Here is a 123526-nt window from a genome sequence, read left to right as displayed (position 1 = left end):
CAAATAATATATTTTACATCTTTTCATATATATCCTTAGAGTTCAAAATTTCAAACTTGAATATAAGAGCAAATTAGTAACTTTTTAATGAGACAAGACATGTCTTACATGTTTTCTTAAAAATTTCTATGTTTAAATTGAAACGGAGTGAGTAATTACTGGTTATGTGCTACGTAAAAATTTGGCAAATAGTCCAAATTTTATGCTATGATGGCAATGGCAGTGAACAAACGGCCGCACTTTTTCACGTGAAAGTCGGTTCAAATGATTTTACTTGCTACAGACAAATTGCCCTCTTATTTTGTTGGTGCTTAATGTGCTGAAATTACCCGCACACCCCAGTGTTAATTTTCAAGTAACAATATCTTGTGATGGAAACATTCGAATCTGTTTACTACTATCAACTCAAATTTACTCTTTTATGCCAATGAAACTCATGTTATGTCTAATTTTTCTGCCATTAATGGTACCAGGTAAGGATCTACAATTTAAGTGTAACATGCAAGCTATGAAATATGGCTAATAATAAAGTCGTAATTTAGTAATACATTTTAACATAAAAAGTTATAATTCAATAATATTTTAAGCAAATAACTCTGAATTGAAAGAGTGAAGTATGAGTCTATATATCTTTCATATTCAACGACTATGATCATGATCATGTTGAATTAATCATGAAGGAAAACTTTCAGCCGCCTCCACCCTTTCCTCTGTTCTCTCTCTTTTCCCCCTCTCTCGCAGCCGCTCAGCCCTTCTGTTTTGCTCCCTTCTATAAGAGTGGGCAGGTGACCTTGCTTGCTTCCCACACGTTAATAACATCGACGTGTCACAATAAGTTTCGCCTTATGGATGGTTTTTCACGTTGTTTTTTATTTTTGTACGGTTAGATCTGCTCTTATTTGGTTTGTTTCCGACTCGACAGGGTGAATCTGTTGTTTTTCCTTCGGCTAAATCTCTGATCTAGGTTGATTTTTATTTTTTCCTGACTTGATTTGCTCTTGTGCGGGGTTGGGTGTGTGGAGTTGCCTTGTGGATGCAGTTTTAAAGTTGTTGCCTTGCTGATGGCAGGCCTTTTGGTCACTCCAGTTGCTACTCTTTTCCCTTGGTGGTTTCCGTTCTAGAGCGGTGACTCTTTTTCAACAAATCTAAAGCCTGTTCTTCATTTTATTGTATTACTTCATGATTTGCATGCCTTTATCTAGCTTGGCTTATGCATCTGTACTGTCACCTTGACTTGGTCTTTATGTCTCTTAAATAATAAAATAAAATAAAACAAAATAAAAATAATCTTGAAATTTTGATTATGGCATAAATTGAAAATGATTTGACGTCTAGTTTGAAATACAAAAAAAATAATAATAATAATAAATATATCCTCCAACTTGGAAGTATGTTTTTTCTTATCTTGGAAGGATGTTTGGGAATACAAATTTCTTAGCCGACATCAAAAGGGGTACTACGTATGATGACTAAAAAATAATTTATCAAATTTGGGCTTGTTAGTTCTTAGTAATACATGTATAGATGCGAATGGCACACCAAACCACCGCTTTGGTGGTCTGTCCCATCATACGTCCAAAATTTTGGCTTCTTTTGACGACATTATGGCATATCAAAGGAGGATATTGTTTTCATTGTCCATACTCATCTTTAACTTAGCTAAAAATATTCATTTACTAATATTATTAACCTTTTGAAAATACACACCTATATATATATAGAGAGAGAGAGAGATATTCATTTAATAGTACTGAAACCCAACAACGGGAGAGAAAATACACACCTATATATATATATATATAGAGAGAGAGAGATATTCATTTAATAGTACTGAAACCCAACAACGGGAGAAATATAAGCTTTTTTGTTATATTCATTTAATACTACTGAAAGTCTGAAACCCACAACTTCTTTTGTTATTTTAATTTTTCACGCCTGTAAAAATATCCTTGGTCGTGAAACCCAACAACGAGAGAAATAAGAGAGGCAAAATATGTTTAAGCAAATTGTGTTTTCAAAAGGTGAAAGCTCAACAAATACATAAATAAAAGTATTGAATTAAATATTATCAATAAATATCTCTATATTTTTGTATTAATTATCTTAGTTCAACACTCCTCCTGACACCACGCTCAGGGATGTCAATTTTTACCGCCCCGCCGGGGCCCCGCCCCGTCTCGCCCCGTTAACAACGGATATGGGAACACTTTTTATACCTTTGGGGCGGATATGGACACAAATTTTGTACCCGTCGAGAGTCATGGGGCGGGTAAGGGTTCAATATACATATCCTAGGGGCCCCGCCCCGCCCCGCCCCGCATATAACTATATTTAATATATATATATATATATATATATATATATATATATATATTAATAAGTTATTTTAGCGGCTTACCCAATTACCCATCTCTTATAATCCTAATTTGGGATGTAAACTTGGTATTAAATTTGCTTTTATTTTGGTTATGGTGGAAGTTAGAGTTTAGAACTTCTTATGATTTGGTTGTATTAAACTTTTATTTTTGTTAGCGGGGCGGGCACGGGGGCACAGTATTTCTTAACGGGGCAGGGCTGGACATGAAAATCTAACCCGTCGCGAATCTCGGGACGGGTATGGATTTGACAAAAAGTAAAAAGGGCGGGGTGAGATTTAGGAAAACCCGCTCCAAACCCGCCCCGTTGCCATCCCTACCCACGCTTTAGCCAGACTGAACAACATAATAGGAGGGGATGCACTCTCTCCATTTAGACCCAATTTTTGACCTAGTTGTGCTTGCGTTGGCATTCGCGTAAATTAAGAAATATAAGGTCAATTGGGGATCTTTTACAATAATTGCACAATTAAATAGTGAAATTACCATTTAAGTTGAAATTCAAATTACATATGAACCTCATTTGCAATAAATAAAAAAATAAAAGTTCTCTATTTAATTGTATTTAATATAAATAACTAATAAAAAAATTATTCAGTTACGCATCTCATTTTTTGACACCATTGTGAATTATTAGAGGGACACATCGGGTTGACTTGATGTTTCAAATCTCCCCTCATTTGGGCCCTCTTTAGTACCGAGATGTCTTTATCTACTCAAAAACTTATTCTTCAGAGGCGTGTTCCACGAGCTTCATGTAATAATTTCTTTTAGGAATAAAATACTTGGCCAGAGACCAAAGCCTAAGAACTTGGTGTTTTACAGTGTCCAATGAGCTAATAAATAATTAGATAGTTAAGGATAAAACTGATATTTTATAATAATTTCAGGGTGCATTAGCAGTATTTTATAGGTATATATTAAAAAAAGCAAAAAATAGCATGGTATATTAATTAAAAATAATAATTCAGCCCCCCTCACTTAACATAGGTCCGTCCTTGGATAGTTCACACTGTGTGATCAACCAGTCACAACAAATAATATAATAAAGTGCCAAATTTTTTCAACTTTATGATTATAGGACTTGTAGTGACTTATGGGGACTAATCGCGAGCTGTGTAATTAAATATAGTAGCTTTATGATCACATGGTTTGTTGAGAATCTTGTGATTAATGAAGACCTCATACTCTCGGACTAACTAATAATTATCAAGAATTTTACCTGTGTGTTCGTCATGGTTTCCATTTTGAAGGTTTGGCAGATCTCGTTAATGGGCTCTGAAATTGATCTGGTTGGGAGAATGAGGCAACCCATAGATCGGCCCAAATAAGCTTTGATTCTTGAATGAGAACTCTACAAACCCATCCCAATCCCATGTACCATATGATGAAGCCCGACCCAAACCAAAAGTCAGATCTGACCCACTTTACCCACTTTCCAAAGTTCCAAACGTGTCCTCACATAGTTGCTGCTAAATACCACGTGTTATCACAAGCTTTTGCCGCCAATACTGACAAATAAATCTATACACACGTATCAAGGTGGGACCCAAAAAAAATCACACGTGGAAAGGTGTCAAGCCTCAACGGCCATTGGCACTGGAAAACTTGATCCATACTCTCACTCCTCATCTTCCTCTGCTTCACGAGCAAAACACACTCTATACTTTCACACTTTCTCTACTCTCTTTCTCTCTCTACTGGTTAATTTGTCTGATCACACAAAAACCGCCATGGCGCTTTCAATCCCAGAAGCCACCAATCTGAACAGCACATCCGACGACGGTGGCGGAAACGGTCGCCAACAACCCGACACTCAGTCCTTCGCCTCCGTTAAGGTCCAGGAACTTCCCCACCTCACCGACTACCTCCCACACCTCCAGACCTTAACGAACCCATTAGAGCACAACCCGTTCTACCGTCCTTCCGAAGGCTTCTACCTCTCTCCCTCCGACATCATCCTCAGGCAGATCGTCTACGACCTCGCCGGCAACTTCCCTTTGCAGTCACCCCACCTCGCCTACCATCGCGCCGGCCCGCGGAGGGAGATATTCTTCGACCCGAGTCACGTGAGCGCTGCCATAGTCACGTGCGGCGGACTCTGCCCCGGGATGAACACGGTGATTAGGGAGCTGGTGGTGGCGCTTTGGGAGCTGTACGGTGTGCGTGAGATCTCCGGCGTGAAGGCCGGTTACCGGGGGTTTTACTCTGGCGAACCGGTTCGGCTCGAGCCGGAGCTTGTGCACAGTTGGCATAAGATGGGTGGCACTGCGCTGGAGACTTCAAGGGGTGGGTTTGATCTTGACCGAATTGTCAGTGCAATTCAAGATCGTGGGTTTAATCAGGTTTTGTCTCTATCTATTCTTTACTCTATCTCCTAATCATTTTATAGACTAGTTTTTGAATGCTTGATTTATATCATACACATTAGGTGACTAGCTTCGGTTCCAATTCCTAAGGGCTCCGATTCCAAATTTTAGGAACCGCTAAATTTCAGTTCCAGAACAAAAATTGCATAATAATTATGTATATTATTTTTTTTATTATACAATTACTAATATATATGCCTATATATATATATATATATATATATATATATATATATCTATTGATGCTTGTTTGGATGTAAATGTGGTCCAAGAAATTGCCTTAGTCAGTGTATTGCTAAAAAAAACGTTATTAAAAATAAATAAGGGAACCGAAACCATGGAACCGATTCGGTTCAGTTCTAGTTTGATGCCCCAATAGTTCTAGTTCCGATTCCAATTTCGAAGAACAGTTAGGAACGGATCCGGTTTCTCTAGGAATTAGACCGTGTGCACCCCTAATGCATGTTGTGTTTTGTTAATTTTAAATTTTACCTATTGATTTCTACGGTTTAGAGTTTTATTGTTTGGTAACTTACTTACCCAAAAAAAAGGGGTTGTTATTTTTGGTGTAAGGATAAAAAGATAAGAAGCATTTTCGTATGAGTACGGCGATACGAAAAATCTCAAAAAAAAGTAGGGTATGATACGTCAATAAAAAATTAATAAATTTTATTAATGTATAAAAAAAATAGATTTTTTGAAAATATTATAAATCTAAATGCAATCGTTAACATACAAGTTCGTTTCATAACACATGAAATAAGCATTCCTACTTATCAATATTTTCAAAAAGTAAGGTATGATACCTTAATAAAAAATTAATAAATTTTATTTATATATATAAAAACTTAATAAATTTTATTTATATTTAAAAAAATTAATTTTTAAAAATATTATAAATCTAAATGCAATCGTTAACATAACATACAAGTTCGTTTCATAACACATGAAATAAGTATTCCTACTTATCACTTAATAAAATTTGAATTTTTTTTAACAATTATACTATGTTATTATTGTTGAAAAAATTGCATTTTAATATTCAAACTTGATAAAAATGTGTTATAAATTAAGTATCTGAAATGTGTTAGATATGCAGTTGAAATACCTAAGAAGTATCGGATACGTGTTAGAAATTATAAAATATATCTTAAAATTATGGATACGTTTAATAAGTATCAAACACATATCCACGGGTATCCGTGTAGGATCGGTATCTGACACGTATCCAACATGGTTACATTGTTGTCCTAGAATTATCCATACTTCCTAAATAAAAAGTCAAAGCTCTAATTTTAAAAGAAAAAATTTGTGTTTTAAGTTATGTATTGATAAAAACTCACATGAAACAAGTAGTAGTTTATGGGTGTCATAGCATTTTACAATGATAAACACTGGAGCTCACAATTGCATGGATGCGGAATTGGTGTAAGGATAAAAAGCTAAGAAGCAGACACGATACGGGTACAGCGATGCAAAAAATCTCAAAAAAACAATACGACATGAGACGTCAATAAAAAAATTAAGAAATTTTATTTATATGTATATATAAATTAATTTTTTGTCAATTTTTTGAAAATATTATAAATCTAAATGCAATCATTAATATAACATATAAGTTTGTTTCATAACACATGAAACAAGCATTCCTAGTTATCACTTAATAAAATTTAAACTTTTTTTTAACAATTATACTATTTTATTTTTGTTGGAAAAATTGCATTTTAATATTTAAACTTGATAAAAACGTGTTATGAATTCAGTATCTGAGATATATTGGATACGCAGTCGAAATACCTAAGAAGTATCAGATACGCGTGTTAAGAATTATAAAATATATCTTAAAATTATGGATACGTTTAATAAGTATCGAATACATATCCGCGAGTATCTGTGTAGTATCGGTATCTAACACGTATCCGATACTGGTACGTTGCTCTCCTAGAAGTATCCGTACTTCCTAAACAAAAAGTCAGAACTCTAATTTTAAAAGAAAAAAAATTGTGTTTTAAGTTCTTGCAATGATAAAAACTCATATGAAACCAGTAGTAGTTATGGGAATCGTCGCTCTCTACAATGATAAACACTGGAGCTCACAATTGCATGGATGCGGAATTGAATTGATCAAAGGTTAAGTTGTTTCGAGTATTTCCCTCCTAACATTTTACTTGGGTTGGATAATTAGACCTGTTAATGGATGGAATTTTTATCCAATTTCGATTCAAATCCAATATGATAACTTTGATATGGTTTGAGAATTTAATTCGATAACCAGTTAACTAAACAAAACGGATATGAATTATCGGCAATTCAATGCAATAGTAATTACAAAATGGATATGGATTTACCGGCAATTCAATGCGATAGCAATTCAAATTCACTTAATATATTATTTAATATATGGGGAGGGGAGGGGAGGGTGGAAGGCTTGAACACGGGGAGCAACCTAATCACTCGGGTAACACAATACCTTCCTTCCATCACAAATATATATATATATATATATATATATATATATATATATATATATATGTATATATTATCATAACAAGTGTAAAATATCTAATTTTCTTTCATTAAAGGCACAATTTTTTTTTTTTTTTTTTATCTTAATCATCCACTTAGGGAGATAGAGGAGATACCACTAGGTTACATAGGTTACAAGCGCCTTGGTCAATTAAAGGCATCTGCGATATTTATGTTCACTAATAGTATTAAGTAAAAAAAATGCCATAGTAAATTTACCACCTCTCTTTTGACGTGCTATATTTACTCTTAAAGCATCCTAGCATGTATTTAAGGATGTGTCAAAACAGCATGTGGTATAAGCCACTTCCAAATTGGATATTATAGTTTGGGAGTCTTACCATCATTTGGATATTGTATATAAATTTATTTTAAACTCGTAAATTCTGTTACATTTTATTTGTCAGATTTAGTTTTGAGGCACCAGAAGGCAGATAACAATCAGTTTTTGCTAAGCATTTTAATGTGTCACACAACTTTTAGTTTTTGATGATTGGTGCAGTAGGAAAGAATTTGGAAAAAGTGCTGCCATATACAAAAGCTTTATAAGTAAACTATTTCATCTGTCTTGACATCACTATATTAGATTGAGGTTAAAGTAGTTAAAATCCGGATAAAACATATTTCAAGTGGATGGTAGTATATATACTTTTATTAATACTCAAATAAAATATATACTTATGACTTTCTACATTCTTTTGGTTTTACAAATGACACCGTCAACCTATTTATAGGCATGCTATCGAACTATGTAAAATTCTCCACACTACTAAAATCTACTATGCACTCTACAAATTTCTTTAAGTTCTCTGGTATTATAGAATCTTCTAACTCTCTTTGCAATATTCTACAATCTCCACGCAAATGTGAAAGGCTATACAACTCAACTATGCGAACGGGGCAACCTCCCTGCAAATAGGCAGGTGTGACATTAAGCTCGATTATTTGAATAAGCAACTTCTTTACTCAATTTTCCTCAACCGAGAAAGACAATAAATTAGGGGATTCGTCTTACAAAAGTGATTTAATATTTGCAAAACGATATGTTTCCCCATTCAAGGCAAAATGAGGACTCTTATCGTATTTATATATGATCTTCTTTATGAGATTGTTAACTAACTAATTAACTAGTTTTTGTGTGTTGTTATTCTGACAATTGAACAGGTTTAACTATATAAAATTCTCCACACTACTAAAATCTACTATGCACTCTACAAATTTCTTTAAGTTCTCTGGTATTATAGAATCTTCTAAGTCTCTTTGCAATATTCTACAATCTCCACGCAAATGTGAAATGTGAAAGGCTATACAACTCAACTATGCAAACGGGGCAACCTCCCTGCAAATAGGCAGGTGTGACATTAAGCTCGATTATTTGAATAAGCAACTTCTTTACTCAATTTTCCTCAACCGAGAAAGACAGTAAATTTGTGGATTCGTCTTACAAAAGTGATTTAATATTTGCAAAATGATATGTTTCCCCATTCAAGGCAAAATGAGGACTCGTATCGTACTTATATATGATCTTCTTTATGAGATTGTTAACTAACTAATTAACTAGTTTTTGTGTGTTGTTATTCTGACAATTGAACAGGTTTACATTATAGGTGGAGATGGCACAATGCGTGGAGCTGTAAAGATATTTAATGAAATCCGATGCAGAAAAATGAATGTCGCTGTTACTGGAATTCCAAAAACAGTCGACAATGATGTAGACATCATCGATAGATCATTTGGGTTTCAGACTGCAGTTGAAATGGCCCAGCAGGCAATCAGTGCTGCACATGTGGAGGCTGAAAGTGCAGTGAACGGCATTGGCCTGGTTAAGTTAATGGGTCGTAGCACAGGGCACATTGCTCTCCATGCTACCTTGAGCAGCCGTGATGTGGATTGCTGTTTGATTCCTGAAAATGACTTTTACTTGGAAGGAAAAGGAGGGCTTTTTGAATTTCTCGATAATAGACTGAAGAAAAACGGCCATGCAGTACTGGTAGTGGCGGAGGGAGCCGGACAAGATATGATACCGAGAACTGATGCCCAGAAAGAAGAGAGGGATGAATCTGGCAACCCAGTTTTCTTAGACGTTGGCGGGTGGTTAAAGTCAGAGCTTAAGAAGTGGTGGGCACGAGACCATCCAAATGAGTTATTTACTGTAAAACTCATAGATCCCACATACATGATACGAGCAGTCCCTGCAAATGCCACTGATAATCTGTATTGTACACTTCTGGCGCATTCGGCAATTCATGGTGTTATGGCAGGGTACACTGGATTTGTCTCTGGTCCTATCAATGGCAGCTATGCATATATTCCGGTGGATGAGGTAGCAAAGTCTAGAAATGAAGTTACCACAAAGGACCATAAGTGGGCATGGGTCAGATCGATCACAAATCAGCCTGATTTTTCGAGGAGCTAGATCTCAAGACCTCAACATTTTACAATGGCTTTCTTTCGGATAGAACTGTTCACCAAAGTTAAAGTTTGCAGATTATCTTCGATATGCTACCCATTGTGGGTAGTCTCAAAATTATGCTGTCACAATGATTATGTTTGGTAATGTAGTTAGACAATTGAACATGGCTGCAGTTAGACAATTGGACTGGCAAAGTAAAATTGAGAGGGAATGGTTATGTTTGGTATCATTTGTGAGTAATCTCTCTGCCAAGATATTGCAATAGCAAATGTAGAGCATGATGTTTACTAAGATAAATCTGTGGCTATATATATTGACCACCACTAGGACTTTTCTATGAATTCATGTTTGCTTTCATGATTCTCAGGTATCTAGAGGGTCACATACTCACATTTGTTACAAGTATTGTTAATGTGGTGCAATGTGATACATGTGTGTGTGTGTGTGTCCATATGTGACAGATATCTCAAAGGTATTGAACAATAGGAAACAGTTATCTCGATCTCCAAATTCTTCTACATACTATGACAGAGTCTCATGCACAGTGTGAACACTTTATTGAACCAGCTATTTGTTAGTTGAGGACATGAATTATGTGATATAAAGTGGATGATTAAAAGGTCATAGGTTTCAAGATTATGTTTAAAAAAGCAGTGGTAGGAGGTAAGCATGTGCACCGACTCAGCTGTGATGGTCATTTTTGAGTTTTTAACAAGCTACAATTATTCTATATAAAGGAGTCCAACTAATGATCTTCCAATGGAGAGTTGCAAAAAGGTTGCCACAAAAGAAAGTTGTGTTTGGTAGACGAATTGGCAATGACATATCCTGCAATTAATTGCACACTTTTTTTGTCATATAAAGATGGAAAAGCTAAATGCTGATTCTCTGATGTGGTGTTACTCCAATCAATGTGACCGTTTGTGCATCTATGGCTTATTTAATTTTACCAGGTCTAAAGTTTTCAAAAGCACAAAAGCAACCCTTATCAACTTCCAAAACAGGCATAACTATCTTTATGTCATCTAGAGAGAAGAGTTTATTAAGATTCCGTGTAGAAGAATCCGATGGCAGAACTTGTGTGGTTACATCCTCATCATGGTATTTACACCATCATGGGTTCCTCTACTAGTCATTTTTTCCATAGGAGTGGGGAATCCTCTAGGAATTAAACCACTTAGATCAAGAATTTGAATTTGGATTGGGAAGATCATTTCATATTATATATTGACTGGCATAATGTAATTCTTGATACTATTCAATTTCATGAATGAGATGGGTTTCAAAATATTTATTTAATTATAAAATTTGTGTGAATTCTCGACAGAATCGTGGTGTACAGCAAACAAGAAAGTGTGAGATGACTATGTGACACAATCATATGTTTGGTATTAGTATGATTCTAACATCTAAAATCCTCTCCTGCAAAATAGTGATCTGTCTCATTCGATTAGCACATGGTTCCTAATATCGATTATGGTTGCGGTCGTGATATAACGGATTCGGATAAAATTAGTATAAATTAACTGATACGAATCGCATATCTAACGTAAAAAAAAAAAAAAAAAGTAACGTACCAAACGATACGACAAACCATCACAGATACACCTTCAATTTCATATTAAAATAAGTGCGTGAGTATCTCATTCGATTAGCGATGTACTTTTAATATCACATTATAATATTTTTGGAACTTACATATATGAAACTTTTTGGAAGCAATCGAATTTTGTTCCATTATAATGTGCCAATTGTCAGTTTTTTAAAGGCCCTTCCGGAGCCATTCTTAATGAATTATTACCGGTGTACATGCGCTGCGTAAGAATTCGGCAAATAGTCCAAATTCTATGCCATGATGGCGATGGCGATGAACAAAGAGCCGCACTTTTTCACGTGAAAGTCGGTTCAAATGATTTACTTCTAGTTACACATAAATTGCCCCTTAATGTGCTGAAATTACCCACACACCCCTGTGTTAATTTTCAAATAATATCTTGCGACGGAAGCATTCTGAATCTATGAACGGCGATCAACTCAAATTTACGCAGGGTGTGTGGGTAATTTCAGCAATGGTACCAAGTAAGGATCTACAAATTAAAGCGTGACAAGCGAGCTATGAAATTCGGCCTATAATAAAGTTTAATTTAGTGATACTTTTTAACATAAAAAGTTATAATTCAATAATATTTTAAACAAATAACTATATATATATATATATATATTTTTAAAGAGTGAAATATGAGCCTATATCCTATAAAATCATTCTTTCTTCTTCCATATTGAATTAATGTAAAATTTTGATTATAATATAAATTAAAAATGATTTGACATACCCATTTTACTTTGAAATACAAAAAAAATAATAATAATAATAAATATATCCTCGAAGGACACATCTCTTAGCCGACATCAAAAGATGTACTTACGTATGATGACTCAAAAATAATTTATCAAATTTGTGTGTTTGTAACCTTAGTAACACATGTACAGATGCGCGAATGGCACCCCCAAACCACCGCTTGGTGGTCTGTCCCGTCATACGTCCAAAATTTGGCATTATCGCATATCAAAAGGAGGATATTTGTGTCATTGTCCACACTCATCTTCAACTTAGCTAAAAATATTCATTTAATATTATTAACCTTATGAGAGAAAACACACACGCACACACTTATTTAATGCTACTGACTAGATTAGCAACATCTACATTCCGAGAGTCTCTTCAGCCACTTAAACCATTTTATCGGTTACTCTCCCCTGTTCCCCCAACTCTGACTAACCCACAACTACAATCACTACAATAACCAAAACCCTTTGAATGAACGAGTAAAACTGATATTGGGACCCTCCAAGAACCCCTGAAATCTCGATTTCCGAGGGAAATGGCGGAAACCCAGTTGGCACCAGTGGCGGTGGTGATGGTGGTGGTGGTGGTGTGGAGCTCGTCGGCTATGGTGGCGGAATCGGGCATAGGGGTCAACTGGGGAACCATATCGTTCCACAAGCTATCACCTTCCACGGTTGTGGATCTCTTAAGAGACAACAAGATAGGGAAGGTGAAGCTGTTCGATGCCGACCCAGATTCGATGAGGGGTCTGAGGGGAAGTGGGATTGAGGTCATGGTTGGGATCCCCAATGAGATGTTGGCCGTCCTCAGCTCCTCCGCCGCCGCTTCCGACTTCTGGGTTCGCCAGAATGTGTCCGCTTATATGGTTAAGGGCGGTGTTAACATCAGGTCTGTCTTTGGGACTCTCTCTCTCTCACTTTTTGCTTGTTCCTTTTCTGTTATTATTCTTGTTTTGTTGAGAGAAAGGAAGAGGAGGATACTTAGTTAATCAGAGTTAGCGTTCCCACCCTACTACAGTTATGAGATTCTTGGGCTTAAATTTGTAAAATAATTAATCCTATCTTGTCATAAATTTGGGAAACAACTAATCCTATATCTCGAATCTAACTAACAATGGAAATCATCTGTTGAAATAAGTAAAATTAATTGAAACAGTGCAAAAAAAAATCTGTTGTAATTTGCTGCTTTAGAATGATGAAGGCAAGCTACAATAATGCTATTGAGACCTGCTAAAAACTCTTTGATGGTTAGGTATGGAAGTGAGTGAGATTTTTCACTCCCCAAAAGTTCATTAACACTCAACTTGCACTTTTTAATAAAGAAAATAACATACTTATTCCTCAAAACTGGAGTGTAACAGTACGTTTTGGGACAACACTTGGTTTAAATGAAAATTTGGTATGTTTAACACGGGACCACCACAACTCAATCATGCTGTGAACGCTTGTTATACAAGACAATACTTGGTTTAAATGAAGAAAAAATAGTAGGCCAGTTGCATTAGTATATATAATTTAATAATTGTTCTATTTCATTTTCTATGGTATGCAATTGTTAATACAGAATTTAGGAAGTTGTTAATCAAAGTTCTATCCTTTTCGTTTATAATAGAAATATGCAAATAAAAAAATTTATTTGCTCAGTGTGGCTTGCCATGTCTATATCCTATTTTTTTACTTTGTCATGTCCACAACATGCAGTTGTGTCGGAATGTATCCAATTCTCATGTCTGAGTCAATGATATTTAGTTTGGATAAAAGAGAGGCGAGCAGGAGAAGTTAGCCTTGGGTTTTAGAAATTTTGCTCATTTGAATAAAAAAAAAAGTATAAGCAGAATTAAGAAATGAACTATTCGAAATCTCACAATTCAGGGGCCACACTAGGTTGAACCTATGTTGAGAGTGAATTGCCCATGTTGATGCGGATCACGTTACTTATGCTAGGCGTAGGCGGCTACGCACAGATACCCATAGGCTAGGAGGCGGCAACTGGCGCTAGGTGGCGACAATTGCACCTATATTGGGCAACGACTACATGAGCTAGCATCAACACTTATTTCAATACTTTGTGTATTCTTTTAGTTATTAAGGATTTAACTTTTTGGTGCCTATAAACAGGCATATATGTATCGGTCTATTAGTCATGTATGTTCAAGTTTGATTGAGTCAATTGAGATTGTATTCTTCTATTCTCCTACTTTCTTCTCCCCCAATTATTCACTCTCTCTCTCTCTTCCTCTCCTGCCCTGCATCACATGTCAAAAGGAATATTTGGACGGGATGCCAACCGGCACGTTAATTTTGTTGTTGGAACAATTTTAAATTTTTAAATTTCAAATTCCAGAAAATATATATATATATATATATAGAAATTAAAAATTTTTGCTACTTCATTTTCAGACAAACTTTTTATGTATTAAAAATCAGATATCAATTAGTGGTTTGTTAATGAATATCATGAGTTCCATATTTGAACAAGCTATTTCATTGTTACAATGTCTTTACAGGTATGTTGCAGTAGGGAATGAGCCCTTCCTTACAAGTTACTCTGGTCAATTCCAGTCCTATGTCATTCCTGCTTTGATGAATCTTCAACAGTCCTTGGCCAAAGCAAATCTTGCCGGCTCCGTAAAGCTAGTGGTCCCTTGTAATGCTGATGCCTATGAGGCTACCCTCCCTTCTCAAGGAGCCTTCCGTCCTGAACTGACCCAAATTATGACTCAGCTTGTTTCATTCCTCAACTCTAATGGTTCCCCATTTGTGGTCAATATCTATCCATTTCTAAGCCTTTTTGGGAACTCAGATTTTCCACAAGACTATGCTTTCTTTGAGGGGACAAACCATGCTGTGACAGATGGATCAAATGTTTATTACAATGCATTTGATGGGAATTATGACACTTTAGTTGCAGCTCTCAGCAAACTTGGGTACGGTCAGATGCCCATAGTTATAGGGGAGGTGGGTTGGCCTACAGATGGAGCCATCAGCGCAAACCTTACTGCTGCAAGGGCCTTCAACCAAGGTCTCATAAAACACGTTCTAAGTAATAAGGGGACCCCTCTGAGGCCAGGTGTCCCTCCTATGGATATTTATCTTTTCAGTCTTCTTGACGAAGGAGCAAAAAGCGTGCTTCCAGGGAACTTTGAAAGGCACTGGGGGATATTCTCTTTTGATGGCCAAGCGAAGTACCCTTTAAACCTTGGATTGGGCAATGGATTATTGAAGAATGCAAAGGATGTTCAGTATCTCCCGGCTAGGTGGTGTGTGGCAGACTCATCCAGGGATCTTTCTGGAGTTACAAACCACTTTAAGATTGCTTGTAGTGTTGCAGATTGCACTACACTCAACTACGGAGGATCATGCAATGGAATTGGGGCAAAGGGAAATATCTCATATGCATTCAACAGTTACTATCAGATGCAGAAGCAGAATTCACAGAGCTGTGATTTTGATGGCCTTGGGATGGTGACTTTCCTAGATCCGTCAGTCGGCGATTGTAGATTTCTTGTTGGGGTCACTGAAGATAAATCTTCAAGTATTGTTTTGTATGGTAGGGGGGTCATCATTTTGTTTTCTATTCTTTGGGGGTTTTGGATTTTTGTCATGTGAAAAGAGGTTAAAAGGTGGGGGAATACCTTAGTTTATAGCTATTTTGATATTTTGCCAGTTATATCAGGTTTTCATAGACCTGAATATTGTGGTTGTACAACTTGTAGGGTAGAGAATACCATAGTCTAGATCTATTTATATATATATTGCAGGTTATATCAGATTTTCATAGCCGGGTATTACGTGCAACTGGTATGGCAGAGTAAATCGTATGTCTAGAACACTTGATTTCGATAATTTATAATCATTTATGGAGTATTATTTTTCTAAGATGCAGTGTGTGTGTGTGTCTGTCTGTCTGTCTGTGTGTGTTGTATACTTGCATGCTCATGATGATAGTCGAATGTTGTGGTTTGATTGTGTTACAGACTCGAACTCTCATCACACAAATGTATGTCCAACTGTGTCCTCAACTTGTGCATGGATTGACAGTGCTATGGAGCAAAATGATGGCATGTTAGGTCTATCTAGTATGAAAGTTCCCTTCAAGTCTCAAGAACCTTCACATCTTGAGACTTAAAGGGTTCTGAAGAAATGGCATTAAAGGAGTTTCTAAGACAATGTGATTGATCATTGTGGTCAATCATTGTAGATGATCTGAATTTCCACAAAGAAATGCAGTCCACAAATTCTCAATGGCCTGCATTAATTTCTTGTCTAAGTTTGTAAACTTCGGCCAAATCTTCCAGCCAAGTCTAACACCAGTTCAATGGAGGCAGAATCTGAATTCAGTCCACTACTGGTATAGTACCAAATTTTAAAGCCATGGTATTTGCTAATATACACGTCATACACCTATCAACGGGTCGGTGGCCTAGAAGTATCAGGCCCTTATTTTTCAAAGGGAGATCAAGGGTTCAAACCTCATTGGAGGCATGTGTGTGTGAGTACCAATTAGGAAAAACATGTCATACACCAACAATCCTTACATCACAAGGTCAAGTGTGCAAAGTGTGAGCACGCGCAGGCACAGACACACACAAACACACGCACACAGCTTCCATGTTTAGGTTCTCAAGTGGGCATGAAATTCCCTCAGGTCAAAGTGGAAAAGCAACATTTTATTTATTTATTTAAAAAAAAAAAAATTAACTATCATTACTTTATACATCGCTCTAAAAACTCTCAAGTGCCCACATCAAACTTAGTAAATAGAATCAGATTAGAAGGAACCAAGTGTCATTCTTCAGCATTCGAAAAACACAATTTTTTCAAAGATGTACCTAAAAAACCTTGCAAGAACCAGAAGGTTGTCCAAGAGTGCTGACTTAATTGAAGAAAACTATTGTGTTGTTCCAGTAGAAGGCTGTTGAACCTTGAAACGAACTATCACTCATAAAGCTTTATCCTCGTGGTAATATGAATCGCGCAAATTGGACAGAAGGTGAGGTCCCTTCCACATTCATAGCATGTCTGCAAAAGACCTCCATTTCGTTAAAGACTAACCCTAAAATGAAACATAAAACAAACAGACTTGAAATTGTAAGACTGATTTTAGTTTACCTGATGTCCACATCCAAATGCAAGCTCTTTTTTACTCCATGAGCATACAGGACAGTTCTGTAAAGGAAGATAGAACTATCAATTAACTAACTAGGAGAAAGGTTATATATAAACTTGAAGACCTACCCTATTGTGTTGATAACTCTTTGAATGATCCGGAGAAGGTGAATGATGAGCTCCTGAACCTTGTCCAAAGTTGCTTGATATCGGGTACTTTGGATAGGAATTGCTCGATTTGTAGTTCCCTAGTGGAGGAGGGAGAGGATTTCTCCCAGGAATTCCTTTCCGGCAGCTGAAAAAATAAAAGAATCAGTCAACATTGAACACTTGAATATCCTCTCTGCGTAGACATAATTGAAAGAAGAGACTCATACGATACCCCAAAAGTTGGAGGTCTATTGTTGCTTTGTACTGTGAAGGTATTTCCATTAATGCTCCTAGGGCAAAATCTGTCTCCTTCTTCGATGTAGGGATGTTTCTCAACATAATTTCTGTAAAATTCACAAACTGCACGAAACAACACTCAAAATGGTGAATTTAGAGTGGAGCATAAACCATACAACATAAACCATATTAACAACCAAATTGGTTTGTAACCTGGAAATTATCAAAAGTCCTAGAAGGAATGTTGTCATCGAACTGATGCATCATGTCCCACGGTCCATCACCAACTCCAACCAAAACAATCGACAATGGGAATTGACTACAAATGGGAGGATGGATCATAAAATAGAATATGATATACTACTTCATATAAGAGAAAAGTTCAGTAAGTCCCTACCTAGCCTTGACAATGGCATCAATTGTATTTTGCTCTTGAGAACTCAATTTGCCAAAAGTTGTGTCCACGCTTCGTGTCACCTTCCATATTATATCAGAATCAAGATCATTAGATTTACTGAGGAAAAGGATAATAACATATAACAGAGAAAAAGAAAGAAAAGAAAGCACTGTGAATTAGCAAGTGACTTCATTAGCAAATTGATCAAAAAAGAAAAGAACAATCAGAAAAGTGTCAATACATATTTACACAACTCACCTGTCCATCGGCAATGATCAGGAGAACATGATACTGGCCACCACTATTATCAACTATCCCAATAGCAGTTTCAATCATCGGAGCAAAGGATGTCGGTCCTGTAACAAAAATGCCAATACATGTCAAATGAATCTAATAATGGAAGGGGTGGTGGACAAAGTAACATAACCAATTAAACCTACCAGCTAAACGAATCTGTGGAACTATTTCTCTATAACGAAGAAGTGCCTCCTCGAAGCCATTGCAAGGCATATCCTCCGGATAAAAGCTGAAAACATCTTGATCATGTGTAGTTGCTGCAAGGTAGAATAGAGGATGCTAGTACCTTAAGCTTTCAATTTTTCCCAGTTAATACTCGCGCAATGTACAGAATATATTCTACATTTTATGTCTATGACCAACTTTCTATGATTTTAAAAAATCGAAGTTCAAGAATATACTGACCATCACCAAAGCCATAACAGGGAATAAGGTTGTCCTCATCAAAAGCTGAAAGTGTCCTTCCAATGATTGATAGTGCTTGTTCATAAGGATTTTGAAAATCTCCAATGTGATGTAGACTTTTTCGATTGAAAGAACGTGCACCGGTCCATTCGTTGCTTTTTGTGAAATCGATGCCAACAATGAGATTGGAAGATTCCAAACCAGCTTGAGCCAGAGCTCCAGTAACCTAAAATATGTGGTCAAAATTGAGCATTATATTCTCAAAGCTAAGTCTAAAAAATCACTATATAAAATCATCACAACAATCAGCAGAATAAGATTATCATCTGATAATGAAATGCAGAAAGCATATGTCAATTTTGAAAAGCTTAATTTTCATAACCGTATACATATAGCACATGAATGATACAAGAAGAATATTATAACTTGATTTACCTGACAAAGACAATGTAAGACCAATAAATGCATTGTTTGTCATCTACTAATTTATCTAGGGCAAAATGCATTATTAGTAGATATTGATAATTCTGTTTGAGAACTGAAAAGATGTGGGAATTCAATCCAATTTCCGGTGAACGTTGTCTTGAGAAATTTAATGTTTTATATGCACTGCTATAGTTCCAAATTTCTATAGAAATTTCTAAAAACAGGATTGGGGATGCTAACAATTGTATTTGTCTCAGTATCACACAACATCTATAAGAAAATATATATATATAAGGTTGAAAGGAACACAGTAGTATCTACCTCCTCGAGGGATCTATAGTCGTCACCAATTCTCGTATACCTTGACTGCTGCAACTTACTTCTTTTATCAGAATTGGCAAAATTTTCAACATAAGAAGGGTATGGTGTAGAGCTTGGAATCGACGGATAGCCACTACCACTAGAAGCATTGCGGTAATAGCTCTGAGGTTTGGTCTGTTTGCCTCCCATTTTCAAGTTTCAACTCTTAATATCCTTAAGAGAGTGTTCTACTGATCAAGCCCTTCCAATATCAACAAACTGCACATTGGATTACCACAATATTATCATTTTCTCCAACCGTGAACATTTTACTTTCAAACAGATTTCATACACAATAAGAGTACGGAAATTTTACTTTTGAAGTTTCATGACAAAATTGTATCTTCAAAACATACAATTCTTTAGAAGTATGGAAATATGAAAAATGGACTCTGCAACATTCTCTGATTAAACTCAGGTATTGTAGGCATTCCCTCATTTCCATCCCGAAGCATTTTTTATTTATCATTTATCGAAAAATCCCATTCATTATTGGCCCATTCTTCTAGATGATCTAGTAATGATGGAGTTTCTATTTTATTTACTGAATCACATGAAATTTCACCCAACCCCATATATTTAATGGGATGTATGAAATACGTATGAGCAGAGGAATAAAGAGAATTTTCTACTCAAATTGGAATTTGCAACAGATACAATGGAAAGAAATTGATAAAAGATTCCTGGAAACAGAATTCGGACTTATTATGTTATGGGATTTTGTATAGAATATCAAAATAAAAGTGATTCTAAAGTATAAACGGAAAATCTTCTTTGCAGTTCTTTGGAACAAGAATTAACATCAACCCACCATATCATTTTCTTTAATAAAAAATAAAAAAACACACGCAACACACACTAGACTATCATCCAAATGTCATGACAAACAACCCAAGTACAATTCCAGGTCTAAAATAAAAGCTTTCAAACAGATTTCATACACAATATTAAACATAAATACTAGTTCTTCAAATCTGAAAAGAGATTTCTATTTTTTTTTCAGTAAATAAATGTGAAAAAGTTGCTAACCTGGGACACCATTAATAGCTGAAACGAATCATGGTAGAAGAGAGAGAAGGGATAGTAGTTTTAGGCAAATAATATGTATATATATATAAGTAAACTTAAAATATTACAAATTCAAGAATAAACTAATGGTAACCCAATTGACGAAGCATAGAAAAGGGTTGACTTGGTTTGTTTTTTCTTCTGACAATAACAGTTTTCCTATCTAATAATTACGGCTTTAATCAACTTTTTATAAGAAGCTGCAGAGAAATTTCTTTAAGTAACAACAAAATTCCAAAGGAAATTACCAAGAAAGTAGTACCATCCAATCAAAGAATTAAATTAAATCTAGTCAAAAATCAAAATATACCAGAATATTATAAAAATTAATGCCATGATAAGATAAAACATGTATATTTCAACCATAAAAAGCAAAAAGTAGGTCGAAAAAAGTAGTAGTAAGTACCAATTGCCTTCAATACACGACGAGAATGTCTTGGCGGATCTGAAAAATCACAAAGTAAATACAGTATTAGAAGAAGCACACTTTCTTGAAGATAATTATCAAGAAATCATAGAAGATTTTTGATACCTCACTGTTTTTCTTGATTAATAAAAAAAATTATTATTTATGATTAGTCGAGAGTGCTACGTAATCGGTACCTGATCTTCAATACTTTCGCGCTCTATACCTATCTAGATGCAATGTGCATATAATATAATATATTTATTTAATTATGACGAAAGTATACTGAAAATCTAGTTGATTGATTATTAATTTGATTTGGTATGTACACTTCTTATTCTTGTATGATGTATATAGATGTGTTAAAAGTCAATCAATCCTGCTTTATATATGGAGTCGATTGGATAGACGTCAATTCAGTCCGCAAGTCTTCTGTTTTAAATTAAAATAAATAAATTAATTAATTAATTAAAACGTTGTCCTATGCTAATGGAGTTTACCACGCTATACGCCTCTACACAACTTTGCATATATACGAGGAGTTGCGTCACTAAACGCTTCCATGGTTTCCACTCATAATATGCCACGTCAGTCTAAGTTGTAATTAGGTCCGTTAATCATCTAGTATATTTTCAACCTCCAACATTATTATTATTATTATTTTATGATGAAAAGATATATCATTGTATTAAAGTTTTTTTTTTTTTTTTTTTTTTTTGATAATTAAGTTAATTTCAATGATACCATTTGACTAAATATTAAATTGAAATAGAAAATAACTATCACTCATTTATTTATTGTACTTTAATCCTAACATATTAGAAGCTTGAAAGGAATAAATTGTCCATCTCTCTCTCTCACTCACTCTCACGCGCACAACTTTACCCTAATTTGCAGTATCTCTCTATCATATATATATACATGTATACACACATATATATAAATATATACATACACACATATTATACATAGGAATGAAAAAGGCTAGTAAGCTTACTGATTGGAAATCTCTTCCTTTCCCATGTACAACACCACGGTACTCGATGATGTATATAATGTATAAATAATATAGATTCTAAAGCAAACAGTAGTGTAGAAATTAACTTAAGTGAGAAGATGATTATCATTCCAGGAGTTTTGGGTATGATCTCCGCCTTTAAAAAGGTGGCATGTACTAGACATGTGAGGGGCGGAGGCGGAAAATGTAGTGAGGCGGTGGTGGGAGTGGAGGCAGCGGCGAAGGAACATGGCAAGGAAGCTTGAAAGGGAGGTAACTTTTCTGAAACAACGCCATCGAGTGTTTTCTCTCACTAGTCCTGATTAGAGAGAGATTTTTAATTGGATGGACTTGAAATGGGTTTTCAATTAAGTTTTGAATAAAAATTGGCACGGTATGCTATCACAATCATTGGTACTCTTAACCATGAGGTGGCCACATAATTAGACCTTAGAGTACACAGAAAATGTATGCAACCTTCTTTTAGTTTAATTCAATAAATTAATTATTTTCATGTAAAATTTTTGTTTTTTTGTTTAATTATTATGGTAAGTAATTTTCATGTAAAGTATGCCGTCATTTTCCATATATATGTGTATAATTGAAGGAGAAAGGCATGGATATTTTCGTCTTTTAATTAATTTTTTAGGTTAATGAAATTTTGACAAAGTCAACGGGTAACAATGCCTTTTTACATGTAAAAAGTTGTCTGACACGATTAAAAAGTAACTTTTGCGGTGTGAATGAAAAATAGATCAAAGTTTGTAATGTGAGTGATAATTATTTTCGAAAGTTATTTCAATGTAATATTTGGTCAAACCTGGGGGGTGTCACTGAAATTAACCCTTGATAATATTATTAAAATATAAACATGTAAAAATAATATAAACAGAAAAAGGGAGGCCATGTTTTTTTTTTTTTTACAAGACAAGAAGTGTCAGAAGTTAGATTAGTAGATGCAGAGAGTATAAAAGGAAGGTGATATTCGTACTCCACTTTTGTATAATTGCATTTCATTTTTTTTATTTTATTTTTTTTTAAAATAACAAAAAAGTCTTTAAACTCATTAATGCATCTCCATCTCATTTTGTAATACCACATCTACCATTTTCACTGTAGTCTATTTCTTCTTACATTATTTACTTCTTTTTTTTTCTTTTCACAAAAATCCTAGTCTTTTAATTTTATTGTCAAAAGAGTTAGAACTTTAGTTATCAACACTAAACTTAAATATTCAAAATAATTCAAAATTAATTCTTAAAATTCACACTAGAAAAAAATAAAAATCAAACTAAACTAAACTCAAAGCATAAAATAGAAAAGAAATTTATTTAGAAAAATTACCATTTCCATCACCATCCAAATTAATTATTAAAAATCACTTAAGGAAAAAAAATCTAAACATAAATTCAAAACAAAAATAGAAAAGAAAAATAAGAAAAAATAAATAAATTATCATTCTCATACTATTATCATCAAATGAGTTTAATGATTCAAGAAGTTTTAATAGTAATCCAATACTTTTTTTGCTAACAAAATCAATTACATCTTTCAGTAATCTTTTATTATTACCTACAAAGATCAATATAGAAATAGTTTAGAAAGGCAGAAAAAGAGGGATTAACCAAAAAAAAAAAAAGCAAGACACAATATAGTTAATTGGGAAAGAGGAAGAGACAAAAATATCTTACCATAACTAAAAAGGGTAATTGAGGTATTTGAGAAAAATAATTAATAATTTTTTAAGTTAAGGTTAGAGGTGTTATTTCCTTTAAGATTGGAGTGTAATGGTATAAAAATGGAATGTCAATATCCCATAGAAAAATAGTAAAGGAGAGGATGGAAATCCATATTTGAAAGGGGTAGGTAAATATTTGTAAAATATTACTTTGTGCCCTCTTGAAATTTTTTTTCTTTAAAAAACACCTGTGGGAATGAGTTTTTATATATAATTTGTAAAATACTACTTTATGCCCCAAAACTACATTCCGGCTCCGTCCCTTCTCTACTATATATGCATGTACTACGAAGAATAATTCATTTTCATTAATAAATGTCATAATTTGTTTTCTCTAATTTTTTTTAAATTCAATGTTGTTTATTTGTTCTTTGGTTCCACTTTCATGGATTAAGCTTACATAAAAACATAATAAATAATAACTATATTTATCCTAACTCAATTTTTATTCAACTCAACTTTGTTTTGAAAGTAGTTGCTTTTAAGTTCAGTGAATTAGTGTCTTCTGTGAATTTTGAAGCGTCAATTTTGACCCAATACATCTACTAATCTAACATGTGACACTTCTTATTTAAAAAAAAAAAAAAAAAAAAAAAAAAAAAAAAAAAAAACCCTTGTTTGGAACTTTGATGAAATTATTTTATAATACCTACTCAATTTTTATTTATTTTTTAATCCCAAATTATAAAAGTAAAATATAATAATGTAGTAAATTATTCTAATTATATGTTTATGTGAATAAGGTCAAGTTTACAAAAAAATGGCATATATAACCTTGATTTAATGTGAAGAAAATCTGTTATACCAAATGTTTCTAGCAAATCAAACGAATGATTCAATTTGAATTGCTTTTAATATGTTAACTTATAATAATTGAAGTGCAAGTATTTATTGAAAAAAAATAATCTAATTTGCGGTATGAACAAATTTTCAATTAAAATCTCAATTACTGTTAAAATTCTTTTATTTATTATTATAGTTTAATTTTTTTTTTTAAATTTACTTTTATTTAATTATTCTTCAAAGTTGTCCCTTCTCAAATTATTTTCTTGTAAGGCCGATACAACCAGATTTAGCATATCACTGATTGATTACCTTGACTAAATATAAATCAACTAAGGGCTGGTTGAATAGTTTATTTATTTATCTTTAAAAAAGATACATTATCTAAATTCGGAGAATTCCAAACGAGAGGGATGTGAGTGAATGTGTAATCCCCATCTAAACGTAAATAGGACCTCAAGACTGTGTCACTTGTATAAAATAATCTCCTCCTTGGCAGTAACTGATTCTTGTCCACCAGAAATATGTAATTTATGTATTTATTTATTTTTAAAAAAGTATTTCTCAAAATTTGTGTATAAAAGAGTTTGTATTTTATGAAACTCCATTCTTTATATTTATTTTTTGGATAAATAAAATAATATAATGTACTTAAACATGATATATATTTTTAAAATATAGTGGTATAGGTATAGATAGATACTAGTAAATAATTTACAACCTATCTATAAATAATTTACAAATCCCATTTTACTTGAAACATTGTTCAGTTCAATGAATGCACTCACTCACACACGCACACACAAACACACACAGAGGGGCATGAATTTCCCTCAGATCAAAGTGGAAAAGCAAATTGCTTAATAACAGGGACTAACAATGACAAACCATTACTTGAAAACATTTTCTTTAATTTTGCACAAATCCCATTACTTAAAACATTGTTCATAAAAAACTTCAAGTCCCCACATCTAACTTTGCAAATAAAATTGGACTAAAACAAACCGTGTATTAGTCTTCACTATTTGGAACACTTGGTATTTACAAAGATGATGACAACAACAACCACAACCAAGCTTTTTTCCAATTACTCGAGGTCGGCTACATGAATCTTATGTTTCCCGATTTACAAAGACGTACCTAAAAAAACCTTGCAAGAACTAGAATGTAATCCAAGAGGGCTGATTGAATTGAAGCACACTTCATTGTGTAGTCCCAGTAGAGTGGCTGTTGAACCTTCATAGTATCACTCAAAAAGCCTTATCCTTGTGGTAATACAAGTCTGACAAATCAGACAGAAGGCGAGGTCCCTTCCACAATCATAGCATGTCTACAAAAAGACCTCCATTTCAAATTTTTTTTTTTTTTAAAAAAAGATGCAACAAACAGACATTTGAAATTGCAAGATCGTTTTAATTTACCTGATGTCCGCATCCAAATACCAGATCTTTTTTTCTCGATAAACATAGAGGACAGTTCTGTAAGCAAAATAGAACTATCAATTAACTAAATAGGAGAAAGGTTATATATGTGATCATGCAGACCTACCCTATTGTGTTGATTACTCTCTGAATGAGCCATAGAAGGCGCATGATAAACGCCTGAACCGTGTCCAAAGTTGCTTGACATTGGGTAGCTAGGATACAAATTGCTTGAGTTATGGTTCCCTGGTGGTGGAGGCAGAGGAATTCTCCGCGGAGTTCCTCTCCGGCAGCTGCCAAAAAAAAAAAAAAAGATCAACATTGAACACTTGAATGTACTCTCTACTTAGACCATAACTGACAGAAGATACTGATATAGTGATATGATACCCCAAAAGTTGGAGGTCTATTGTTGCTTTGTACTGTGAAGGTATTTCCATTAATGCAGCCAGGGCAAACTGTGTCTCCTTATTTGACGTAGGGATGTTACTCAACATAATTTCTGTAAAATTCACAAACTGCACGGAACAACAGCCAAATGATGAATTAAGAGTCGAGCATAAACCATACAAGATAAAGCATATTGACAGCCAAATTGATTTGGAACCTGGAAATTGTCAAAAGTCCTAGAAGGAATGTTGTCATCAAACTGTTGCATCATGTCCCACGGTCCATCCCCGACTCCAACCAAAACTATCGACAACGGGAATTGACTACAAATGGCGGGTTGGGTCATAAAATGGTTTATGATGGACTATTTCATTCATATAAGAGAAATGTTTAATAAGTTCTTACCTTGCTCTCACAATGGCATCAATTGTATTTCTCTCTTGAGAACTCCATTGGCCGAAAGTACTGTCCACGCTTCCTGTGACCTTCCATATCATTTCAGAATCAAGATCATCAGATTTAATGAGGAAAATGATGATAACATATGACTTTATTAACAACATATTCTTCCCACTTCGAGCATCAGAGTAAATGAGGAATTTTGATTAAGAAGAAAAGAAACAATTAGAAAAATGTTGATACATATTACACAACTCACCTGTCCATCAGCAATGATCAGAAGAACATGATATTGGCCACCACTATTATCAACAATCCCAATAGCAGTTTCAATAATCGGAGCAAAGGATGTCGGTCCTGTCACAAAAATGCCAATAAATGTATATATGAATCAAATAATGGAAGGATGATGGTAGACAAAGTAACATAACCAATTAAACCTACCAGCTAAACGAATTTGTGGAACTAATTCTCTATAACGAAGAAGTGCCTCCTCGAAGCCATTGCAAGGCTCATCATCCGGATAAAAGCTGAAAACATCTTGATCATGTGTAGTTGCTGCAAGATAGAATTGAGGATGACAACAGTACCTTAAGCTTTCAATTTTTTCCCCAATTAACACTAATGGATGCAACTACAGAATTCTACATTTTATGTCTATGAACAAATTTCTACGATATAAAAAAATTGATGTTCAAGTTTGTACCGACCATCACCAAAGCCATAACAAGGAATAAGGCTGTCCTCATCAAAAGCTGAAAGTGTCCTTCCAATGATTGATATTGCATGTTCATAAGGACTTAGATCATCTCCAAGATGATGTAGACTTTTTTTATTGAAAGATCGTGCACCGGTCCATTCGTTGCTCTTTGTGAAATCAATGCCAACAATGAGATTGGAAGATTCCAAACCATCTTGAGCCAAAGCCCTAGTCACCTAATATGTATGGCTAAAATTGAGGATTAAATTCTCAAGGCTAAGTTTAAACATTCACTACATAAAAAATCATCACAACAATCAGCAGAGTAAGATTACATCTGATAATCAAATGCAGAAATCTTTGAATTAGCTGATAAAGACAATGTAAGACCAACAAATGCATTGTGTCTTCACTTTTCGTTTTTGTTGTAAACTCAAGTGCATTTGATTATCATTAGCTAATTTATCCTAGGGCAAAATGCATTACTAGTATATATTGATTCTTCTATTTGGGAGCTGGTAAAGAAGAGGGAATTCAATCCAATTTCCGGGTGAACCTTGTCTTGAGAGATTTAATGTTTTCTATGTGCTGCTATAGTTGATACAAGTTACAAGATGTACAACATTTATGCGTTGCAGTATTCAAACAATCTATGATCATCTTCCAAATCTCTATAGAAATTTCTAAAAACGGGATTGGGGATGCTAACAATTGTATACATCTCAGTATCACTAAAAAAAAAGGAAGTTGAAAGGAACACAGTAGTATCTACCTCCTCGAGAGATCTGTAGTTGTCACCAATTCTCGTATACCTTGACTGCAACCTACTTTTATCAGAATTGGCATAATTTTCAGCATAAGAAGGGTATGGTGTAGAGCTTGGAATCGGCGGAGAGCCACTACCAGTAGAAGCATTGCGGTAATAGCTCTGAGGTTTGGTCTGTTTGCCTCCCATATTTCAACTCTTTCTATCCTTCGACAAATTTTAGCAGCTCACCTTCGAAATATGGCACAAACTGCACATTGGATTACCACAACATGATCATTTTCTCCAACAATAAACATTTTAATTTGAAACTTATCAACAACAACAACAACAACAACAACAAAAAAAAAAAAAAAAAAAAAAAAAAAAAAAAAAAAAAAAACACATTTTGATTTGAAAACATATATTGTTCCTTGTTTCATGGCTAAATTGCATCCTCAGAGCATACAATTCTTCATACGGGTGGAAATTAGAAGACCAAGTGATTCTGCAACATTCTCACCAACAAATTACTCAAATGGTGTAAAAAGTATAGATGGGAATTCTTCTTTGCAGTTCTTTGGAACAAGAATTGACATCACCCCACCATATCCATGTTCTTAATAGGGGAAAAAGAAACAATTCCTTAGGGGCATGATTAGGGGTCACTGGTGGAGGGAACCGTTCGTGATTAGTCAGGGCAAAGTCCCGGACACCCCAATATAAAGAAAATAAACTAAATAGTATGCTATTCAAGATTTTGTTGAAAATTTGAAGAAAATGAACAGAGTATCATCCAAATGGCATGACAAACAACCCAAGTACAACAATTCCAGGTCTAAAAACAAAGTTTTCACACAAAATAGGAGTACAGTAAACAAAAATACTAGTAGTTCAAATTAATCTGAAAAAGTTATTTTTTTGGGTAAATAAATAAATCTGAGAAAGCTGCTTACCTGGAACACCCCTATAACAAGTGAAATGAATCCTAGGAGATGATATGAATATGAATGAACTTAATATAGTACAAATTCAGGATTTATCTTAATGGTAACCAAATTGAGTAAGCAATAAACAAAGACTTACATGAATTGAAAACAATGGTCAACTTTTGTTATATATAGATGCCTTTCTGACAATAACAGATTACCTACCTTAAACAATGGTCAACATTCTCACCGCGTTTCAATTTAAATTCTTGTTTAAGTGTTTTTTTTTTTTTTTTTTTTTTTTTGGGGGGGGGCGGGGGGGGGGGGGGGGGGGGGGGGGGGGGTGTAAATGACTTGTACAAGTTATAAGAAGCTACAGAGAATTTTCTCCAAGTCAAGGGGGGGGGTGTAAATGACTTGTACAAGTTATAAGAAGCTACAGAGAATTTTCTCCAAGTCAAGTGAGACTTCTTCACGAAGCTTCAAAACAAAAAGGTTCCAAAGAAATTCCCAAGAAAGTACAATTCAATCAAAAATCAAACTATACTAGAAGAAGGTTCGAGAATTTCTCGAGAAAAGGAATGCCGACATGATATGTAAACGACCCTACTAATATTAAGGGTTTCATGATATCATCATATAGGAAATTATTGACATAATAGGATGGAATGAAAGGGTTATCCTAAATTTTGTTATTTGATTACTAATATGAAATGGCGCATGAATAAGGTGATAATCACTATTCTAGTTTTTTATTCTACAAATTAAAATTTTAGAATGAAATTAATTTTTAAAAAATATTTTTTAATAAAAATTAAATTAAACTAACAAAATAACATCCGCTTCATAATTTTTTTTATAGAAATTGTGACGGTGATTGTGGTAGAAGCCCCGCCGGGGGGGGGGGGGGGGGGGGGGTGGTTGTGGAAGGAATTTTCCTTTCTTCTCAAATTCACTGGGACAAAAGGAATTTTCCTTTCTTCTCAAATTCACTGGGACAAAAGGTAAACTAAGTAGTGTGGGCCCATATTTTCCTAAATATGTATCGAGCTCACCTTGGTATCTCAATGCGGGTGAGAAACCGAGCCTAAAATATCAACAGAAACGGAAGTCTGGCCGGATTCAAATATGAAAGCAGCATGGTAGGACTATATAATTGCCAAAAGCTTATTATACCTTTCAGGCTAAAAGGTACCGAAAGGTGCGTGAGGAAACTGTGGAGCACTATATGTGACCCACAATGCGAAATCTTGCATGGAACACGTACGAGTGAAGACTTTGCCATCAAGCAAAATTGAGTAGGAAATTTAAATGAATGGGAACCTCTTGTCGTTTGAAATTGAGTTTTTGATAAGGAAACTTGCTGTATTTGTATTGAGTTTTTGACCAAATGTGAAAGAAAAATCATTTCAAGTTGGTGTTGGAATTTATATGTCCTATCATAACGAATTTCTATTTGGATTAAAGTGACATGTGTTTCTAACATGTCTAAAATATTTATACTTTATAAAATTGGTGAATTCAATGTATTATATTTCGATTTATTATGGAATTGATAGTGTCCACTTGATTATAAGATATATTTATATATGTATGTAATGGCAATTAATACTCAATTATAAATTAGTAATCATAAATGGTTCAAAGTCGATAATTATGTATGAACATTTAATTAACTAAGACTCGAACCGAGTCCACGATAGGTTGAGATATATTGTGAGAGCCGTCGTATGCAATTGTTTTCTATTACAATCATGGTTTTTAACTCTCAAGTATGAGAGAAGTATAGACTATTTTATTAATTAATAATTACTTTGATTTATTCGGCGGATACTTCGAGATCCTTAGACCGACACTTTGGGTAGTTATGTAATTAATAGTTAGAGGGTTATATTCTCAATATTTGCATCAATGCTACTTGTATTTATTTTGTATTGATTATGATTGATCACAAATTAAATTCGAAGGTCTTCGTATGTTTTAGACAAAATGTTTTCTATATATTTATTTAGTAAATATTATTTTTGTCAAACTAAATTCGAAGGTCTTCGTATGTTTTAGACAAAATGTTTTCTATATATTTATTTAGTAAATATTATTTTTGTCAAACAAGTATTTTATTGTGATCAAACCGAAAATAATTAAAGGTAACAAAATAATTATATTCATTATGTTGTCGGATTGATGGCTTTATAATCCGACAAATAATTATGCATAGAGGAGTTAAAGTGCAACATTGACTTAGAGGTTATTTACTATTTAATTGTAGTGCAATTAATTTATTTTAGTGGAGCAAAAATTAATTTATGAATTAATTGAATTGGGTTCATGGTTTAATGGACCAAACCAATTATTAATTTATAGTAGCCAAGAAAATAGTAAGCCCAAAGAATTCTCACCCATAGCCCAAGTTGATATTAGAGTCCTATTAGAATTGAAATATGTGAAGTAAAGATTGAGAATGACATATTGTTTCCTTTCCTTATCTTTATTTTACCTATATATGCATGGGTCTATGTATATTTTAGGATTGACTTTAGTAAGAAAAAGGAAGATATTTTTTCTCTCTAGTTTTTTAGGGTTTGCTTTCTTTTCTAAAGAGTGCTACCACAAGCCTTACTTCCAAGGTCATTCATCGAGGTATATTGGTGATTCCTAAAGGGAAGATTACTATCAAGAAGAAGGAGAAAGTATCTTGTTAAGGGATCTACAATAATTGAGAACGTTCACTTTAGAAGAAAGATTTAAAGGTTTACTCAAACCTTTTATGTAAGTATTCAATCTATGAATTGAATGATATATCATCTTTTATTTTATTTTTGCATAAAACTTATCTCTGTGTGATGAATCAAGATCTATGTATGAAAATCCCTCAAAAGTTTTTAAAACTTGTACGTTTCCCTACAGTGATATTAGAGCCAGGTTTGGTTCATTATTAGAGATCATGTTTTTTATGAAAATTATCATTCATGGATCTAAATTATATATGCATATATATATTTATTGATGTATGTTGATGTATAATTTAATATGTTGATATATATTGATATATGATGATGATATATCTATAATTGTGAATGGATGATGATGCATTTTTTAGGCCATGGATGAAGCTTATAGGTTTAATGTAATTTTATCTTTGGATGAATGTAATTAAGGCTTTGATTTAGTCATTAGAAAGTTCAATGATGTAATTAATTTAATTATTTTTTATTGTATTTCATATGTATAATTAATTTCAAAGTCATGTAATCTGCATCAATGGGTACTATAAAGCTTCAAAAAGGTCTAAGAGTATTAAATAAGGTCCCTAAAATTTTTTGGAATTTTTTTGGATTTTTCTAGAATTTTTCCAGAATTTTTAGGGCTTTATTTAATTTTTTTTCGTATTTTCTGCAATTTTCGAAGTAATTCCGACGAATTTGCCGTCGGCAATGGCAGTGCCGAAAGAGGGTTACCAGATACGATGCGGCGTGGTACACCTTAGTACCTTGTGCCCGGATCCAAAACCAATGGATCTAGGGAACAGATCCGGTGCGGCGCACCTACACACTAGGCGCGTGGGAACATGTGCTGGATTATGGCTGACGCGACTTCCAAGCGCGTGGAGGCGCTTGCCACGCACTGCAGCGCCCCTCACACACGTGCCAACGCGTACAGGGTCTTCTGGGCGTGCTCCAAGCGCTATTTTGCTTCTCCAGGCGCATACCAACTTCCTACAGGTGTTTACAAGCCGTTGGCTGACGCCCGTACAATAAAAATAGTATTTAAATGTTAAAAGTTAATCCCATTGACCATTTTTTTCTGTTATTTAATCATTTATGTGATATATGGAATAATTAATTGCTAATTATTATTATTCGTGCATTGGATCCATGATTTTTATCTAAATAACTTGATTTATATTAATTAAATTATGAAAATTAATTGAATTTGATTACTAATTAATTAGAGGGCACTTATTGGGAAATGAAAAATTATTTTTGTAAATTATTTTTAAAGTGTGCCTCAAATTAAATACTAATGAATCATTTAAAAGTTCAGATATTTTCTAAATTTAATTGGATTAAAATCAAGGCGTTTTACATGTATTAAATCATGAATTGAAAATAATAATTATAAATAATTAAAAATTGAGTAGGAGCAGGGTTTTTTATACATTACCCAATGGCCTTCGTTATTATAACCATTGTAATTAGATCTTCAAAAATAAGGCCACATGCATGATTTGAATAGTCTAAAAATTACAAGAATGGTTGTCTCATGAAAATAAAAATATTAAATGTTCATTGTAATTAGATCTTTAAAAATAAGACCCTACGCATGATTTAAAGAGTCTAGATTATAATAACAAGATATTTAATATTTTATTTTTCGTTGGAGCATTAATAATGTTATACACTCAATCTAAAATTAATAGTGTTAGCTCACCAACAGAGTGATCTACACTAGGTGATTTTAGAAAAGCTAAACAGAATCGGGAATCATTTCATATATATAGACAAGACATTGTCTTAAGAGATATGAAAATGATGGGATTTGCCTGCCAATAATAATAATGAACTTCGCTAACCGAATAAGTTATTGGCGTATTGGTTATCAGATTTTTCATGCGCAATGGTTAAAGGACCTATAGATATTTTAATGGAAGTGCTCACCTAATAGTAAATAAAATTCAACAATAGTAATAATGAACTCCTCCATTAGAATAAATTATTGACGTATTAATTGTGTGATTTATTAAGCTACGAAGTTGAGCGACCCACATTAATTGAAAGGGATTGTTCACCAATAGTGATATTGAATTCGTATTTTATTGAGATTTATTATACTATGTGGTTGACAAACTCATTTTAATTTTAAATATGCATGATAGTATTAATAAAGTCACCTTATTTATTGTATGAATGTATTTATATTCAGATTTTATGTCTAATCTATTTAATCTACTTGCTAAATATATTCAATGCAATTAGACCTCGTTTATACGGACTGAAAAAGGAACTTAAATATTTTACTCACAACGTAAGGGTACAAAATGTATTTACTACTCCTATACCTAATCCTTTTATTTTAAGATACCCAATTTGACATTAATGCTTTTAATAAGTAAAATAAGGCAAATGATATGACTTGGGGTAATATTCTAGAATTTATCTCGAATACGCTCCAAAGCTAACATTTGCATTATTTTATTTTCTTCAAGCATCATGTTAAATATCAATGAGATGTTTTGGTGAGATTAGTTAGAGTATATGCCTTAGTACTGTGTTAAACTTGAATACCAATGAGATAGCCTAAGGAACTCCAGTAGAAGATCGTGTTTTGAAAATGATTGTTTATTATTTAAAAATTAACTGGAGGTCAATAAAGCTGACTTGGGTGGTAAGTTTCAAGTTAACATGATTATTGCCTTATTACCAAACTCGTTCAACTCTTTTAGAGTGAACTAAATAAGGAACCAGTTTGAGTTCACACTCGCTAATATTCTTATAGAGTTGGTAACATATAAAGGGATAATCAATAAGTATGGGCGTTCCTATCAATCTAACTTAATCTATACCATCTTCTTCTAGGCTCAAGTGGATGGGCAAAGGAAAAGAAGAATAATGATAATAGGACTAGGCTAGCACAAAATATGGGTATCCAAAAGGTTAAGGAAATAAGACAGTATATGTTGAGGGCGAAGGAAATTATTTCTTTTACGGCCAACTAAGACACTTATTTAAGGACGAACTGTCTAAGCAATGACGTGGTATAAGAAAATGTATATTTAATCACTAAGCCATGTTTTGTCGTTGTATCTATTAATTCCTGGTGAATAGATTCTGGAGCCACTAAACATATTTGCAATTCGTTGTAAGGATTTCAGGAATCCAGAAGCCTCAATGAAATGGATATATATTTGTCTTTTGACCTGATGCCAAGGTTGTAACTAAGTCAATGGAAGTATTACATATGAAATTAGAGAGTATGAAGATATTAGTATTAGAGAACTATCTTAATGCACAGATGTTAGACACAATTTCATTCTTGTTTTACTTTTGGTTTATAAAAATTGTGTTGTTACTTTTGGTAAAACTGCTTTTATAAAATTAAATAGATGTGCAATTGCTTCTGGTGCATTGAAAGATGGTTAATATACTATAAGCACCAGCTCTTAATATTTACATGATGAAGAAACTAATGTTGCATCTTCAAGATTGAATGTTAAGAGAATATTTGTTACTCCTGACTCATTATATTTTTAGTGTCTATTATTGGGTTATAATCAGTTAAAATGAGATTTAAAGATTGGTCAAAGAAGGTTTATTACATAGTGAGGCAGGGGAGCCTAAACCAAACTTGTGAATCCTGTTTTAAATTATAGATAACTTAAAGGTTTTAATCAGCCATATGAAATAGACATAAAGAACAATTGGAGTTGGTACACACTGACATGTATGGTCTTGTGAACATCCAAGCAAGATTACTCATGTTTTGGATACATTTACCTGATGCGACACAAGTCTTAAACGTTTGGAATATTCTAATAGTTTCAAAACTGATGTGGAGCACATATTAGGTAAACTTATCAAAATACTTCGATCTGATCGTATATATGAGTATTTCTTAGGATAGTACAAAGACTATATGGTCAATAAGGGTGTTATGTACCAATTTTCCATAATTGACGCTCAATGAATTGAGGTGTCAAATAGGAATAACAGAATTTTACTTAACATGGTTAGAATTATGATCAATTATGCTACATTATCACTTTCATTTTAGAGTTTAGCCTTAATGATATCGATGTACATTATGAACTGCATTCCATCTTAGTCTGTCTCAAGGATACCTTTTGAGTTGTATTTTTGACTAAATCTTAGTTTGAATCACAGGCACATATGGGGTAATCTTGCACATGTGTGTTTGATATGGATAAGTAAGTTGGAAGCAGATCATAGGTATGATTGATTTGACGGCTACTCTAAAGGCACTAGGATGGATTATTTTATGATCTCAATGATAAAAGTTGATTGTTTAGACTCACTATTTATCTATAAAAGGATCATATTGTGAATCATATACCTAGTCGAATAATGTTAAAAAACATGGTATGAGTACCAGTTATACCACATATGAACACACTTATTATAGATATTTAGAATTATAGATGAACTCCTTATTGATGCGTAAGCATCATCTAGTACACATAATTTCTAAATCGGTACATTGATATAGTGGGAGGATTATCATCCAATCCGACAAAATCATGTTTTTAGGTGAAACCTTTATGGACATCCCTGTTAGACATGAGTTGAACCCAGTAAGCTACACAGAAGCGTGAATCGATATGGATACAGATCGTTTTGGCAAGTTGCTATGAAATCAGAGTTGGAATCTATGTATTCTAATAAAATTTAGGATCTTATAGAACTTTCTAGTAGGCTGATACCTATGGAAGGCAAGTTAATCTATAATAGATACCAGAAGATTTCTTAGTGAATGAACCATGTGTGTACAAGGTAATGTCATTATTTTTCTAATTCTATATATTGATGACATCCTACTCATTTATAATGATGTGAAAGTTTCGTCATCAGTAAAGAGGTAGCTGTTCAATTATTTTGAAATGAATGATCTTCAAGGTGTAAGCTATATTCCTAGGATCAAGTTTTTGCAAGATCAAGTTAAAAGGAAAATAGGCTTATCTTAATCCTACATTGATAAAGTTTTGACCAGGTTTGGTATGCAAAAATCAAAGAATAGGTTCTTGCTTTAGTGATATGGATTGTTCTCTCTAGTAAGTAGTTTTTCAAGACTAGCAGAGAAGATTGAGCAAATGAGACTGGAATAATATGCTTCGGCATGTGAGAGTTTCGTAAATGCCATAGTCTATACTAGACAGGACATCCCCTACAATGTAAGGATAGTCAATGCATATCAGTCCAATCCCGGACTTGATAACTGGTCTGTTGTGAAAAATATCATTAAGTATCTTAAGAGAACCAATGATCTCATACTCATTTATGGATGTCATGATGTGGTCCCAGTCAAGTATGCTAGTTCTGATTTTTAATCAAATATAGATACTATAAGATTCATGACTTGGTTTATATTCACTCAATGGAAGGGAAATCAGCTGATAAAGTGTTAAGCAGATTTCAACTGCTGACTCAAACCTGAATGTGGAGTACATTGCAGCCTTAAATGCAGCAAATGGAGTATTTTGGTTTGATCTCACTGATTTAGAGGTTATGGAGCATACTAGCCTGCCTATCGATCTATATTGCGATAAGAGTGCAGAAGTAGTCCAAACCAATGACCCAATGTTCCATAAAGGAACAAGGTACACTGAGTGGAAGTATCATGTCCTACATGATATTGTTCGGCAAGAAAATATACTAATGGCTAGAACATTGCATTGGAACACAATTTTGTTAATCTATTAACAAAGGTATCATCAATCAATAGTTTTGATTGTCACCTGGATAACATTGGAGTTAGATGCAATTAGAATTGGCTATAAGGGCAAGTGGGAGCTGTTGGAATTTCTATGCCCTGGCATAGCGAATTTCTATTTAGATTAAAGTGACATATGTTCCTAACATATCTGAAAAATTTATGCTTTATACAATTGGTGAATTCAATGTATTATGTTTCGATTCATTATGGAATTGATATTGTCCACTTTATTACAAGATATATTTATATATGTATGTAATGGCAATTAATATGTAATACCCCTAATTTTAAAAAGGATATTCCTGATATTTAATGGTATTTAATTTATTATTTACGTGCATTTTATTTGATTATGTGTCATTATTTTTTTTTATTAGGTGTTTAATTGTTTTCTTTTGTGGTGATTTAATTTATTTAAATGATATTTATTTTTAGTTATTTGATTGGAATTACTTGTTAGTGTTTTAATTATTTAATTGGCATTAATGGTTTAAGTGTAATTGGTTTAATTATTTGATTGGAATTACTTGTTAGTGTTTTAATTATTTAATTGGCATTAATGGTTTAAGTGTAATTGGTTTAGTTATTTGATTGGAATTACTTGTTAGTGTTTTAATTATTTAATTGGCATTAATGGTTCAAGTGTAATTGGTTTAATTATTTTATGTGTGTCTTATTTTATGTGTGTCTTATTTGGTTTAATTGGGTTCACTAATTATTATTTTGTTCAATTAGATTATGTGTTAAGTATTTAATGGTGAATAGGGTAATTAGGTAAATACATCTAACTAGGGTTTTAATTACAGTATAAATTAGGGTTTTATATTATAGCCGTCGTAGGTTTCTACGTTAATTGGATGGGCCGGTTAGGATTGTGAGTTGGACTTAAATGAACCTAGGGTTTAGGAAAACTCTATAAGTATAAGGTAGACGTCTGTGTAGGGTTTTTTTAAACAAAGCACGCGTTTTGTGGAAGTGGAGAAGGAAAAACGTAGTTTTTCACATTCTGTCAAGGTTTGATCAAAGCTCCGATCCCGCTTCGTCCGTGGTCCGATCAAGCTAAATTTTGGAGGAGAGGTTCATGACTCAGTGACGCATAATCTGAACGGTGAAGATCAGAGTTTGACCTCGAGAACAGTGATTCGTACTCGTGAACAGTAACTGGGTCGCACAGGTTTTTTCCATTCTGCCCAGATTTCATCAAACATCCGATCCCGCTTCGTCCGTGGTCCGATCGAGCTGAATTTTGGAGGAGAGATTTACGACTCAGTGACGCACAATCTAAATGGTGAAGATCAGAGTTTGACCTCAGGAACAGTGATTCATACTCGTGAACAGTAACTAGGTCGCACAGGTTTTTTTTTTCTATTCTGCCCAGATTTCATCAAACATCCGATCCTGCTTCGTCCGTGGTCCGATCGAGCTGAAATTTGGAGGATAGGTTCATGACTCAGTGTCACACAATCTGAACGGTGGAGATCAGATTTTGAGTTCGGGAATAATGTTTCGTACCCGTGAACAGTAACCGGGTTTTGGAACTCGCCGGGATTTTTTAAGAAGACGACGTTGAAACTTTGAACAAAAGTTTCTGAGGCAAGATTCTATCCTTACTCTTTCCCTTAGGCTTCATACTCTTTGCACTCTTAAATGATTCCAGGATTAATGAAGATTAAACCAAACTAAAATGATATCTGTTTTGCTATGAAACTGGTAGTTACAGTAGTGTTGTATGCTTGTTCAACCTAGACTAAGCATGTTTGTGGATGCATTGTGGTTCTGTGGTTCACGTTTTTCCTTACCACTGCTAGTATAAATTATTGGAAGGATGGGTCTAGATGATAGCTATCTTAACTTCTGTAATAGCAACTGTTGGAACTTAAATACTAGGAGGATTTGAATTTAACACTAGATCGGTTTTGTGGAACACTATAATTTGAGCATGTCTACATACATACTGTGAATATTATTTTGATGCTTACATTATCACAGTTAGTATCAACTGTGGAGGTTAGGATTTTGTGATACATACCCTACATATCTATATGTCATTTGTAAGGTGTTAAATGGAAGTTTTAATTAATTCTGTCTTTATATCAGACTAAAGGGAACAACTTAAATTGGGCATGTATATGTTATTGTTGTGACCCTGTTTATCAATGCTTATTTTATCACTGCTAACATTGAATGTTGGATGTTGGAATTTAGTTGATATATACTTGATTTATTGGTATTATTGACTACTAGAGGATTGGAAAGTAGGCACCGGTATGGGACGGTGGCATACTAAGGATGGGTTTGGTTTTTAAAACTATACCATTACCCACCTACTTGGAATAAGGATTGGATTAACTAAAAGTTAAGTCCCGTGGATTTGTATTGTCATGACAACTACTTGTTGAGCGGCAATACCAGGGATTTTGGATGGATTTTATATACGTACTGTTATGGTGCCTCGGTATGAGCTTGAGCCTCAGGACCGATGGTTAGGGAGCATATATGCATCGGGATGTGTAGCTGGCTACGATGGTTGGAGGTGTACCCTGTTTAGGTATAGGTACATATGCCTACTTCGTGTGCGTTTTAGCATGTTACCTCTATTCAGGTTGAGACCGGCCTGTAGTCCAATGAGAGTCCTTTAGTGTGACTATATATATATTTACGGACTATCGGCTATTGTTGAATTGTTTAGGATGTACATGCGTATCGGGCCTCTGTTTGGATTGTAGTAATATAGAACTTGCGCGTGGGCCTAACCCACTTCTATTTTTTCAGGTACACGACAGTTCCAGGCTTAGACATGTTCGTGCTGAGTAGAGGTCTCTATTCACTCTTCCGACGATGTAGGGCTCTCTCTATAGTTTTATTTCTGGACGTTTATTACAGTTGTTCTATCTTCCGTTTGGATGTTTAATAGGGGTCCACTAGAGATGGATTCCCAAGTTGTAAACTGATGGAGTTTTGGAGTTTGGGTTTGATGGATTTTAATAATTATAATATTTTACGGATTCTATTTTTAGTTCCTTCCAGCTTTAATTTCATTTCTTAATTTATTTTGTATTCCGTGTTCATTATAAAATATTAATTGTTTGATATTCCCTCGAGTTTCGGCCTGGGCCTGATCAACCCGTGTCTCAGATCCGAGAGGTATCACATAATACTTAGTTATAAATTAGTAATCATAAATGGTTCAAGTTCAGTAATTATGGATGGACATTTAATTAACTAAGACTTGAACCGAATCCACGATAGGTTGAGATATATTGCGAGAGTCGTCGTATGCAATTGTTCTCTATTACAGTCATGGCTTTTTACTCTCAAGCATAAGAAGCATGAGAGAAGTAGAGACTCTTTTAATTAATAACTAATTTGATTTGTTCGGCGGATACTTCGAGATCTTTAGACCGACACTTTAGGTAGTTATGTAATTAATAGTTAGAAGGTTATATTCTCAATATTTGCATCAATGCTACTTGTATTTATTTTGTATTGATTATGGTTGATCACAAATGAAATTCGAAGGCCTTCGTATGTTTTAAACAAAATGTTTCCTATATATTTATTTAGTAAATTATTATTTTTGTCAAACAAATATTTTATTGTGATCAAATCAGAAATAATCAAAGGTAACAAAATAATTATATTAATTATGTTGTCGGATTGATGGCTTTATAATCCGATAAATAATTATGCATAAAGGGGTCCAAGTGTAACATTGACTTAGAAGTTATTTACTATTTAATTGGAATGTAATTAAATTCTTTTAGTGGAGTAAAAATTAATTTATAAATTAATTGAATTGGGTCCATGGTTTAATGAATCAGACCAATTATTAATTTATAATAGCTAAGAAAATAGTAAGCCGAAAGAATTCTCACACATAGCCCAAGTTGATATTGGAGTCCTATTAGAATTGAGATATATGAATTAGAGATTGAGAAGGATATATTGTTTCCTTTTCTTATCTTTATTTTGCCTATATATACATGGAGTAGCTCTTTTGAGGGCTGAGTTTACTGAGTTCCAGACCAAAGTTAATCGAACATTACTTGAATGCATGAAACTGTACGCCAAGTATTAGCGAGATTGACAACGGTAGAACTTAACCGAGAGAACAACAGGCTGCCCAACAACAGTGATCATGGACGTCCTACTGGTAATCGCAACCCAAACCCACCGAATAGGCAACCAGCCTATGAGGAAAATGTCAATTTTGGTAACCACCGAGCCGTACAGGTGTTTGAAGATAATCGAGGTCGATGGGAAATTGATAATTCTAGGGATTTTCATATGAAGATTGACCTAACCACCTTTCAAGGTCTTCTTTGTATTGAAGAATTCTTGGACTGGATTAGTGAAGTTGAACGTTTCTTTGACTATATGAAAATCTAAGAGGAGAAGCAAGTCAAACTCGTGGTCTATAAGTTGAAAGGCGGCGCATCAGCATGGTGGGATCAAGTGCAAACTACCCGTGCACATGAGGGTAAGGATCCGGTACGTACGTGGGTAAAGATGAAGAAGTTGATGAAGCTCGATTTTTACCCCTGATTACGAACAGGTTCTTTATCAGAAATACCAGTCTTACACGCAAGGAAGTAAAACCATTGCTGAATATGCTGAAGAATTTTTTCGGTTGTCATCCCGTAATAACCTGGTGGAACCAGAATTTAGCATGGTGGCTCGTTTCAAAGACGGGTTACAATGGGATATTGAAGAGAAAGTGGCGCTGCAACCGTTATTCAAACTATCTTAAATTGTCATGGCAGCAGAAAGAGCAGAATCGTTACTAGAGAAGTCAAAGAATCGGTCTCGTGGTTCATATAATACCTAGCGTCCTACACATGATATAGGTAAACAGACCGCGGTAGTACCTATTCCAATGACATGGCAAGGCATTGGAGTTGTCCAACAAAGGCTAAACCCGCAGCACCCATATGCCCTGCTGGGAAGGGAGCCCTAGCTGTGACAAAAAATCCCTATGCACACCCAAATATGGGCAAGTGTTTTCGATGTAGAGAACCTGGCCATAAATCCAACAATTGCTCTAAGCGACCGACAGTAAATCTGGTCGAGCATGAGGAAGGCGAGGGTGAGGAAGGTGAGTTCCTTACCTTTGAAGAAGAAGAGGTGACTGAAGAAGACAATGGCGAGTTGTTGTCCCACTCTTTAGTCGTGAGGAGGTTGATGTTCACGCCAAAGAAGGAGGAACACCCGCAGTGTCATAATGTGGTCCGTACACGTTGCACTATCAACCATAAAGTATGTGACGTTATTATTGATAGTGGCAGTAGTGAGAACATTGTTTCCTTAACAATGGTTCAAAAATTGGGGCTTAAAACAGATAAACATCTCCATCTATACAAAATTGGATGGATCAAGAAAGGCTCAGAAACGCGAGTAACTGAAACCTGCACCGTTCCATTCTCAATTGGGAAAACAAATGCAGGGGAGGTGTGTTGTGATGTAGTCGACATGGATGCATGCCATATGATATTGGGCAAACCAAGGCAATTTGATGTCAATGCCACTCACCGTTGTAGAAATAATGTGTATATTCTATACAAGAATGGTCAGAAGATTGTTTTAGGTCCGATGAAAGAAGCCGAATTTCCCAAAGGAAATTTAGTTATATTGATCAACAGTAAGGAATTTATGGGCGAAGTAACAACTGCCCCTGAAATCTTTGTTGTTATGTGCAAGGGGGAAGTAGTTAAACAACCTCCTTTTATAATACCAGCAATAGTGCAGCCATTACTGCAGGAGTTTAGTGAGTTGGTGCCGGAAGACTTAACTGATAGTTTCCCTCCCATGAGGGACATTCAGCACCACATTGACTTTGTGCCCGGGGCGAGCCTGCCAAATCTATCACATTATCGAATGAGTCCCAATGAGAGTCAGATCTTACAAGAGCAAGTGGAAGAGTTACTACGGAAAAGGTTGATTCAGGAGAGCATGAGCCCGTGTGCAGTTCTGACCTTGCTAATACCGAAGAAATATGGCAGTTGGAGAATATGCATTGATAGTCGTGCAATTAACAGAATCACTGTCAAGTACAGATTTCCCATTCCACGGTTGGATGATATGTTGGATATGTTGGCAGGATCGAAAGTCTTCACCAAAGTGGACCTCAAGAGTGGATACCATCAGATCAGAATCCGCCCTGGGGATGAGTGGAAAACGGCGTTCAAAACAAAAGAATAACTGTATGAGTGGTTAGTCATGCCATTCAAATTATCCAACGCGCCAAGTACTTGCATGCGGTTGATGAATCAGGTACTCAAACTATTTATTGGTCGATTTGTAGTTGTTTATTTCGACGATATTCTAGTTTATAGTCAAACAGAGGCAGAACACATTTTGCATTTGAGAGGGGTATTAATAACTTTGCAGAAGAATAAACTATTCATTAATCTAAAGAAGTGTAGCTTTGTAACCCCAAGCCTAGTATTCCTCGGCTATGTGGTTTATAGTAATGGCATTCGGGTAGATGAAGAGAAGGTGAGGGCCATTCGGGAATGGCCTACGCCGAATAATGTGGGAGAAGTACACAGTTTCCATGGCTTAGCCACGTTCTACCGAAGGTTGATCAAGAACTTCAGTAGTATTATGGCTCCCATCACAGAATGCATGAAGAAAGGAAAATTCCAATAGGGAGGGGAAGCAGAGATAAGTTTTGCCTTAATCAAGGAAAAACTGTCAACAGCCCCAATCTTAGTCCTTCCAGATTTTGAGAAGCTATTTCAGGTAGATTGTGATGCCTCAATAGTGGGAATTGGAACAGTTCTATCACAACAAGGAAGGCCAGTAGCGTTTAATAGTGAGAAGCTGAGTGAAGCATGCAAGAAGTGGACTACCTATAAATTGGAATTCTATACGGTAGTGCAAGCTTTGCATACATTGGAGCATTATCTTATCCAGCGAGAGTTCATGCTGTTTACAGATCACCAAGCACTGAAATCCATTAACAATAAAAATAGTGTCCATCGGATGCACGAGCGATGGGCGACTTATATCCAGCGATTCACCTTCTTGCTAAAACATAAGTCAGGCCAACAAAACAAAGTTGCAGATGCACTGAGTCGGAAAGCAGTTTTCTTAGTAACTATGAGGGCTGAAACCACAGGGTTCGAATGCCTGAAGGAGTTATATGAGGTTGACGAAGATTTTGGCCAAGCCTGGGCAGCATGTAAAACGAGCCAATCCTTTAAAAGGTTGCACATGCAAGAAGGATTTTTCTTTAATGGCAATCAGTTATGTATTCCACGGAGCTCTTTGCGGGAGCAAGTGGTTCGTGAATTGCATGGATGAGGATTAGGAGGACATTTGGGGCGTGATAAGACGCGAGAGCTGGTAGAAGAACGGTATTATTGGCTACAACTCAAGCGTGGTGGAGAACCATATACGGCGGTGCTCAATCTGCCAAACTAATAAAGGCCAATCTCAGAATAATGGTCTTTACACACCGCTATCTATTCCAGATGCTCCATAGGAGGATTTATCCATGGATTTTGTTCTAGGGTTGCCGAGGACGCAGCGAAGAGCAGACTCTATTTTTGTGGTGGTCGATCGATTCTCCAAGATGTCCCATTTTATTGCATGCAAGAAAACGAACGATGCAGTCCAAATAGCTAATTTGTTCTTTAAGGAGGTGGTTCGTTTACATGGGGTGCCACAGTCCATTACCTCAGATCATGACACCAATTTTTATCTCACTTTTGGCGGACTTTATGGAAGAGATTTGATACCTCTCTTAATTTCAGTAGCACCAGTCACCCCCAGACTGATGGCCAAACAGAGGTGGTGAATAAGACCCTTGGAAATCTAATTCGCTGTATTTCAAGAGAGAAACCAAAATAGTGGGATCTTGCTCTTGCCCAGGCAGAATTTGCTTACAATTGCATGGTTCACAGGTCTACTAGAAAATCTCCGTTTGCAGTTGTGTATTATTGTCCTCCAAAAGTTGCTTTAGATTTAGTATCCTTACCGAAGTTGCCGAGGAAGAGTGTTGCTGCAGAGAAAATGGTTGAGCACATTAAGACCATCCAGGAGAGTGTCAAGAAACATCTAGAGGAAACTTACGCCAAATACAAGGCCGCAACTGACAAGAGACGAAGAAAAAGAGTATTTGAAGAAGGGGACCTGATTATGGTGTATCTAAGAAAAGAGAGGTTTCCAGTGGGAACATACAACAAGCTGCAAGCCAAGAAATATAGCCCATACCAAATTCTAAAGAAAATCAACGACAACACCTATGTGATTGATTTACCTACTGACATGGCCATTTCTTCTACCTTCAATATGGCTGACATACATGAATATTATCCACTTGATTCGGGTAACTCGAGGACAAGTTCTTTTTACGCAGAGCAGACTGATGTAGAGCAGCTCGCTCACGATTATCTGAACATACAAGATCATCCCAAATCAAGGAGGCTAAAAAGGTAAGGAGAATAGAAGGAAATAAATAAATAAGGTAAAGTCAAAAGAATCATCGCAAATCAGGGAGGCTGAAAAGGTAAGGAGAATAGAAGAAAATAAATAAATAAGGAAAAGTCAAAAGGAGATTTGGTGTAGTTGCCAGCAATAGAATATATTATTCTCCATTGCAAGATTTAAGGAGGATTCTAATCCATCAAATCTCAAATTTCCCCTTTAATATTATTTCACGTATACTTTCTTTTTTTATTTTATTTTTGACTTGTCTATATAAAGGCAAAAGATGTAAGTCTATAGACATCATCATTATCAATATAATTTCAATTTCTCTCTTGTAAGTGTGTTCTTTGTGAGTTCAATTCTTTATCGTTTCCGCTACGTTAAAAAGGAAGATATTTTCTCTCTCTAGTTTTTTAGGGTTTGCTTTCTTTTCTAAAGAGTGCTACCACAAGCCTTACCTCCAAGGTCATTCATCAACGTATATTGGTGATTCCTAAAAAGAAGATCACTATCAAGAAGAAAGAGAAAGTATCTTACTAAGGGATCTACAATAAGTGAGAACATTCACTTTAGAGGAAAGATTTAAAGGTTTACTCAAGTATTTGATGTAAGTATTCAACCTATTAATTGAATGATATATCATCTTTTATTTTACTGCACAGAGTTGCTAAATTTTAATGGATAATCGATCATTCAAACTAAGCGCGGAGAACATCTTATTTGTATGGCTACTGAACTCTCACCATCTAGAATGCAACGTGTACTCCACTGCTACGAAAATTACTTTTGCTTTCTTTTCCTCTAATAAAAAGAATCTTTCCACGTGAGAGGATTTTGATAGCGTACTTCACTCACTGCTCCAAGAGACAAATGTTAAGACACACAAAACATTTTAGCAACATACTTCACTCATTGGAGAGATAGCACCTCAATTTAATTGTTTAGTCAATTATATATACTGAGTATTGCTGGCGTCTTCCGGCGTCCTCCACTTGGGTTCAAACCAGATTGTCCTCTAATAACCTCCATTAACGGCCAAACAGGTCATTAATTGCTGTTATTAATTAGAAAGTTGGTCCTAGGCTCTCCTCAGTTGGGCCTCCATTTAGGCTTGTTACCATTTTGGGTTGTATTTAGCCAAAAGGCCCACCATTGTAATTATCCTTTTTCTTATTTATATATTTGCTTAAAATTCCAAAAAAAAATATATTCAAGTAGCAAGTCAATTAAAATCGCAACACAATCAAGACAAAAAAATGAAGAAAAATAGTTTTTTTTTTATTTTTTACTTTTTATAGTTACATAAGAAAAAGAGTTAATAAAGGATATTTTCTTTTCTTTTTTTTATTGTGTTTGGGAGTTAGAATAGACAGTATAGCTTAAAATTTTAACTAATTTTTTTTCAATTTTAAATCCAAACCATCAATTCAGTGTTTTCTAAACATAGCATAGTATTTACTCCCATCTTATTTTTTAATGAGAACATTTCATCTAACAAATAAAAGAGACACATTATATTTTGTTTTTTTTTTTATAAATACATTATATTTTGTTTTTAATTAAAAATTACTTTAGATAATTAAGTTTTCAAATCTTACAAAGAAAATTCACCTCTTAATTCCCAATCGTACCCCAGTTCATACCCCAGTAAAAAGACATCAAATGTACATGAATAGGTTCCCAATAGCCTACCATTTATACTTTCTTCGAAGCATGCTAATACCTCACCATTAAAAAAAAAATTAAGCACCATTTCTGCAACTCCTGATATAACTCCCCTCACAAATGCTCTGCAATGTTGCCGATGCTTTTTGTCAAAAATGAAGAGAACTTGTATTTTACAAGACTTGGTTGTTTGGTAAGAAAAAAATGGACTCTCACATCTTTATATAAGATAAGGGCCATACAATAAATGGCTAGGATATGTCTACGAACTAACAATTGGGAGTGTAGGTGCAAAATTTCGCTCAACCAATAATGATTGAGAAAAATAAAACAACTCACTCAAAAACAATAAAAATAAATAAGAACAGTGTGTAGAGAAGCGTAGAATTGCTTGATCCTTTATTGGAGGTCTTAACCTCTATTTATATACAAAAGATTGTAAAATTATGGTAGGACTCGCGTTGCTTGCCCTCCAATTCTTTCTATATAACCATTCTTTTCTAATAGAGTTCTTTCCATTGTCGAATTTTCCATACATAGAACTTGCCTTGTACAGAACTTCCTATCAGAATTTTCCTTCTACAGTAAATCTTTCAAATGGTAGGACTTGTGCATTCTTGGGCTGAATATATTTTGATCCGGCTGGGCTTGAGTAACAGGCCGGATGGTAAATACTCATAAGCTGGGCCGATGACTTCTTGATTCGGCCTTGATGGAAGTTGGAGGACAAATAACAATGGTCTTGGGCTGTAAATACCCTCGACTTGGGCTTGAGCATGATGGACCTTATATGCCCTTGGAATGTAGATATGGGTAGTGGTGACGTGTGCGCTTTTTATTGGAGGGAGTTTTTTTCCCTCCACACTTTGCCCCAAATTTCGTTTTTAATTGAGCGACGGCTCCTATTAAAGAGGGAATTGAAACCGATTTCTTACTTTGCTTCAGAAACGGTTCGAGGTCTTTCATTATTACTCCGTCGTACAAGATTTTGCAAGAGTTACATTTTCCCTTGCTGCACTTCTGCGTTCTTCATTCCATCGCTTTGTCAGGTTAGTCTCGCATCTTTCTCTTCAATCTTTCCTTATGAGTACTTCATCTACTCCCGAACGTATAGACCTTGGGGATTCTGAATCCACACCTTCATCTTCCCCCGTTCGCATTAGGGCTCCCCCTCCTAGGGTTTCTACAGATCGCCCTTTGTCGAATCCATTAGGTACTTCCCCTCTTCCAACCGAGACATCTACCTCAGGCTCTGATTATGTTCTTACTCATGACGAGAAGAAAGCAATCATCTCTATTCGCCGCATCAAGTTCTCTATTGCTTCGGTAATGGAAGAATTTGATATTCCTAAGGGAGTAGAAATTACAGAATATCCCGAAGGTGCCGATTTTACCTCCGGTGAGGGAATTGAGGAGGATGAGTTGCTTCTTTCGGTGGGGCATCTTAACGCCCTCCGATTCCCTCTTCAGCCCTTCTATCATTTAGTGTTTAATAAGCTGGGTCTTGCCCCCCTTCAGGTAAACCCTAATTTATTTCGCATCCTTTCGGCACTGTTGGTGCGCCGGAAATTAGAGACTCTGGATTTGACCCTTGCCGACCTTCTGCTTACTTACAATATATCTAAGCATGGGACCGAGCCTGGTCGCTTCTTTTTTACTTCTCCCCTTCATCAGAGGATATGCACGAACCTTCCTTCATCCGAAAAGAAATGGAAAGAAAGGATGGTTATAGTTAAAGGAAAATGGTTCGTGTCCCAATCAATTGCGCTCCCCATCCCGCGCAAGTTCGGGAAATTAGGTATAGAATATTTAACCTCCCTTCATACCAAGTGTTCTGGCTGTTTTCCTTGCCAAGTCTTAATGTTTCGACGTATTTATGAGTTTCTTGGTGTTTTTTCAGCTACATTCCCATCCTCCGCAGCAAGGAACAGACTTTCTTTTCTTGAGGAACGAGTCTGGAGTGACCCCTCGCCTATCGAGGACCTGCTAACTTCTTCAAACCTCAAGGATATTGCCTCCAGTGCCGTCGCTGCAGACCTCACGGATCTGTCTCTACCATCCTTTGACAGTTTCCCCATGACTGAGGAGGAGATACGGAGGGCTGAGGCTTTAAAAAAGAAAGCCAAAGATGCCCAACCCTTGGTCGTTATTAGATCAACTGAGGATGGGGTGGAGGTTGAGGAACCACCAATGAAGAAATCTCGCCTCAACCCCTCATCCTCTGGCAAGGGCAAGGTCCCTTCTAAAAGCAGAGGAAAAAAGGCTGGAGAGGCCGAACCTGAAGATGAAGTCAGGGCCTTTGTTCTAGCCGAGACTGGGGCTCCTTGGACTCCTTCCTTCACCAGGGCTGATAGGTCAGTCCTGCACTCAGGGGATTCTGTGATTACAGACCCTTCAGCTGCACTGGCGGTGGCTCGAGGAATGTGGCTCCCAAAGGACGAGGAAGCCATCAGCCAAATGGGGTTGGAGCAACTACTCCCCTCTGCCCCAATCCGGGCCATAGAGGTTCGCATTGCTCCTTCAGAATTATGTTACTCTTGCTTACTTGTGTTTCTATTTATGCTTATATTTGCTTCCCTGTTAAACAAAGTCTATACCACACCATGGCCCTCTGCGCCACTGCTGAAGCTCAATCCCTCTCCATCAAGAAGTTGGAAAAGGATCTTAACAATGCAAAGAAGAGAGCCACTACTGCCTCTACCAATCTAAAGATAGCTTCTGAAGACAAGGATGCGTATAAGAGGCAGTTGTCAGCCTCTGAGGCTAAGGTGGATTCTCTTCAGGCCGAGGTTCAACGCCTGACCGAGGCTCTTAATACTTGCTTTAAGGCGGGGAAGTAAATACAGGGGCGCTACTCCTGTCTGGCGCACCTGGCTAGTGCTAAAGCGTTCCAGTCTGGCTATAATCAGGGCTCAGGCCCTAAGACGATGGATCCGGACGCCTTTGACAAGCAGGTGGGGGTGCACTTCCCATACGATGAAGGGCCAGATGCTTTGGAAGCTGAAATCCGTTTTGCCGAGATGGTGAAGGCACACCTGAAGGGTACTCCTAGCTCCCCTGCTCCTGCGGCTTCAACTCCTCCTACCTCAAGTCCTAATGTAGTGGATGCTTTTGAATCTACTCCCTTCGATCCGAAGAGGAAGTAGAACCATGTATTTTGTTTTTATGAACAGCCTGTTTTGGGATAATGAATATAACTTTTCGTTTTAGGCTTGCCTGACTTGTTTTTGCTGTATGCTCTTGATACTGTTCATATTTCTCTGACTGGTAATGTGTTTAAACACTAAACATTGTCTTTATGCTTCGGATTTATGCTATCCGTGAAAACGCAAGGATTGTGGGAAGAAGGAGATCCTTTTAACAGTTTAGTTGATATCGCAGGATGATTCATATGGACAATGATTTAACTGTTAAATGAACCCTCCTTACCTTTTATTTGCCTGCAGTAGACGTATACATACTCTTTCCTTCTCGTGTGTTCCTGATGTGGGGTGGAGTATGATGAACTTATGATATATCCGCATCCACAGGGTATTAAACACTTGGAGTCTGGAGGAAAGAGTTCTGATCTGGGTACCAGAGGTCTAAAGCGAATTACTCCTCGGCACTGAGTGTGGAGGAATATTGCTGAATAGGACACTTAGGGTCCAAATCTGTCTCGGATACTTAGGATTCGAGGCGAATTATCCCTCGGCACTGAGTCGTGGAGGACTAGTGCTGAATAGGACACTTAGGGTCCGAAGATGTCTCGGATACTTAGGATCCGAGGTGAATTATACATTCCCTGGCGTGGAGCCGGAGGGGGGTTTTGCCGAGCCGAACACTTAGGGTCCGAGGCGAGATTTTCGCCGAGCCGAACACTTAGGGTCCGAGGCGAGATTTTTGCCGAGCCAGACACCTAGGGTCTGAGGCGAATGACCTACTCTCCGGCGCTGAGCCTGAGGGGAGGTTTAAATGAATCACTCCCCGGCGCTGAGCCAGAGGGGAGGTTTTGCCGAGCCGGACACTTAGGGTCCGAGGCGAGAGAACTACTCCCCGGCGCTGAGCCTGAGGGGAGGTTTAAATGAATCACTCCCCGGCGCTGAGCCAGAGGGGAGGTTTTGCCTAGCCGGACACTTAGGGTCCGAGGCGAGAGAACTACTCCCCGGCGCTGAGCCTGAGGGGAGGTTGTGCCGAACCGGACACTTAAGGTCCGAGGCGAATGAATTACTCCCCGGCGCTGAGCCTGAGGGGAGGTTTGTTTTATATTTTTCCTCAAACCACTTATCATGAGGCCGAGGACTCAAAAATGATAGGAGGCCAAGAAAGCGAGTAACAGTGGCTGTGAAGTTTTCCATTTGTTGACTTTAGAGACCTGCCTCCACTGATACTCCCTTCTTGGCAACCAAATGTTATGGACCACGCATATATGAACCGCATTTCTTTTCTATTTCTATCCGATGTGGGACATAGACTAAATTTTGTCAAAAAGGTCGGTGTAAGGAATGCCTCTGGTATTGAGCTTGACAGCCTTAAATACCAGTGGGCCCTCCTTACACCGTGATTAACTATTTGAATATTTCCATATATAACAGAATGTGGCACATACTTTTTTGTTGATGTGGGATAGATAGGTTTAAGCACAGGCCATAACTCATGTTTTGTTGCTTTTTGCTTTTTTTTTTTTTTTTTTTTGAAAAAATCAGACGAATGCCATGCATAGTATGGCCCCCCATTTTTATAAAAAGAAACAAAAATAGAGGAAAGTGGTACTGAATATAGAAGCAAAATAAAGAAAAGCTTGGCTGACTGTGGACATACGCAGCTTTATTTGTGAAGAAGTTGTAGCAAAATGGACAAACTTAACTAATGGAAATACCTCTTCTGGTGTATTGCGTTCCAAGGACGCGCAATGGGACGTCCGCCAGCTTCGGCCAAACGATATGCTCCTTTCCCCATTACTTCGGTAACCCTGTAGGGTCCGGTCCAATTAGGTTCCAGTTTCTTTACATGAGCTGTCTCCTGCTTCAAAACCCAATCGCCTACCACAAAGCTCTTGAATCTGACGCGTTTGTTATAACTGTTACACATCTGCTGTTGGTATGCCGCGAGACGAATTGCTGCTGCATCTCTCCTTTCGTCCACCAAATCAAGGCTATGTTCGAGTTGTTGCTCATTGTTCCCCTCCAGTACCAAGGATGTCCGAAGGGTTGGGATTATGGACTCGGTAGGAATGACAGCTTCGGATCCATATGCCATAGCAAATGGGCTTTCTCCCGTGGGTCGTCTTGGAGTGGTTAGATAGGCCCAAAGCACTTGAGGGAGATTCTCGTACCACTTTGTCTTCAATTTCTCCAATTTTTTCTTTAAGCACCCGAATATCGTGCGATTAGTTATTTCAGCTTGCCCATTGCCTTGTGGATGACTAACTGCAGCCAATTTTTGCAGGATTCCATGTTCGCTAAAGAATTTCCTTGTACTTCTGTTATCGAGGTTCTTACCATTGTGCATTACGATGACTTTTGGTACCCCAAACCGGCAAATAATGTTGCTCCAAATGAAATACTTTACTTCTTCGTGGGTGACGCTAGAGAAGGCTTCAGCTTCCACCCACTTGGTGAAGTAATCCGTAGCCAAAAGCACATGTTCCTTTTTTTCCATGGTTTTGGGTAATGGTCCTACTATATCAATCCCCCATTGGGCGAACGGCCATGGATTAGCCATGGCGTGCAAACCTTCGGTAGGTTGGTGCTTTATTGGACCATGGCGCTGACACTTGTCACATCGTCTTGAGTATTCCTCGGCATTCCGAGCCAAGTATGGCCAGAAATAACCTTGGGTTAGAATTTTGTGTGCAAGGGATCTTCCTCCGGAGTGGTTTCCACAATCTCCTTCATGAACTTGTTTTAGAATTGTGAGAGCCTCAGTAGGGGTTAAACACTTGAGATAGGGACCGGAGAATGACCTTCGGTACAACTGATTATTGATGATTGCGTACTTAGCCGCGGTAAGCCTAAGCTTCCTTGCCTCAGCTTTCTGATTCGGGAGAACCCCTTCCTTGAGGTAGGCCTCGATTGGATCAATCCAGCAGGGCTCGTGTGGTACTTCCGGGATCACCATCACCTCTTGCCGGGGATTAATGCTGGGTTCTTCGAGAACATCGATTGGAACAAGCCGAATCAACTCTTCATCTGAAGATGATGCGGCTGCGGCCAATCGATCTGCTTCGGCATTTTCATCTCGTGGTACCTGATGGAACTCGATTTGATCGAACTCCCGGATAGCACTCTCTACAGCATCTTTGTACGACTTCATACGTTCCTCCTTGGGAGAATATTGCCCTGTCACTTGATTGATCACAAGCTGTGAGTCACTAAAAACTTTTAAACATCGTACCTGTAGCTGTTTAGCTAGCCGAAGTCCGGCGAGCATCGCCTCATACTCGGCCTCGTTATTAGTAGATGGGAAATCTAACAAAATTGACTGCTGCAGCTTGGTACCCTCGGGTGTTGTGATGTCAATCCCGGCCCCTGCCCTTTTCCGGTTGGAAGAGCCTTCAACCCGTAACTCCCAGTATGGCTCTTGAAGTGTCGATTCCTCAGGTTGATCTTCGTACTCTAGTAGGAAATCCGCTACCGACTGCCCCTTGTGAGATACCTTCGGTGCATAGGTGATGTCAAAAGAGCTAAGTTCAATAGCCCATTTTGTAATTCGACCAGACAGGTCTGGTTTAGCTAGGATAGCCCGTATAGGGTGATTTGTAAGTACTACTATGCTGTGAGACTCGAAGTAATGTCGAAGTTTCCTCTTGGCATAAATTAACGCCAGGATTACCTTTTCTGTCTTGCTGTACCGTGTCTCGGCATCCGTCATCGTTTTGCTTGTGTAAAAGATTGGGTGCTGAACCTTGCCTCCTTCTTTGATTAACACTGCGCTTGTTGCTACAGCTGATACTGCCAGGTACAGGATGAGAGTGTCTCCGGGCGTTGGAGCAGAAAGGATTGGGGGTTTTGTCATATAGCTTTTCAATTGATTGAGAGCTTCCTGCTACTGAGGTCCCCACATGTCTTTGTTTTTGGATCGAATAGCATCAAAGAAAGGTTTATACTTATCAGATAATCGGGATATGAACCGGCTGAGAGCCGCAATTCGGCTGGTTAGAACTTGCACTTCCCTGCGGGTTTTCGGCTCCTGGTTCTGTATGAGTGCCTTTGCCTGAGCTGGGCTTACTTCTATTCCTCTTTAATTTACGACGTGCCCAAGGAACTGTCCTGACGAGACGGCGAATGAGCACTTGGTGGCGTTCAGCTTCATATTGTATCTCTTGAGAGTATCAAAGACCTCCTGGAGGTGCTTCGGGTGGTCCTCTTTCCGTATACTTTTGACCACCATATCATCGATATAGGCTTCAATTGTATTTCCCAGTAGATTATTGAAAATTTTATTGACAAGTCGCTGGTAGGTGGCTCCGGCATTCTTTAGACCGAAGGGCATCACTCTGTAGCAGTAAGTGCCCGTTTCTGTGATGAAAGCGGTTTTCTCCTCATCTTCAGGATTCATGGGAATCTGATTATAGCCGGAGTATGCATCGAGGAATGTGAGCCTTTCATAACCCATCGTAGCATCCACCATTTGATCAATCTTGGGCAGAGGAAAGCTATCTTTTGGGCAAGCTTTGTTAAGGTTGGTATAATCTACACATACCCTCCATTTCCCATTCTTCTTTTGAACGACTACTATATTTGAGAGCCATTGTGGGTATTGCACCTCTCGAATGAATCCTGCTTGTAATAGTTTATTTACTACCTCGGCTATTATGCGATTCCGTTCAGGTGCGAACCGTCGGTGCCTCTACTTGACTGGCCTGAACTCTGGGTTAACCCTCAGACTATGGCATGAGACTGTAGGATCGATCCCCACTATGTCCGAGTGATCCCAGGCAAAGACATCCGAATTGCACCGAATGACCCTGATCAATGCTTCCTTCTCTTCGGCTATGCAAGATGAGCCAATGTAGGTGATCTTCTGAGGGTCTCCGAGGACTAACTCTTTAGGATTCGCCTCTGACTGAGGTGATTTCGACGCTTTCTTTGCTTCATGTAGCGTTAGCATGTAACATTCTTTTGCAGCAACCTGGTTTCCCCAGAGGTCGATGACCTCCCTGCCATCCGGGGATAAACACCTCATTACTTGATGAAGTGTAGAGGGGACTCCGTTCATACGATGGATCCAACCTCTCCCCATAATGAGGTTATAAGATGGATGAATCTCTGTCACGACGAAGTTTTCCTTCAGAGTCCTCTTTGCTGCAGTAACGAATAGATCGATCACCCCAAGCGGATTCACCTTAGTACCATCAAATCCCATTAAGGGGCTGGAAGTTGGCCTGATGGACGACGGTGAAACCCCCAACTGATCAAAAGCTGTTTTTGTAATGATGTTGGCGCTACTTCCCGGATCTATCAGCACTCTCCTGATCATGTAATTCGCTACCAGGAGGCTGATGACCAAGGGGTCCTCATGCGGGCGCTGGACTCTAGAAAGATCATTGTTACCGAATCCAATGTTGATGCTGCCTGGTGCAACCGTGTTTACCGAAGACAATCTTCGTAACTTATGAGCCTCTCTCAGTCTGGATCTGTACAACTCTTCAGACTCTTCATCATCCTCTGACCTTCCGTGTATAGCATGGATAACCTTTACCTGACCGCCCTCTACCCGTCGAGGGTTAACCTCCCGAGGTTTTACGTGCTCCTTCATGGCGAGATACTCCACCAATTCTCCTCTCGCTATCATGCTTTCTACCTGTCGCTGTAAGGACCTGCAGTCATTGGTGGTATGCCCATAATCTCTATGGTAGGCACAATGTTTGCTTTTGTCCCTCTGCTCCAAGGGTTGTTTCATGGGCTGAGGAGTCGCGAACCTCGTCTTATTCTCTTGGAATAGGCGCGCCAAGGTAGTACGGAGAGGGGTAAGCCTGTCCTCTATCCTTCTCCTTTTCTCAGACGCTTGGGTGACTTGTGTGGCGGTATGAGGAACCTTCTGCATCCTTGTGCTCGCAGCTTTCTCTCGAGACTTGTTTTCCACTATGACGAGGGTAGCGTGCTGTGCACGGTGGGCTACGTTTTCCTCCAACCGAATGTAGATTTGTGCCCTAGCGTTCAAAGTCTGCATATCCGGGGGGGAATATTTGACCAAGGATGTGTGAAACTTGGTTCCCTGGATCATTGCCAACTTAAATGTTTTGATTGTCGTGGCAGGATGGCAATCTGCTATCTCCGAGGCCTCCATGTTAAACCTGGATAAAAAATCTTGCAGAGTTTCTCCCTTCCTTTGCCTTATGGTGAAAAGGCTGGCGATACTTTTCTTCTGCTTCTTATTTCCACAATACTGGGCTAAAAACATAGTGCACAAGGTCTCATAGTTAGGGATAGACTTGTGTGGCCTATTCCTGAACCATTCTAACGCTGCTCCGGTTAAACTGGTAGGAAAAACCTTACACATCCACGGATCGTTATGATCGTCCAGTGCCATCTTTTGCGCATAATGATCGAGATGCCGAGAGGGGTCTCCTGCCCCATCGAACTGGGTGAAAGATGGCATAGTGAACTTCTTCGGCCTCTCCACAAGGTACACCTTGTCAGTAAAGGGGGTCTTGACCAAAGAGTTCTTGTGCTCTCTAGCCATCTCGGCTGGTGTCTGGACTCTCAAGAGCTTCTTTTCGTCGAATGCATCTTATACGCGTGCGCCATCTGGAACGCCATTGGACCATACCGTAAGCCTATGGCTGGACTCGGCTTGTTCGTCCTGTGTGCGATGCGGGAGATTATCTGAAGCAACCGCCTCGGACCTCGTCCCTTGCTTTTGCTGAACCTCACTAGGTCGAGCCTCGTTGGGTGGTGTCTCGTTGGCTGGAGGCTCGTGAACCGGAGGTAAATTCCGGGTGGGGGGTGGTGCCGCAGCATCGCTTGGTGGTGGTTGTGGCGTTAGCCTGGCCATAGCCGTGTGCAGCGTATGAGTCTGCTGCTGAAGCGCAGCTATCTGGGCGACACTCGTATCGTTTGCTTGCCGGAGTGTCTCAAATTGGTGCAAGAACTCTTCTCGCATCTTTTGCATCAATTCTATCTGTTGATTCATTGCTGACTCTCCATTTGACATTCCAGACACGACTAAAGGATTTAATTTGAAGAACAAATGAGAGTATATTTTTATATGCTTCCTACAGACAGCGCCAAAGTATAGGTGCAAAATTTCGCTCAACCAATAATGATTGAGAAAAATAAAACAACTCACTCAAAAACAATAAAAATAAATAAGAACAGTGTGTAGAGAAGCGTAGAATTGCTTGATCCTTTATTGGAGGTCTTAGCCTCTATTTATATACAAAAGATTGCAAAATTATGGTAGAACTCGCGTTGTTTGCCCTCCAATTCTTTCTATATAACCATTCTTTTCTAATAGAGTTCTTTCCATTGTCGAATTTTCCATACATAGAACTTGCCTTGTACAGAACTTCCTATCAGAATTTTCCTTCTACAGTAAATCCTTCAAATGGTAGGACTTGTGCGTTCTTGGGCTGAATATATTTTGATCCGGCTGGGCTTGAGTAACAGGCCGAATGTTAAATACTCATAAGCTGGGCTGATGACTTCTTGATTCGGCCTTGATGGAAGTTGGAGGACAAATAACAATGGTCTTGGGCTGTAAATACCCTCGACTTAGGCTTGAGCATGATGGGCCTTATATGTCCTTAAAACGTAGATATGGGTAGTGGTGACGTGTGCGCTTTTTATTGGAGGGAGTTTTTTTCCCTCCACAGGGAGTATTACAGGTTTTAGAATACTTGGAGAATAATCTTTACAAGTATATAAAAAGAGGTTATAGAATGCTATAGAATACTCCAAATGATTATGTAATAGGGTGAGAGATGTAGGACTTTAGTTGATCAATAGATATTGTTAATTCCATAACGTTTTCCTCAATTTTTAAGTTTCGTCACCCAAAAAAAGTAAACTTGTCAAATTTTGATTAAAAAAAATAAAACCTTTTCAAATTGCTCTGCTTTTATCCGAAAATATAGAAAAATGTACAAAATAGTATTTCATCATAATGGGGCATAAAAATGTTTTGAGGGCATAGTGGACTAGTTCAAGTTTATTACTATCATTTTTTTTTAAGTGATTCAAATGAATTCCTTTTTCTGCCAGCCACTGATGTCTTTCTCATGCTTTGATGCTTTATTGATTGGACCATCAATAACTGCTCATAACTTTCGGTCAAATTGGTTGCTAGAATCAAGTTCTATGTCTCATTGAAACCCCATCCATCTTCTCATGCCGGTTCCAGCTGCACTTCTTACCATATTTTCCTTCGTATTCCACGTTTTTGCTTTGCTATGAATTTTCGATCTTTGTTGTAGCGTTTTTCAATACACTTATATCCATTTTTAACACCTTGACCCAGGCAAATGTCCTAATTTAAGAGGCCCAAAATTTTGAGAAGCCCAGAGCCTAGTTTTTTTTTGGGGCCCAAATTAGAAGTCCTAGGCAACCGCCTAGGCCCGGGATTGGCCCTCTAATGCAATAGAAACATGAACTGTCATTTCAACCCATTATTTTGTGTGTTAAAATGTAAAATATATGGATTCAAATGGGTTGACAAACGCTACAGCACCAATGCGACAAGCCAAAGATCCGGACTCCTATTGACAAAGGGATTGGATGTTCTACTTGAAAGCATGTTGTGTACAGTCAGTGCAACATGAAGAACTTCCTGTGCTTCTCAGAGTAACTTCCAAATTGTGAAGAAAAACAAGGGAAAATACTAGCAAATTTAAGAAACGCAGACTTGCGCTTTCAGGGAAATGCTTGAGAAAGCTAGGGAACCAACCAATAAATTTTAATGCATTTTCAAAGAAAAATGAGTGCAAAAAATGTCATGAACCATTTCTTTATAAATTAGTATTCTGAAGGTTGTTCAATTCTTCCAAATATATCAAATTATGTCATTAGCCGCACCAGAGTTGCAACCTTAGGGAACCTGATTATTACACTGTCTACAACTGTGCCTCAATGAGCATACAGAGAAGAAGACATATATTACACGAGGCAAATCAGGTCACAGCGCAAAAAAAGAAAAAGAAAATGACATTGTTTGTCACACAGCCCAGACGTTAAAGTCATAGCCAACAGACAAACATATACAGCAATACAACTCCCATTCTAAGAAAAATCCATTCCAAGAAAACTAGCAGGAGGGGGCTAGCTTGAACTTGAACGTGGTGCAATCCCCTAAATGGAAGGGGGCATCGGAAAAGTTTCCGTGGGCTCTCTTGTTGTCGTAACCAGGATACTTGTTCCTGCAGAAGGGAATGCTCTCATTCAACATCAGCCCTATCTTCTCTGCTTTTTTAACCAAGTCCCACTGGTTGTAAGGGTCGCCTTCCTTATGGGACACATGAATCTCTCCTTCCTCCTTCCTTAACAGAATTTTGGCGTTCCTCAAAAACCCTTTCACCAATTGTTTGTTCAACCTATATCAGTCAGTTCCACCAAATTAATCTAACTCTAATTTTTACTCATCAATATCATTTCAAGAAAATCCTTGAAGAAACAGATGAACAAACGCACAAAATAAAAAATAATAACAAGATTTCACAGTACACAAATCAGCTGCATGGATGCAATGAAAGCAAGAGCGGGTGAAGGCAGGTAGGCCAATTCGGTGTAGTTGTCATTAGAGTATTATTGTAGTTAATTACTAATTAGAATGCAAGGAAAGTTGAAATTCAGTAAGATCAACTCTCATGAAAACGAATTTCTTTCATTTTACCAACATGATGCAGGCATGTGCAAAGCAAACGAGTTAACAAAATCACACTAAATTGTTAATTCATTTTTGCACAATTTCTTTCAAGTCTTTGTTGTGGAAGTATCCTATGACTTAATCTCTATAAAATTTAGGTTGAACAAGGACAGAGGAAACATTGTTTAAGGGGGTTAAGGAGTTAAACCATCTTTCACTTTTTTGAAAGGTCTTTTCCTCCTTTACCTTTTATTATTCTCCTCTTTTTTGAACCAAACAAAAGTATCCCTCCTTTTCCCTTTTCTTTCAATTCCTTCAATCTGAAGGCAATGTTAGGAAGCAAAAGAAAAAAAAGTTGCAATAGCCCCCTTCAATGATTACGATTGGAACGGAAAAGAATCACACACAGAAAATTCTAAGTAGTAGCTTTTTAGGTGTTCACACACATGTAAGCAAAAAAATGGTTTGAGGTTACCATCAAAAAATTGAATTATATAATAATAAACAAAAATATTCAATCTTTTTCTTTTTTTTCCAAAAGTTCAAGAAAGCACACACCCACACACACAATATTGCCCCTATCAGGGCCGAACACTCAACCTCCCCCACCCGGACGAGATCATAGTAAAAATATTCAGACTTGTGACTTAAAAACCCAATTTAAACATACAAAAATCAAGTCTTCCAACAAATGATATGTACTAAAACAAAAGGTATTATAGCATGTAATCAATTGTGTATCTATTTATATAAATTAAATGAAAATGCAGAGAGAGAGAGAGAGAACTGACTTGATCTGGCAGCCATTACCCTCAGGAAAGATGAAACCAACATGAGGGAAGTTGTAGACAATTCGATCGAACCTCTGAGTCTTGAGGAAGTGATGTTGGCTCATCTGTTTTGCATCCACTCCAGAGAGTACAATGCAACCCATCTCTTCTAGCAGCCTCACGTTCTCAGTCCCATTACTGTACTTCGTCGCTAGATCCTCTGAAACCATAACACACCCATATACATATATATATAACACCATAACTGGATAAATCATCAAACACCCATTAATTGTAATGATATATAGATATAGATATAGAGAGAGGGAGTTGGAAATTACGGTGGGTATCAAGAGAAGTGGCGACCATGTTGTGGGCAGAGGCAAAAGCTCTGGCTAAACAGAGAGAGAAAGAGAAATCTCCTTCTCCGACCAACAAAATTCGATGGGATGAAGAATAGTGCTCTATCCATTTCTCTCCAACCCCGTTGATTTTGATATCATCATCATCTTCTTCTGACTCTGATTCAGACGATGAAAATGAATCTTCTTCTTCTATTCCCATTTGTTGTGGCAGTGTGTGACTGCGTGTCGTCGACTCACATTCTACTACCTCGTAAAGACCTTGCAATTTAGTAAAGGTCCTCACCTTCCGGGTAAAAAATAATAATAATTAGAAAAGTCCTCTCTGTCAATGATTGTCCACATTCTACCATATATGGGCCGGTGGGCCCTAAGCCCACTGCAAATTTGGGTTCCTAAGTTCTGGTTAGACTTGTATTGAGTTCCAATTTAATGGGGTTAGATTATAATGATGACTATGATCATGGTTCATATTCTACCTCAAACCTTATCATTCATATAAATTTTGTAAATTGTCCAGTATGCCCGTATTTGAATCTCTCTCTCCATACCTTATGGGTAAGGATGACAACGGGGGCGAGTTTGGGCAGGTGTACCCTCCCTCGTCCCCGCAACCTTTTAAAAACCCAACCCCCGTCCTTCCCAAAACTTTAAAAACGGGGACTTTCCACCCCATTTTGCCCCCGTTTAACATCTTTACCCTCACAGGTACTCGTCCCGTCCCGTTTAAGATCATAAATTGTTCTCCATTTAATTTTTGTTATCAACTAAAATTATTAAAAAGATTCATTAAAAAAAATAAACAATAAATATTTTAACATAAAATTCAACATTAAAACAAACTATCTAAATGTATATACTATGGGTGGCAATTCGTGTTCATGTCGTGTCGATGTAAGGGTATTATACTAAATAAGTAAATTCAAACCCAACCCATTTCATAATCGTATCAAGAATTCTCAACACTAACACAACCCGTTTATTAAACAGATAAACGTATTAACCCGTTTAATGACTTGTTTATTAAAATAAGACATTTAATATTTAATCAAATACTAAATAATAGAAGAAAAAAAAAATTGTCATAATTAACTTAAATATTCAAAATAAAAAGAAAAATCATAAGACATAGACAAAGTTTATGTTGAAATGACTTAACTATCAATAGTAGTTGGGTTAAATATGTAACATATTGCATATGTCGTATTCACGATTATAATATGCTAAGTTAAATGGGTCATAAACGGGTTACACGAGTTGAACTCTTCAACCCTAACCCGACACAGTTAAATAAGCGGGTTAATCGTGTCAACCCTTCTATGACCCAAACCCGTTTATACCAAACCCAAACCCTTTTAATTCATGTCATGTTGTCGTTTCATGCCGTAATTTGTCACCCCTAATATACTAATGAAATAAGGGTACTAATGCGAAATATATATACTACTGAAATAAGAGTACTTAAGTAATTTACCTATCTAAACGGGGTGAAGTGGAGTAACGCGGGGCGGGGCAGGGCGACCTCCCCCCGCCCCGCACCAACCCCATGCGGATTTTTAATACATCAAACCAGTTCCACCCAAATAAACTAAACGATCCCCTAAAATTGTCAGAAATGAGATGGGGCGGGGCAAATCGCCATATCCCTATTTACAGGTGAGATTAGCCTCACTGTGACTTAGATCGTGTTAGTACTTTATAGAAATTATTTATCCACGTACTCAAAGCTGAAACCTAATATTTCATAAGGAAGGACCCCAATTATCATCCGCTTGGGCTAGGCCAACCCCACAGGATTTTCCCTCTCTCTAATTTATCAAGAAAAAAAATCTTTACATTTTGTAAATTGAAAAAAATACAAACAAATAAATAAAACAAACAAACAAACTTCATAAATTAGAGTCCTATCTAGTATCTATCAAATTTTATTTTATTCGAGAAACTGGAATCTGTTCATCAATTGAATTAAATTTTAATCACAATATTATCATTTGGATTCAAATGTGTAGACAAATGGCCAAACAATTTAAAATCATGTGCAAGTTGATGTAATTTTAATTTAATAAATTCCCTTTCAATCCCTATTATTCATGTATATGATAAAGTTAATTAAAGTCAATAATTTTTTTGGTCGTGCTTCGTAAAAAATTTCACGATGAGTATTATTTTTCTACTGCTAAATAACATGCATAATCTGTTTGGGAGCATGAATTATTTCTTAACCAACAATATATCTGTAATTTAATTTTTTTCCCTTATGTTATTTTTTCATATAAAATAAGAATATTTGTTAAAAGAAATATTAGAAATTTGTTCACAAATTTCACCTACTTTTTCTTCCTATTTTTTCTTAAAAAAATAATAATAATAACACAAATTATTTTTAAGAAGCAGTTCTTAACTTCAGAATTGCGGACTATTTCTAAGAAAAAAGTTAGAACAAGAACTCTTCCACTGTAGTAAGGTTAAGGTCGGCTTTACAATTCAACAGCAATGAGGACACCAGATAGTAAAAGGACTTTGATGACAAAATTTTACTATGTCCCAAAAAGTACTCTAAATTTGGCATGCCTAATTTGGTAATACAAGAAATATATATGCAGAAATATGAATAAAGATAAGTAAAGTGGTAGGGTTCCGTAATTTATGGTAAGATGTAGTTACTAAGAAATTATTCCAAACGTACAGATCTTAGCAATAGAAAGATCTAGAAACCCTAGGAGTTTCTAGATGATGACTGCGGAAGAGCTGAAAATGTAACACAATTTGAGGTTGAAGATGACTAATTTGAGGTTGAAGATGACTAGGGTTGCTTGATTCTCTCTCTCAATTAACTCAATTATAGATTTTCTGTTTTTTTTTTCATAAAAATTACTCATCCAGTTCATTTCGATGTAGAATATTTTTTTTCTAAAAATATTTTTTTTAAGTAAAATATATATTTTATTTTATTTTTTGGTGTTCAGTTAAGATTTAGTTCAAAATTGAAGTCGAATGATTTGAATCTATGAGACAAAGAGTGTAAAATATTTTGTCGAAAATTGATAAATAAATTATTTTTGTTAAACTTTAATAATTTTTTTTTATATATAAATATTTTACGAGAACATATTTCACTTTTTCATTCATATAAAATTTGTAAATTGAGAAAAAAAAAAAAAAATTAACTCCATAAATTAAAATTGCATGTTTCATTTGATTTTAAAAGTGGAACTCATCTTTCAATTGACTTAAATTCTAAACATTCTAAATTATTAAAATTTAGTTGCATTGATTAAATGGTCACACACGTTAAAATAATGCAAAAATTGGAATAATGCAAAAATTGGGAGTCCCTTTCCAGGGTTTCATAAATTTTAAAACCAAACTGAACTCTAAGTTAAAGAATGATTTGTTTGGCTTTAGTTCTACTATTATTATTATTACTATTATTATTATTATTATTATTATTTTAAGTTCAATTCCAATATATATATATATATATATATATATATATATATATAATTATTATTATTATTATTATTATTTTAAGTTCAATTCCAATATATATATATATATATATATTACCTAGCCAAAGTACAATTTCATTAACAAAAAACAAACATCCATATCAATACAATCTAGAGGAGCTTTTATAACAATTAAAACATGATTAAAAAATGGTCATGAAAAACACTATTAAATCACGAAAATGAGAATTATCAAACAAAACACAATGCTTTAAATTTCAAATTTTACAGAAAGCATTATTATTGTATTATTAACAATTCAATTCGATTTAATTTTATAGGATGTCAAATTAGAATCAAATTGTTTATAAACGATTCCCTTTTTTAAACCAAGACCAAGCCAAACTAAAAACTAATAATAAAAATAAATAAATAAATAAATAAATTATCAATCCATGGTCTTGTTTTGATCCAAGACCCTTCTACCTATTCCACCGGTGGGTTTCACTCTTCCCAAAAAGTTGGAATGCCAAATTTAGTAATTAGTAGTAGAAATACAAAAGATATTAGTGGAGGAAGAGTGATTAGAGAAAAGAAAGTGGGAGGGCTGCGTAATTTATGGTAACTATAATGTTACTCGGAAATTATTCTTTACGTCCAGATCTTAGCAATTGGAAGGATCTAGAAACTATAAACCCTAGAGAGTTGCCTATATATAACCCAGCGAGCCCCAGCCGCTTCTCCATCTCCTGAAACCTAATAGCATCCAGCGCCTTCCACCAACCTTTGTTTGTCGTTATCGATACCCTAACCAGTCCTTCTACAGCAATGGCCGACACAGAAACGTTTGCCTTCCAGGCCGAGATCAACCAGCTGTTAAGTCTCATTATCAACACGTTCTATAGCAACAAGGAGATCTTCCTTCGGGAACTGATCAGCAACTGCTCCGATGTATGTTTCTTGATCTATTGATTTCCTGGCTTTGATATGATTTGTTCATCTATTTCATGTTTCGTTTAGTCAATCTTGAATGACTTTGGCGATTGACCCATCAAGTCAACCTTTCTTGTGCTTAATTTCTTGAACAAATTGTTTTTGGTACAATATTAGGGCATGTACATGATATAATGCTTTTGATAAACTATGAAAGGCCTCTTAGATGAGGGCATAATGATGATTTGGGATCTGATTTTAAGTATCTGATTGTTTCTCGCCTTGTCGTTTATTTTTCTCCATGTATTTTCTATACAAGACAGAGAATCCCTAGGTTTTTAAACAGATGACTGTATAGTTGGTCGATTCTGTGGGTTTTCTTTTATGTATTTGTACTTGCATCTGAAGTGTATGCATAGAGCATCCTTATGATCTTCTAATATATTGTAGAGCTAGTTAATTGATTCTGTGGTTGTTTCATATGTTTATCAGTATTTGTGAGATATATTTATGTGTGTGTGTGTGTGTGTGTGTGTGTATAAATGATGAGATATGAAAATACTTTTTGCTTTTACAGCTTATGTAAGGCCTCTTGTTTTACAAATTGATAGGCATGTTCTTGTTAGATTGTAAACGATTCTGTGTGCACATACTGTTAATCCATATATGTATATATACATACATACATAAATATTTTTTCATGTTTGTTAATACGTATATTTTTTGTGTTTTGTGATCAATGGTTTGCTAAATGTGTCTGCCCCATACATGTGATGATCTTATAGGCTGCCAATTCTGTTAGTTGATTGAGCGAATTCCTAAAATAACCTGATTTGTAAATTTTCTGTACATATTGCAATGTAATAGGCTTTGGACAAGATACGGTTTGAGAGCTTGACTGACAAGAGCAAGCTCGAATCCCAACCTGAGCTTTTCATTCATATTATTCCTGACAAGGCCAACAACACACTCACCATTATCGACAGCGGAGTTGGGATGACTAAAGCTGGTGGGTTGTCTTTCCTAATTATGTAACTCATTGTTCTAATACCTTAGAGATAATTATTGTATTTCTCATTTGAAATGCTTTTTGTAGATTTGGTGAACAACCTTGGTACTATTGCAAGGTCTGGCACTAAGGAATTCATGGAAGCTTTGGCTGCCGGTGCTGATGTGAGCATGATCGGACAGTTTGGAGTTGGGTTCTACTCAGCTTACTTGGTTGCTGAGAAGGTTATTGTGGTCTCAAAGCACAATGACGATGAGCAGTATGTTTGGGAGTCTCAGGCTGGTGGTTCCTTTACTGTAACCAGGGACACCTCTGGTGAGAACCTTGGGAGGGGTACTAAGATGACCCTCTACCTCAAAGAAGATCAACTAGAGTACCTTGAGGAGCGCCGCCTCAAAGATCTCATCAAGAAGCATTCTGAGTTCATCAGCTATCCAATTTCTCTCTGGATAGAGAAGACTACCGAGAAGGAGATTTCTGATGATGAAGATGAAGAAGATAAGAAGGATGAGGAGGGAAAAGTAGAGGAGGTTGACGAGGAAAAAGAGAAGGAAGAAAAGAAAAAGAAGAAGATCAAGGAGGTATCTCATGAGTGGTCATTAGTGAACAAACAAAAGCCCATCTGGATGAGGAAACCAGAGGAGATCACTAAAGAAGAGTATGGTGCATTTTACAAGAGTCTCACGAATGACTGGGAGGAGCATCTGGCTGTCAAGCACTTCTCTGTTGAGGGACAGCTTGAGTTCAAGGCTATCCTATTTGTCCCTAAGAGGGCACCCTTTGACCTGTTTGACACCAGGAAGAAACAAAACAATATCAAGCTCTATGTCCGCCGTGTATTCATCATGGATAACTGTGAGGAGTTGATCCCTGAATTCCTTGGCTTTGTGAAGGGCATTGTGGATTCTGAGGATCTTCCTCTAAACATCTCCAGAGAAATGCTACAGCAGAACAAGATTCTCAAGGTTATCCGCAAAAACCTGGTCAAGAAATGCATTGAACTCTTCTTTGAGATTGCTGAGAACAAAGAGGACTACAACAAGTTCTATGAAGCATTCTCAAAGAACCTCAAGCTTGGTATTCATGAGGATTCCACGAACCGAACTAAGATTGCTGAATTGCTCCGCTACCACTCCACCAAGAGTGGAGATGAGCTGACCAGCCTGAAGGATTATGTCACAAGGATGAAGGAAGGCCAAAGTGACATCTATTATATCACTGGCGAGAGCAAGAAGGCAGTTGAAAACTCGCCCTTCCTTGAGAAGCTGAAGAAGAAGGGTTATGAGGTTCTGTACATGGTTGACGCAATTGATGAATATGCAGTGGGTCAGCTGAAAGAGTTCGAGGGTAAGAAGCTTGTTTCCGCAACTAAGGAAGGTTTGAAACTTGATGAGAGTGAAGATGAGAAGAAGAAGCAAGAAGAATTGAAAGAAAAGTTTGAGGGTCTGTGCAAGGTAATGAAGGACGTGCTGGGAGACAAGGTGGAGAAGGTTGTGGTTTCTGATCGTGTGGTGGATTCTCCCTGCTGTTTGGTTACCGGTGAGTATGGATGGACTGCTAATATGGAGAGGATCATGAAGGCTCAAGCTCTGAGAGATTCAAGCATGGCTGGTTACATGTCCAGTAAGAAGACAATGGAGATCAACCCTGAGAATGCCATCATGGAGGAGCTGAGGAAGAGAGCTGATGCAGATAAGAACGACAAGTCAGTCAAGGATTTGGTCCTCCTGCTCTTCGAGACTGCCATGCTTACCTCTGGCTTCAGCTTGGATGACCCCAACACCTTCGGCAATAGGATCCACAGAATGTTGAAGCTGGGGTTGAGCATTGATGAAGATAGTGCCGAAGCTGACACTGATATGCCGCCTTTGGAGGAAGCTGATGCTGATGCTGAAGGGAGCAAGATGGAGGAGGTCGATTAAATCTGATTAATTGAAAACTTAGATATCTAATTTCTATAATCTGTTGGTTGGGTATGTTTATTTTTGTGATTGTCCTTTAGTTTTCTGGAGTTGGTAAGAGGAATAGATCTTTATAATATTGTTGGGACAAAATGGTGTTTTGTCGTAGCTCTTTATCCTATTTCTTTTGCTATGAACGAATTTCTTCTTTTTGTCTTCTCCTGCTAATACAGGGAATGAATTTCTTCCTCGTGCCGCCTTCTTTTTTTTTCTTTTTTTTATCGAATTGTTTGGTTTAAAATTTCAAAGTTTGATGGATGTTGCCTGTTGGGAAGCTTGTAGATATGTTATATATTCTAGGTGTGGTTTTGAAGATGCTTCCTTCTATTTCCTAATGAAAAGGTGATCATCCTTTTGTGTCTTGTTCTTTTTATTAGGAGATTTCTATTTTACTTTTGTGTCTTGTTCTTTTTATTAGGAGATTTCTATTTTACTGTCTGCCTCCCAACAGGGTAGGCAGTAGCAGGAGGTAGAGGTAGGCTTGGCACATGGCTTGCCTAAAAGGACACTACCGATCCATTGTGAGGCTTCTCTATGAGAAATCTGTCTATTCTTTACTGATAATTGAATGGTCTTAGTGTCATTAGTTAAGAGCGAGTGGCAGCTGCGAGGTGTTTGATTGTAATTGTCTCCTAAAACATGGCTGGTTCCTTGTAGAGTTTGGTATATGATTATTATTATTATTATTAGTTAAAAATAAAAAAATTAAAATTAAAATTAAAAAAAAAAAAATCCCAATTAAACTTGTAGACACCGAGGCCTGGAGGTTAAAATAAGAACTGAAAACAGCTCCATCACCCTCACAATGGCAGAAATTCTGTGCACTGGACTAGAAAGAAAAATGCCTTTGGGCTTGAAACCTTTTAACTTCCTATTTGAGAAGGTGGAGCACATACCATTCTAAGCCACAACTTTGTGATTCAATTAGCTTATGCTTCATGCTATTTTAACTACATTACATGGCACACCTTTGGGGTCTAGCTCAATGATTAATTGCATCCAGATATTCTTAACTTCTGGTCTCTGATTCATATTAAACAAGCGGTCAATGTTCAGAATTTAGATAGTAAAAACCTCTCAAGTCTCACTCTCATCCAATCACGAACCCATTCCTCCAAACCCTGGAGGAGCTAATACAATGAAGTCCGATGACGGTCTGTGCGTGAAGAGCCTATAAGCCTTCTCAGCAGAAGCTTGTAACACAAAAATGAACAAAGCTAGATGCCTTTCCTTTTTACTTTTTCCCCTCTGTAACATTTATTAAACAAGAACATGGTATTTGTGCTAACTGAAAACCTCAAATAATCTAAAAACTTTTTCTATTCTATACATGAAGCTATTAACATCCCTTCTCCCTGCTGCTGATAATTGGACAGGTTGTTTGCATACAGAAGGAACAAAGCAATACCACTGAAGACTGCTGAAGATAAGTATATTTGATGTAGGTTCGAGACTCAGGTATCATCAACTTGAGAGTGAAATACAAAGCTTGGGAATGTGGTGGTGATGTCTCTGTCCACAGAAAATTAAACAAAATTAGCTACCAGAGAATGTGATTCAAAAAATTGTCATGGTCAAAAAACTCCAGATCAATGACTGGGAAATTTCTAAAGGACACCATTAATCTTAACCAGCAAAACCTAATCAATTTCAAAAACAGATTCTTTTTGTAAAAGGAATAGAAACCATTAAATTCATAGATTTATTACGTTTTATTCAAGACAATATCTCAAACTACCCAACAGCAATGGTATTATATTCGTAAAAGGATGATAAATAACTAGCAAAAGGGATAATCACATGGCAGTTGTCCACCAACTGCTGGTTTACAAGGGTTATCCACCCATGACACCTGTATGAAAATAATGGATCATCTGCCCCTAAACTTAGCCTGAGCAATGTACAATCTAATCACTTTGTAACATAAAGCAATTTGAAAAATCATTGTTAAGTACAACTACAACTTCAAAGAAATCAATGAATGTTTCCAAATGAGTCACACGATAATAAAAATCCACACAACTTGTTTTTAAGTGTCATCTTTTTTGGGAAATTCAATAGAGCAAAATTTATGGCTGACAAAAATTCACATTGACAACGGCGCACGAAGTTGTAACTAAATTAGAACTTACTTGAGGTATTGGAGGGTCATATTCTTCAAAAGAGAAGGATGTCGCAAAACAAGGCTTCGCCATTCTTCTTTGTCAATCTTCCCGTCATGTTTGGTATCAGCTTCCTCAAAGGTCTGAAACATAGCAAACAAGGACATATCTATTATGATTATTGCAAGAGGAACTGTGTTCAAAAGTTCAAGTACGAACACAGTAGCCGAATATTACTGTGCCTTAACTGAGTTATCAAGTTGATGAATAGAATACAAGAGCAAAACAATCTACATATTCGCATTATTTACCAAGTATAGTAAGCAACATGAATTTCCTCAACTATTGTCATGACGCAGGTTGTAGATGGTCATTACATGGCATCTCAATCTTAAATGTCATGCTAAACTTAAATATAAGAAACTTGCACCAGATAAAGATATAATAAGGCTACTTTTTTGGCGACCCCAGAATTTTCTTTAAATGACGATATAGTTTATAAAGAGGAAGATGGAGAGTGAAAAATAACTTCTACCGTCTTGTAGCCAAATTCAGCATGTTCATGCTTTACTTTCTAATTCCCTCTAAAGTAGGAATACTTATTGGAAGCCCAATCTAATCTTACACAATGTATTATTCACTGGATAACATAAGAATGTTCACGGCTCCCGTAACTGAAGACACCACAATAAGCTGTACCCAGTTCATACTCAATCTCAGTGGATGTCCAAGCTTTGTTCCCTATACTGATGCAATTAGGCCTGGGAACAGATCAGGCCCAATCATAGGTCATCCTCATATCATCTGTTAAGAAAAATATTTGATTCCACCCAATTCAAGAATTTTAGGAGGAAGCGTCCCCAAAACAAAAAGTATTGTGGTTTGTATGATATCCACTCCAGTGGAGTTGCCAAAATGTTGACATTTGCCGATAGGATTCTAGGAAAATGGTCTGAGAAGGGAAAGGAGGGGAGAGAAGTGAGAGAGATAGAAGAACCCCTTGTCTAGAGTGATACCATTTGCTCACAAGTGAAGAGGACATTTATAGACAAGGTCACATGTCTGGCCTAGGTGCATGTAAACCAAAGAGGATGGGTCCAATGCAATATCTTTGTCAAAAAGAACCATTTTTCATTCTCACTTTCCACTCTCCCAAAGTATAGACTCGTTAGATAGAGCCATAGAGGTGAGAGCCAATGGGTATAGGGGAGACGAGACCACTGGAGGAAGCCCTTACACACATGCTTCAGCATGACAGTACACCAAGCCACAACATCCTTGAATCTCTGCTTGGAATGAGAGTATCAAGGCATTAGGAAATGGCTGCCTATATGCGGCCTGCACCACAACAAGCAGAACCTAATACCACAAACAATCACTAAGTGAGCACTGTTGCTTAGATTTTATTTTTATTTTTATTTTCCTAAATCTGTTGGTTAGATTTTAACCACCACATTTTTTTTTCCCCTGCATTTGACCTTCCAGATATGCATTCTGATAAGGTTATCAAGATTTGCTTGGTCCGTTATAAAGTTTAACAGGCAAAAGATAATACTCTCATCCTTAAACTATATATAATTTGGAAAAAGGACACAAGCATAACATGAAACCTACACTATCCACAGAATTATAGGACCGCGCGATTGCAACAAAGATGGTAAACAACATTAATATCAAATTGACCTTGACATATGAAACAAAAGTAAATCAGATTTTAGAAGCACCTTGTTTATGATACTTTCAATTACGTCATCTGAAAGATTCATTCCAGATTCAGCAAGCGTAGCAACCACCATTTGCTTTACCTGTACATGATACAACCATCGATCCAATGAACTCCAAAACATGCATGAAGGATGTACAATGTCAACAGGTACCAGAATCATTGGCTTGTAGACCATACTAAGTAAAAGAATAATTTCTTAATTCTCCTACACCGATTCTTGAAATATGAAAAATAAACACAAATTTTACTAACTAGATGGTGGGAACATATATATATATATAATATTAAAAAAAAAAAAAGAAAAAAAAAAGACATAATGTACAGTAATTAGGTAACTTAATCATCACAATAAAATATTATGGGAAAAATATGTCTCGACCAAAATGTAGCTCCTAAATATAAAATAAATTAACAATAATTACATACAGTATATATTAACTATATATATAGTCAGATATAAGATTGGGCGGCATAACATACACATTCTAATTTTGCATTTCCCAGATATGCACCATTAAAAGAATACCGGTGCCAGTCCAGCAGCGAAAATCTAAATTTCAGAGAATGGGACATGAAGGGAAAATAATAATAATAATGTTTTGCATTGGAATGAAAAACAACATTCAAAAACACTGATCGATCTGTTTCACTCAAAAAAAAAAAAGAGGAGAGGGGGGAGGGGGGGGGGAGTTGAGTGGGGAGGTGAAGAATAAAAAATTACCTCATTTCTCTCTATGAACCCTTGCTGATTGAGATCATACAGTCGAAATGAAACTGCAAGATAAAAGGTAACAATGCCAGCGTAAAAAAATTACAGCATCACCATGAGATCACTCAAAAAATGGTGAAGAATCCATGCTAAATAACGAAACTTACCCTAAATTAAAAATTATATCTACTAATATAATAGCAGGTACTAGGACTTGTCAACGGATCGAATTTAAATCTAAAGCCAATTTGAACCCCATCAGCTAGGTTGGAGATGGTAGTAGAACTCTTATCCAGTCACCCAATTATGAACCAAATAAATTAGAACCTTAAGTAGCAGATCGGCTGTTTGAGTTGATCTGACAAATGATTTTGATCCAACATGAAATATAGCATCTTCATACATGGTATATTCATACCATGTCTACATCTCTAGAAGCCTGGAGAACGTTAGAAAAAATAGGGATCGAATGGCTAACAATTTTATTTAACAAAATCCTAAAAGAGGGAACGATGCCATATGAGTGGAGGAAAAATGCAATAGTACCTATTTCCAGAAACAAAGGGGATACAAAAATTGCAATAAATATAGAGGAATTAAATTAATGTCATACAGTGAAACTATGGAAAAGGGTGACATAGTAAAGATTAAGAAAGAAATCCAGTGTCTGATAAACATTTGGATTTATGCCAAGGGGATCCACAATGGAGACTATTCACTTAATAAGACAGTTAGTTGAAGAGTGTAGGAGTAAGCAAAAAGATCTACATTTGACTTGCAAAATATATGATAGGGTACTGAAAGATATAATTTGGTGGAATTTACAAAGAAAACATATTTCTATAGAAATAATAAAGATTATTTAAGATATATATGTAAATATAGAAACTAGAGTTCACACAAGGACGGACTTTAGCCCAACGGTAAGGTTGTTCCATTGTGACCTTCAGGTCACAGGTTCGAAACGGAGAACAACCTCTCCAGATGCAAAGGTAAGACTGCGTACATCAAACCCTCCCATATCCTCGTAATGGCAGAGTCTCGTATACTGAGCTAGGCCTTTTTAGAGTCCTGTACTTCATGTGGTGAGAATAATGATTTTTTTATAAATGTAGGATCACACCAAGGGTCTGCACTCAGTCCATGTTTATCCACAATAACATTAGATGAAATCACAAAAGACTTGCAAGGAGACATTTTATGGTGCATGTTGTTTGTCTGACATAGTACAATTGAACATTTCTAAAGAAAATTTTGCAATAAAATTAGAAAGGTGTAGAAACACATTAGAATCAAAAGGTTTAAAAAATAGTAGGACTAAAACTGAATAATGGAATATAAATTTAATAAAGAGCCGAATATTGATAATATAATGACCATGCTTCAAAACCAAAAGATTATTCAAAGTGACCATTTTCTCTCTCTCCCTCTCTCTTTCTATCTATCTCTTTCTCTCTCTCCCTCCCTTCCTCTCTCATACACACACACACGTCTTCTGGTGGCTTGTATCTTCATCCCACAACCTCAAGTTATTATTCATTCCTCTCTCTCTCAGTACACACACAGACATATATGTTTTTTCTATCAAATTTTAGTTTTTTAATATTTTATTTGCTTTTATTATTTCTAAAAGGTGCCACGACTATCATAGTCTCTCTCTCTCCCTCTAGAGGGGGGAAGTGTATTGACTGATTTTTCGTCTTTGTGCTCTTTGTATAAATCAATCCATTTGAAATTCAATTAAACCCAGTATTTGGAATATATTTTTTTGGAAATTTTAGCATTACTTGAATCAAGTCGGACTTTCGCATAGAATATCCCTTATTTAACAGATCCAAATCCGGATGGAAATAACATCAATCCATTGGCTTATTGATTGGATTGAGTCAGTCATTTTTCTTAACAAATTGGATTAGAGTTTTTTTTTTCATAGTTAAATTGGAGTAGAGTTGACAACAGTCCAATCAGAATCCGAACTGTTTGCTGGCCAAGGAGGTAGGTACAGCCCAAATTCACTTACTCTAACAGTACCATCAGTTAATCTATATCAATATTTTTGCATACAGAAAGACAGACAATTATAGCACATGGTCACATGTTCTAAGAATTTAACAAACTATATATCTCCCTTGCTACGTATTTTGGATGGATTCCACACATTGACAAGAGGAAGAAAATAAAAGAAAACAAGAATGAAATTACAACAACGGCCGCAGCTTACATTCGATTTTATCATCAATTTGTGCATTGGGATGAAAGACAGAAAGCGCCCGTGCAAACTCTTCAAATTTTAATATCCCATTGTGTTTTGTATCAAACAAGTCAAACACCTACAAAATTTTAAGATGGGCATTAATGGAACCAAAACTTTCTTGAAACTCTTAGCAAAGAATATGGGGAAAATAAAACTGACACGATTACAAGGCAACTAAAGTGTGTGTGTCGGTGTCAATCAAACAAACCCAACGTCCCAACCAACAATAAGCTATACAGAAAATTGTGAATGCATATTATAGCTCTTAGAGTTGAATTTTCAATTGAGTGTCAATTTAAAGTATGTATAACGCGATAACAGGATGCAAACATACAGCCAAAACTCGTGTGACTGAACATAAGCTGTGCAAAAGGTTTCATAATTTTGTGAGAAGGCAGACACTCAATAAACAAATCAACTGTATGTTTTTGACCTACAGAAAAGATACCCGGTCTGCAAACAAGCTCTCCTTTTTGTTTGTCTTAAATAATGCCAGTTGAAAGTCTTCCTGTAATGACCAGGAAACCAATTCATCAACAATAATAAAAAAGATTGTTCAGAAGTAAAACTGCATCAAACATTATGAGAAAAGAACCTATACTAACAAGGAAATATCTGTATCCATATTAAAAGGATATAGAAAGTGCTGTTGCCACACCAAAAGAGTGAACATCATCATAGCCCAAAGCATAAATAGAATAACAGCCTAAAACATGACATTTCTGACCTTGTTTATAAGCCCATCATCAACCACAGCACTGCTTATTTTCTTATAGAGTTCATACAACGCTTCTATTTCACTCACACTAACTGCATTTAAAGAAAGACAAAAGATTAATTAGCAGAGTAAATATTCTTTTATAAAATAAAAGAATAAAAGTGTGATTAATAAGCACAAAGCTGGATATCAGAAAACCAACCTGAGCGAGGATCAAATAATCATCAACAGTCATGTGTTTTCTCTACCCTATAATAATTAACAAATATTCAACTTACTGGTTTAGGTTTAAAAGTGAATGCCAAAATTCAACTATGGTTGAAATAAATGGCATGTCTCAGTAGCCTACATAGTCCACCATCCATGACTGAATCAGGATTCAAGTGAGGTAATAGTACATGAAGATACAACCTGAAAGTTTCCAAAAGCAATAGACTTCCCAATCCCAACCCCATCTCCTCTTCATATATAACCTATTTTATGTAAACAGAGATCTAATTTCCACTTTCTTGCCAAGTGGTTCTTGAATCACAATTACCATTCTATTAGAAGAAACCCAACTTCTAGCTCTCTTTTTTTTTATACTTTATACCAGCATTTTCTAATTAAATACAGTAATACCACTTACAGTACACCCAAATTCCTCCCCTGAAAACTTCAAATCATTCCCTTTCTACCTTGTCCTAAAAAAATGATTCCTAAAATATGCTACTATTTAAATGTCAAGTAGTCTTTTTAATATAATATTTAATGAATAACTAATCACATATCTACTTCCTTTCAATATTTATTGGTCTATTATTTATTTGCATATTCATAAACTTCTCATCACTATGTAAGTTTATATCAACAAAACGTAATTTATAATAGACTTTTACTTTACCAACGGACGCCCATTTACATTCATATTCTATTTGAGGGTGTTGCTTGATAAAACTAAAAATTAAGTAATGAAAATTTGAAGTGCTAAAGTTTTAAGTATTGTAAATTAAGAGATTGTTTTGATATTGTTTTGATTTTTTAAGTGTTCAGCATTCAATGATAAGTGAAGTCACTGTCACTACGAATTTAGCACATTTTTAGTGGCACATATTTTTTTTAAGTGACATACAGAATGCGTTATCAGATGTATCTAATTGGATAGACAGTTAACCCATTCGGAATTAAGAACTGAATTGGGTTATCAAACAACACCTAATATATGCTAATTAATTTATATACATTTTTGAATGATAATCACATATATAATTTCTTTCGACATATATTAGTCATAATGTGTATCCATCCAGATTTTATTTTATTTGGAAAATTAATATATACCAATAAGTTTACAAACATATATCAATGAATCATAACTAACTTATGAGATTTTTCACTTCAATGTATGTCCATCCACATTTCTATTCTATTTGGAAAACTAAATGTACTAATTAGCTTCTATACATTTTAATACTTAAAGTACACTAATATCTACTTTATTTTTATTCTTTGGGTAATTTAAAGTCCCTTTTTTTAATTCTCTTATGTAAAACTTCCATAGCACTTGCACTTTTACTAGTTTTTGTAAACTTCCAAACATCCCATCCATCAAGCAAATAAAATGTAAAAAATAAAGCAATCTTAATAATCTGAAGTTTATGATAAAAATTGCCAATGGGAGATGGGAGACCAAGATTTGCGAAGTCATGTTCTTATCCTTCTAAACATTTAAGTTTTCCAGAATTCCCAGCTAACTATTTATTGCATAATAACTGCTTAGCAGAACAACTAATAGCTAAAGTTTATAAATCACCGACCAATCCTCAGGCTTTTGAATTATGCCTAACACTTCCAATCAGGTTGCATACTTTAAAGCCAAAAATGGAATTATAAAGCTGCACCAGCAAATTCTTATCTTAAGTTGGTAACTGGTATCGAGAGCAGTCATCCTGAATAGAACTGAGTTCAATGCAACCAGAATGCTATTGCTAAAATTGATAGGGCTAGAGGGGGTAAGGTCATTGGGTAATTAATTAGGACGAAGGATCAAACAGAGAATAACAAGATTTTCCTTACAAGTGTAACATTTTAGCTCAGAAATATTTATACAAAGGGTAATGGTCTTTTAATCTATTATAGAAGCCAACTTTTTTTGTGTAAAATAGGTAAAAGAACCAACAGCTTGAGCTCGCTTGTTTGGAGCCCATTTGACCTCATATACTGGCTCAACAGAGCTGAAACTGAATCCAAGTTCAAAGTTCCATTATAAAACAATTGAGTGAATTAGGTTTTATGGATATTAGTTTGCAACTAATTAACGTTTTAAATTATCGTTATTCTAGTTTAAAACTCAATTAATTAGTTTGATCAAGTGTCTCAATTGCAATCATATATAAACATATAAAGCAATGAATAAAATAAAGTAGACAACATTTTTTACATAAAAAACCCCAAAGGAGAAAAATCACGAGACCTAGTTCAACCAAACCAAAATCCACTATGTGAGAAAGAGAGTGCAACCTAGGTCAAGAGACTCTACACCAAGAATCTTCTAATTACCTCCTGACGGAGAAAACTCCAGTCCGTCCTTCCATGTTGGAAATATTAACTCCCTCCAACTAGTTTTGAATTCCCTTTCATTCAAGCACAGAGGAAGTATATCATCACACAACCATCAAACATACATAGCATGAACATGGAGATACAGTCATACATCATTCAAGCACAACACAATATTTAATGTGGTTCACCCAATCCTCTAGGGCCACATCCACGGAGAGAAAAACTTTTACTATAAGAATTTTTACTATAGATGCCCCTACCCCACTCACTCACTCATCATATTTTGAGGCTACATCTCTTACACACAGGAATTACATATACTCCTCTCCTCACAACACTCACTTTCAACCCATGCTTCTTCTTCTTCCAGCCAACTCCACCTCTTTTTATAGAGTACTCTTCAACCCATTCCTTCTTGAACAAGGAATAGATGCCTAATGAGACACAACTTCTTCCACAAGTCTTCAGCCTTGCTCCGCAAGTCTTCAGCCTATAGAAAAGAACATCTTCTAATTAAGGAAGCAAATCCCGCAACTCATCAGGCAAAGTGCAACCGATCCGACTCAGCAACGTGCTACAACAGAACCAAGTCGGACCGGTCAGACTTCTTCAACATTCAGCAATCTTCAAGAATTTGAGACACAAACCCAGCATTCCACTCATCAACTGCATACTCTGCTTCCGCTCCTCACGAATCTACTTTTCTACTGATTTTGGTCTCAGTCACTAGTCGTCCAATTCAACTTGTTCTTGGTGAACAACTCGGTTGATGCTCTGATAGATTCTCAATTCAGCCCCTTACTTTGATTATCTCAATCACATATAAAATGGTAATTTATGAAGAACCCTAGATTGATTCTCAAAGTTTCTCCATCCAAAATTCTCTCAATATATGTAAGGAATTGGAAAATCCTGTGAGAGATGCCGTAGACTGACTATATCCCCATATTTAAAGCCAATATAGGAAACCCATGTAGTATAGTAAGTAAAATCCTTTTAGACTTTTGATTTGAGAGAGTTTCCATAAAAGTGTATCCACACGGTTCAATCCATCAAGCCATTGATCCAGACTCACTGGACAAGCTTCAATTGATCAAGCTATTAATCAAGGTATTCTGGATTTTAAAATATTTTTTGCTGCAAAATCTTGATCGATCGATCAATCATTCGATCAAGTTATATTGTTTTGTAAAAATTCTTGTTTATCATTTTATCAAAAACCCCAATTTTGATAAACATGATTAAAACAATTATTTTAGCATTCTAAAGATCAAACCTAAGTCATAATTGGTCTCTATAGTCTCAACTTATCTTTAGCCTAGATAAGTGATTAAGTCTTGAGAGATTTTCACCGTATTCTTTGCTAAGCTCCATTTCTATCATCTTCCATTGTTGTAGATGAATAACTCATAACATTGACATACATTACAACACAAGTTTTGAGTAGAAAATTGCTAAGCAATGACTCATACACCTAATAGAGCTCAATCAACATGGTGATATCTCCACAGGTTCATGATATGTGATTGTGTGTTCTCAAAGGGCATTTCATATTCCGACACATCTACATGCAAGTATAGGGAAAAGTCCACTCCACAATAAGTTAAAAGGATAATATTGTGAACAAAATAAAAGAACACACTTGCTATGGAAAAATCTTACTATGATCCCAGGAAAATATAAGTAAGATTTTGTTGCCCTTTTTTAAAATCTAAGGACTCCACCTTCACAACCAATATAACCAATCACCATCAATTGATACCTTTCTTCTTTTTTTTTTTTTTTTTTTCAAAACTTAAACTAAATTGTATTTCGCCAGCTGAGCCAATCCAAGCATGAGCTTGCTGAATTATTACCAAGCCAAGCTGGAGCGGATGACTAAATTTGACACAAGTGCTCAAATGTAGATGATACCATCTTGAACCTGGATGAATCAATGCTTGGCTGCATGTGATTCATTTGTGTTCTCAATTGACATCGCAAGCTTAAAGGAAGGTCAAATAATTCAGAAGCCCATCTGATAATCATGATTTGACACCCATCAAAATTAATCCTCCCAGTCCTAATCGTATTATATTTTGCTTCATTCTTACAGAATGTTTCGACATACAACTTTGTTATTAAGTGAATGAACCAAGTCAAACTAAGAAATATAAAATAAATAAAAGAACAAGAGATGATTAAAAATTACAAATAAGCAGAAGTTGAACACAACACCATCAACTAAAGAACAGAAAGACAAAAGCATACTAGTCTCGTATAGCACTTCAATTAATGCCTCCACAAAGTCTAACAAAGAAAGGTGACATACATATTGTCTCCCTTGCAAGAGCTTCCGGATTTCCCAGACCCGTGGGTTGCTTATGTAAATCGGCATCACAGCAATTCACAACAACAGAAAGCATATGCTTTACACAGTCTAGGCACTGTACCATGATCTTATCCAGAAATCAAAATGCTTCATTCCTGTGCACCAAGGAAAATTAAATGCTAAACATTTCACTTAAACAGTACCTCCATGCTAAATGGCTTTAAAGAAGGTTTAACCATTTCCATATGCTAGCCCAAGCCTACATTCAACTGCTAGAATCCATTCAAAACAAATAATTCATATAGAGATTACGACAAGGTAGTACATAGTTTATTCTTGTGTAAACCCAACAAAGAACAAATTTAGAGGGAAAATCAAGAGAATGACATAAACCATAACATATAGGTGCACGCAAATAATTACAAATCGCCGACACAGCTACAGATATGAACACGGTCACTATGTAACGGACACAAAGCATAACAAGCGTTACATAACAGCATCGGATACCTCCACTGGTGGATCCAAGGGGGGGCTTGGGTGTGCTCAAACCCACCCCAAAAAAAAAAAAATTTTTTTTTTTTTTACTATACCTAATTTTAGCACAGCCCAAAAAAAAAAAATTTATTACTAGTATTAGCCCACCCCATTGACAATTCCTGGATCCGCCCTTGGATACCTCAGTCCTCATCTTTACATTTCCCCGCAACTAAATCATTCCTTTCAATTAGATTCCAAAATATGATGCTATGTGAAACTCCATCAAAATTTCTCTCAAGGAGTAGCTGGGGTTCCAAAAATAATATATTGGAGTTCAGTCAAAATTGCACAAGCATAACATCAAGTCTTGAACACGTCTTATGCCCTTGTCATTCAAGACAACTCATGTGTCAATGAAACTACAAATATATAAACCCAACAGCTTGAAAACCCAAATTTGGTATATTTCAACATTTGAATCTTACAGTTACCGTTGAGACTAATTACAATAAGAATCACCGCAATGGGTGTTTGAAAAAGATCCAAAGTCTGAAAGTTGCTAGTTTAGAGTACTGCTCTGAAAGTTTCCAGTTTAGATTGCTGTACTTACATATATAAAAAGGTTAAATCTGTTTCAATATGTGAATAAAAAGGTTAAATCTGTTATCCTATATCCTATATCACTTGTTATCAAATAGATAAACATGTAAGTGGATAATGGCACCTGTTTAATACTCAGGCAGTCCCCTTTACCATATCTATAGAATTAAACTTCAAACATTCACTTTTCTTTCTTCCTCCCAAATTCCGTAACAATAAATTAGGGAACACCGACTATCAAAAATAGCAGCATAACCCTGCTGAATTCACAATGAGTATCAATCAATTTGACAACGAATCTGAACAGTAATTATCTAAAATCATAGAAAAACAAGATAAAAACCATCAACATCATTGCATGCAACATCAGGAATATGATCTCAAACACACAAACACACAAACACACACACAATTGAAGGAGGAAATCACCAATAAGCCTTAAAAATGCAAACAATGACACAAACAGAAATTGACATTGATGATATATATATCACACCGATTGATCATCCATTGCATATCGATCTAAAACCTAAAAAACCAGATCCGTATAGACTCCAGTGGGGGAATTGGACATGTAGATTCAGAAGCAAATAAAGAAAAAAACATATCTGAACTCGAATTCGTAACCATTGTCCAAATTAATAAAAAATAGCGCAAAAGAGCAAATAATAGGGCGCAAAAATGGATTTAAAGAAGTAATATATATATATATAAATTGATTCATCAGTCGTACCTTTGAAAACTAAGCGGGGTTGAGAGGAAGGGATTGGAGAAGAGCAATGACTTGAGATTTTGCTGCAACATTGTTTACTAGTAAACTGGTTTTTTTTTTTTTTTTTAATGCTTTGGGTGGGTGTGAGGTTTGTTTTGAATAAATATAACACACTCACTGTGTCTACGAATGGGACCCACCTCTGTACTGTGGACTCCACAGACGGTCCGTCGGGGCCCATCCAGAAACTGTGACAAATTTACGCGTGTGAAAGAGAAAAGAAAGACTGGATATTTATTATCTCGAAATTTTGAAGGCGGCCAATGGCCATATGACTTTATTTATCTTTGGGTTAAATTTGCCTTTATTTCTCATATATTAAATTAGTGGAAAAAAAATCCTTAAACCTCCCTTTTAAGTTTGGTTAATTTTGCCTTGACACTCCCTTTTCGTTAGTTGATCGTTAAAAAAAGTAAAAAGTCAGCTAATAAAAAAATGTAATGTCAAAATTACTCTTCCCCAATTTAAGTCTTTTTAATTTAGACATAAATATCAATCAAAATTAACTTAGATATATCATTTTAATTAAGGCATAAGCCATAAATCAAAAAAGTGCTGTAACCATGTGTGTAAGAATCTATAATACACTCGTGATTGGGCATCTCACGAAAAATCCCAAAAACAACATCTGATAGTCCTAATCTAATTTCCTTCATGGTTTTTCTTTAAATAAATCAAATAAAATTATTATGAAATTGATTAATATTATGAATACAATTTAACTTATTAAGCCAATAATATTACTTAATATATTTTATATAATGTTCATAATATATACTTCTTTTGTCCCAATTTAAGTGTCACTTATGGAGAATAATAAATTTTAAGGGGACATGCATTGCCTCTTTAAAAAATTATTAACTTGTCTTTTGTTTTGAATATTCAAGTTTAAAAATTTAAATTCAAATGGCATACATGAAAAGATGTGAAATATATTGTCTAAAAAAGAAAAGTGGACAATTATTTTGGGACAGATAAAAAAGAAAAACATGATACTTATTTTGAGACGGAGGAAGTATATTTTTTCTCTATTTTCTTTCTTCTTTTCTTTTCTTTTCATTTTTTTTATCTTTGCCTTCTTTCATTTTATGAGTTAATTGATTGAAAACACTGAAATATTAGTCAGCATGAAACATATAATTAACTTTACCAATCATATACCTCAATTAAACATCCAACAATACGTTAGTATAATTTCACAATATTATTTAATATATGCCTCAATTAAACATCTAACTCAATGGAAAATTAAACAAAGAAAGTCCAGGTTCATGTCATCTATGGCCTAGTTGGTCTCAAACTCACTTATGGCTAGGGCTGCAACTCAGGCAAGGCCAGCCCGAATTTACCCAAGCCCAGCCCGAAATTTTCAGGGCTTGGGCAGTGTTTTTTTGTTCTAGGTTTGGGTTTAGGTTAGATATTCTGAGTCCGAATTAAATTTGGGGCTGGGTTTGGGTTGATATTATATAAAGCCCGAAGCCCAACCCGAGCCTGAAAATGGTATATTTATTTTTAAATTATATTATTTCACAAGTGTATAATAGTTTAGTTGGTAGTGTGTTTGAAATTTTCCTTAGAGGAATGTTGTTCGAGTTCTTGTAGCTGCACAAATTTATTATTTTTAACATTTTGAATACAGAGGCGTGAGTTCATGGGCGGGCTTGGACAGGAGAAGTTAATTATGGGTTGGGCTCGGGCTCGGCTTGGACATCTCATTTTCACTAGACAAGGGTAGTTTTGGCATTATATTTTTTTAATTAGTTGATTTTTTATTTTTTAACAGTCAATTAACGAAAGGGGTGTCAAGACAAAGTTAACCAAACCTGAGGGAGAGATTTAGGGATTTTTTTTTTTTTTTTTTTTTTCACTAGTTTAATCTATAAGCAACAAAGGCAAACATGAGAGTGTGTCAAAGCATTTAACCACTTATCTTTATTTTAATAGAAAATAACAAGTAGGTCATTTAATTCATTAATGTACCTGTTTTATAATGTTTTATACGACTTTAACTTCTTCTTTCTTATCTTCTTTACTTCTTTTACTATTATTATTATTATTTTTTCGGGTGTTATACTTTTTCTGTTACAATCTAATTTATTCAATAAAGTTAACTTTTTGCAGCCCTTTCAAAACGGGAAACTTTTTTTTTTTTTGGTAAATTTTTATAGGTCCCATTAAACGAAATAATTTATTCAATAAAAATAAACTATTTTTTTCTATCAAAAGAAATAATTTTTTTAACAGTTACTTTTTTATTTTTATTTTTATTTTTATCAGTTCTAAAGAAGCAATTTATTCAACATAAATTTTTTTTTGTCTTGTCAAAAAAGATATAAAATATTAAAAATTAGTGAAAAAAGGAGAGGAAATCTTAAAGGAGTCATTTAAAAAATTATTATTATTTACTTGTAAAGTTAGGGTTAGAATTGTCATTTAATTTTAGGGTGTACTACAATTAAAAAAAAGTAAAGTGCGAATATCGCTTCCCAAGTTTTAAATTAATAAAAAAGAAAAGTGAAATTTTTCATTAAAGCAAAAAAAAACAGACTAAAGGTAAACCTATTTATCAAGTGAAATCATTATGGCTTGATGATACAATTGGATTAAAGCTCTTTTAATTATTTTTATACATTTTCAATTCATTTTTGTTTAAAAAAAATAAAAGAGCATTGTTAATTAGCCTGAGTAGTTAAACATTCATTAACACTGTTGATTCATCATATATAATAAATAAATTTTGTATATATGACCAATTAATAGTATTTGGTCAAAGGAATTTTATTCTATTCCTTGTTTAACTCCTCAACTTATAAAAAAAAATTCAAAAATAATAAAATTGACGTTGGAAGTACCTAACACTCAATAATTATTTTAAAAACTATTACTTTGTAAAGTTAAAATGTATGTAAAAACAAATTCTTCATTAAAAAGGTTTAAATGGAGTGAAAACTAATTTCAAATTTGTTTTCTATGTTGTTTTTTAGCAAATAAAAAATTCAAAAACAAAACAAAAGACGTCCTTAAAATTTCGAGGGTCAGGCGATCTCCTCCTAGTACCTAATTCCATGAGTAAAATTTTAAAAATAAAATAAAAATAAAAAAACAAAAGCATATGAACAGATGCTATTAATATTTTTAATTCTATGATAGTTAAATCCTTCAATACGTGGCAGGACAAGGATGGATGATATGTCTAGCATATCCTAACGTCAAGGACTTTCCACTGGAGTTTCTTATGGAGAAAATTATTAAAAATAAAATATGGAATACCAACTAAAGTTGCCACGTCAAACCCAACGAAGAAGGTGGTTTTGCGCCAGAATGATGCAAATTTTGTACTGCATTTTTTTAGGGACATCTGTCAATTTTATTATACATTCATTTTTTTGTTGCTCTAATATATAAAAAAAATAAATATGCGTTTTGATAAGATATAGGGGAAAAAAAAAAAAAAGGTTCAGTAATTATGAAATAAATAAAAAGAAAAAGAGAGTATACTGTAAACATCTCCTAGAACTTAGATAACTACGAAAAATAAAGAAAGAATTTAGGACATGTTTTATTTGTAATTTAAAAAAAAAAAATTTATTTTCAAATAACTGAAAATCATAAAAACGTACAAATCAAAAAACTCAGTTATAAAAAACATGTTTTCAAATAATTGTCTCTTATAAATGTTCTTGAAAGTTTTTTGTTTTATTAGTTATTGAGAATTATTTTCAGAGTTGTAACCAACCAAGTTTTAAGTTTTTATTTCAAATTACAATGTAGAAATTTTTTTTTGTTCTACCTTGTAAATAGTAATGAAAAACTAAAAATCCAATTATTATAAAAGGAAAACATAAAAGAAAAAAAAAAAAAAACAGATGATTCATAATCAGTAACTCTCATGTCATTTTCCTGGTCCCCTTCATTTCGTTTCCTACCTCATTTGCAGTCTTTGCAGACCAAATGCCATTTAAGTTATTCTTCATTTTCGTTTATTTTCTTTGCATTCTGCTTCTTTTCATTCGAAGTCCAAACTTAAACTCTAGACCTCTTCAATCTTTTGACGAGAAAAGTAAGAATTTATGCCCTTATACCTTAAATTATATAATTTGTATATATCTAAAAAAAACTATACATGATGTGATGCAATGCGTTATTTCAAAACAATACGAAGCAGTGAAGTAAATTCAAACATAATTTTTGTTTAAGAGTGATATTACAGTCTTGTGATTATTTGGATTAGATTTGAGGTTGGTACTATATTAATAAATCTAAATATAATTATTAAAGTTTTTTTTTTAGCAAGGAGTGTTTTACATCACATGAAGATAATTAGTGTTTAGATATGTGATTGACTCCGTATTGGTAGACTATTATACTTTATCAGTTTGCTGAAATATGTTCAGGTCATGTATCGTTATATATAGGATGAGGTGTAAGTTTAGACTACATATAGTTTGCACGTATCATAAAATGCAGTAAAAATCACGGTATATTTGCTAGAATTCTAGATGTAATAAGTTTTTAAACCATAGAATTGTTTAGACTAATAAATTATTTACTTATGCATTCATGATCCACGTACAATTGAGCAAGTTTATGAAAGAGAATGTTTTAAATTAGCAATTCATCTATCTTGATAATTATATTTTTTTAAATCATGTAAAACGACTGATCATTCTTTTTTAATAAAACTTAAAATGCATGAATCGAGTGGGAATTTATTCGAATATTTTTAATATATATATTGTGGTTCTATGCACTAGAATTAGGTATATTTGTTTGAAGATAAGTCATCTCTTCTTCTCGTATACAAGGGTTTCATAACTCTTTTCAATCCCATCCATTGAAAACTCTCGTACGCACTCTAAACATCTCCTACATAATTCTCAAGGTAACACCCAAATAAATGTCCCTAGTGAGATTAGAACACTTAATTATCCCATTTGGAAAGGAGGGATCGTACCATTTGTCCTAACAAGATTTGAACACTCAATCTCTCATTTGTATGGGTCCATTTGGTTAGCCATAATTTAATGATAGAAAGTGAAAGGAAAAGAAAGTAAAGTGAAGTGAAGTAAAATAAAATTTAATTTTTATTATGCATTTGGTTAGCATGATTTTTTTTAAAGAAAATTATAAGAAAATATTTTTTTATTAGTTTGGATAGCACGAGAGTAAAAATAAAATGATTTTACGTACTAAAACTAACCATACTAATTCAATATAAAGTAATATACATAGCATAAAAAATATATATACAATTGGGTTATGCATAAATATATATATATATATGTGTGTGTGTGTGTGTGTGTGTGTCCAAATTGAATATTTTTATTTATTATTTTTTAAAAAAGTTTGCCATATATATTAGGACTCTACTACTACTTTATTAGATTAGCTCATTTTTATTTTTTTTTTTTAGTGTGAAGAAGAGTCTTAATTTAAAGAATCATGAAATCGTAACCTAATAACAGAATTATACTATATCGATAAAGAAAGAGAATAATGAATAAATAACTAGTAAGGGCATAATAGGGAATTAAAATATAATGATACAACTTTTACAGGAAACTATAACTTTCCCCTTGAAGGAAACATTTTTAGGAAAATCAATAGTTGTGAGAATATTACTTTTCAGAAAAATTTATTTTTCACACTAATCAAACTGCTAAATTTTTTTAAAAATATTGTTTCTTTTCATTTCTTACAAGTTCATGCTAACCAAAAATGATGCATTTGGTGTACAGGAATAAAATGGATTGCAAGTGAGAACGGAATGGAATAGAATGATCATTCTTATTCTATTGTTTGGTTGCAAAAATGAAATATATATGGACTAATGTAAATTTTAGAAAATAATGAAATTCAAATTGAATTTTTCAAAATACCCCTGTTAGTGACAAATAATTTTAATTGACAAAATAACGTTAAGAAATGGTGGCAATGGTTGATGGTGGTGGATGTGGAAAATGGTAGTAGTGTAAGTGGTAGTGTTGGAAGGCGGTGGTGGCGAAAGGTAGCAAGGTGTTGGTAGAAGGTAGTGGTAGTGGTAGTGGCAGTGGCGGTTGTCGTAATGGTGGAAGATGTCAGTGTAGGTAATGATGGTGGAAGGTAGTGACGGTGGCTGTGGTAGTGGAAGACGAAAATGGTGGCAGTGCCGATGGAAGACGACAATGGTGGCGGCGGCGGTGGAAGATGACAATGGTGGTGTTGGAAGGCAGTGGTGGAGGTGGAGGTGGCAGCGGTGGTGGTGATGGAAGCCGGAGGTGGTATTGGTAGTGGTGGAAGTGGAGGTGGCGATGGTGGTGGTGGTGATGAAAGTCGGTGGTGGTACATGTAGATGTGGCGGTGGCGGAAGGTGGTGGCGGTGGCGATGGAAGTCGATGGTAGTGGCGGTGGAGGTGGCATTGGTGGTAGAGGTGGATGTGTAGGCTAGGTGGCGGTGGAGGTAATGGTGGTGATAGAAGTCGGCGGAGGTGGAGATGGGGGCTGCGGAGGTGGTGGAAGGTGGTGGTGGGGTGATTGAAGTTGGTGGTGGTAGTGGTAGAGGTGGCGGCGGTGTAATTAGTAGTAGAATAGATTTTCATTACAATGGAATGGTCAATCTCACTTTAAATTGCATACCAAACAAAAGACGGTTAAAATGGACATTCTATTCTATTTTATTCATACACACCAAACATAACATAAATGAAAGATCATACCTTTAGGCTAAAGAAAAAATATGTGTAAAATAGTATAAAAGAAAAATGATTTTTAAACCAATATTTCAACCAAGTAAAAAAGAAAAATGATTTTTAAACCAATATTTCAACCAAAATGTTTTATAAACGAATGATGACATTTTGAGTGCTGTTAGATTAATATGGTGGAATACTTTATTTTATTTCTATCATGACAACAAAATTCACACACATTTTCCATTTAGAGTATCTTGGGATATCTAAATTCAATAATAAAATCATAATAGAAGGTAAAAAATACTATTTACATGGCATTAAAAGGTGAGATTCAGGTAATGATACACCTTTTACATCTATCAATAGTTATTTTGCAAATGCATGTCCACCACCTCACACGTTTGGAAGTTTCCACCAAGGAGAGATCAGATACGAATTGAAGATGCAATAATAAAAAATATCCAAAAGATTACCTAGGAAAGTGTAAATTAGCAAATCGTCTTAGTGGAATTGGTGACATAAGTACCATGTTATATATTTATATATAATGATATGATTCGTATAGTGGCAGCCACTAATAATTAGCCACTAATAATTAGTATCAATTAGATAATTAAATCTAAAGTTGGCTCTTAATCGAGTTTATTACATAGCTCAATTAAGCTAACAAACCAACCCTCCATAGCAACAATAAAAGACAAGGTGAAATAACTAAATCTCATTGTCCCTACAAAAGAAGTAATTGATTAGATTAATCTTATAAGTGTACATTTTTTGGCTTGGACGGTTGTAGTATAATTAACCTATAATTTTCATTTGGACATATGCGATTTTTAGGCATGAAATTGATGGGTGACCCGCCCATATCTAGTACGAATCAAAATTCATTTTATTTATTTTTAATTTATTTAAATTTCATACTTTAATTTTCATTTAAATTCGAATTTTTAAGGTTGGTCTAATATGGTTTTCTAGATCAATCACAATTCATTTCAGATTTTGATGTGATTGTACATGAAAAATGAACGGGTTAACTTGAAAACCGATCTACAACAAACTTATTTTAATGCATATATTTAGTTATAATAAAATTTATAAAAAGAAAAAGTGGTAAGACAACATAATTTAATGAAACTTAATTTTCTTTTTATTTAATATGTAAACTCTAAAAAATATAAAAGTTTGACAGCATGAACTTAACCTAATACTATTGTATGGGAACTAATGTGTGATTGGGTTCGTTCTAATACCATTTATAGGGTTGGACATTTGTCATCTCTAATTCAAAATTTTAAATTATTAAATAGTACTACAAATTCACTTTTATAAAACCAAGACCTTATCCATTTGACCGCTAACACCCCTAACAACAAAATAAGAAAATGATGTTAGAGTAAGTGGTGTAGGCAACACAAGTTATCTATTTACTTTTTAAAAAGTAGAGTGTCACGTAAGCTAAAAAGTGATGATGTAGTACTCTACTTTTTTTTATGCATATGTTCCATGATGTGAAACCCAATTATCTCATAATCTATTTATTATTTTATTTATTTAATTTAAAAATAAAATAAAAAATTTGAATTTGAATTTAATAATTTTTTGTCTTCTTCTTAACGGTTATATTCCCAACGGTTATATTTCAATTTCTATATAAAACACTCATTCTATCTTCTTTCAATTATGAAATCCACTTATTTGCATTCTCAAGTCCATTATTTGTTATTTCAATTTCTATATAAATAACTCATTCTATCTTTTTTTAATTCTATATTCTTTCAATTATCAAGTCCACTTCTTTGCATTCTCAAGCCCATTCTCTATTCTTTGAGTCTTCATATTTTTTATACAAAAAAATAATGGTTTCATCGTCACGAGATATACCTGTCTCTGAGTCTATTTTTCCATTGAATTCGTCAGATTCAGATGGGGAAGATATTTTTGAAATCCATCGAAAAAGGATGAACGATGTGAGCAAATTATTATCGCCTGATAGGGTGCGGGCATTATTTCAACCTCGTAAGAGAAAGTATATTAAATGTGATCGAGAGGAGGCAGCACAACAGCTATTCCGATATTACTTTGCTGAAAATCCGATTTATCCACCAAACATATTTCGTAGAAGGTTTCGGATGCGACGAGAGTTATTTTTTCGCATTTTGAACGGTGTTACAACATATGACGAATGGTTCATCCAGAAACCCAATGCCCTCGGTCGTATGGGGTTTACTCCTATACAGAAGATGACTGCTGCGATTCGTATACTCGCATATGAAATTTCAGCTGATCTTTGTGACGAGTATATAAAGATTTCTGAGCGCATTGCGATCGAAAGCTTGAAGAGGTTTTGTGATGCTATAATTGCTGTGTATGCGGAGTAGTACTAACGCTCACCAAATGCAGATGACATTGCACGTCTACTTCGAGAAGGGGAAGAGAGAGGTTTTCCAGGTATGCTTGGCTCTATAGATTGTATGCATTGGGAATGGAAGAACTGGCCCACAGCATGGCATGGCATGGCACGCATACGGGAAAAAACCATAAACCTACCCTCATATTGGAGGCCGTTGCATCGAAAAATCTATGGATCTGGCATGCTTTCTTTAGTATGGCTGGTTCACACAATGACTTGAATGTTCTCGATCATTCCCCAGTATTCAAGAGCATGATTAATGGTTCAATGCCTCCAGTTAATTACGTGGTGAATGGACATTGGCGTACAATGGGGTATTACCTATCTGATGGTATATATCCTAAGTGGGCAACTTTGATACAGACCATCCCGCACCCAACAATAGTCAAAGAGAAATTATTTGCTAACAAACAAGAAGCTGTTAGGAAGGATGTAGAACAGGCGTTCAGCGTGTTGTAGATGAGGTGGGCTATAACGCATCAACCGGTATTTTATTGGAATACAAAAGATCTAAACAAGATAATGCAAACGTGCATCATATTACACAATATGATCATTGAAGACGAGGGCGAACACATTTTGCAATGGACACCTCCGACAGATGACCCAATCTCCCTTCCACATTACGTTTGAAACCCATCAATGTTGGCGGCACACATTTCGTTTCGCCTAAGTAGGATTCGTAATAGATCAGACAATACCGATCTTAGGAGAGATCTCATGGAACATTTGTGGAATCAATTTGGTAATAAAGATGTTTAAATTTGTTGTAGTAGAATAAAATGTAATTTTCATATTACTGATGAATAAACAATATTTTAAAAATTATTCATTTCGATATAGATGAATGTTAAAAAAAAATATTGAGAGAGAGAATTATTGAAGGTGAAAATTATTGAAGACGAAATATAATATTTATAGGCTAAAAATATAACCGTTTGAATTTAATGGAACGTTTGGAAGTAAATTGAGCCGTTGTTGCCTTTTGCTTTTTTGCCTTCAATCAAATTCATTAAACAAAGGAAAAAAAAGAATGGAGCATTCTCTAAAGGCAGCTCTATCAGTGGACAATAGCTTAGACAATGACTGTAGGTCCCACAAGAGATATACTCCACTTCTTTTACCACACCGCCCATTTCTCTATGCTAACGGACACATTTCTACTTTAAACATAATGCCGCCCCGGATGCTCTTAGTGAGTGAAAGTAGTAAAATGAATAAAAGAAATATAAATATACACACACATATATTTGCATGCATTTTTTAGTTATAATAAGCAATCTAAAAAGAAAAGTATCAATACAATATAATTTTTTCATTGAAGAATATTAAAATATTTTGATTAGAATCTTAATGCAAGAAGTATGGATATAGATTATAGACACGAGACATGAACATGGATATAAAAATATGTCAAAATTTTAAAAAGCAATGCACATGGATGTAACTAATATTTGAATATAAAATTTTACTTATATATTTATTGAATAAGATAATTGTAAAATTTAATTAATTTATATTAAAATTATAGAAGTGAAGCTATTATATATATATATATATATATATATATATAGTTATTTTAAATTTTGGCATGTGTTTAATGTCAAACATTTAAAGAAAAAGAGATTAAATATTATAATGTATGTTGATAATGTTATTAATAGAGTAGTTATATTCAAATTAAACACTTGCAGTGAATTGCTTGGAATAAATTTTAATTGATTATTTATACCAAATATAACTAAATTAAGGGTTTCACTTTCTTATTTGTTATATAATTGATCAATTAAAAAAGTAGGTCTAGCAATTATAATTATTTAGTGTAAGAATTATTTTCTTTTTTAATATTGTGGTGTGTTTTTTATATAAGTGGATAAATATTATTTATTTTTAAAATATGAATAAAAAAATATATTAAACACATGTTTAAGAGTATTCACGAATTGTCCGTATTCAAGACCAACCCAACACTCATTTTGAGCCTTCAAGCTTAATAAATCTTACTACTTTTATAATATTTTCTTTTATTTTAATATGCAAACTCCTAAAACAAAAAAAAAAATGAAAATATCTTTCATTTCAGAACTTTTTTCAACACTTTCCTTCTAACCAAACAATGAGGCAATAAAGGGAAAGGGAAAGGACAAACTCTCTGGTTCCAATGGGAGCAGTGGGGCCCACTCTTGCTTTGCGATTTATCCCAAAATTCTAGCTCCTCCACTTCCACTCCCACTCCCACCTCCAACTCCACCTCGTCCGCATGTTGATTAGGGTTCTTTCATCCTTATGTAATAACCATTACATACATCTGTATATATAATTATATATACACATATATATCTACTCGCAGAGAATTGCTCTCCACCTCTCTCTGTCTCCGCTCTCCTCCCGCCAATTTCGCATCCCGGTAAGTATGTCATTTACTACATCAATATCTATCTTTTTGTTCAATATTTTTTCAGTGTTTTTCTCAGTCAAGACTTTGCGGTTTAATTGTTCTTTCTTCGATTTAGCTCTTTGACTTCGAAAGATCTGTTGAAAAACTTGAAGATTTAGTGTTTTCTGGATAATTATAAGGAAATACTCCATGGTTTGAAATGCTTGATGATAATATAGGCATCGTTTGACTACAATTCTGCAAAAAAGTACTTTTCTTGGTATTCCAAAGCGAATTTGCTTTTGTTTTTGCTCTTTAGAAGTGAGAAAAGCACTTTTGAAAATGCCACAAGAGAAATTCCGTACCTTTTCGGTTGCTAATAGTAAAAAAAATCTTTACAGGACCATGTTTTTACTCGTAATAAATGTGGGCTAGTTTTTTCAAACTGAGATTTCAATTATCATCATGAAGTTGTTGGATATTGTTTTCTGAAATAAAGATATTTGTGGTCCTTTACTTCTAATATTCTTCAAATCTTCTCTCTGATTGCAAGGAATACAATTGTAGAAAAGCATCAAACCCAAAGACCCTTCCTTTTCACTCACTATTTCTTATCCACTAAAACCTAAAATTTACATCACTTCCAGAACTCCTTGGGAATTGGGGGTCATTCTTTGCCCTCAGTATTTAGTTTTACTTCTTCTGAAATGGGAATTACTTGTAATTGTTGGTTTTATAAGGGTGTTTAACTCTTTGTAGTATCCTGTTTTATACCCTTTGTTAGCCTTGTGAAGAAGTGCTAGCGAGTGTACCCTGTACAGCTAGCTATATATATGAGTGGTCCTTTCCTCTTATTGAATTAGAAATACGGAGTATTAATTTGGCTTCTATTTGATACATATAGGTTCTGTAATCATCCAGTGGGATAGTGGTGTATTTAAGATATTGAGTTTAAAGACTAAGAGATTTGTTGTTGCTAGGAGATAAAAAGTCGAACAGATCGTATAGGTTTGTCCTCTATTTGTGTCTTGGACGCAGTCTAGCTCCAGTGCCTGCTGAAACATGGGTCACTCGTGCGATTTTTGTGGGGAGGAAAGATCCATGGTGTATTGCCGATCTGATGCTGCTTGCTTATGTTTGTCCTGCGACCGGAATGTTCATTCTGCAAATGCCCTTTCCAGGCGCCACTCAAGGACCCTTGTGTGTGAAAAATGCAAGTCCCAACCCGCAATAGTCAGGTGTGTTGAAGAGAATATCTCACTTTGTCAAAATTGTGATTGGATTGGGCATGCCGGATCTAATTCAGGTTCAGAACACAAGAGGCAGACTATTAATTGTTACTCTGGTTGCCCTTCAGCAGCAGAACTTTCAAGGATCTGGTCGTTTGTTTCAGAATTTCCTTCTGTTGATGATTCTAATTGTGAGCAGGGATTTGGTTTAATGAGCTTGACTGATAAGAGTGGTAGTAACTGCTTGCAGCCACTGGCAAATAACAACACAACAGGTGAAGCTGTGGCTGGTGGAATGTATGATATGGGAAATAAAGATAATAGTAGTTTTTGGATAGAATCATCTTCAGTGAATGCTAAAAATCACATCCCATCTGTTGTTAACCGGCCCACTGGATCCTTAAAATCAGCAATTGCCAAGGTGAGTTCTGATTATTTTTTTTCGCTTTTGTACAATCTACCTGCTTTACACTATTGCAAAACAAAGATATTTTGGGGAATGGGCCCCCTTGTTCAACTGGTATTACACAAGAGGTATATTTATGGTTTGCTTGCTATTGGATGGTGGTAGAATGTGGATTTGTTGATGTTGCTGTTTATTTATTTATGTTAAATTGCTTTATTTATTTTTATTTTTATTTTTGTTATAAAAAATGAATTTATAAGATATCATTCGAACTATCATTGCCCTTGTTTAAAATGACAAGAAGTGGTCACTTATACATAAAGTAATTTTCTATCATAAGATTGTTGCCTAAAGTACGAGTAACATGTATGTTTGAAGTTTGAACAAGGAAATCCAAAGATTATTATTATTATTTTTTTATTTGTTTTTCTTTTCGTCAAAAGAGATCTTTTAGCCTAAATTCATCCTTTTGTAGATCCTATTCCTCCGCATTGGTACTTTTGACTATTACTGTTGGTCGACTAGAATTGCTATGATCAAACAGGTGTATACTCCTTGCTATATTTAGTCTTGATTGATGTCTGCACTTTTGTTTTGAGATGCAATTTGTTGAAATACTTGAGCCTATATGTTGATAAGAGCATTTGAGTGGTGTCTTGCATTTATTTTGGATATATGCAAAATTGGTAGAGTACTACCATTGAGCACCTCCAGTTTAGCAGATCATGGTAGTACAATTTTTTAATTTAGCGGAGACTTAGCTTCCATATTATCATTTTGCAGTCGCCCTTCCATGTTTTACAGTTCTTCAGGAGTCATTCCCCATCAATCATGCTTGAGGAAGCCTCGAACTCTTTTGGTTCAAGATCTATATTTTGGAATGATCAATTGCTATATTTGACATTATTTCATTTTGTGGCTGTTTTGTATCGTGGAATGATTGTGCTTTTCTCTAAACCTGGGTGCTAGCTATGGTGGTTATGATATTTGGTTAGAACAGAGGACACACTGTTCGATGCCTTCTACATTAGGGAAATGTATAAAGGAGATACTCTCCATATTTACCATATCTGGGATTAACTTAAGTACATGTGAATTGAAGGCAATAATAAGCTTTTTGTGGTGTGTGCTCATCTGTATGTTTGTGGGTGTGCGCCATTAGCATGCAGATGTTTGTGCATGTTTTTTTTCCCTTAAACATGCTTGAAGAAGTTATATCTTTAACTGCAATAATTTTTCTTTTCTTAATCAATACGCAGCCATGCTGCTCTGAAATAAAAGATTTTGAGCTTTGTGATGATGATGATTTCTACAAAGACTTCAATATGGCTGATATTGACTTGAGTTTGGAGAACTATGAAGAACTTTTTGGCGTATCTCAAAATGAATCCCAACAGCTCTTGGAGAATGGTGGAATTGATAGCTTATTTGGAATTGAGGATATGATGGGTGCTGATACCAATACACAATCTTTTTATGCTGCTGAGGTTCTCCCTATAACTCGTTATTGCATATACTATTTTTTCATTCTTTTTGCCTCACTTTTGATTTTCATTTTTGCTCGGCTCTTTTCAGTTTTCAAGAGTGTTATTTTAATGTTAAGTTTTTAAGATATTGTTTGAATAAGCTAGAGAATTCATGTTACATGAATAATCTCTCCCGTCTACAAACGTGTTTTGTCAGTTGGCGATAAACATGAACGGTATCAACTTTTTTTTCATATTGGTATGTTATTCTCAGGATAACATTAAAGAGTTCCTTTTTTTTTTTTTTTTCCTCTTCTCAAAAGTAATTCATCTTATCTCTAATTTATGACAAAAACAAGCAAAGATTTCGTCCTTGTATTTTTAAAATGAAATAAATCCAAGCTGATAGCAAAACATTCACTTTGGAGGTAGATCAATAATCAATTGCATTTGCCTGGCAACAAGGCCAAAAACAGGTTAAACTATTGAAATCATTGAGGATATTTAGTTTTTGCAGTTAGCACTCTAATTTAAAATGGATACTGTAAATTAAATTTGATTTTCTCAATTGCTGCAAGAGCATCTTATTAAGTATTTTTCGAATGTGATGGCTTTTTCCAATGGGGGTTCCCTCATTTTAATGCCATTTGCAGCAGCTGCTTATCAAAAATTGCTTAGCAAAGATGTGATCACGGTTATAGTAGAATAAGTATGATCTAAAATGAAGCTAGAGAAGGTTTTTTAAATCTTTGCTGACTTCAGTAATTATTTGTGAATTCCCAAAATGTATGATTTGGTTTTATTGTAGGTTTTAGATTTCTCAAAATTAAAAAAGGGAAGTACCAAGTCTTTGTAGTGTCACTGTGGAAAGCACAATTGACAATGTGATGGAGAGTACTTCTGAATTGCAAGTTTCCACTTTTTCTAGGCGTTTTTATTGAATGTTGGATGGAAAGGTGCTTGCAGTGTATATCTCCTTTTAAAGTTGTTTTGAAGTCCTCACTTTCATCTTGGGTTACTTTAAATTATTGGGCAATGATCATGGACAAAGGTGCACAGATTCTCTAGAAAGTAGATCATTCCTATTCCCTAACTAAAGCTGGCAATGGTTTGGTTTTAGAATGCTTTTAGTTGGATGTCAGTTCTATTAATACACTGCTTGCTTACTTTTGGCTATGCTGGGCTGCTTAAACTTTGTTAGCTTATTCTTGATGTAAGAATTGAATCAATTTTTTGTCATGCAACATAATGGCATCCCTTGAGATCACCCCCCATCCTAGTATAAAAAGGCTCTATTGTGAGGTTTGATGGGATCTAGAAGACTAGAACACTGGGCTAATAGGATGGCATCCATCCAGGGCTTCAAGGCAATTGGTTTAGGCGTTCATGCTTGACTTCTTTGGATCTCGTGTCTGATATTCATTAAGCCTGAGAATTTTGCAGTTACTTGACTCTTGACCATTTTTAGTACACTTTGCATGCAACTCTTATAAAGTTTATGCCCCATCAATCTTTTCTATTATCTCCCCCGCCCGCCATCCCCTCCTCTTGTAAGTAGGATTCATAACCTAAATCCAGTGACATCAGCAGGTTCAATTGCCACTGATCATACCTTATCTAAAAGAGCCTTTTTCGCTACTCTTGTAAAGTTTATGCCCCATCAATCTTTTCTATTATCTCCCCCGCCCGCCATCCCCTCCTCTTGTAAGTAGGCTTCATAACCTAAATCCAGTGACATCAGCAGGTTCAATTGCCACTGATCATACCTTATCTAAAAGAGCCTTTTTTGGCTAAACTAATAATGGATGATGACGGCATATAAATCAAAAGGGATTTCTTCTTTGTATCTTTATGACATGAAATGTCTGAATCCACTCTCTATAAAACAGTTACTTTTTTCTAATAATTATATTGTATATATGGAGATAAGATATATAAAAGAAAGAAACTAGAAACTCTTCAAAAGTTAAACTTGTACGTGAACATAGGTTTTATTGGTTTCAGAGTTTGATAACCTCCAAGCAGATTGAACTTGGCATGACGATGAGTTAAAGAATAAAGATATGGTTTCCAGTGCAGCTTACCCAGTCTCAAATCAGGGCATCTCTTGAGGCACCTAAAAATCTATTCAAATCATGCGAGTAGAACATAAAGACATATTCATGCTGCACCACAGTGTTCTTGAATATATCAACCAAAACAAATACTATAAAGTAAAACTTTAGACCACGGAATCAAACTGATATTAGACTTGCATTTACTGTAGAAGTAATGCAGTTACAGGAAGCAAAATAAGATCTTATCCATATTTATACCATCTAGCGCGGACCATTTCAGGAACTTACTTCCATTAGCAGATTACTACATGGAGGTAAAGTTGTGTATGAAAGTGTAACTGATATTTATCTAGAAGGACTTTTGTCATAGAATTTGAATGAGATTCACATAGCATTGTTTAGATGCAATATTTCGGAGTTGTGGACTTTAAATTGTTACATTTTACCTTTTTATTTTTTCATTTGAGCTTCCTATGACCTCCATGGGGTAGTTGGCTTGACATAAGGCCTCTGCGCATGACTCAGAGGCCTCATGTTCAATTCCTGAAGGTGTCAACCTGTGATTTGGTGGTGATTGCAGGTATCAGAAAGGATTATTCCTGCCCCCAAAGAGGGTGGGGACACCCTCCATTATCTAAAAAAAGAATAGGACATCGTGATGCATTTATCACATGAGTTAACAGAATTTGTATAGCGTGGCTTAGATACAACGTTTTGGAGTTCTGGACTTGGAGTTGATACATTGGAGCCTTATTTTTTTTTGTTCTAAAATCTTTATAAATTTAAATTCCCCATTTAAGCTTGTTCTTGATAAACCCAGATTCTGAAAATGACAAACCTTTTGCGTACCATAGTATATCTCTATAATGTAAACATGAAAATGATATTAAGGGTTCTCTGGTTAGAATCTATGATTTTTCTTAGTTCGAAGGTTGACTTGGCTTACAGATTGAATTTGGTGGAATTTTGTACTTTTGTATGGCGATATGGTGTGATAATTGGGCTTTACTGAGGATTCCAAGGTGCATGGAGTGTCCTTATTCTCATGATTCTATCTGCAAATTGGCAACGGAAGTTTTTGTTGTTTGTGCATGAATTTTTCTCTTTCGGAATGAGGAAATAAAATTCTTTGAATTTTTGCAGATGTAATGGAAAATATTTTAAATACATGTTTGTTTCATAACATCTTGTATACCAAGGCAGCATTTCTGGCTTTTGAATTGACATTTTAAAACAATTCGAGTAATCCGTAGAATGGAAGTTACAATGTATCAATCATCCTTTTTATCATTGGTGTCAAGATGTTTATAAGTTGGCATTTGCTGCAATATACTTATGGATCAACTAAATTTTCTATCCCAGGGCTCCTCTGCTGTACAAATTAAATCACAGCCGGCATGCAGCAATCCAGCATCTGCTGATTCAATGATTAGTTGTAAAACTGATCCAAATCTTTGTTTCCCAAGGCAAGCATATTCTAACCTCTCAGTCTCATTCTCCGCCCTCACTGGCGAGAGTACTTCTGGAGATTATCAAGATTGTGGGGTGTCTTCAATGCTTCTAATGGGGGAACCTCCATGGCATAACCCTGAAAATCCATCTCCATCAGCTGACAGGGATAGTGCTGTCTTACGCTACAAGGAGAAGAAGAAGACACGCAAGTAAGTACAAAAGTTTTATATAGATGCATATAAAGTATCACAAGTTTTGCAGCACACATGTAATTCAGTCGTCTTTGAAGAAGTATCTTTTTAACTTTGTCTGTACACTGCATTACTGCACTTATATAGAACAGCATATTGATGAGTTCCATTAGATATGCAAACTTCCTCTTTTCTGCATAATCCAGAAGTCCTCCTTCTTACTGCTAATTTCTAAACAGGTTTGATAAAAAAGTAAGGTATGCTTCCCGCAAGGCAAGGGCTGATGTGAGGAAGCGGGTCAAGGGACGTTTTGTGAAGGCTGGTGATGCATATGATTATGATCCCTTATGCGATACAAGAACCTACTGAGTGTACAGTTAATGTCTATTTGGAAGGGAAAGAAGCATAAAGTTATTACGGAGTGTTGATTATATATCAATCTCTTTTTGATGAAAGATTGGATGGAGGCGGCTGAAGCAATCTGTTCAAAATTTGATTTGAAGGAGTTGGTTGAAAGTGCTCAAAAATGAAAAATTTGAAGGCTTGGAAATTATGGGGTGATGAGAGGTGAAACTGGCTGTGCCCCCTCTTAGCTTCTTTTTCAAGTGGTATTTCTGATTTATCGGGGTTGTGGAGTCACATGAGCAAAATCCATTTTCTCGCTTTATGATTTATTTCGTATGTTTCTGTGTCTCTGTCTCTGTCTGTCTGTCTCTCTCTCCCCATCATCAGGACTGGAAGTTGCTTACCAGGTTATAACGAGTGCTGGTGTACAAAGATGAAGTCCGAAGATAATATTTGGTCAAAACATGTTTGTAAAAATATTCCCTTTTGTTATTTGGGACATGTAGCAAAAGGTTGTAATGTAACTCGAGAGGAACATGATTGATATGTATATGGCTGAGAGGAACTTAGTCTTTAGTAATTCAATTTAACAGAACGATTTGTTTTTGTGAGGAAAATAAAATAAAAAAAAATGTATGTAAAAAAAAAACATAATTGTAATTCCATAAATGTCTTATATGCTATAATATATGTTAATGTGATTGTAAATATTCTAGTTGGGACTTCTGGATGCTGATAGTTACTTTTGTAAACATTGTTCACTTAGAGAGACTATCTTCAGTTGTCCTTGCATGGCTGAAAAATAATCTGTGCACTTGGAAACTGAAACTGCAAGTTTGATATGCTACGCTGCTCTTGACAGGATTGTAAGATACTAGAAAGTATGATGTAGGATGATCAGATTTTGTTGGTTATATTCGTGACTGTGACAACTGAAACTGCAACTTTGTACTGATCGGATGATATGCTAACAAGTACTCTTGATCTCTAGCATTTTCTTGTAAAAGCTGAGACTAGGGAGAGGCTCTTCATGAGTTCTTTTGCAGTATCTTTGCTGTGGACGTGGTTAAAAATCATGTGTCAACGTTAAAAGATTAACTCAAGAGAAATGAATTTAGTGGGTTTTTATGTCCATACGTTTATTTGTCGAGACAGTAACAATTATAGACTTCGTCTGATACTAACTTAAAATTATAGATTGCAATCTAGCATATTCAAATGTTGTTGCACATTAATATTTGAGAAGAAAGAAAGAAAGTACAAAGAAGAGGAAGGTTTCATCACAAAATATCAGTTGTGCTCGCTGCGAAGCCATCTAAAGAAGTCACATTAGCTGCTCTAGGCCATCCAGCCACGTTAAACACAGCCTAGAATGTCCTTTAGAAGCACATTGACAAACCCTAGTCTTCTACACAACCTATTGATATTTCAACAGATCAAGACGTCACTCGACAGAATCCTCCCAAGTCTGCCTTTCATGGATATTTAACGAGGAGGCTGCTGTTTTAATAGTTTTTATGAGTGAGTTTGTTTATTAAACGAACATGTCTAATAGTTTGGCTCATGAAAACATGTCTAACATTAAAAATGAAAAAGCTACAAATTCAAAAGATGGACAATAACAAAAGATCATGCGGTTCTTGTTCCATTTCCCTTCACAGGTAATACAGATGCAAACCCCCAATCTCAAGTTCAAACCAAATTGCAGGTTCAAAACATTGTGGTGCATGCCAAATAAAGGAATAGATGATAAAACACAACAAAAATTTTCCCATTGACAAGGGAAATGATGCCTGCTATTGTCTACGGAGCGATGCAATTGAATTTTCAATGATAGTGTCATAATCAGGCAAATGCCGCAAATCACAACCTTCCCGGGAGCTTTCACTGTTCATTCCATTTAGTCACCAAATAAATCATCGTCATCATCATTATTGTCATCATGAACACCGCCCGAGTTATTTCCAGCTCTTCCACTTAAAGCACCAAAAGCCTTTACCTCAGCACCTTCAGTTGGAGAAGCTTGTCGACCGCCAGAACTGACAGAAGAATATGCCCAAGATGAACCCACTTTGCCTGAAAATGTTTCTCCATAAAGGTCATCATAGATCCCGCCCTTTGAAGCAGTTTTGACCTTATTCAAGGCTTGTTGCAACTTATCAGTCATACCTTTTTGGGAAATACTGACTTCCTTTGCGGAGGATTGTTCCTTCCCTTTGGGTATTACTGTGGTTTGTACAAGAGATTCATATTTCCCAACAAGACTTCCTTCTTTCACACCCACTGGACCAGGTTCTGTGTCTACATCTGCACCATCTGAAACCCCAACAACTTCAACCAGCTCTCCCCCAACTTGATCCTTGAATGCTACTCTTGTTTTCCTAATTCTCTTAGCAGGACGCTCTGTATGCTGGCTGTCATCCCTTCCACCTGACAAGCTACCTAACGTAGTGGATTTAGAGATAACATCTGATTTGGTCAGACCATAGCGGTTTAGAAATGTATTATAAGCCAAAACAGCTTCTTCGTCTGAAGGATCAGGGGGTGGAGGTAGACTGATTTCTGCGGGTAATAGAGGAGGAGGGAAAAGAGCTGCATTATTTTTTCTCAAGATATAACTTCTTGTAGATGCAGCAAATCGCAAAGACTGCCCTGCCTCAAGCTCGACGGGGGAATCTTTGGTTAATCGCTCATTTGCCACAAATGTACCATGTGCAGATCCCAAATCAATTACATATATGCTGCAAGAGATGTATAAAATTAATCAGAAATGGGCTATGAAAGACTTTCCGATTTCAAAAAGTTATTTCAAAGTAGAAAAAAACATACAGCGATGCATCAAGGATTATGATGAGTTAGGTTACCACTGAAGCTTTTACATGGCCTGCTAGATCGTCAATTCTTACAATGCAGTAGATAAGCCTTTTCTAGTACTGACCATAATCCAGATCCTCTATTCTTAATCTAAATTATGCAAGAACTTAAAAATATATTAAAATTCAGCCGTTACATAAGAACCATTTCAAAAAAACATCCTGAAAGCCCTTCGAGTCAATTTTTTTCCCTAATTGGTACTCACACACACATGCCTCGACTAAGGCTTGAACCATTGACCTCCCTTTGGGAAGTAAGAGCCTGATACCGCTATGCCACTTATTGGGATTACACCTCAACTTATTGGGATTCGGGATATGCAAAAAAAGATTGAACAAAAAAAGGTCTCATTTTTAATCTTCAACCGTCTTTTAAGGCTCCCAAATTCATATCATAGCTGGGATTTACTGATTGGAGTCTAGAATAACAAGACCTAAGGATTGTTTCTTTGGTAAGATTGAAGCAATCAAGTCCATAAGATCTGTCATCGGCATAATTTTATTTATTTTGATAACTTTAGTTTTCTTACTTAATGTACCATAAATATTATAAGATTACACACTTAGATCTTCATTTGATAGTTAATTAAGATAATCAACCTATACACCATTCTTCTTTTGTATAATGACAGTGACTGAAGTCATGAACCAAAAAGGTGAATTTTATTTGGCTAATTCTTTTTATTATTTATGACTTTTAGTTGCATTTTTAGCTATTACTTTTATTTGTCAGTGCACTGTTCTTCAGAACAGATGTTGCTTGTTTGACTTAAAAACCAATATAACATCCAACACAATAAGTGAAATATCTTTACAGGTTTCAAAAATGCAAAAACATCTAAAAAATAAATTAAAGAAAAAACATTAGTGTGTTATCAACTAGGGCAAAACATGTATACCATTGACTTTAAGTAGTTTGCTAATGATTAATTCACTGCATTAATGACCGTTCCCCATTATGCCGTGCCCAATACTATGATACCATTGCTATACAAAGGCAACCGTTACATAACACAAAAGCATAACATATACACATCACAAGCATGGTCCAGAGTGACCAAGTGTTCATTTTTGTTTGGCTTTTCTTTTCTGGTAATTAGGTTTTTAGTAACAAAGAAGATAATGAACCTCGGATCATCAACTCAGAAATTACCATTAGAAATTGATGCGTAATGTCTAGTTAGTTGTAGCTTAAGCTTGACTTGTCATTCTCATTCTTATGTGAATTTTTAGATTTGACGATAAGTAAAATATACTAAGGTGAATAATACTCGAAAACAATCATGAGAACATCAAACCTAGGAGAAATTAAAATATCAGATTAAATGAAAACAAAGTGATGGGTCCAAAGACATTAACTGTAATTATCAATAAGAATGTAAAGAAAATTTAAGCAAAGATCAAACCTTCCATTCTTGTGAGGAACGACAGCAGCATGCTGGCGTGAGACAGATTGATGATCAAGGACATAGTCACAAGTATGGAATTGCCTCCCAAAAATGTGCCTTTTCTTATCGAGATTAATTTGATCAAGAACCTCACCATCTTTCATAACCTCGAGATAATAAACGCCTGGCCGAGGCTCAATTGCCCAATCAGGTGGCTGCCAAGTTGATTGACCCCCTCCAACCTGAGTCACTACAGCTGGTACCACATCCGGCACCAAAGGTGGTTGTTGGGTCTGCAGGTGAGAAGTCTGAGACTGTGAATATGAAGCTGCTGGTGCAGGAAGAACAACTGCTTTGGCAGCAGGCTGTGAAGCTGTTTTAGAAGCTGAATTTAGTGTAACTGAGAATGGTTCCGATGACTGAGCTTTTTTGAATCGATCAAGCCCCGTTCTCCCATACATTGTTCCTTACTTCCTTTCTTATTTTCTCAAATAAACTCCCTTCAGCAATTTAATAAAATTTTAACTACATGACCAACAACATTAAAACTGCAGCATTAGCTCCAGAAAAACAACCTACCCAGAAACTCATCTCTCCTTCTGTTCCACTAGATACAGACCTCCAATCCAACACCTAAGTTCATGAACAAAATTTGTCTCAGGTCCCATAAATGCATAATAAATAGTACATACCACCAATGACAAATTACCCAGAACCAATCTTTATGCATACATATCTGTATTACATGTTTGTATGTGTATGAATGTGTGTATTTCAAGCAATATCAAACCAAATTTCTGACAATGAAAGTAAATATTAGAAAAAATCAGAAAACATTTGTTCTCAGAAGGGAAATAAATACTAATCGAATCTTAATAAATCGGGGATAAAGCACAATAACTTAAAAAGAATCACCCAAAATTTCAAGCCCTAAAATAAAATAAAATAAAAAATTCAATTCAGATATTGCAATAGCTATGGTTTTCAAAGTGATCGTTTTGAATACGACGAAAAAACCTAGCTGAGAACAAACACAGAAACAGTTTTTGAGACAAGACTTACCTCTGAACGAAGACAATAAAAGAGACTTATACAGTTGAGATCGTATGAGCTATATATATAAAAAATTATATATAACAAATCGATCGGAGGAAGAGATAGAATTGTGAATCACTGGAGAGCAGACCGTGTAAAAGGAAGAGAGCCGAAAGGGTAAAGCCGTAAAAGGGAACTAAAATATGTATTATATATATGCACCTATGTAGGATTTACTATACAGAATTTTTTTTTTATAAATTTCTAAGCCAACCCATCATTTGAAGTGGATTATATTTTTAAAATTTCTGTATAAACCCCGAGTTTAGATATGAAACCTAAGTAAGATAATGCATAAATACCAAAGGACGAATTGGTTCAGCCGTATCACTTCTTTCTCTACTTTGAGGGTTAAATGACCAAATTTTAAAAAATAATAATTTTGCCCTTCTCTGATATAAAATGTAATATTATAATAAATAACATTATTGACTTTTCATACTCAAAATCATTTTTCGATCATAGGTGAAGAGGTTTAAGAAATATTAAAGTAATAAATATTGAACGATCTATCCATGTGTTATTTATCCAAACCTAAGGAGAGATCATTATAATTTATCCAATAAAATTGAATTATATTTAGATATTTTCTTCAAGATTTATTAATTAAGTATTGAATTAATCTCAATGAAACTAAATTTGGTTTCTCAAAAATTTATAAAATTATTACCTTTATAATTTTAGTTATTATTGGGTAAACTGTATCGTCTCTATTTAAACCCTCTTAATCGTTATGAAATTTTTTTCCTTTCTTTTATAACCCTCTAAGATCAATGATTAACGGGTTTACTAGGGTTAGGGCTAGTTGTAAACTCATATGGCATTACTTCAACTCATAGGACTAGAAAATATTTAAAAGTGCATAATTTGCGAGAAATTACATATGTCATTCCTCATCATAATTTTGTCCTCAATTTTATGTTTAACATTAGTAAGTAGTAATATGAAAAAATTCTTATCAAAAGTTGTTAACATAGTTGATCATACACAATTTGCAATGATACAAAATGATGAAGGCATCACTCATTTTTGACGGATATGTTATTAATTACTGATCACACAAATTCTAGTTTATTGGTACTTCTTGATCCTTCACCGGAAGATGTTGGGTCCTATTGTGGGGACAATTACGCATAGTGATCACCATGACGATGTCGGGTCCTATTACGAGGACAATTTCACATAGTGATCACCATACACTAGCGGTACAACTAATCAGCTCCTGGCATGCCTCCAGGACAGCATAAAAGGCTCAACACAACACACACACACACATCTCAACGATTTCACAGTTACACACACATATCAAGTGTTCTCAGAACTGTATACTTTAAGACTAAATGTTTTTAAAAGCTGTAACTGGCCCTTCAATATATAATTACAAGTTACAACTTGCATTGATCAAGCCTAGTCATGTGCTTAGACCAGAATGAGAGGCAATAAAAAGTTGAAAAACTAATGAGTTGCACTTCACAGATGGTGTTAGACATTGTGATCAAAAGCACTTGTGCATTTTATTAGCATCTTATTCCTCCCTGCATCATGCAGCAATGGTCTCTGAGAGGCACTCGAAGCTCCGATGAACACAAAACACGACACATCCACATAATTTGTAATTCACTGAAGTAACACATCAATCACAACTTTAATAAATTTTCATTGCTCGCCTGTTTTTGCACATTTGATGGTCATAAAACCATTTCATACAGAAATTTACGCCTGAAATAACGGTTACATGTTAAAGGGCTCGGAGCATTGTCGTCAGATTCAAGTTCTGAGCTAAAAATATTGATAATTTACAAACATTGCCTTACAAACTGATTGAAAGGAGCAATAGATTAGATCTCTGTTACACTTATGAAAACAAGCTCCAGATCCACTATAATGTAAATATTTAAGTGTTCTAGAAACCCAATTTGACATGGGATTTGATCTCAACAAAAACGCCAGTGAGTACTAAGTAGCTCTGTTAGAAACTTCTACCTGCAGTCGTATCTCTCATGTACATAAAGCCGGGGCCAAAACGTTCATTTGGCAGCAGCTCAAACTGTAATGCACTCCCATACAAAGTTAGGAACCATCTGTGCACATCGAGCAAGTGAATGAAGCTAGTATCAATCTGAATGCTCAGAGGCACTGAAGAACACGCACCATGAGAATTCAATGATTATTAACAGATGGTGCTTCAAACACATCTGTTTCTGAATTCAAGTCCCAAAATTGACACCAATAGCACTGCACTGAATTCATCTACTTTCTAGCAGAAATTCCTTCTCAACTACACTGAACATGACCTTTAGTCGATCTTGCAGATTCGAAATTATATTTTGGGTGATCCTCTTCTTATGTCTAGTACTTTTCAGCCATGCAATTCCAGAAAATACTTGGACATTACATCCTGTTGTTCTTGAGGGTATATCCTCAATTTGGTATCTTTGGTGAAGCTGCAAATGGAGAAAAGTATCAGTCAATCAATAACAAAGAAATTCGAAGTCCAGCCACGAGAAAGGTAATGAAACAAAACGGCACAATATAAAATTTATAAGAGCAAACAGGTGATGGTATTCATACATTAAAATAATCACCAAGTGGAATTCCATGGAGAGTCAAAACTTCTTCCACGAGCCAGCCATTTTTATCAGGCAGGGGAGCCTTTTGCTGAGTGCTTGTCACCTCTCCTCTATAGCGTGAAATACTCTTATGAAATTTGTAATAAATTTGCCTCTGATACACTTCAGGCTTCTCCAATTCCCAAGGGCTGAAGGAATAATTAAGGCAACCAGCCCTCTCCATAACTCTACGTTCCAATTCACAACCACTGAACAACTCCATGAAGGTATCGCTCTGAAGTTAAATACAGTTTTGATGGTTAGATACTTGGATATCGACATATATATTCCAAAAGGTGCATACTTGTTTAAATAAATAAATAGGTATACCAAAGCAATTATATATATGCATGCATGCAGACATGATACCCTGGTGTCGCATCTACTATTGATGCCATATGCAAGGATGGAAAATGCATGACTCCATGATCTGATGATTTCAGCTGACGGATATTTTCAATTTGAGATCTATAAAGGCCTATTGATTGTATAAAATCATAATAAAAGTGAACCTAATCAATATTGATTGTGCAGAGATGCCTGAACTCGAGGTGTGAATTCCTGGATTACAACCCTCTATGGGGCACACAGGGATCAGAGAAAGGATAGAGATTTTTACTGTGTCCAGATATTTCAAATGATATACAGCATGCGATCCCATCACATGCCTGCACTTGCGCGTGTGCACATGCGTGCACACACAAACACAGAGAGAGAGAGAGAGAGAGAGCTCACAGGTACAGAAACAACAGAGGAATAAACAACAGGCATGTTAAGATCATCTTCGCCAAAGAAGGATCCACTTTCTTCTGTTTGGAGGCTTTTGGCTTCACATTCTTCTTCAACTAGTTGGAGGCCTTTATCTTCAGATTCTTCTTCATCAACTATCTGAACCTTCTGCTCTGGACTCAATGCTCTTGCCTTCCATAGTGCCATGATAGTCCTATCCAGCATATGTTACATATTTTGTTAAATTTTGATTCACAACAAATTTTAATTATTCCTATTGAAAATTGTAACAAATTTTATTCTCCTACTTTGGACAGCCTTCAAGGCTAGGGGTGTGTCCCTTTTCATGTCAGACCAATTAAACAAGCATCAAATAGTAGTTTATTCATTTCCATGATTTTGATTCAAACACACAACACACTACTCTATAAGCATTACTTGTGAACGAGGAACAGGGGTGGGGAGTCAACAAGAAAGGTTTGGTACCATAAATTATTATTTTCCAGTTTCCTAATTGTACCATAAATTATTGTAACCATGTAACTCATATTTTTTCTTATAGTAAGCATGATGCCCATATACCACATAAAGGATGGAGTTGGAGAATCACTTCCTTTTCAGAAATTGATGCATAACGTAAAGAAATCTTTCCAGGATGATTTATGGCCATAACAACAATCATCTTTATGGTACATAATTGTAATAGTCAAGAACAAAAGTGCCCACAGAATAAGCTACGATGAAGATAATTCTATTACATTCTTTTATAGAGACCAAAAAAAAAACAACAACGGTTACACCTGGACCAAGCGTTCAAATTCCCAAAAGCTATTAAAGTAGGTTATTGATTAAAAACGATATATTGACCAAAATAAGTTAAAGAGAACCGACTGAAACAAACTAATCCAAAATTAACTGAATATATTAAAGGTATAAAAGTCGTACACCATTGCATTTCTTTCTCCTCAAATTAGAAAGAACCCATAGATACACATGGAAAATAATCGTAATGCCAAAAAAAAGGTAAAAGGAAAGGCATGGTATGATGGAATCCAAAAAATATATTGGTCACAATCAGAAGAGAACCAAATGGACCAAAATGACCTGAAATTGAGTGAGATGATCAAAATGGGCTGTTCCTGGTAAGGATAAAATGTGCACCTTTGTGCTGATAGAACTAAATTAACAGGACTAGAGTTGAATAGAAAAAATTATTAAACTAAATATAGATTAAGTTCAGGCAACACAAGAAGTAGAACTAGTTTAGAATAAGATTGAAGAAGGGAAGTCAAGAATCAAGATGGTCTAGTCAAGAATAACATAAATAAAGGGCAGCATTATTAGATAGCCTAATGAGGTTCTGGGGTGCAAAAGACAAGGGGAAATCAAAATTGTGATAAAAAAAAATGTTTACAAAATATTTAATGCCTCAAAAGCTGATATATATAAATTTTCCGAATTAGTAGAAGAAAAGTATTATTTAATTTCCAATACCTTTGCGCTACATTGAAAGAAACAAAAGACTGGAAATGGAATTTCAGCCTGCCTTCTGCGTCCTGTGTCTTTGCACCATGCCGTGCATCCACACCTCTGCCAGGCCGTAAAGTCATGACAACAATTGGACTGCCCATTGATGACAAAGTAGGAGGAAGAACTTGAATGTCTTCAATATCCTCCCAGAGAAAAAAGAACCTTGTTTTGTGTCCAAATAGATCTGCATGGAACCCAATTATTCTAGCTGACAGAAATAAGCGGCCCTGCACAGGAATAATTTCAAGGTACTGGATAAAACTTCAAAACCCACCCAAAGTAAGAAATATAACTTGGAGACATTCATATTTGTTAAAGAATAATTATAGGAGTTAAATCACTCATTGGCGGAACGTTAATGTTGCTATACTTGGGCAATAAGTTGTTGCCATATTTGTATTTAACTTTCTATGTAATTTCTTTATTATAAAATAACTTGTAAAAGAAATTTCTATTCTCTAGCTACAAGTCTTTCCCTATTCACCTATAAATAGAGGTGGTTATTGTAAACAAAATCAAGAGAAAATGTAATGAAACAGATGTAGCCCTTGGGGCTTTGTGTGTTGTGGATGTAAGAACCATGTATATCCTTGTGTTCTTCATGTTTTAATATCTCTCTTCAACTTTTATTTATTCTTTCAACAATATTTTAAGCCAATAAGTTGGTAAGAAAGTCCATATAAATATCATGAAGTGCATCTTGAAGGAGGAGATTTATATATGAAGTAAACGGTACCTGCAGGGGCATTTTTCGTTTCAAGTGACAAGTAAAATCATTGATGAGAAATTCCTCTGGTGGGAGTCTAAAGAGTTTCTGAAATGCTGAATTTGTTTGAGGAGACCGCAGTCTTATCTACAACAAAATAATAAGCGGCCTATAAGATAAGAGATCACTTACCTACCAAAGAAAAAAGTAAAAAAGAGAGCACCACAAGAACATAATGAATTTCATTCGCAAAATGAATGTTCAGAGAAGAACAGATGTCTATTTACCTTCTTTCCCACCTCCTTCTCCATCTTAGTTAGATATTCCTTAACAACATTGTTACCTCTTGTATTGTTCAAGAAAATTCTTAAATGCACCTTAGACTGACATGCCTGAGCTAATTTTCCTTGAAGAGGAACCCAAACATCAGCTAACTCTGCTATATTAGCTTTAACAAAATTGATTTCAGCATGTCCAAGACATGTAGCTTCATCAAAAGGTCCATCAAAATCAAATACTTCCACATCCAGCACAGATGGAGGCTCATCCATTGCATCAAATTCAAATATTTCTGTAAGTAAACAAGATCCCAACAACAAATTCAGTCCAATGAATAACCATACCATATGAAAACCAAGTTCGTCTGTGTGTATTATGAAGCAGTTCCAAGATTGGCACGTTGAAGCTTATAATAGTAATATCACTAGAAACAAAAGACTGACACCGTAAAACAGAAATGGAGGAAAGAAATTCACCATTCCAGTGAGGATCAGTTTTCTGGAACTTGATTGAGCTAGTTTTAGTTTTCCCGTTAGAAGTAAAGACCACGTATGGATCAGAGAACCCACTTGAATCAACAGAAGCTAAATTGCTTCCTTCAATCAAGGCAATAGTTAGCAACCATCCATCCCCTTGTGCTTTGACTCCATGATCGCTACCTAAAATAGAAATTACAAAAGAAATTGAATCAAATTATACATATCAAAAAACAACTCTATATATACGAGAACCAAGTGTAGCACTGTAACCAAAACAGTTAGTAAAACAAAGTGGGATACAGCTCTTGGTTAAAATCAGTGGCCAAATAAAGAAGAAAAAGAAACATTGTACTGCACATAATAGAGCTTAGTGTCATTAATCGAATAGGCAATTATAGAAAGGGGATATACCCTTTTGCACTCTGGCCTTCATGAAGCGTGATATCAACTCTAGTACTCGTTGGCCTTGAAGAACTAAGATCCCACCCACAATCAATTCACCAATTGAATCTGGCAAGTCTAGCCCAACAAACTCAAGCCCTTGAACTGTACTAGGCATGGCCATCCACATGTGTACAAGCACATAAAATCCCATAAAAATGGAAGATATTACTGTAAAATTAGCAAAATACTGAACCGCCAGCTTCCAATCAGACACGCGCTCTACTTGCAGAGATGCCAAAACCTGTTCCTTACTGGAGCCAATATCCTTCGCATCAACTGGCTTAACATTCTGAGATAATATAGTGGCATACTGCTCAAAGCTGTCCCTTAAGCCTTGTCGAGCTCCACCTTCTATCATACCTTTCATCATAGTACTCTGCACAAAATTCATGCGCCAGGATATTACCAGTCGCGAAGACTGTTCTCCTGACGGCAGCTCATTCCCAGGTGTGATGCAGTAAATCAATTCTACCTTAAATGTGCTTCCATACATGACATCTGGAGTGCTCACACTTGACAAGACTGCATAAACTTTCCCATCAGCCTTCAGATATGTTTGCTCCTCTGTGGCTTTCACAGCCTTTATTAATTTAGTCGCAGCCTTAATATAAGTAAGCACTCTTTTCAAGTTCTCACCACCATTCTCAAATTTCCAGGGTCCTGCTTGTAGTTCTGTAGTTCCTTGTGCATCTGCTAAAGATTTGGGAAACTCTGAATCCGGAGAAAAGAGTAAGGAATTCAGGTCCGGTGGTGCAATTAAATACAGTTGATCTAGAAGAACGCCACCAGGTAAATTGCTTGGAATTTCATTTCCTTGATCTTTTGACTCCATTGTTTTCATTGCTTCTTCAAAATTTCCAGAAGAGGATTGTTCTTCAAACTTGTCCTCGAAAACCTCAGATTTTGCTGTTTCAGATAGCTCTGACAAGTCAAGGCCTCTACTAGAGGTGGTGGAGGTTGTAGATACTGCATCGTCAATTTTATTGTCATTTTTATTAAATATTTGAGCAAGTCGACCTGCGAGGGTCTGTACTTGTGGTTTGTCTTCCTTCGAAGAGGTAACTTCTTCTAATCTCATCGGAGATGGTAATCTCAAGGAGCCATCGGAAGACCTTGAAGGCGATTCAGCTGTGATCTTATAATACTTCTTTGATGGCGCTAGATCACCACTGGAAGACCTTGAAGGCGATTCAGCTGTGATCTTAGAATACTTCTTTGATGGCACTAGATCACCACCAACTTGCAAGTCCTTTAAAGAACTGTTTTGAGAGAAACATATAGTAAGAAGAACCTCACCTATACAAGTAAAGAGCAAAATTAATGTTCCAATCAGTGTAGAACACTGGGGTAATTGATGCATTAGCAATCGGTGAATGCAATTTGAATTCTACCATCATAGCAGAGCTCCATATATATCCTTATCTATATAACGCGCAGCTAAAAAGGCCAATCCAATCACAAAACCCTCATACAATCATATGCAAGAGCAAACTAAGATCATCAGCAACATATAGGCTACTTCAAGTCTTCAAGCACAATGGGACAAAATTCATGAATGGGGATGGAAAAAGCAAAGCAATTTTTCATTCACACCACAAATTTAAAGCCTACCATTCAAAAGCATTCATAATCAGTAGGATATAGGCTACTTCAAGCACAATGGGACAAAAATCATAAATAGTTATGGAAAAAGCAAGCAAAATTTTCATTCACAATCAGTAAGAATGAAAAAATTTCATGAATGGGTACGGAAAAAGCAAAGCAAATTTTCATTCACAACACAAATTTAAATCCTACCATTCAAAACAATCACAAAAACAACTCATACCCAATAAAAAACAAACCCCCAAATGACAAATTAGTGATAAAAGAACACAAATAAAAGTTCAGAATTAACTACCACAGTCCTTGCTCTTGATCTTCTTGTTACCCTTAGGCTGCAACGGGTACCAGGCAGTGCCGAGGGTGCTGCCATCGGCGTCGAAAACTTGAGAAATGGGCACTCTGATTTGGCCAACAAAATCATCATTGAACTTATCTTCATCCAAAACAGAGATGACAAGCTCTTCCTTCAAGTCTTCAACTTTAAAAGTAAACCCTTCACACCAAGATGGATTTAAGCACTTCTTAATCACTTTGGTCCTGAATTTCTGCTTCCCCAACTGTAATTTCACATATGGATCACTGAACCCATTTGGATCCATTGCAGGTATGTTTCGCGCTTCAATTACACGCACTAGAAGTTTCATTTTCGCAAAAAAAAATAAATATCAAAAACCCCACTTTTTGTAAGTTGAAGAAACAAAATTGAAAAAAAAAAAAACAAAAACAAAATTTATAATCAAAATTGAAAAACCCACTTTTTGTATTCACTGATTTTACAAAAACAATCTTCAACAGAGCAGTTCATGTTGAGACGTGTCAAAATTATAAAAATTAAATGTGTATATATAAAATTAAATATGGGTCTATTATACAAGATATAACGGTATGGAATGAATAACTAAAGAATATCAATGACATTGACAAAGATAGCTGGAGATATTTGCCCCTCGAAAATAAAATGAAAACGTAATACAAATTCAGATAAAAATGAAAATCTCCGATCTGATTAAGAAAAAAAATGGGGAAACTGAAAAGGGAATGTTTGAATTGAAAACCCAGAAATTGGAAACAATAAAGAACAAAGATCAACGAAAATTGAGTTTTTGGGAAAAAAAAAAGAAATAAGCCAATCATTCAATTTGAGGAGAGAGAGAGAGAAATGGGGGACACAGAGAGCTTGAAAGCAAAGAGACTTTTCTCCCCCCAAACAAATTTAATTGCAACTGCGCGTATGTTGTTGGACTTTGACTTTGATAACAATTTGAAACATTGTATTTGATTAATCCAATATAAAAAAAAGGTAGTTCTAATCATTTGATCCATCAAAATAATGGGAAAAGGTATGAAGAATTGTTTGTGATATTAATTATTAATTATTTTTATAAGTTTTTGTTATGTACAGCTTTGTTTAGACTAATTAATTACAAGCCGTTGCGTGGCGCCTAATTTACAAAAGGGATTTTTGACAGATTATTTATCTATTTTATTTTTTTAATTTTATTTTTAAACCTTTATGGCTTAACTTCCCTTGTCAAGAAAATGACCAGAAAAAACTACTCTCTTTCATGGATGGAAAATTATATTGGGAACAAGACTTTTTTGGATAAAAAAGGAAGGTGACAATGACTTCACAACTAACTCTGCAAACACATATATATTTTCTAAAGATAAGATGATCAACTGCAAATATTTCACTAAAGTTGATAGTAGTTTCAATTTTGAACTTTTTGCATCAATTAACTTGCTTATATTTGATCTTGTATTTTATGTTTCACTTTCAAATTCTAAATGAGCACTTTCAGATGATTTGGAGTTTAGAGTGTTACAAAATATGAAGAAATCTATTTAATTTGTTTGATCATTTGCTCGAATAATTTTACAGAGAAGATAATAATAAAATACGTTGTTTGTTTCGTACAAGTTGATGGTTAATAATTGAGATAAAATTAACAAGATGCGTTTTTTGTTTGGTACATGATAGTTGTTACTAGAATGTTTTGTTTCTTGTGTAAAATTTTATTGTCTAATGAATAAAGAAAGGCTTTGATGGAGTAATGTTTCAAATGGTTACTAATCTGTAATTTACTTTTAAGTTTGGTGATTAATTAACTATCCATATTTTTGTGATTTTATGGTCAGTGTAAATCAATTTTGTTTAAAATTAGTCATTAATAGATAATTTTCCCACCTGGAATAGTATTTGATACACAGCTTCACAAAATATTAATAGCTACTTTATAATTAGTAAAACTTAATTTTTTTAAAATTTTGTATATATTGTTTATTTACATAGTATCGGCAAAACCGTGATAGATGATATTATAGTCAATTCTTCAAGTTTTCTAAACTTTTCTATTCTAATATCCGTATGACTTGAAATAAATATAAAAATTATTCCATTACATACCTACCTTATTTAAATCTGTTATATTCCTAATATTTTATAGGTAAGGTGAGTATTTAACCAAAGCCATCCCTATTTGTGAGAGTTGGAGAAGAAACGGTCGGCACGGTTTTAAAGTCATGCTTGAATCAAAGTCCATGTGGAAAATTGGCTCAAGTTTGTATGGGTTATGTAAATATAGTATTTTTTCTGTTTCTCATTTTTAGAACCATGTTGGAAAAGCATACTCATTTAAATAATTTAAATTCCTCCCATATTTTTTTTTCGATAATTATTAATATTTTTTTAAAACTCTCAACTTTTTGTCTGTAGTGAATAATTCTAAATTTTGTAGTTATGGAAGAGATCTAGAAGGGCATTACAGTACTATTTTTTTCTTGGTTTTGTTAGCTGATATGGAGAGGAGTAAGGTTGACTCCAATCAAATTATATTGATGATAACGTGGGGAAGACGATGTTGATATTGATATTTAAAGCTCCTCGTGACTTATGAGTCATGAACTTGTGCACTGGAATTATCTTTTTATTGAAACAAGAATAAAAAAATATAAAAAGTAAATAAATAAAAAGATTTAGATGTTTGACTTCTAACGATTTTTATTCTCTTCTGCAGTGCTTCTAGACGTCCAATTAAAACTATGGCACATCTTCACATTACAAAGGCATGACATGCCCCTTTTATGAGTTCATACCACTCATACCACCTTTATCAAATATCTAGTGGTAAAGTCGGTACTCTTTTAGCAATGCTTTAGAAGCTTCTTTCAAGTTGAGTTTTACTCTCTATTCTTTTTCTTTTATTTTTTCAGACCTATTTATAAAAATTGAAACTTTTTCCCGTGTCATTTATATACCGCTTATGCAATAACTATCTTAGATATTTTCCAAAAAAAAAAATAACTATCTTAGATCACTTAAGATTGACTCTTAAACCACCTTTTTTATTATGTTTATCCCATTCCGAAGGAAGGAATAATCAGTGTAGTGGGTATCAATTGCATTCAATTCTTCACCAATTGCATTCAATTCTTCCCTTAACGTGCAGTTTTGGGCTGCAAATTTTGGATGGAGAATTGTAATTTTCCAGGGGAAAAGAAAAAGAAAAAGGTACATTTGCTCAATTATTGTGTTTTCCATTTCTGAGTTCCTGGTGTGCTGGTGAAAAGTTGTGTAACAGTTGAGAGCAACACAGTTTGAATTATAACAAAGACTAATCATGCACATGTTGCTAGCCCACTGACTAACAAATGGCGAGGATTCGGGTGAAAGAAGAATAAATTCCAATCCACCATGTAGGTATTTTCCATCGATATCAGGCTGCTGCAACTAATTTCCACAAGACTCGACTCAATAATGCACTTTGTCCATCACCATTAATGAAAAGGAAAGGTGTGAAACCACTTGTGCATGTTGATTCTTTGCCATGGGTTTTTACTATCATGCAATAATGGGGGAGGCTCAGAGCAGATGGCATGAATTTCAGCAAATATTCTTATTATTCATATAGAAGCTTTCCGGATACCCGAATCCAATCATGTAAGATTGTTTTGTGGAATCCAGGGAGCTAATATACACTAGATAGATTAAGAATATTACAACATTGTTCTTCCTTCAATAGTGGGATACAAGTACAGATCAGGATGGGAGTACTGGACTTCTTCATTCCATCCGACCATCTCTGCTTCGTTCTTCATTCTCAAGTCGGAACTGCTTATCTATTTCTGCCTTTTGTAAATCTTACTCAAGAAGGACTTCAATACTGCCTGCACTGCTTTGCTTGGATGAGCTTCAATGGAGGTTGTCAGTTTCTCGTAACTCTTGCTTTCATACTCCGCAAATACACCCTGTGACATTGAGATTTCAAAATGAATTAGTGAAAGAAAGGAAAAAATTACAAATTTACAATTTATATTGACTTATTCGTCAGTTGACATTAGTGATACATTCTAGTTTCTTTCTGGAATAGAAAATTCATATTGACAGCTACAGCGAGCACTGGAGGTAAAGAACCAATTCTGCTTCACATTTTAGAGTCCAGCCATTCTGTTTGAAAGGTTTGGCTTCTCTATCCATTACGACTGATATCCGATGTTATGCAATCCCTATAATGGACTGGCCATTTTAGATCTTATGAATTTAAAATGTAATGGCTGGACAATTCCAACACTTGGGCAATATTCCAGTAAATGTTGTCCATGTGAAGGTCTAATAAATAATCAAATGGATATTAACTTGTACATGCACAAGAGCAGCGAGCTGCCACCCAAGAGTTGCAAAACCAGAGCAGAATTACTTCAAGATTCATACAAGATCAATGTCAACGACAGCCAAAGGCATCATATGTCTTGGCATTCTGAGGGGCGGTTAGGGTCACGGGTTCAATTCTCATTATCAACATAAAAAAACACTTCCTTTAGGGATTTGAATGATATAGACAGTGGGAAGGGGCTGATTTGAGATAAAAGAGACATTCTAACAACTAGGGGCAGTGCTTTATTTGGACTGCATTTAGTGGGGAACTCTTCCTCCATCAAAGACCTGATCTCAGAATCTTTTGAGGGTTTCATCAGATTCTATGATTGAAGATATGAGGGCCCATTTTCTTTAATTGTTCAAATTGAAAGTTCAACTTTAAGAGACAGAACAAGTGTTGTGCATTATCTTGCAACATGTGCCGTGCAAGATGAAGATCTCATCCCATTAAGATCCTCCAAATTTTGTAATGGATTACCTTAAGTTCTTCGATTTCTGAGTTTTTACGATCATCATCTTTCCACTATATATACATATACAAAATTAGGTTCAGACCTGAAGATCAAGTTCATTGTAGAGGGCCTTTACTTTCGTAACATCAGCAGGATTTGATTTCCCATAGTGCTCCTGAAAAGAAAACACAGTCAATAAGCAAATCCAAATGTCAACTGGAAAAATGACGCAAAAATAAGAAAGAATTGCCATATTACATATAACAATTTCTTCTGTCCTTCAGTACAACGTTCCAATGCTTTCACGACCAACCAAGAACACTTAAAATCTTCAATATCTGTTCCAATCTGATAATGAAAAAGATTCAATAAGAACTCATAGCAACTAAAATATTGATTTTTAAGAATACTGCATGGTCATATATCAATTATCCATCATGCTGAAGCTCACCTTACCAATCTTTTCAGGTTCACCAAAACAATCCAGATAATCATCCTACAAAAGTAGCAGAAAGCATATCACCGACATGGTCACAAGAAAACCTTATGAGAAAAAGAGATTTATTACAACAATCCTACATGCCCTTGAATGTTATATTTTAATTATCCACCAAAATGTGAATTATGCTTGAACGGTATATAACTAATTCATAAATTAAGGCAATCATAATAAACTTATGCAAATTTGATGTATATCCTTATTACACTTCGATTGGAAAAAGGGTAATACCAACAGCAATGAAGCAAACATAATTTCAGTGCAACAAATTTATTACTCTTGACCTGTGCCAGATTCTAACCATACCATAACAAAATAGAAGAACTGTATGAGAAGTTTTGGTTTCCGTATATAACACAAACAATCACCTGTATTTGAAAGTATGTCCCCATCTCAACAAGAACATTCTTTACGTCAATGTGGTTGTCTAGATTCTCACCCGCCATAACCAATGCACATGCAACCTGTGTAAATAATGGAATATAAAGAATAAACTCTCAATTAAGATCCACAACCTCCCAATGTTAACAACCAAATATTTTCATACATATGCGAATTAATTGGGCAGAAAAAGGCATTCATGATGTGGATAGCATGAGAAGTAGGAGTACAACCAAGTTAGGGTGAAGTCTTGTTCAAAAGCTTTGAAGAAATTGATGGATTTGAAGAAATATAAAAGTAGACTTGCACTGAACTACTGGTTTATAATAATTACTTTTGAGCAAATACTACAGCAGATTCAGGCAGTGCATTCTTTAATTGAAATAAGGGTTTCATACTCACTGGAAGGTAAAATGAGTAATAGGCCGTCTTGTACTGAACAATGCGATGATGACTGCAAATAATTTGACAAAGAGGAATGCATCAGAATTCCAACATATTCACATATTAAAAAAGAACAAGACATCACACAGAAAAGAGATGACAAATCAGACAATAAAAAGAAGAAACAAAATACTGCAACCAGTCTAACAGTAGTTGACATTCTAGATCTACCACTAAATGTCAAAGTAAAAGGGAATCATTTTCGTCCATTATGGATATCAATGGATATTGTCATGCAAATGACCCATTCAAAACTGCCTTAAATCCAACTAATTTTTTAACCTCCTTGGACCCATGCCATACATACTGCCAACAAGTCCAGCACTCAAGTAAATGCATTTAAAAAAAAAACACAGTGTGTTCTGCAAGACAGATTTTTCCATGTCTTGCCAGTAACCTAATCTAAAATGTCCACAAAAGACTTGGCGATACCACACTAAAATTGGCATCTGTGTTGCAGAATAGTAAACTTGTATCAATGTTAACAGGCAAGGTGATTTATTTTCATGATCGATGCAGAATTCGGTTGTCCTGTATTCCAGGACACAGTAGATTAGTAGACACCTGATGAACTGCCAAGGTTAACCATTTATATTACGTTGTTAAGTTAGCTCATTCCTTAACTTGGCTCATAAGTTAGCTCATCATCAATTGCTTAAGCCAGATTTTTTTTTACTATTTTTCTTACAGTGGCAACGTGTATTTGGACAGATCTTTTTCTCCTTCAAGCGTAGTAATCAAATCGATCATCTGTCCTGAGGCTGTTTGGAATTCAACCTACAAAAAATGACAAACTAAATTTTAGCATATCATCCAAAAGAAAATTAACAGAGCTAAGTCCTTGCAAGTCAGTCACCTCATTGAACAAATCCAGCAGATCAACATAGTAAGGCTTTTCTCTGAAGTGCTTTTTGAGAATCCTGGGTATGTGGTTACGGAGTAGAACTCCATCATTTATTGCAATCATACCAACCTACAACATACAGTTCAAGCAAGATATTTGTTTCATCTGCAGTGGTAATTGCAAAGGTAATGGCATAACACACTGAAAATTAATAATCGTTTAAGTAAAAACCTTGGGAACTTTGTACCAACAAGGTTGACCTCGTCTTGTGTGAGAACCATCCATAATATCATCAAGAACTAGAAAATATGCTTGAAGCTGAAAAGATTATCATAATGAAATTGTCAGATTTTTATGTGGTGTAATAACCAAATCATAAAACAGCTCATAAATGATCTTCAGGCTGATCTTAACCAAAATCAAATAATTTGTCTGTCACCATACCCATTCAATACACCAGCCAAGAGCACTTGTAAGAAAGATTTCCTCTTCAGTGAGTTCCTTTCCTTCTTTTAGTAACTTGTAGCTGTCAATAACAGAAAGCCCCCTATTTAGCTTCCCTGCAAAACAAAATTTGTTCCGGTGCTATCTTAGTAAGATATGCTTCTTTTTAAATACCCCTCTTGATGAGAGAAGCGTAAATACAATCCGTTAGATGTTAAAAAGGAAAGTTACAACACAATTAAATAATACACAAATGATATAAATGCCCATTTCCTACCTCCAGGCACGTTGTAGTCCAGCATCTGTGGATAAAATAAACCAAAAATCAAGGTCAAGGAAACTGAAGAAAAGCTGCATATTTTTATTGGAATACAGCATGCACGCACTTGAGCACATACACATGCTAAACATATATACAAAAATTTTGTTTCAATACAAACTGATATCTAATT

The 123526-nt window shown here is 35.4% G+C and overlaps 11 protein-coding genes across 14 annotated transcripts in view; 4 read left to right on the top strand and 7 right to left on the bottom strand.

Annotated features, from left to right (window-relative positions):
* Positions 1-3980: 3980 nt before the first annotated feature.
* LOC132309504 (ATP-dependent 6-phosphofructokinase 2-like) lies at positions 3981-10038 on the top strand. Its single transcript, XM_059807811.1, has 2 exons — positions 3981-4720; positions 8865-10038. The coding sequence occupies exons 1-2, from the start codon at positions 4109-4111 to the stop codon at positions 9684-9686; spliced, it is 1434 nt and encodes a 477-aa protein (XP_059663794.1). The 5' UTR covers positions 3981-4108; the 3' UTR covers positions 9687-10038.
* Positions 10039-12336: 2298 nt separating this feature from the next.
* Positions 12337-15908, top strand: LOC132309500 (glucan endo-1,3-beta-glucosidase 5). Its single transcript, XM_059807805.1, has 2 exons — positions 12337-12918; positions 14537-15908. Exons 1-2 carry the CDS (start codon positions 12566-12568, stop codon positions 15636-15638), a joined length of 1455 nt encoding a protein of 484 aa, XP_059663788.1. The 5' UTR covers positions 12337-12565; the 3' UTR covers positions 15639-15908.
* A 773-nt stretch (positions 15909-16681) lies between these two features.
* On the bottom strand, positions 16682-20522 carry LOC132309489 (E3 ubiquitin-protein ligase RGLG2-like). 2 transcript variants are annotated; one of them, XM_059807795.1, is made up of 11 exons: positions 20440-20522; positions 19372-19629; positions 18625-18850; positions 18363-18476; positions 18181-18278; positions 17923-18002; positions 17739-17844; positions 17521-17648; positions 17268-17433; positions 17142-17198; positions 16682-17051 (listed from the first exon to the last, which is right to left on the bottom strand). In XM_059807795.1, exons 2-11 carry the CDS (start codon positions 19558-19560, stop codon positions 16968-16970), a joined length of 1248 nt encoding a protein of 415 aa, XP_059663778.1. In that variant the 5' UTR covers positions 19561-19629; positions 20440-20522; the 3' UTR covers positions 16682-16967. The 2 variants fall into 2 exon arrangements, with proteins under 2 accessions (XP_059663778.1, XP_059663784.1); XM_059807801.1 differs by lacking the exon at positions 19372-19629 and having other exon boundaries at positions 20440-20513.
* A 4802-nt stretch (positions 20523-25324) lies between these two features.
* Positions 25325-29143, bottom strand: LOC132309480 (E3 ubiquitin-protein ligase RGLG2-like). The gene is made up of 11 exons (XM_059807788.1): positions 29014-29143; positions 28085-28328; positions 27323-27548; positions 27057-27170; positions 26872-26969; positions 26619-26698; positions 26431-26536; positions 26214-26341; positions 25951-26116; positions 25824-25880; positions 25325-25732 (listed from the first exon to the last, which is right to left on the bottom strand). Exons 2-11 carry the CDS (start codon positions 28265-28267, stop codon positions 25649-25651), a joined length of 1242 nt encoding a protein of 413 aa, XP_059663771.1. The 5' UTR covers positions 28268-28328; positions 29014-29143; the 3' UTR covers positions 25325-25648.
* A 30303-nt stretch (positions 29144-59446) lies between these two features.
* LOC132309473 (uncharacterized protein At4g26485-like) lies at positions 59447-61743 on the bottom strand. Its single transcript, XM_059807778.1, has 3 exons — positions 61427-61743; positions 61107-61305; positions 59447-60043 (listed from the first exon to the last, which is right to left on the bottom strand). The coding sequence occupies exons 1-3, from the start codon at positions 61647-61649 to the stop codon at positions 59758-59760; spliced, it is 708 nt and encodes a 235-aa protein (XP_059663761.1). The 5' UTR covers positions 61650-61743; the 3' UTR covers positions 59447-59757.
* A 3882-nt stretch (positions 61744-65625) lies between these two features.
* LOC132309449 (heat shock cognate protein 80-like) lies at positions 65626-68989 on the top strand. The gene is made up of 3 exons (XM_059807760.1): positions 65626-65847; positions 66697-66838; positions 66926-68989. The coding sequence occupies exons 1-3, from the start codon at positions 65725-65727 to the stop codon at positions 68758-68760; spliced, it is 2100 nt and encodes a 699-aa protein (XP_059663743.1). The 5' UTR covers positions 65626-65724; the 3' UTR covers positions 68761-68989.
* Positions 68990-69768: 779 nt separating this feature from the next.
* On the bottom strand, positions 69769-83227 carry LOC132309459 (calcineurin B-like protein 3). Of its 2 annotated transcripts, XM_059807772.1 has the most exons (9): positions 82974-83083; positions 81161-81315; positions 76318-76400; positions 76039-76098; positions 75558-75666; positions 73349-73401; positions 72626-72706; positions 70932-71044; positions 69769-70311 (listed from the first exon to the last, which is right to left on the bottom strand). In XM_059807772.1, exons 2-9 carry the CDS (start codon positions 81282-81284, stop codon positions 70254-70256), a joined length of 681 nt encoding a protein of 226 aa, XP_059663755.1. In that variant the 5' UTR covers positions 81285-81315; positions 82974-83083; the 3' UTR covers positions 69769-70253. The 2 variants fall into 2 exon arrangements, with proteins under 2 accessions (XP_059663755.1, XP_059663749.1); XM_059807766.1 differs by lacking the exon at positions 81161-81315 and having other exon boundaries at positions 82974-83227.
* A 10995-nt stretch (positions 83228-94222) lies between these two features.
* On the top strand, positions 94223-102326 carry LOC132309435 (zinc finger protein CONSTANS-LIKE 9-like). 2 transcript variants are annotated; one of them, XM_059807753.1, is made up of 5 exons: positions 94223-94500; positions 95451-96120; positions 97365-97592; positions 100991-101289; positions 101511-102326. In XM_059807753.1, the coding sequence occupies exons 2-5, from the start codon at positions 95533-95535 to the stop codon at positions 101638-101640; spliced, it is 1245 nt and encodes a 414-aa protein (XP_059663736.1). In that variant the 5' UTR covers positions 94223-94500; positions 95451-95532; the 3' UTR covers positions 101641-102326. The 2 variants fall into 2 exon arrangements, with proteins under 2 accessions (XP_059663736.1, XP_059663730.1); XM_059807747.1 differs by having other exon boundaries at positions 95375-96120.
* An 845-nt stretch (positions 102327-103171) lies between these two features.
* LOC132309429 (protein phosphatase 1 regulatory inhibitor subunit PPP1R8 homolog) lies at positions 103172-107121 on the bottom strand. Its single transcript, XM_059807742.1, has 4 exons — positions 106940-107121; positions 106457-106510; positions 105896-106377; positions 103172-104357 (listed from the first exon to the last, which is right to left on the bottom strand). The coding sequence occupies exons 3-4, from the start codon at positions 106336-106338 to the stop codon at positions 103517-103519; spliced, it is 1284 nt and encodes a 427-aa protein (XP_059663725.1). The 5' UTR covers positions 106339-106377; positions 106457-106510; positions 106940-107121; the 3' UTR covers positions 103172-103516.
* Positions 107122-108616: 1495 nt separating this feature from the next.
* Positions 108617-116621, bottom strand: LOC132309420 (C2 and GRAM domain-containing protein At1g03370). Its single transcript, XM_059807732.1, has 9 exons — positions 115649-116621; positions 113716-115044; positions 113302-113484; positions 112834-113117; positions 112577-112693; positions 111805-112067; positions 110317-110524; positions 109544-109816; positions 108617-109416 (listed from the first exon to the last, which is right to left on the bottom strand). Exons 1-9 carry the CDS (start codon positions 115995-115997, stop codon positions 109219-109221), a joined length of 3204 nt encoding a protein of 1067 aa, XP_059663715.1. The 5' UTR covers positions 115998-116621; the 3' UTR covers positions 108617-109218.
* A 2604-nt stretch (positions 116622-119225) lies between these two features.
* The window catches only part of LOC132309412 (farnesyl pyrophosphate synthase 1), a 5723-nt gene continuing 1422 nt past the window's right edge, over positions 119226-123526 (bottom strand). Inside the window, exons 2-12 of the mRNA XM_059807725.1 lie at positions 123352-123376; positions 123075-123190; positions 122862-122948; positions 122643-122759; positions 122475-122563; positions 121745-121796; positions 121330-121425; positions 120914-120958; positions 120721-120810; positions 120566-120637; positions 119226-119601 (exon numbers count right to left, since the gene is read on the bottom strand). Of these exons, the coding sequence (XP_059663708.1) occupies positions 119473-119601; positions 120566-120637; positions 120721-120810; positions 120914-120958; positions 121330-121425; positions 121745-121796; positions 122475-122563; positions 122643-122759; positions 122862-122948; positions 123075-123190; positions 123352-123376 (918 nt within the window). The 3' untranslated portion in view covers positions 119226-119472. The remainder of the gene's footprint in view (positions 119602-120565; positions 120638-120720; positions 120811-120913; positions 120959-121329; positions 121426-121744; positions 121797-122474; positions 122564-122642; positions 122760-122861; positions 122949-123074; positions 123191-123351; positions 123377-123526) is intronic.

The sequence above is a fragment of the Cornus florida genome, unplaced genomic scaffold (assembly GCF_030987335.1).
Source record: "Cornus florida cultivar Cherokee Brave unplaced genomic scaffold, ASM3098733v1 CherokeeBrave_3.0.0_Hap2_Chr01, whole genome shotgun sequence".
NCBI lineage: Eukaryota > Viridiplantae > Streptophyta > Magnoliopsida > Cornales > Cornaceae > Cornus > Cornus florida.
This window is presented reverse-complemented; position numbering and strand designations above follow the sequence as displayed.

Coding starts and splice junctions, on each gene's coding strand:
- LOC132309504 (XM_059807811.1), top strand. CDS start 4,109: ATGGCGCTTTCAATCCCAGAAGCCACCAATCTGAACAGCACATCCGAC. Junction 4,721..8,864: donor AAGATCGTGGGTTTAATCAG/GTTTTGTCTCTA, acceptor ACAATTGAACAG/GTTTACATTATAGGTGGAGA.
- LOC132309500 (XM_059807805.1), top strand. CDS start 12,566: ATGGCGGAAACCCAGTTGGCACCAGTGGCGGTGGTGATGGTGGTGGTG. Junction 12,919..14,536: donor AAGGGCGGTGTTAACATCAG/GTCTGTCTTTGG, acceptor ATGTCTTTACAG/GTATGTTGCAGTAGGGAATG.
- LOC132309489 (XM_059807795.1), bottom strand. CDS start 19,560: ATGGGAGGCAAACAGACCAAACCTCAGAGCTATTACCGCAATGCTTCT. Junction 17,434..17,520: donor ATAGACCTCCAACTTTTGGG/GTATCGTATGAG, acceptor TTATTTTTTCAG/CTGCCGGAAAGGAATTCCTG. Junction 17,199..17,267: donor AGAGTTATCAACACAATAGG/GTAGGTCTTCAA, acceptor CTTCCTTTACAG/AACTGTCCTGTATGCTCATG.
- LOC132309480 (XM_059807788.1), bottom strand. CDS start 28,267: ATGGGAGGCAAACAGACCAAACCTCAGAGCTATTACCGCAATGCTTCT. Junction 27,549..28,084: donor ACTACAGATCTCTCGAGGAG/GTAGATACTACT, acceptor CATACATATTAG/GTGACTAGGGCTTTGGCTCA. Junction 25,881..25,950: donor AGAGTAATCAACACAATAGG/GTAGGTCTGCAT, acceptor TTTTGCTTACAG/AACTGTCCTCTATGTTTATC.
- LOC132309473 (XM_059807778.1), bottom strand. CDS start 61,649: ATGGGAATAGAAGAAGAAGATTCATTTTCATCGTCTGAATCAGAGTCA. Junction 61,306..61,426: donor CACTTCTCTTGATACCCACC/GTAATTTCCAAC, acceptor TTATGGTTTCAG/AGGATCTAGCGACGAAGTAC. Junction 60,044..61,106: donor GGTAATGGCTGCCAGATCAA/GTCAGTTCTCTC, acceptor TGACTGATATAG/GTTGAACAAACAATTGGTGA.
- LOC132309449 (XM_059807760.1), top strand. CDS start 65,725: ATGGCCGACACAGAAACGTTTGCCTTCCAGGCCGAGATCAACCAGCTG. Junction 65,848..66,696: donor TGATCAGCAACTGCTCCGAT/GTATGTTTCTTG, acceptor GCAATGTAATAG/GCTTTGGACAAGATACGGTT. Junction 66,839..66,925: donor AGTTGGGATGACTAAAGCTG/GTGGGTTGTCTT, acceptor TGCTTTTTGTAG/ATTTGGTGAACAACCTTGGT.
- LOC132309459 (XM_059807766.1), bottom strand. CDS start 83,193: ATGGGCCCCGACGGACCGTCTGTGGAGTCCACAGTACAGAGGTGGGTC. Junction 76,099..76,317: donor ATGATGGGCTTATAAACAAG/GTCAGAAATGTC, acceptor TGGTCATTACAG/GAAGACTTTCAACTGGCATT. Junction 73,402..75,557: donor AATTGATGATAAAATCGAAT/GTAAGCTGCGGC, acceptor TTTATCTTGCAG/TTTCATTTCGACTGTATGAT.
- LOC132309435 (XM_059807753.1), top strand. CDS start 95,533: ATGGGTCACTCGTGCGATTTTTGTGGGGAGGAAAGATCCATGGTGTAT. Junction 96,121..97,364: donor TAAAATCAGCAATTGCCAAG/GTGAGTTCTGAT, acceptor ATCAATACGCAG/CCATGCTGCTCTGAAATAAA. Junction 97,593..100,990: donor AATCTTTTTATGCTGCTGAG/GTTCTCCCTATA, acceptor TTTCTATCCCAG/GGCTCCTCTGCTGTACAAAT.
- LOC132309429 (XM_059807742.1), bottom strand. CDS start 106,338: ATGTATGGGAGAACGGGGCTTGATCGATTCAAAAAAGCTCAGTCATCG. Junction 104,358..105,895: donor GTTCCTCACAAGAATGGAAG/GTTTGATCTTTG, acceptor CATCTCTTGCAG/CATATATGTAATTGATTTGG.
- LOC132309420 (XM_059807732.1), bottom strand. CDS start 115,997: ATGAAACTTCTAGTGCGTGTAATTGAAGCGCGAAACATACCTGCAATG. Junction 113,118..113,301: donor AACTGATCCTCACTGGAATG/GTGAATTTCTTT, acceptor GTTTACTTACAG/AAATATTTGAATTTGATGCA. Junction 110,525..111,804: donor TCTTTCAATGTAGCGCAAAG/GTATTGGAAATT, acceptor TATGCTGGATAG/GACTATCATGGCACTATGGA.